Source organism: Procambarus clarkii, chromosome 20 (assembly GCF_040958095.1).
Source record: "Procambarus clarkii isolate CNS0578487 chromosome 20, FALCON_Pclarkii_2.0, whole genome shotgun sequence".
Taxonomy (NCBI): domain Eukaryota; kingdom Metazoa; phylum Arthropoda; class Malacostraca; order Decapoda; family Cambaridae; genus Procambarus; species Procambarus clarkii.
The window spans coordinates 8,673,247-8,798,416 of record NC_091169.1 but is presented as its reverse complement, the minus strand read 5'-3'; the positions used below and the strand labels follow the sequence as shown (position 1 = coordinate 8,798,416).

Here is a 125,170-nt window from a genome sequence, read left to right as displayed (position 1 = left end):
CAACTATAATGGAACACTAAAACTAATAATGTAAACACTACTTATCCTGAGTAACACTTCCCCATTGGTTGCACTTGGTAACACTGTTATGGGCTGACATATGATGGTTACACCGGGACTACAAAGTACACTGCAACAAGGAGATGCTAACGCAGGATGAAATACGCTGCCACCATCTGCCTTTGACCAGTGAGACTATATCAAGCAACGAGGCAAGAAACATTGCTTGACTTGGAGAGTACTTTCTATGACTGTCATTAATTATGGAAACGGTTGTCAGCCACTATATCCAAAAGGCTAAGAGGATTCAACAATTGACACAGACAGGAAATTTAACATGAGTTTTATTGAGACCAAAATTATGTCAATCACCACTTATAAATCCTACTCTAACACTGGCAAAAAGTTAAGAAATTTGGACATGGAACAAAACTCAGAGATCACACACATTACCTTAAGATATCTGTCTCTCCCTGGCTAAGGTGTTCTTCACAGCCCTCTCTGGACCCCGGTGTCCGGCACTCTCCCTATCTAAGTCCCTACAGGACCTCTATATACAACCCCCACAGGGGGGAGGGGGGAGATCTGCTGTCGCTACCCAGGTCAGAAATGCTAGGGGGGGGGGGGGGTCGGGCCACACGTGCACAAACACTTAAACAATATTTCAAAAAGCTTGTTTGACATTCACCATACACTCTTCAAGAGAGGAGTTATTAATTACGTGTGTGACTGACCTCTGACCTGGCCAAAAGGGGGAGATCCAAGGATGTTTACACATAAGAATTTGGAGTCTAATTCCCTTGCATGAAATATTACATACTTGAAACTATGCTGACTAAGACTAACCCAGGAATTTTTAATCAATATACAAGATAAACTGGAGGTCATCTGGGCTGACCTCTTGGAGAAGGCTTCCCTGGGTGTGAACTCTTAAGGGGGGGGGGAGGTCACGGGTGTTACAGCTCCCTTTCCCCGGAGTTAAGACAAAATCGGGTGTATGATAATTAAGCCCAATTTTGTCTTATCCTAACTTATCCAAAATATCACAACTAACCCTAAAAGAAAAAACAATGCCAGTGACATAATGATAAAAGTAAGCTAACTAAATTAACATGATGCAAAGTACAATACACAGTTACACTTCAGTAAGAACAATACATAAATGTGCAATGAAAGAAACAAAAGTACAAAAAAAAATACCTTGGCAAAAGTACAAGCAATGATACCGACACACATGATACGATTCCGATATAAAGTATCAATGAAAAAAAAAACAAATCCCGACTGCACCAAGGCAGTCCAGCAAGGCTTCCTCAGAAGGCTGGAAGACCAAAACAAAAAATCGCCTTAAAACAAGCATGACATAAAAAAATAACAAAATGTCCTAATGGAACAGGAAAATTACAAGTAACTAAAAATAATATGATGTCAAAATACAAGTAATGACACAAGGCTACATAATACAACCCTGAATTACAATACATGGCAATAAGGAATACTATGAAACAATGACAAATCCTGCCTGCACACTAGGCAGGCTAGCAAGTCTTCCTCAGAAGGTCTGAAGAACAAAACATACAAAATAAAATGATCACCAACATGAAAAAATATATATATGTAATATTCCTACTCTAACATTTAAATCTAAGTAATTAAAAATAACAGGAAACATTATACCTAAGTGGGACATACCCCAAACATCTGCTGGGTACTTCATGACCCACAGCCAACCGTATGACTTATACAAGTTATAAAACATGGTAAAAATACAACAATAGACATGAAAACTCATCAATAGAACCGTACGTTAACAGAATACTTGTGGGCCAATCCATATACCGCACAAGACAATAGTGCCAGGGTCAATTTCCATGCACCCTGCACACTCTGAAAGTAAGACTACCTCTTACCACAACAGAAACATTACTTAACATTACAACATTTTAATGAAATAAAAAGGCATGCAAATATAAAAAAAATTATGTACCCATACACTGGTACCACACAGAAAACCTGGACACTCATCACCAGGACAGACTTATCACATAGATACATACATGAAATAAAATAGTAATAAATTCCAAGATAAAGTTTGTGCTAGAGACCCAAGTCATCTAGCTACGAACACTGTCTAGGACCACTTTTTCTAGGCCTAGTGACTTTACATCCCCATAAATGTTACACTTTTAACCCAATTAGACAAAACTGTTTGACACCGTTAATAATAGAGTCATTTCTCTGAACCATCATTCGTAAATCTTGACACATCAATGTTCGTGTTGATATACGCGTTTTCTATCGTGCATCCGTTATACTCTCGCGTGGTGGCCTGATGTGGGAAACCCGATGTTGGTGGCGATGTTGGAGACGCGATGTTGGTGGCGATGTTGGAGACCTGATGTTGGTGACCTGATGTTGGTGACGATGTTGGAGACCCGATGTTGGAGACCTAACGTTGGTCCAGCGTCTGCCCGTCGATGATGCCTGCATATACCCTGAGATCTTCTTGTAATAGCTCTGGGGTACGTCTGGTGACAGAGCGAGTCTACTGGTGACAGACTCCTCGTCAAGCTGCCCAAGTGCTGGAAGGTGGTGGAGTGAAGAGCAGCGGCGAGTGACAGCGGCCGGGGACTTGGCCGGTCACAAGTGAACGGTGTCGGGAGAGATGTATGGAGGCACATCTCACCTCCAGTTGCTTGAAGCTGACGGTCGATGATGAGTGACAGCAGCTACATAGCAGGAGTCGTGACAGCAGGGCAGAGAGTGTGACGTCGACGATGTCTTGCCAATAGAAGTAGCAGGTGCAGGTGTTGGGGCGTGGGTGGCGTGGCGGCAGGCCAGGTGGATCCCGACTTCAGCTCCTGGGGCCCATCACTACACAGGCGTTGCTTGTGTCACATTCTACTGAGCCGGTACGCCCTATCGCGCATGCCCTAATGTGCCTGACCTTGGACCGATGGTGCGAAACGTGCACCCTATTGGCGAGTCAAGCACACTCAGTAGGGAGGTGCCGTTGGAATGTGACCGCCTCGTTGCGCATCTTGGTGGAGTCAGTGATGTGGCATCCCCAAGGACGAGGGGAAACTGGTAGGTGACTGCTGCTGGCATACCCGCTTGTTGACCTCGCGCCTCCACTTCCGGTGTGCCTGCACGGTGTGTCGCAGCAGGCAGGTGGGTGCCTCTGATGATGAACTGCAAGACTGGGGCCCACCATGGTACGTTGACATCTGGACAGCTGTGCTCTGCTGGCAGGAACTCTGGCTTGGACAACCTCGTGTGGTGGGAGGTGTCGGCTGGGTGAATGGTGTCATTATCACCGTCCCAGGTAACCGAGTGGTGGGGTTACCGGGAGTGTTGGGAGGGGGGGTGGGGTGTAACGTAACCCCCTCTCCACTGTACCAGAGGGGTGACCTCTCTGGCCTCAATGTTGGTTCACGAGTAGCTGGTACCGGGGACAGAGCGGTGTGGACAAGCAGACCTGGGGAAGACAGGATAACACTCCGACTGGCGGAAGCAAGGACTCTCCCCTGGGCTTTGGTGACAGGGTACAGCCCAAGGATAGGTAAGGCATGCTCTCTGAATACATTCCATGACAAAATCTCAAAACAATTGCCAGTTTAAAAACTCTGATAAAAAAAACCAACTACTAAGGGACGAGACAGTTTACTGAAACTCTCCCTGCCTCGCCCGTGACCTCGTTAACATAGGGTGACAAGGCCGACCCTGGGTACCAATGAGAGTTGACAGAAGGTCCTCCTCTCCATCCTGGACAAGCCCAGCTGGGTCAGTCAACTCAGAAGGGTCAGGAATGGGAATCGCTGAAGGCAGTTCCAGTTCCTCCTTGGCAACGTAACACTTTAATTTGTTGACATGAATAGTTGTGTCACTCTGGTCATCAAAGATTCCCCTGATCAGAAAATTAACTGGTCCAAGCTTCTTAATTACTCTATATGGCCCACGCCATCTAGGTGCTAGCTTCCTACTTTGATTGTCAGGCGCCTTTTCATTTAACCTCATAACCAAGCTTCCCTCTCTAAGTGTCAACGGTTGAACCTTCTTATCATAATAGTGCGCATACCGGCTCCTCGCTGTCTTAGAAGCCTCAGCAGCAATCCTCCACGCATTTCTCATTTTAGAGAGGATTTCTGAAGGATAATCCTCACCGTACACAACCTCGTGTCTGTTAAGCAGACCTGATGGGAAGTTACATGAGCGCCCCGTGAAAAGCAGCAGTGGTTGTGTGTTAATTGACTGATGAATGGCAGTGTTCAAGGCTAGTTGAACATAGGGGAGTTGTTCATCCCAGGTGGCAGCATCTTTCTCTGCAAGAATTGCTAGCATATCCTTAATTGTACGATTGGTTCTTTCAGTCATACCGTTTGCTTGCGGATGGTAAGCAGTCGTGAGGGTTGTTGTTGTTTCTAAAATTTTACAAACTTCTTTAAAAGTGTTACCAACGAACTCTTGACCTCTGTCAGATACTAATACTTTAGGCGGTCCAAATACAGTGACAAATTTACTTAAGAAAGCGTCTGCAACAGTCTGCGCGTCCTTACGAGGAAGAGCAACCAAGGTAGTGAACCGGGACAGATGGTCCACTAGCACCAACACGTAGCGATTACCAGAATGACTACTATGTAAATCAATCAAATCCGCTCCCACGCGATCTAAAGGCTCAAAAATGTCAGGGAACTCTTGTAGTGGCGCCTGTACCTTAGGGGTACCTTTTCTCCTTTGACAAGTCGGACACGATCTAACAAACTTAGTTATATAAGATAACATACTAGGAAAATAGAATAAAGTTTTAGCTCTCATATAGGTCTTAAAGACCCCAGGGTGACCAGCGATCTTAGATGCATGTGCAAGTTTCACGGCTGAGGATCTTAATACGTCGGGGATGACTAACTGATAAACCGCACGATCTTTCATGTCGTTAACATAATATAGGACACCCTTCTGCAGGTCAAAATGCTGCAGGGGAAAGTTACCTTTCTTCATAGGGTATTTACCACCCTCCAAATATTCAATTATTTCCTTCCATCGCTGTTCACCCATTTGAAATTCTCTCATTTTATCACTTGCAATAGTTTCAATGTTGACATTTACGTTAACTGACGCGACGTTCCTACTCAACGTGTCTGGCACGACGTGAGATGGTCCAGGCTTATAAAGGATCTGAAACGAGTGAGCTGACAACTCATGAGACCAACGGGACATCCGGGGACACTTTGTTTTCTTTTTAAATATATATGTGAGAGCTCTGTGATCTGTGAAAATAGCAAAATGACGTTGGAATAGGTAAGGCTCAAAATAACGAACACTTTCAACCACAGCAAGCACTTCCTTGTCTGTTGCTGAGTATCTAACCCCCGGTCCCTTCACTTTTCTACTGAAATACGCCACAGGGTGAGGATGGTTCTCTGAATCACGCTGCATTAAGCACCCTCCTATGGCAATACCACTAGCGTCCGTATGCACCTCCCACTCCTTATCAAAGTCAGGCACAGCTAATACTGGGGCGGTAATTAATTGACTTTTGAGTTTAGTATAAGCCTCATCGTGTTCTGAGGTCCACATAAATTTAGCATTCTTCTTTACAAGGTCAGTTAAAGGCGCTGTTATACTAGCAAATCCCTTAATATGGCGGCGGAAGTATCCGGCTGCTCCCAGAAACCGGCGCACATCCCTTGCTGACCTAGGCCTGGGCATCTCAGCAATGGCGCGGCATGAGTCTGGGTCAGGGCGGATGCCATCTGTGCTCACCTGGAACCCCAGAAATTTGAATTTCTGAGATGCCAGGGTGCACTTGTTGATATTTAATTTGAACCCTGCCTTGTCTAACAATGAAGGTGTCTCAGTCAAGTCCCTCAGGTGCTCATCAAATGACCTGGAATATATAACCACGTCATCCAGGTATGCTAATGAATGCCTACCTAGCACAGGGCTGAGGATGTAGTTAATAGCCCTCTGAAATGAAGAAGGGGCTGTCTTGAGCCCAAAAGGCGTGCGCTTAAACTGAAACTGGTGAACCCCATCAGAGAATGCTGGTTGTTGCCTGCCTGGCTGCGTGCTGACGTGGCCGTTTTGCCATGGGGGGCCTGGCTATTCCTCCTGTGTTGAGGGTAAATTCCGTGGGACTGGAATTCACGTGTAAGGCTGGTTATCCGGCCGTTGAGTTAGTTATGTGTGACATGCTTCGTGTCCCGGTGGCAGCTGTGTATGGCGTTGAGCTTGTTACGGCCCACCGGGTGATTGTCAAGTTCGTGGGGGAGGAGGAGTATCGGGACTTCCTCCGGCGGAACGAGGGGCGTTCATTGCAGTTGCCGGATGGCGCCGGCTCCGTTACGATCTCGGACCGAAGTGGTGCCCTGACATATGTCAGTGTGCACGGTGCGCCCCTGGAGTTCCCTGAAAACCTTCTCCGGCTCTTCTTCGGGAGGTATGGTGCTGTCATCAGTGTGCGGGTGAACAAGCTGTCCTCGGGGAAGTATGCTGGGAAGCAGACAAATGTCCGTACATTAGGTATGCGCCTGCGGTCGGATATCCCATCTTCTGTCCGGCTGCTGGGCTACTACGTTCGGGTGTACTATGCCCGGCAGCCCCGTACTTGTTTCCGGTGTGGCCAGTTGGGGCATCAGGCTGCCGGGTGCTCTGAGACACCTGCTGCGCCCGTTAACTTATTCCGGGAGGAGGATTTCCCGCCGCTCCCTCAGGGCGTGGATTCCGGAGATGAAGTGGAGCAGGTCCCAGTCGCTGCTGATGCGGCCCCTCCTGCGTCACCCGACATGCCCCCGGTGCTTGTTGCCCCTCAGCCGAGTGCGTCTGCGTCTTCCACGACTCCTGCTGCTGCGCCTGGTCCTGCGCCCTCGCCAGGTGTTCCGGCTGTGTTGGGTGTTGGGGGTGCTGCGGAGCATCCTGTTGTGTGCGGCCCGGTTCCCCATGTGGTTAAGGCTGCTGAAGTACTGCGACGGGCGTTGGTTCGCCCGGTTCGTGAGGGCCGTGGTTCTGGGTCCGCCTCCGGCTGTGAGGATGTGCGGCCAGTGCCCAAGCGTTCTAGGCGCTCTTCTACTGCTTGGGTTGATATGGAGGACTACGACGCGGGTGGAGCTTCGGGAGATGGTGTGGCGGTTCCAGGTGCCTCGTGCTCTACGACGCTGGTGGTGGCTGATGTCCATGTATCGGCTGTTGACGATGATTGTGCGTCTAATTTACCTCCTGTTCTTTCTCCTGCAGAAGGTTCTCCGCAGTGGGAGGTGGTTGCTCCTACGGGCGTGGATGGTGTGGATCCTGGTGCGAGCCGAGGCATCAAGCTGGTGCTGAAAAAGGATGCCAAGCGTGGGGGGTCCCGGCAGGTGCAACGTTCAGTGGTTGCCGAGGAGCCCTGTGAGGCAGCTGAGGAGGCTCCCAGTGTGCTGCCCATTGCCCGGCCTCTTGGGAAGGAGCTTCTCCCTCTCATCTTGGCCTCCGGAGTGGCGATGGATGCTGACCATCCGTTGCATTTTGAAATTGTTGACCGTGTGCGTCCTGCTCCGTGGTGCCCTTCTACCATCTGGATTCGTCGGGCTAGGTGTTTTATTGTGGGTGTGCCAGAGTTAATGCCCGATCCTCGTACGCTCAATAGTAACCATGTTTCGGAGGACATTATGTTACTTTGGGAAGCGTACTGTATTCGCTTCCCGGCGGAAGAGTGGCCGGACAAGTATGAGATCTTTTCGTAGTCTGTGTGCTTGCTGTGTGTTTTATTTTTCTTTTGTTTTCTTGTGTTTTTGATGTTGGCCCTTCAGGCCGGTGTTTAGTGACTTGTGTTTTTGCCTGCTTTTTTATTGTAATTGGCCTCGCCTTTTGTTACGGGGCGTTAATGTATTGATTTTCTGTTGCTTTACCTGTTGCCTCTTGTTGTATGTTTTGTTTTTTGGAGGTGTTATTTTGTACTGTGATTGCTGGATTGCCATTGTATTCTGTTTTATGTTTTGATGTATGCTGTATTTTTCATGTTTTTCTTGTGTATGTGTTTTGTTGTGCTATGCTGTTTTGTTGTGCTCGGCTGTCGGCCCTTCTGGCCGGTGGTCTATTGTTTTCCTTTATGTATTCTGTATTTTTATTGTATTTAATTTGCATGTTCTGCATGTAAAAATAAAAAAAAAATATAAAAAAAAAATGTAAATCAATCAAATCCGCTCCCACGCGATCTAAAGGCTCAAAAATGTCAGGGAACTCTTGTAGTGGCGCCTGTACCTTAGGGGTACCTTTTCTCCTTTGACAAGTCGGACACGATCTAACAAACTTAGTTATATAAGATAACATACTAGGAAAATAGAATAAAGTTTTAGCTCTCATATAGGTCTTAAAGACCCCAGGGTGACCAGCGATCTTAGATGCATGTGCAAGTTTCACGGTTGAGGATCTTAACACGTCGGGGATGACTAACTGATAAACCGCACGATCTTTCATGTCGTTAACATAATATAGGACACCCTTCTGCAGGTCAAAATGCTGCAGGGGAAAGTTACCTTTCTTCATAGGGTATTTACCACCCTCCAAATATTCAATTATTTCCTTCCATCGCTGTTCACCCATTTGAAATTCTCTCATTTTATCACTTGCAATAGTTTCAATGTTGACATTTACGTTAACTGACGCGACGTTCCTACTCAACGTGTCTGGCACGACGTGAGATGGTCCAGGCTTATAAAGGATCTGAAACGAGTGAGCTGACAACTCATGAGACCAACGGGACATCCGGGGACACTTTGTTTTCTTTTTAAATATATATGTGAGAGCTCTGTGATCTGTGAAAATAGCAAAATGACGTTGGAATAGGTAAGGCTCAAAATAACGAACACTTTCAACCACAGCAAGCGCTTCCTTGTCTGTTGCTGAGTATCTAACCCCCGGTCCCTTCACTTTTCTACTGAAATACGCCACAGGGTGAGGATGGTTCTCTGAATCACGCTGCATTAAGCACCCTCCTATGGCAATACCACTAGCGTCCGTATGCACCTCCCACTCCTTATCAAAGTCAGGCACAGCTAATACTGGGGCGGTAATTAATTGACTTTTGAGTTTAGTATAAGCCTCATCGTGTTCTGAGGTCCACATAAATTTAGCATTCTTCTTTACAAGGTCAGTTAAAGGCGCTGTTATACTAGCAAATCCCTTAATATGGCGGCGGAAGTATCCGGCTGCTCCCAGAAACCGGCGCACATCCCTTGCTGACCTAGGCCTGGGCATCTCAGCAATGGCGCGGCATGAGTCTGGGTCAGGGCGGATGCCATCTGTGCTCACCTGGAACCCCAGAAATTTGAATTTCTGAGATGCCAGGGTGCACTTGTTGATATTTAATTTGAACCCTGCCTTGTCTAACAATGAAGGTGTCTCAGTCAAGTCCCTCAGGTGCTCATCAAATGACCTGGAATATATAACCACGTCATCCAGGTATGCTAATGAATGCCTACCTAGCACAGGGCTGAGGATGTAGTTAATAGCCCTCTGAAATGAAGAAGGGGCTGTCTTGAGCCCAAAAGGCGTGCGCTTAAACTGAAACTGGTGAACCCCATCAGAGAATGCTGGTTGTTGCCTGCCTGGCTGCGTGCTGACGTGGCCGTTTTGCCATGGGGGGCCTGGCTATTCCTCCTGTGTTGAGGGTAAATTCCGTGGGACTGGAATTCACGTGTAAGGCTGGTTATCCGGCCGTTGAGTTAGTTATGTGTGACATGCTTCGTGTCCCGGTGGCAGCTGTGTATGGCGTTGAGCTTGTTACGGCCCACCGGGTGATTGTCAAGTTCGTGGGGGAGGAGGAGTATCGGGACTTCCTCCGGCGGAACGAGGGGCGTTCATTGCAGTTGCCGGATGGCGCCGGCTCCGTTACGATCTCGGACCGAAGTGGTGCCCTGACATATGTCAGTGTGCACGGTGCGCCCCTGGAGTTCCCTGAAAACCTTCTCCGGCTCTTCTTCGGGAGGTATGGTGCTGTCATCAGTGTGCGGGTGAACAAGCTGTCCTCGGGGAAGTATGCTGGGAAGCAGACAAATGTCCGTACATTAGGTATGCGCCTGCGGTCGGATATCCCATCTTCTGTCCGGCTGCTGGGCTACTACGTTCGGGTGTACTATGCCCGGCAGCCCCGTACTTGTTTCCGGTGTGGCCAGTTGGGGCATCAGGCTGCCGGGTGCTCTGAGACACCTGCTGCGCCCGTTAACTTATTCCGGGAGGAGGATTTCCCGCCGCTCCCTCAGGGCGTGGATTCCGGAGATGAAGTGGAGCAGGTCCCAGTCGCTGCTGATGCGGCCCCTCCTGCGTCACCCGACATGCCCCCGGTGCTTGTTGCCCCTCAGCCGAGTGCGTCTGCGTCTTCCACGACTCCTGCTGCTGCGCCTGGTCCTGCGCCCTCGCCAGGTGTTCCGGCTGTGTTGGGTGTTGGGGGTGCTGCGGAGCATCCTGTTGTGTGCGGCCCGGTTCCCCATGTGGTTAAGGCTGCTGAAGTACTGCGACGGGCGTTGGTTCGCCCGGTTCGTGAGGGCCGTGGTTCTGGGTCCGCCTCCGGCTGTGAGGATGTGCGGCCAGTGCCCAAGCGTTCTAGGCGCTCTTCTACTGCTTGGGTTGATATGGAGGACTACGACGCGGGTGGAGCTTCGGGAGATGGTGTGGCGGTTCCAGGTGCCTCGTGCTCTACGACGCTGGTGGTGGCTGATGTCCATGTATCGGCTGTTGACGATGATTGTGCGTCTAATTTACCTCCTGTTCTTTCTCCTGCAGAAGGTTCTCCGCAGTGGGAGGTGGTTGCTCCTACGGGCGTGGATGGTGTGGATCCTGGTGCGAGCCGAGGCATCAAGCTGGTGCTGAAAAAGGATGCCAAGCGTGGGGGGTCCCGGCAGGTGCAACGTTCAGTGGTTGCCGAGGAGCCCTGTGAGGCAGCTGAGGAGGCTCCCAGTGTGCTGCCCATTGCCCGGCCTCTTGGGAAGGAGCTTCTCCCTCTCATCTTGGCCTCCGGAGTGGCGATGGATGCTGACCATCCGTTGCATTTTGAAATTGTTGACCGTGTGCGTCCTGCTCCGTGGTGCCCTTCTACCATCTGGATTCGTCGGGCTAGGTGTTTTATTGTGGGTGTGCCAGAGTTAATGCCCGATCCTCGTACGCTCAATAGTAACCATGTTTCGGAGGACATTATGTTACTTTGGGAAGCGTACTGTATTCGCTTCCCGGCGGAAGAGTGGCCGGACAAGTATGAGATCTTTTCGTAGTCTGTGTGCTTGCTGTGTGTTTTATTTTTCTTTTGTTTTCTTGTGTTTTTGATGTTGGCCCTTCAGGCCGGTGTTTAGTGACTTGTGTTTTTGCCTGCTTTTTTATTGTAATTGGCCTCGCCTTTTGTTACGGGGCGTTAATGTATTGATTTTCTGTTGCTTTACCTGTTGCCTCTTGTTGTATGTTTTGTTTTTTGGAGGTGTTATTTTGTACTGTGATTGCTGGATTGCCATTGTATTCTGTTTTATGTTTTGATGTATGCTGTATTTTTCATGTTTTTCTTGTGTATGTGTTTTGTTGTGCTATGCTGTTTTGTTGTGCTCGGCTGTCGGCCCTTCTGGCCGGTGGTCTATTGTTTTCCTTTATGTATTCTGTATTTTTATTGTATTTAATTTGCATGTTCTGCATGTAAAAATAAAAAAAAAATATAAAAAAAAAATGTAAATCAATCAAATCCGCTCCCACGCGATCTAAAGGCTCAAAAATGTCAGGGAACTCTTGTAGTGGCGCCTGTACCTTAGGGGTACCTTTTCTCCTTTGACAAGTCGGACACGATCTAACAAACTTAGTTATATAAGATAACATACTAGGAAAATAGAATAAAGTTTTAGCTCTCATATAGGTCTTAAAGACCCCAGGGTGACCAGCGATCTTAGATGCATGTGCAAGTTTCACGGTTGAGGATCTTAACACGTCGGGGATGACTAACTGATAAACCGCACGATCTTTCATGTCGTTAACATAATATAGGACACCCTTCTGCAGGTCAAAATGCTGCAGGGGAAAGTTACCTTTCTTCATAGGGTATTTACCACCCTCCAAATATTCAATTATTTCCTTCCATCGCTGTTCACCCATTTGAAATTCTCTCATTTTATCACTTGCAATAGTTTCAATGTTGACATTTACGTTAACTGACGCGACGTTCCTACTCAACGTGTCTGGCACGACGTGAGATGGTCCAGGCTTATAAAGGATCTGAAACGAGTGAGCTGACAACTCATGAGACCAACGGGACATCCGGGGACACTTTGTTTTCTTTTTAAATATATATGTGAGAGCTCTGTGATCTGTGAAAATAGCAAAATGACGTTGGAATAGGTAAGGCTCAAAATAACGAACACTTTCAACCACAGCAAGCGCTTCCTTGTCTGTTGCTGAGTATCTAACCCCCGGTCCCTTCACTTTTCTACTGAAATACGCCACAGGGTGAGGATGGTTCTCTGAATCACGCTGCATTAAGCACCCTCCTATGGCAATACCACTAGCGTCCGTATGCACCTCCCACTCCTTATCAAAGTCAGGCACAGCTAATACTGGGGCGGTAATTAATTGACTTTTGAGTTTAGTATAAGCCTCATCGTGTTCTGAGGTCCACATAAATTTAGCATTCTTCTTTACAAGGTCAGTTAAAGGCGCTGTTATACTAGCAAATCCCTTAATATGGCGGCGGAAGTATCCGGCTGCTCCCAGAAACCGGCGCACATCCCTTGCTGACCTAGGCCTGGGCATCTCAGCAATGGCGCGGCATGAGTCTGGGTCAGGGCGGATGCCATCTGTGCTCACCTGGAACCCCAGAAATTTGAATTTCTGAGATGCCAGGGTGCACTTGTTGATATTTAATTTGAACCCTGCCTTGTCTAACAATGAAGGTGTCTCAGTCAAGTCCCTCAGGTGCTCATCAAATGACCTGGAATATATAACCACGTCATCCAGGTATGCTAGTGAATGCCTACCTAGCACAATGCTGAGGATGTAGTTAATAGCCCTCTGAAATGAAGAAGGGGCTGTCTTGAGCCCAAAAGGCATGCGCTTAAACTGAAACTGGTGAACCCCATCAGAGAATGCTGTTTTCTCACGGTCCTTAACTGCCACCGGAATGGCCCAATATGCTGACTTAGCATCCAGAGTGGAGAAATACTTGGCTGCTGCGAACTGATCTATAATTTCCTGAATCCGAGGTAAGGGGTACACGTCCCCCTTTGTTATTTCATTAACTTTCCGATAGTCGACACAAAACCGGTAACTACCATCCGGTTTGCGCACCAGCACCACCGGAGACAGCCATGGTGAAGTGCTTGGTTCTATAACTCCCTGTCTTAACATCTTCTGACACTCCTCTCTGATAGTTTTCTTAGCCTGTTCCGGGAGCCTCCGTTGTCTCGTGTACACGGGCTCGTGATCACCTGTTGGAATGGTGTGCTCAATTCTGTCTAACAACCCAATTTGATCGTCATCCGTTGCAAATAATTTGGGGAACATACGCAAAACTTCCCGCACCCGTTTCCTCTCTAACTGTGGAATGTGCTGTAAGTCTAGTGCTGATATTAATTTATTCAAATTGTTGGTATCGCCAGGTGGCGTGAGCACCGTTGTGCCGTGCTCCGCAGTCTTACTAGTGTCTCTAACATTAAGAGCGCCACATTGCTTAGTGTCTGTAATAGTTTCCGATGGATCTGATTGAAAGATCGATGTCTCCTCTAAGATAATACCCTGAGACACTCGATCACCCACTCTGAAGCGGTAGGTCTTGTGTGAGAGATTGACTACAGGTATGAGAGCACCTTTATCCAGGACAACAATTAAGTGGTGGGGAATTAATAGTTTATCAAACCTGCCGGCCACCAGAAGGTAGTACCAGGCTGGATATGACGACCCACGGCCACCCTAAGGAACCTAAATGATCGTGGTGGGCAAGTCTGCTTGTCAAAAGCATGTAAAATACACGACTTCTTATTATGGTCTGGAGGAGACTGAAACAAAAATTTCGCGTAATTGGCATGATGTTTCTGCTTCCGCTGGATGGAAGCTACAACCGGGGGATGGTCAGTCAATGTCACCGGATAGGATACAGTTCCTAATTTCAACCGGCAATGTCTCGCCCCTTTCTCAGCTGACAGAGAATATGAAAACCTGTGTAAGAAATCCATGCCAATCAAGATATCACCCGGATAAGCAAGATTCTGAACCACTGTACAAGTGTGAGGGTACGACCCATCATGACCTATTTCAAAATTAATTGTGGCCTGACCCAAGATGTCAATTTGTCCCCCATTAACTGCTGTGAGCTGCTTACTACTACATTTAAGCCGTGCATGTTTGAATTTGCTGAAGGCTGAACTCTTAATGAGTGTTGCTTGGCTACCTGTGTCCAAGAAAGCAATTAAAATCTCACCCTCAACCTGGACTTCAAAAGTAGGGCGACCATCCTTAAAGTAATCTGGTGACGGCACTTCCTTAAGCCGAACACTCGTACACGCTTTCCTAAAATGACCTTTTCCATGACAGGTCCAACATTTCTCCTTACTAATACTATTTATTTATTTATTTATGCATATACAAGAATGTACATAAGGAATGTGAGGATACAAATATGGTAATTACAGTCTTGTAAAGCCACTAGCACGCGCAGCGTTTCGGGCAGGTCCTTAATCTAAGAAAATTTTAAGGAGGTAAATACTTGCAAAATTTATAGACAAAAAAATGATAACAGATTACATGGAATGAAAAAAAAAGAAGATGAGAGAAAATTGTAGGTACAGTATATTAAAGCACATAGGTAGCTAAGATTGATTGCAATGACAGCTTAAAATGGTAGTTGACAACAAATTGGTAGGCTCAATACAGCAGAAACAATATAGGATTGATTGCAATGACAGCTTGAATGGTAGTTGACAAAAATTGTTAGTCACAATACAGCATATGGCTAGCACATAAAAGAAGACAGCAATGAACACAATGATAAGGTTGTTTGATATTACATAAAAATTAGGAGATTGGGTAACACTAGGTACAGAGCAAATTTAAAGCTCAGTGTAGGAAACTAAATAGATGAAGTTAGGTACTTTTTGGTTTTGCTTTTAATAAGGCAAAAGTTTTACAGTTTTTCAATTCACTAGGGAGTGAGTTCCATAGACTAGGTCCCTTAATTTGCATAGAGTGTTTACACAGATTAAGTTTGACCCTGGGGATATCAAAGAGATATTTATTTCTGGTGTGGTGATAATGGGTCCTATTACATCTGTCCAGGGAGAGTTTCAGAGCATGGTTTGCATTTAAGAACAGGGTTTTGTAAATGTAGTTGACACAAGAGAATGTGTGGAGGGAGTTAATATTTAGCAAGTTTAGGGATTTAAACAAGGGAGCTGAGTGTTGTCTGAAAGCAGAGTTAGTTATTATTCTGATAGCAGATTTTTGCTGTGTGATGATGGGCTTAAGGTGGTTTGCAGTGGTAGACCCCCATGCACAGATACCATAATTAAGATAGGGGTAGATTAGTGCATAATATAGTGAGAGGAGAGCAGAGTTAGGAACATAATATCTGATTTTGGAGAGTATACCAACTGTCTTAGAGACTTTCTTAGTTATGTGTTGAATGTGGGTGCTGAAGTTGAGTCTCTTCTCTAGGAATAGGCCAAGAAACTTGCCATCATTTTTATTACTGATGTTAATGTTGTCTATCTGTAGCTGAATTGCATTTGATGATTTGCTTCCAAATAAGATGTAGTAAGTCTTTTCGATGTTTAATGTTAGTTTGTTCGTTGACATCCATAAGTGGACTTTTTTTAATTCATTATTCACAACATTATTTAGTGTATGTGGGTTGAGGTTTGAGTAGATAAGGGTAGTATCGTCAGCAAACAATATAGGTTTGAGAATATTAGAGACATTAGGCAGATCGTTTATATATATAAGAAATAGAAGAGGTCCTAAGATGCTGCCCTGCGGCACTCCAACGGTAATTGGTAGAGTGGAAGAAGTTGTATCATTGATGGTTACATATTGGTGTCTGTCACTAAGATAGGATCGGATGTAGTCAAGGGCAAGGCCTCGGATTCCATAATGCTGGAGTTTAAGTAAGAGGTAGTTGTGATTAACAGTATCAAAGGCTTTTCTTAGGTCAATGAAGAGTCCAATCGGAAACTCATTTTTGTCAAGGGCTGAGTAGATAATGTCAAGGAGACTAATGATTGCATCATTGGTGCTCTTTTGGGACCGGAAGCCAAACTGGCAGGGGCTGAGTATGTCGAATTTTACGAGGTAGGAATAGAGCTGTTTGTAAATAATTTTTTCAAATATTTTTGATAGAATGGGTAGATTTGATATTGGTCTATAATTGTTTATGTCCGCCGGATTGCCTCCTTTATGGACTGGCGTTACTCTTGCTTTTTTGAGGATATCAGGGAAGGTGTGATACTCTATAGATTTGTTGAACATTAGTGCTATGGGTGGGGCAAGGGCATGGGAGGCTCTCTTGTACACAATGGACGGAATTTCACTGGTGTTCCCTGCCTTGGTTTTTAGAGAATGTATGATGGACACAACATCTGCCGGGCTGATTGGTGAAAGGAGAAGAGAGTTTGGATAGCTGCCTGAGAGATATGTGTTAATATGTGTCTGAGTCTGTGGGATTTTACTGGCAAGATTAGCACCAACCGATGAAAAGAAACTATTAAATTCATTTGCCATTTCTAAGTCAGTTGACGGTATACCCCCATCCTTGTAGAGTTTTATTTGGTTATGTGAGTGTTGTTTAGTTCCTAGGATACTAGAGATAGTTTTCCAAGTGCTTTTCATGTTGCCTTTTGCTTCATTGAATCTATTCACATAATATGCAAGTTTTGCCTTTCTTATGATACTGGTAAGCATTGATGAGTACCTTTTAGCTACTTCCTTTGAAACTAGGCCAATCCTAACTTTCTTTTCATATTCATGTTTCTTGTTGATTGAGTTGAGAATGCCACTTGTGAGCCATGGATTGTTTAATCTTTTGTCAGTTACTTGCTTGGTAAGAAGGGGACAATGAATGTTGTAGAGGCTTAGAGTTTTGGAGATGAAGAGGTTAGCTAATGAATTTATATCATGGGTATTATTGAATTCAGAATCCCAGTTAATATTGTAAAGTGCCTCTAAGATTGTCTAAAGCTGATTCACTGTGTAGCCTAAATGAAAGTTTCTTGCTTTTTGGTGGTGTTATGTCCATGTTCGCTATGAGAAAGGTAGGATTGTGGTCAGTTGTTCTGTCGTAGATTATACCAGATACAAGGGGAGCTGTTATGTTTGTCCATATGTGGTCCAAGGTAGTGGCTGATGTTTGAGTGACTCGGGTAGGTTTGGTGATTGTGGGGATTAGCATACAGGAGTTCATGCTGTTAAGGAAATAGTCAACTTGAGAGCAATTTTGTTGACCCAGGTCAATATTAAAATCTCCTCCCAGAATGATGTGGTTTTTGTTGAGATTGTTGTTTATAATAAGATTCCTTAGGTTGTCTGAGAAAGTAGCTATGTTAGTATTGGAAAATCTATAGATGGCTCCAATAGTCAAAGAGGATTTAAGGGATTTAATTGTAAACTGAGCAAAAGTATATTCACAGTAGTCATCTCTGTCACTAATAACACTGTTGCAGATAAATGTATCTCGGTAATATATAGCTGTGCCACCACCTTTTTTATTAGGCCTACAGTTATGAATGGCTTTATAACCAGCTAAGTTGTAGAGTTGGGTATAGTCTTTATTTAGCCAAGTTTATGTTAAAATAATGAACGATAGGTTAGTACCTATTGCTGTGAGTAATGCATTTAAATCGTCAAAATGTTTACCAAGTGATCTAACATTTTGGTTATAAACTGATAGACAGGTGCTATTTTGAAGTTTGTTTTTAGCCTGGTGTGCTGTGAAATACTTGCAATAATGATGATCAATGTGCTGGTTGGTGTAGATATGAGACAGAAGATTTTGATCAGGATCAATATCAGTGTGCATAGAGATGCAGAGGGATCACGATGCAAGATACACGATAAAGCAAAACACAAGAATAAAAGCAAATACAATAAAATAGTAACAATTTAGAAGTAAAATAAAGATCCAATAGATAGCCAGGGAGGACACAGAAGTTACATAAAATAAAAAAAACAAAAAATCAGTAGAGACTGACAATATAAATGTAAAATAAAAAATAATAAGACAAATGATAATCATAAAAAAATGATCTTGAAGATAATTAGCTTAGTAATGGTTAATTAACAGGGTAATAAAAAGCCCTAGGTTTAGTGACAAGGGGATTAACTAAGAACAAATAATTAAGAGTATAAAACAGGCAAAGATGACAAACAAAAAAAAATAAAAAAATAAAAATAAAAATAAACACCTTTGGAAAGGAAAGGCAGAGCTTAAGTACACTTTGGTTGTATGTGAGACTACAAATTATGTTCTGGTTATTCAGCTGATATCCCACAGTCATCCAGGAAAGAAGTGAGGTGTGCTTCAGTGGTTATGACATAAGTTTTTCCAGAGTCAGTCTTCCTAGCTATTATTTTACCATCGCGCACAAAACAATGTTTAATAGCAGTGGATCTATTGCAAATTCCACGTAGTTTAAATAAGAGATTTTGTCTGAATCTGGTAAGACATTCGTTCACATAAACATTGGATTTCATAGCGACTGCAGTAGTGATAAGGTCTGACTTGCGGGAGCAGTAATACTACTTAATGTATAAGAAATCTTACCACAAGTACAAACTACTCCCGGGGAGGCAACACTGGGGGGATGGGCGGGAGAAGTAGGGTGGGGGTGGGGAATGTTGGAGGGGGAGGATATGACAGGAGGTATGAGGGAGGCGGGGAGGGCTGGTGGGGGGTTGAGGGACTGGGCGCAGGGCGGGGAGGATGGAAGTGGAGGGAGAGTGGAGGGCGCGTGGATGAGTGACACCGACTCAGGGTGTGGCGGGAGGTTGGAGGGTGGGAACTGAGGGGAAGGATTGTGAGGGTAGATGGGTGGAGCGGGACAATGCTGAGAGGGGAGGGGCTGAACAAGCAAGGTGTGGGTGGAGTGACCCTGAGTGGGGATAGTGGGGACGGTGGAAGAAAATGGAGCAGAGTGGGTGGAGGGAACAAGGGCGGGTAGGGTGGGTGGGGACTGGGTCGAGTAGGTGTAGGGAACGTGAGGCGGGAACTGAGAGGGAATAGAGGGGAATTGCAACCCTATTGAGAACCCCTTCCATTCCGATAACATCGGAGTGGACATATAAAATCAAACAAATTGCCAATAAAGATATAATTCCACAAAATAACACAATATCTGTAACTTTGTGACCAAGCGGCATATTAACTTGAAAATTTAACACAATGTTCTATGTAACGAATGAACATTAAAAAGTAAATCAGAACAAACGCACACTCGCTGTCAACACAATATACACCGCGCGGAGCGTCTGCAGAAAGAGGCGGGGATGTACGATAGTACCCTTCCTGAGTGGACGAGAGTTATGACCGCGCGCCCAAGATGAAACAGGTGTTGATAACTTAGTATAAACAATCTCTCTGATCGTCGCATGAGAAACACATGTACACATATGTGCACACAAGAGACGGTCAGGTGTACATCCAACCTTATCGACACTGAAATTCCTTTCACTTATAAAAAATCTGAGTAAAATAATAAAACAAAAAGTTATAGTATAATTATGAATTCCCTTAACTAATTGTAAGACTACTCTCGTGGTGATTAAATCTACGATTGTTCCTCGGTAAGCTATGCCTGTTAACTACGTCTGACCCGCCCTTGGGGAAAAACATCCAACACTAGCAGCCGTCCTTCCTAAGACACAATTCACGACTAGAATGTTTGAGGTCAGTCTCGCTGCCAACATGACCCCCTCTATGATGATAACTCAGCTACACTCTAGGTGACGGAGCATCGTCTGCGGCCTTATCGTTAGGATCTAGAACTCGAGGCAACTCCATGTACCTCAGAAATGTATCAGTAAGCGTCCTTCACTGACAATTTCCCAGACAACCTGCCGAACAGATTGCTGTACAACCTATAACTGGGTTGTACACCCCTGGAAGCTATGAAGAGAAACGAGAACTAATTTCTGTCCATAGATTTCAGAGCGAAGCGCATACCCAAAACTTTTCATCTAGTTTCCCGTATGTCGCACTAATCATAACACTTAAAATACGTGTGGCCCCGAGCAACGAAATCGCGAGCCCGCCTAAACTAACAAACAACTACGTGGCCACCCGAGCAGCCGGCGCGCAGGCCTCCGATAAAGTGTGAACACACCCACAATTTATTGGACCACCGCTAGCACCATTGTAACACCGCTCTTTTTGTACCACCTCTCTAAAGTGTACCCTACTATAATGCACCACCACTATAATGGAACACTAAACTAATAATGTAAACACTACTTATCCTGAGTAACACTTCCCCATTGGTTGCACTTGGTAACACTGTTATGGGCTGACATATGATGGTTACACCAGGACTACAAAGTACACTGCCAACAAGGAGATGCTAACGCAGGATGAAATACGCTGCCACCATCTGCCTTTGACCATTGAGACTATATCAAGCAACGAGGCAAGAAACATTGCTTGACTTGGAGAGTACTTTCTATGACTGTCATTAATTATGGAAACGGTTGTCAGCCACTATATCCAAAAGGCTAAGAGGATTCAACAATTGACACAGACAGGAAATTTAACATGAGTTTTATTGAGACCAAAATTATGTCAATCACCACTTATAAATCCTACTCTAACACTGGCAAAAAGTTAAGAAATTTGGACATGGAACAAAACTCAGAGATCACACACATTACCTTAAGATATCTGTCTCTCCCTGGCTGAGGTGTTCTTCACAGCCCTCTCTGGACCCCGGTGTCCGGCACTCTCCCTGTCTAAGTCCCTACAGGACCTCTATATACAACCCCCACAGGGGGGAGGGGGGAGATCTGCTGTCGCTACCCAGGTCAGAAATGCTAGGGGGGGGTCGGGCCACACGTGCACAAACACTTAAACAATATTTCAAAAAGCTTGTTTGACATTCACCATACACTCTTCAAGAGAGGAGTTATTAATTACGTGTGTGACTGACCTCTGACCTGGCCAAAAGGGGGAGATCCAAGGATGTTTACACATAAGAATCTGGAGTCTAATTCCCTTGCATGAAATATTACATACTTGAAACTATGCTGACTAAGACTAACCCAGGAATTTTTATTCAATATACAAGATAAACTGGAGGTCATCTGGGCTGACCTCTTGGAGAAGGCTTTCCTGGGTGTGAACTCTTAAGGGGGGGGGGAGGTCACGGTTGTTACAGCACAACCCTCAGCAGGTACCAGGAAACAACGATGAGTCTACCCTGGCTACGGGCCAGCCAAATCACAATTCCACTAGGTGCCTCGTCGTGAAGGCCCACAACCACAGTACAGCCTGTTGCTGGCAGGTACCAATCAGCCTCACGCTGTTAGGCCACTTCACGAGTAAATACTAGGGTTGCGAGCCCTAGGCAGGAGCTTCGTGTAACTCGCTGGTTACTCTCCTCTTTCGGCACCACAGTCGGCTGTCTCTTCCACCAGCCAGCCCCGGGTACGGCGAATCCCATCACTGCCTCTCAGGCAGACAGTTGAACACTCTACAGTTCTCGCCTGGCGGCAGCTCACTGCTTCTGTGAAGCAGGCTGGTGGCTGCCTTGGGTAGACTGACTCTGCGTACATCACAGCAGCCCTACGTTGACTCTATGAAGACAGACACGTCATCAGTACACTGGGATACTACATGGGGACCACTAGGAAACATCACTTACTGGCTGACATAGACGTACACCCTGTCGCTCAATAGATGGCGCTGCTTTTCTAAGCGTCACCTCACCAGAGATCAGCACCAGCTACCTCACGAGCCGACTAGGACAGGAATCCAGCGCCTATTGCCGGCATATTCCTGTCATCACTAGATGGCATTGTCCATGTTGTGGGGGTTTTCGGGAGCGGACTCACAGATGGCGTGGACATCACTGCTCCGTGTTCCGACGATGGACTTGGGTTCGTAACAATTACTAAAGTAATTGTTTACTATTTAGTTCTAATTTATTTAATTTTCTTCTTTCTTTAGTTATTGGTACAATATATTATTTAGTTATATCTAATTTAATTTATTTAAATTCTTCTTTATTTAGCTTCTTGTTATAGGCGAAGCTAAATACCCCCCCCCCCCCCTTTTTCGTCTGCTCTCCCTCCTTCCCTCTTCGGGGTCGTTGCCGTTTTCTTTGTCTTCCTTATTTTATCTTTCTCTTTCTCCCGTTTTGTTCTGTGCTGTTTCAAGGCGACAGTCTTATTTCCTGTTAATTATTAATGTAATTATGGAGTATACTTATTTATTATGTTTCTTTACACTTCAAAGTTATTATTATGGTTTATTTATTTTGGTTCCTCCTTTTATTTGTATTCAAGTTTCAATTTATTATTTTAACATATTTCTGTTTATTATTTAATTATTTACTATTTATTTATTTTCTTCTTTATTTATTTGTATTTCCCCCTTTTTTTCGTCTGCTCCCCCCCCCCCTTCCGGGTAGTTGTCGTTTTCTTTGTCTTCCTCATGTCTTCCTCCTGCCCGAAACGCTGCGCGTACTAGTGGCTTTACAAGAGTGCAATTACTGTACTATGCTATGTATTCTCACAAACCCAATGTACCTTCTTGTATATAAATAAATAAATAAATAAATAAATAAATAAATAAATAAATAATAATAATAATAATAATAATAATAATAATAATAATAATAATAATAATAATAATAATAATAATAATAATAAAAAAATGATAATAATAATAAGAAGAAGAATTTTTTTAGGAAAAGTACATACATAGATGCAGAGTTACAGTACAAACATTCTGTTTGATTTATAGATAGAGGTAGTACACATAGCGTTTCGGGCAAGGTGATTCAATTTCTTTCTATATTATGCACCCCACACCCATCCCGTGGGCGGTGGTGTAAAGGATTACAGAGGCAAATGATCATAGAAAGAAAAGGGCCTCAAAATAACAATTCACTTAGGGTATATTACACTAACAGTAGAAGTCTAAGAAATAAAATTAACGAATTAAATGCTCCTGTCTGCACAGAAAAAAATAGATATTATTGCACTTACCGAAACGTGGATGAATGTAGAAAATAGAGAACTATTAGCTGAATATCAAATAAATGGATTTAAACTATTTCACACAGATAGATATATTAGACGAGGAGGGGGAGTAGCCATATATGTTAGGGACAATTTGAAATGTAGTCTCAAAGAGGGAATCAAAACTGAGCCACACACTGAAACTATTTGTATAGAATTAAACGAAAAAGCAAATAATATTATAATAGGAGTTATATATAGGCCACCAAATTTAGACAGAATGGAAGCAAAGCATCTATGGGATGAAATATCTAGAGCATCTAGATCTAACAGCATTTATGTCATGGGTGACTTTAACTTTAGTGGAATAAACTGGTTGAACAAAACAGGGAATAGTGAAGCAGAAGATTTTCTAGAATTAATTGACGATTGCTTTCTTACGCAACACATTAAGGAACCAACGCGGGAAAATAATATTTTAGATTTAGTGTTAACTAACAGGGAAACACAAATTAATGACATCGAAATAGGGAGTGAGCTAGGGAACAGTGATCACAAAGAAATCATATTTAGCATAGAATGGAATAGACCTGTAGGAGAAAATTCTATTAAAGTGCCAGATTTTCGAAAAGCTGATTTTAATAGCCTAAGAAATTTTTTGGATCAAATAAATTGGAAAGTCTTGGGTATGGGGTGTAGGCCGGTCTTGGAGCGAGACATGAACCCAGCGACAAGTGACGTAAAAGGGGATTTCGATATGGATTTAATATATAACTGATTTAAGAATATTCTAAACAAAGCACAGGAACGTAGTATACCATACAAATTGAATAGATCGAATAGTAATGACCCAAAGTGGATAACAAATAATTTAAAGAACCTTATAAGTAAAAAGAGAGCTTGGTACAAAAGGATTAAGAATGGGGAAGTCAGTTTAGAACAGGAATTCATACAACTGGTTAGAAATGTTAAAAAAGAGATTAGGAAAGCAAAAAGAAACTATGAAGTTCGCATAGCAGAGCAAGCAAAGTCAAATCCTAAAGGTTTTTTTCAGTTATATCGAACTAAGACTATAATAATAATAATAATAATAATAATAATCTTTATTTAGGTAAGGTACATACATAAAGAGATTTACAAAGTTTGTTGGCTTTATAGATAGAGCTAGTACATACAATGCCTAAAGCCACTATTACGCAAAGCGTTTCGGGCAGGAAAAACATTAATGACTACAGCTTAAAACTAATGGGTAAAAAGAAAAGATGTGATGAGTACATATAAAAAATAGAGGTAAAAGAGGGGGGAACATTGTTGAAAAAGCAGCACAAATACAATTACAAATTATTACAGAAAATTACATTCAAACAGCGTTGATTTGAAAAACAAAAAAACAAAAAATATACATGGGTTGACAACAGGGGGGTAAGGTGGGTTACATGGAATTTATTAGGTATAGCTTCGTTTTTAACTTAAACTGGTTGAGAGAGGTACAGTCTTTAACATGGTTGGGAAGGTCATTCCACATTCTGGGCCCCTTGATTTGTAGAGCATTTCTGGTTTGATTTAGTCGTACTCTAGGAATATCAAAACTGTATTTATTTCTGGTGTGGTGCTCATGGGTTCTGTTACAACCTTCTATGAAGCTTTTGAGATCAGGATTGGCATTATAGTTTAGCGTTTTATATATGTATAATACACATGAGAGAATGTGCAGTGACTTAATGTCTAACATATTCAGAGATTTGAGTAGGGGTACCGAGTGATGTCTGGGGCCAGAATTGGATATTGTCCTAATAGCAGCTTTGTGTTGAGTAATTAGAGGACGTAAGTGATTTTGGGTAGTAGAGCCCCAAGCACAAATACCATAGTTGAGATATGGATAGATAAGGGAGTAATAGAGAGTCACCAGGGCAGGGCGTGGTACATAATATCTGATCTTAGAAAGAATGCCCACAGTTTTTGAAACTTTTTTTGATATGTTTAGAATGTGTCCCTGGAAATTCAGCTTGTGGTCAATGAGAATGCCAAGGAATTTGCCATCTAATTTGTTACAAATTTGGGTATTGTTTATTTTGAGATTTATTTGATTAGAGGATTTATTGCCAAACAGAATATAGAAAGTTTTGTCAATGTTAAGGGTGAGTTTGTTGGCAGTTAGCCACAGATGGACTTTATTAAGCTCAGTATTTACTGTGGCATTTAGAGCAAGGGGATCAGGACTGGAGTAAATGAAGGTTGTGTCATCAGCAAATAGAATTGGTTTGAGGTGTTGGGAGGCATTTGGAAGGTCATTAATGTAGATGAGAAAGAGGAGAGGGCCAAGTATGCTGCCCTGGGGAACACCAATGTTGATGGGTAGTGTGGGAGAAATTGTATTATTCACAGAAACACATTGGAGCCTGTCAGTAAGGTAGGATTTGAGGTATTGTAGGGAGTGTCCTCTGACACCATAATGATGTAATTTAAGAAGAAGGTTTTGGTGGTTGACAGTATCAAAAGCTTTACGCAGGTCCACAAATAACCCAACAGGGAACTCATTTTGATCAAGAGCTGTATGAATCGAGTTAAGCATACTAATAAGTGCATCGTTAGTGCTTTTTTTGGGCCTGAAGCCATATTGGCAAGGGCTAAGTATATTGAGTTTGGCTAGATATGAGTAAAGCTGCTTATAGATTAGTTTTTCAAAAATTTTTGACAAGTTTGGCAGGATTGATATAGGTCTGTAGTTGTTAACATTTGTGAGATCACCACATTTGTGGACAGGCGTTACTCTCGCTTTTTTTAGAATATCTGGAAAGGTTTGGAGTTCAAGTGACTTGTTGAAGAGCAAAACAATAGCAGGGGCTAAAGATCTGGAGGCTTTTTTGTAGATTAAAGTTGGTATCTCCTCAAGGGCATCAGACTTGGTTTTAAGGGAAAGGATTATCTCATTGACGTCAGTGGAATTAATAGGCTTTAGGTACAGAGACTGTGGATAGTTACCTGTAAGATAGTCCTTAATGTCAGTACTGGAAGATGGAATATCATTAGCAAGGGATGAACCAATGGAAGAGAAGAACCTATTGAACTCAATAGCAGAATCCGAGGCTGAAAGCTGACCATCGTTATTAGACAGGAGTGTTGGTTTGTTAATTATAGACTTCTTTGATCCCAATATTTGTGAAATTGTTCTCCAAGTTTGTTTAATGTTGCTCTTTATTTGGGTAAATTTATCTTCGTAGTATTTAGTTTTGGCTCGTCTAATTATCTTAGATAGCAATAATGAGTAATTCTTTGAGAATTCTTTGGAGACAATTCCTAACCTATACTTCTTCTCAAGGTCATGTTTTTTATTAATAGATTTAAGTATTCCCTTTGTAAGCCAGGGATTGTTAAGCCTTTTGATTGTGATTTGTTTTGTAAGCATAGGACAGTGGGTATTATAAAGGCTAAGAGTTTTTTGAAGAAAAGATTGAACTGCTAGGTTGATGTCCTCTATGTTACCTAACTCGGACTCCCAGTTGACATTATCAGTAGCAGTTATAAAATTGTCTATAGCAGTTTCATTGTGTAGTCTAAAACGTATCTCTCTTGACTCAAGAGGTGGTTTGCTAATGTTAGTTAAGAGAAATGTGGGGTAATGGTCTGTAGTGCTATCGGTGATTATACCTGAAGTAAGCGGAGAGGTTATGTTTGTCCAGATGTGATCTAGAGTCGTGGCAGTGCTATCAGTGATTCTAGTAGGTCTAGTGATTAAGGGTATGAGGAAGCAGGAGTTCATACAGTTGAGGAAGCTAACAGCAGTAGGGTGTTCTGGCTCGCAGAGGTCAATATTAAAGTCCCCTGCAATAATTAGGTGGTTTTTGTTCAGTCTGTTATCAAGTATTAGATTTCTAAGGTTTGAGTTGAATTCGGACACATCAGTGTTAGGAATTCTATAAACTGCACCCACAGACAGGACAGACTCGGCACCCTTGACTCTGAAGCTGGCGAAGATATACTCCCCATAGCAGTCTCTAGTTCTAATTTCTTTTAAGCATGTTAGTTCTTGGTGGTAGTAAAGAGCAGTGCCACCACCTCTCTGAAGTTGACGACAGTTGTGAATTGCTGAGTAGTTAGGCATGTTAAAGAGTTGAGTGGTATCCTCTTTCAACCATGTTTCAGTAAGTATAATAAAAGAGAATTTGTTGTCAATAGCTTCAATCAAGGCACTAACATCATCGAAGTGTTTACCTAGGGATCTAACATTCAAATTGATTACAGAGATATTGTGATTATGAGTTACTACATTGTTTACATCATGTGCTGCAAAATATCTGCAATTTAGATCATTAAAGTGATTATTGTCATAGATAGTGGATAAGAGATTAAGTTCTGGGTCTATACTTGACTGCATTAAAAAAAGCTGAATGCAGGAAAAACAAGGAAAGAAAGGCAGATTACAAGGTAGAAATAAGCTATAAAATAGGGGAAAAAAAAAAATGTACACAATACTGTGCAAAACAAACACAAAAGGGGCTTACAGGGGTACAATGGAGTAAGGGGGTATGGCTAGGCTAGGCAACCTAGGTAATAAATGAGATTAAAGAAAAAACATATAAACATGGACTATACAAAACACAAGATATAGATATACAAAACAAAAATATATACAAGACTAAGCAATACAAAAACAAATTGATCAAAAATGAAAAATGAGGTAGATTGCTTACAAGTGCTCTCAGGTACACTGTAAGTAACAATAGATAGATAATATATATCAATATAGATAAGAATGTCACGATACAATAAGATGAGCAGTTACAGGAACAGATGAAAGCAAATCTGCTGTAAAATAGAAAGTAATTATAGCAAAACACAACAATATAATAATATAACAATACAATAAGAGCTTACAAAGTATTGAGTCTGCTAAATTAGAGAATAATTATGGCAAAACACAACAATAAATGCAAGTAAACAAAAGAATTGAAACAATTAGAGGTAGAATTAAGGTCACTAGATAGCCATGGAGGATACACAAGTTTGGTGGAGAGAACAAAAAATCAGTAGAGACTGACAAGATGAATGTATAAAAAAATTTGACAAATGATAATTGTAAAGTAAAATAATCTTAAAGATAAAAAATTTTATTAAGCTTAGTTTTAACTTATAATTAGTATGAATTTAATTAAAAGAACAAAAATGAGATCAATAATTGATTTCAATAAATGATATAGATCAATACAAATAAATTTAAAATATAATTGGAATAGGGTAAGATTAGATTTAAGAGTAAAATTTTACAATGAAACTGAGGTAGATGCTTGCATAAGTGCATGGAGACTTGATGGATTATTTAGGAAATTATATGAATGAGAGAACATTAGGTAAAAGGTAAGGCAGAGACAGCACCCTAGACAAAGTTAGATTAAGTTAGGTTAGGCTCAGGCACTAGGGAAAGGATAGGTCCATTAAAATCTGAGACAGGTCAAATAACGGATAATAACAAGGAGATGAGTAGTATTTTTAACAAATATTTTATATCTGTATTTACTAAAGAAGAACTTAACAATATGCCTTCAGCCGAACAAGTCTATGTGGGTGGGGATGAGGACAGGTTGACTAGTTTAGCAGTTACCAGGGAGGATGTAATTAAACAATTAGTAAAACTAAAACCATATTTAATAAGTCAATAGAGTCAGGCAGAGTGCCAGAGTCATGGAAGGTAGCTAATGTGGTACCAATTTTTAAGAAAGGAGATAGATCACTTGCGTCAAACTATCGGCCAATTAGCCTAACGTCTATTGTGGGAAAGTTACTTGAATCAATAATTGCAAATACAATTCGTCTCCATTTTGAAAAACATAAATTAATAAATGAGTCGCAACATGGTTTTACAAATGGCCGTTCATGTTTAACAAATTTGCTAACTTTTTATTCCAGCATAGTTGAGGTAGTTGATAGTGGTAAGGATTGTGATGTTGTGTACCTTGACTTTAGCAAATCTTTTGATACAGTGCCACATGAAAGACTAATTAAAAAAAATAGAAGCTCATGGTATTGGGGGCTCTATATTAAGTTGGATTAGGGCATGGCTATTCCAAAGGAAACAGAGAGTTAGAATAAATGGGGTTAAGTCAGAGTGGGATAATGTTGTTAGTGGAGTACCTCAGGGCTCTGTCCTGGGACCTCTGTTGTTTATAATATATATAAATGATTTAGATTCAGATTTGAGTAGCAACATCTGCAAATTTGCAGATGATACAAAAATCGGTAGGGAAATCAACACGAAAGAAGACTCGCTATCACTTCAAGTTGATCTAAATAGGGTTTTAGAATGGTCAAAAGATTGGCAGATGCAGTTTAATGCTGATAAATGTAGAGTTTTGAGGCTGGGTAATGATGATAGAGTTACAAGATACGAGCTAGATGGTGTTGAGATTGCGAAGTCGGATTGCGAAAGGGATCTGGGAGTTATGATTAGTAAGAATTTAAAACAAAAGGATCAATGCATGAATGTTAGTAATAAGGCGAATAGGACACTGGGATTTATTAATCGAAGCGTTAGTAACAAGACACCTGGTGTGGTTCTTCAGCTATATCTTGCTCCGGTTAGGCCCCATTTAGATTATGCAGTTCAGTTTTGGTCGCCGTACTATAGAATGGATATAAATTCACTTGAACGTGTCCAGCGTAGGATGACAAAGTTAATTCCCCAAATTAGAAATCTTTCATAAGAAGAAAGATTAACAAAGCTTAAATTGCATTCACTGGAAAGGCGAAGAGTTAGGGGTGACATGATAGAGGTTTACAAGTGGATGAATGGACATAACAAAGGAGATATTAATAGGGTATTAAAAGTAGCAACACAAGACAGAACACGGAACAATGGGTATAAATTGGATAAGTTTAGATTTAGGAAAGACTTGGGTAAATACTGGTTCGGTAACAGGGTTGTTGATTTGTGGAACCAATTACCGCGTAACGTGGTGGAGGTGGGGTCCCTCGATTATTTCAAGCGCGGGTTGGACAAGTATATGAGTGGGATTGGGTGGTTATAGATAGGAGCTGCCTCGTATGGGCCAATAGGCCTTCTGCAGTTACCTTTGTTCTTATGTTCTTAACTGGGCAGCAGCTTTACAGTCATGAGAACCATCTGAACAACCTACAACAACAACACACTGTTACCCAAGACGAGACAGACCAACATAAACTACTTGAGTCTGTAATTATCTCTTCACGTGATTTTCCCCAAGAAACTGATGGTGAAGACTGTGCTGCCATCGTGATCAAAGTATTGCAGGATAAGTTAAGTTATTCGATCCAAAAAAATGACATCAAAGCAGCTTATAGAGTGGGTACCAAATCATCTGGTACTAATAATAGGCGAATTCGTTTAAAATTAGATAGCTGCTCCCGCAAGACTGATCTTATCTCATCTGCAGTTGCTAGTAAATCCACTGTTTATGTGAATGAATGTCTGACCAGGTGCAGGCAAAATCTCTTTTTTAAACTGCGTGGCTTCTGCAAAAATTCCCCTACAATTAAACACTGTTTTGTGCGAGATGGTAAAATTATAGCTAGGAGGACTGACACTGGAAAAATCTATTCAATAACCACAGAAGCTCACCTTAATTCTTTCCTCAATGACTGTGGGATATCTGCTGTATAGCCTGAATTCAAATTATAATCTCATTTAACTACCTTTGTGTACTCTAGCTCTGCCTTTCCCTTCAAAAGGTTTTAACTTTAGTTAAAAAAAAAAAAAATAATATTGTCATCTTTATTATTGTCTTATTTTTCTTTTTACTCCCATGTTCCATAGTACACTGGCTTTGCCTGTGTCCTCTAGTATTAACTTCATTATCCAGTGTTCCTGAGTGTATCTCTATTTAAACTACCTCAGTTTGTTTTAGTGTAACTTTAGTATTCAACTATAGTGTACTTATAATTGTATAGTAAGCAAGCTTTTCATCTTATAGATTTCATAATTGTTTTTTTTACTTTTTTGGTCATCTATTGTTATTAATTGTTCTAGTTAATTTTTTACATTCCTAGTTCCCATTAAGTTTTTTTTTCTTTTTACTTAAAATTACCATTAAGTTTATTTTACTTTAGAATTTTTAATCTACTTTTTTCTTTGTTTTCTATTTTGTAATTTGCCATTCTTGCCTTGTTTTCCTGCAAACAGCCTTTTTATGCAGACAAGTATAGACCCAGAACTAAACCTCTTATCCACTATCTATGACAATCATCACTTCAATGATCAAAATTGCAGATATTTTACAGCACATGATGTAAACAATGTATTAACAGATAATCACAATATCTCTGTAATCAACTTGAACGTTAGATCCCTAGGTAAACACTTCGATGATGTTAGTGCCTTGATTGAAACTATTGACAACAAATTCTCTTTTATTATACTTACTGAAACGTGGTTGAAAGAGGATAATACTCAACTCTTTAACATGCCTAACTACTCGGCAATTCACAACTGTCGTCAAATGCAGAGAGATGGTGGTACTGCTCTTTACTACCACCAAGAACTAACATGCTTAAAAATAATTAGAACAAGAGACTGCTGTGGGGAGTATATCTTCGGCAGTTTCAGAGTCAAGGGTGCCGAGTCTGTCCTGTCTGTGGGTGCAGTCTATAGAATTCCTAACACTGATGTGTCTGAATTCAACTCAAACCTTAGAAATCTAATACTAGATAACAGATTGAACAAAAACCATCTAATTATCGCAGGGGACTTTAATATTGACCTCTGCGAGCCTGAACACCCTACTGCTGTTAGCTTCCTCAACTGTATGAATTCCTGCTTCCTCATACCCTTAATCACTAGACCAACTAGAATCACTGATAATACTGCTACGACTCTAGATCACATCTGGACCAACATAACCTCTCCGCTTACTTCAGGTATAATCACCAATAGCACTACAGACCATTACCCCACATTTCTCTTAACTAACATTAGCAAACCACCTCTAGAGACAAGGGAGTTAAGCTTTAGGCTGCACAATGAAACTGCTATAAACAATTTTATAACTGCTGCTGATAATGTCAACTGGGAGTCCGAGTTAGGTAACATAGGGGACATCAACCTAGCAGTGCAATCTTTTCTACAAACAACTCTTAGCCTTTATAACACCCACTGTCCTATGCTTACAAAACAAGTCACAAGCAAAAGACTTAACAATCCTTGGCTTACAAAGGGAATACTTAAATCCATTAACAAAAAACTCGACCTTGAGAAGAAGTATAGGCTAGGAACAGTCTCCAAAGAATTTTCAAGGAATTACTCGTTATTGCTATCTAAAATAATTAGACGAGCCAAAACTAAATACTATGAAGATAAATTTACCCAAATAAAGAGCAACATTAAAAAAACTTGGAGCACAATTTCACAAATATTGGGATCAAAGAAAATTTTAAATAACAAACCAACACTCCTTTCCAATAACGTTGGTCAGCTTTCAGCCTCTGATTCTGCTATTGAGTTCAATAGGTTCTTCTCTTCCATTGGGTCATCCCTTGCAAATGATATTCCATCTTCCTGTACTGATGTTAAGGACTATCTTACACCTTCCCAACCATGTTAAAGACAGTACCTCTCTCAACCAGTTTAAGTTAAAAACGAAGCTATACCTAATAAATTCCCTGTAACCTACCTTACCTCTCTATTGTCAACCCATGTATGTTTTTTTTTTTTTTTTTTTTTCAAATCAACGCTGTTTTAATGAAATTTTCTGTAATAATTTGTAATTGTATTTGTGCTGTTTTTTCAACAATGTTTCCCCCTCTTTTACCTCTATTTTTATTTGTACTCAACGCATTTTTTTCTTTTTACCCATTAGTTTTAAGCTTTAGTCAGTAGTGGTTTTTCCTGCCCGAAACGCTTTGCGTAATAGTGGCTTTAGGCATTGTATGTACTAGCTCTTATCTATAAAGCCAACAAACTTTGTAAAATCTCTTTATGTATGTACCTTTGCCTAAATAAAAATTATTATTATTATTATTATCATTATTATTATTATAGGTAACTATCCACAGTCTCTGTACCTAAAGCCTACTAGTTCCACTGATGTCAATGAAATAATCGTTTCCCTTAAAACCAAGTCTAGTGCCCTCGAGGAGATACCAACTTTAATTTACAAAAAAGCCTCCAGATCTCTAGCCCCTGCTATTGCATTGCTCTTCAACAAGTCACTTGAACTCCAAACCTTTCCTGACATTCTAAAAAAAAGCAAGAGTAACCCCTGTCCACAAATGTGGTGATCTCACAGATGTTAACAACTACAGACCTATATCAATCCTGCCTAACTTGTCAAAAATATTCGAAAAACTAATCTACAAGCAGCTTTACTCTTTTCTAGCCAAACACAATATACTTAGCTCTTGTCAATATGGCTTCAGACCCAAAAAAAGCACTAACGATGCACTTATTAGTATGATTAACTTAATTCACGCAGCTCTTGATAAAAAGGAGTTTCCTGTTGGGTTATTTGTGGACCTGCGTAAGGCTTTTGACACTGTCAACCATCAAAACCTTCTTCTTAAATTTCATCATTATGGAGTCAGAGGACACTCCCTACAATACCTCAAATCTTATCTTACTGACAGGCTCCAGTATGTTTCTGTGAATAATACAATTTCTCCCACCCTACCCATCAACATTGGTGTTCCTCAGGGCAGCATACTTGGCCCTCTCCTCTTTCTCATCTACATTAATGACCTTCCAAATGCCTCCCAACACCTCAAACCAATTCTATTTGCTGACGACACAACCTTCATTTACTCCAGTCCTGACCCCCTTGCTCTAAATGCCACAGTAAATACTGAGCTAGAGAAAGTCCATCTTTGGCTAACTGCCAACAAACTCACCCTTAACATTGACAAAACGTTTTATATTCTGTTTGGCAATAAATCCTCTAATCAGATAAATCTCAAAATAAACAATACCCAAATTTGTAACAAATTAGATGGCAAATTCCTTGGCGTTCTCATTGACCACAAGCTGAATTTCCAGGGTCACATTCTAAATATATCAAAAAAAGTTTAAAAAACTGTTGGCATTCTTTCTAAGATCAGATCTTAGATCAGATCTGCCCGAAACGCTTTGCGTAATAGTGGCTTTAGGCATTGTATGTACTAGCTCTATCTATAATGCCAACAAACTTTGTAAAATCTCTTTATGTATGTACCTTTACCTAAATAAAAATTATTATTATATTATTATAGATATTATGTACCCCGCCCTGCCCTGGTTACTCTCTATTACTCCCTCATCTATCCATACCTCAACTATGGTATTTGTGCTTGGGGTTCTACTACCCAAAATCATTTACGTCCTCTTATTACCCAACACAAAGCTGCTATTAGGACAATATCCAACTCTGGCCCCAGACATCACTCGGTACCCTTACTCAAATCTCTGAATATGTTAGATATTAAGTCACTGCACATTCTCTCTTGTGTATTATACATATATAAAACGCTGAACTGTAATGCCAATCCTGACCTCAAAAGCTTCATTGAAGGTTGTAATAGAACCCATGAGCACCACACCAGAAATAAATACAGTTTTGATATTCCTAGAGTACGACTTAATCAAACTAGAAATGCTCTACAAATCAAGGGACCCAGAATGTGGAATGACCTTCCTAACCATGTTAAAGACTGTACCTCTCTCAACCAGTTTAAGATAAAAACTAAACACTACCTAATAAATTCCCTGTAACCTACCTCACTCCTCTATTGTCAACCCATGTCTGTTATTTTTTTTTTAATCAACACTGTTTGTCAACCTATTGTATTTGTGCTGCTTTTTCAGTCATGTTCCCCCTTTTTTTTTATCTTTATTTGTATTTGTTCTCAACACTTTTTATTCTTTATGCTCAATTAGTATTAAGTTCTAGATATTAATGTTTTTCTTGCCCGAAACGCATTGCGTAATAGTGGCTTTAGGCATTGTATGTACTAGCTCTATCTATATATCAATCCATTAATGTAACATCACTTGTATGTATGTACCTTACCTGAATAAACATATTTCTTTTATTTATTTATTTTATGAGCTTGCACTACCTACAGTAAGGTAATTTGCAGGGTGAGGTGGGGAAAAAACACTTAGACTAAAACTTAATAGTAATTGAGCTTAAAGTATAAATTGCGTTGAAAGAAAAAACAAATAAAAGATAAAAAAAAGGGGTGAAATGGTAGAAAATAGCCAATATACAAGTTGGTCAGCCACAGCCTAAAGCCACTAGTACGCATAGCGTTTCCGGCAAGGTGAGGTGGGGGAAAAACACTTAGACTAAAACTTAATAGTAATTGAGCTTAACGTATAAATTGCGTTGAAGGAAAAAATAAAAGATAAAAAAAGGGAAAATGATAGAAAATAGCCAATATACAAGTTAGTCAACAAACAGCATTGTTTAAAAAAATAGAAAGACATGGGTTGACATTTAAAGTAAGGTAGGTTACATGGAGTTAATTAGGTAGTACTTAGTTTTCATCTTAAACTGGTTGAGAGAGGTACAACCTTTGACATAATGGGGAAGGTTATTCCACAGTCTGGGTCCCTTGATTTGTAGATTATTTCTAGTTTGATTTAGTCGTACTCTTGGAATATCAAATAGGTATTTGTTTCTGGTGTGGTGCCCATGGGTTCTCTTACAACATTCTAGGAAGCGTTTAAGGTCAGGATTGACATTACAATTCAGAGTTTTTTATTACATAGAGTACACAAGAGAGGATGTGCAGTGACTTAATATCTAACATATTCAGAGATTTGAGTAAGAGTACCGAGTGCTGTCTGGGGCCAGAGTTAGATATTGTTCTAATAGCAGCTTTGTGTTGGGTAATTAGAGGATGTAAATGATTTTGGGTAGTAGAACCCCAAGCACAAATACCATAGTTGAGATAAGGATAGATGAGAAAGTAATAGAGCGTCACCAGGGCAGGGCGAGGTACATAATATCTGATCTTAGAAAGAATGCCAACAGTTTTAGAAACTTTTTTTGCTATATTTAGAATGTATCCCTGGAAATTCAGCTTGTTATCGATGAGGACACCAAGGAATTTACCATCAACTTTACTACTGATTTGTATATTGTTTATTCTTAGATTAATTTGATTTGAGGATTTATTACCAAACAAAATATAGAAAGTTTTGTCAATGTTAAGGGTGAGTTTGTTAGCAGTTAGCCAAAGATGGACTTTATTTAGTTCAGTATTCACAGTGACATTTAGAGCAAGAGGGTCAGGACTGGAGAAAATGAAAGTTGTGTCATCAGCAAATAAGATTGGTTTGAGGTGTTGAAAGGGATTTGGAAGTGTTGGGATTGAGTACTACAGATGTTGGAGGTAGCATGTTTGGAGCAGATGCTCTTTTGTTTATGATCTTGTTAATAATATTTCATGTACCTGATAATGTTTTGTTGTTGTTACTGGCGGAGAATAAAAACCATGTGGACGAAGATTGTTTGTCTGACCAAAACCATAACAGTGGCGACGAGAATTAAACATCGCTGGCAGAGAGCCTGGGTACGAGACGTGGTGTGAGGATCAAGACAGTGCTGGGTACGTCGTGTGGACGAGTGGACGCTTCGCATATAACAGTGGAGTGTGCTACACCGTGGCCATGGCTACCATGTCAATCGAGCCGTTAAACACGGCCAAGATCTCGTTGGATCTGTGGCTCAGCCTGCTGGAAGCAAACTTTCAGTACCGGGAGATTAAGGAGGACGCCAACAAGAAAGCGGTACTCTTAGTTTCACTGGGTTCTGAAGCATATAGTGTTCTCGGAAATTTGTGTGCACCTGAGCTACCGCACACGAAGACCTATGTAGACTTGATTGCTTTGCTTAAACGTCAGTATGTGGTGAAACCATCATATCACAGGAGTTTGATGGATTTCCAGAAGAGGACGAAAAAACAACAGGAATCCGTACAGGATTTATTTGCGGAATTGAAGGCTTTGGCTAACCACTGCAACTCCGGAGCACAGTTGGACGGCAGGGTTAGGGACCAGTTGTTCATGGCAGTGGAAAAGGAGAATTATTTCCCTAACCTGGTGGCAGAAAATTTGGATCTACAATCGATGACTTCATGGACAGTGCTCGAGAAGATATTGAACCTGGAAAGGACTTTTGGAAGTAAGACTTCTACTCAGGAAATTATGGTCGTACAGAGCCAGACCAGATGTACACACTGTGGATACAAGCACATAAGTAGCAAGTGCAAGTTTCGTGCATATATATGCAACTTTTGTAACAAGGAGGGACACTTGCAGAGAGTGTGTAGGGAATATCTGAACAGGAACAACAAGGCCTGGGAGAGGAGACGACCAGGGAATGCAGGAAGAAGAGGTAGTGGTACTGTGGTCAAGGCAGTAGAGGAAGGTAACCAGTCTGAAGAAGCTGCAGGTGAGGAAAACCGACTATATTCGGTGAAAGAAAAGGTATGTTCATTGGAGTCGCAAGTGGTGAATTTTGTAATTAATGGGAAGTTAGTTCCCTTGGAACTGGACACTGGTGCTGCAGTGTCAACGTTGTCTAGAGATTGGGCAGATACCTTGCAATTGAATGTAAAACCAGGTAAAAAATCTTTAAGTGCTTATGATAATGTACCGATTAAGGTCTATGGCAAGGTATCGGCAAAAGTAGGTTATAATGGAAAAGAAATTAACCAGGATTTTTATGTAGTGGATTCACATAATCCTAGCCTATGTGGTAAAGATCTCATGGAAAAAGTGGAAATTTTCTTGGCGGGCCTAGATGAATTGTCGATAGTTAAAACAATTAAAAGTGCCGAACAAATGTTAGACAAATATTCAGTGGAGGCAGATAAGCCAATTAATAGCATGGTGGCAAAAATTCACCTGAAAAGTGGGGCTTCACCTAAATTTTTCAAGGCAAGAACAGTGCCGTTTCATTACAAGCAATTGGTAGAATCAGCCCTGGAAAAGCATGTGGCAGAAGGCATCTTAGAGCCAATTACACATAGTGAGTGGGCAGCCCCAATTGTACCAGTGTTGAAGGCAGATCGGAAATCCTTGAGAATCTGTGCAGACTTCAAAGAACTGAACAACCGCATACACTGTGAGAAGTACCCTTTACCTAAGATAGATGAGTTGTTGTCAGTGGTCTGCAAGGGAGCAATTTTTTCTAAGATTGACCTGAAAGATGCTTACTTGCAAATTCCTGTAGAGGAGGAGAGCCAGAAATTGTTAGTGATTAATACCCACAAGGGGTTATTTAAGTATAAAAGACTTCCTTTTGGACTCTCCTTGTCTCCAGCAATTTTTCAGAGATTCATGTCCCAGTTGTTAGTTAACATTGAATAACATTGAAGGTGTGGCTAGTTTTTTAGATGACATTATTGTATGTGGGGAGAATGAGGAAGTGCATGATGCTAGATTAGAACAAGTTTTGAATCTTTTGCAAAAGCACAATATGAAGATTAATAAGGAAAAACATATTGACCTGGGTCTTCAAAACAACCCTCAAGTTGACTATTTCCGTAACAGCATGCACTCCTGTATGCTAATCCCCACAATCACCAAGGACACCCGTGTCACTCAAACATCTGCCACTACCCTGGATCACCTATGGACTAATATAACAGCTCCCCTTACATCTGGGGTAATTTATGACAGAACAACTGACCACTATCCTACTTTCCTCATAGCAAACATTGACACATGTCACGTGGGGGTGGGCGGTCCGGGGCTCTGCTAACACTCGGCTGCTTGGGGCTCAAAAGGCCCAAATACTCAGCCCCTCCGACTCCCTGGATTCACCGGAGTCTCCTTGGTCACACAAGATAGGACCAACAATGCCCACCTCCGCAGGTCTTTGCTTCCACCACAAAGGGGTGCCACTGATTCACCCTGGAAGCCCTTCAGTCAACCACGGGGAAACTGCTGTTAACAGTTCCGGCCTAGACCCGTGGGGGAGTGAAGGAAGACTCAGGCTTACCTATAACCATAACCTCCCTGAGTCTTGCCTGCCAGACAAAAAAAAGGTTGCAGGAACTCCTTTCCCGCCTGTCTTCTCTATCTTCCTCTTAGCAAGGTCGCCAGCTGGGTTATTATATCTGCACCCCAGCAATGCAGTTCAGTGGGTGTATCATATATCGTTTGTAGCCAGAAATGTATGCTCATAGAGAAATATCACAAATGGAGGCACACTCAAACACAGTAATAAAATGTGTGGATTTACTGACGCAAATTACATGCACACACACACACAATCACAAGTAATACATGAATATGGAATATGGATAATGAGTCTGGTGGTCGTCAGCCTCTTCTTCCACGACCTCCAACACTCCTTCAAATGGGCAGGAAGACAGGAGTCTCACACTCTCACAGGAGGGCCTCTTCACCACGTCGGCACCTCTTCTTCACTGTCCTGCCATCCATACACACTGTCCTCTCTGACAGTCCTGGACACAAGCTGCATTGCAGCCTATTCTACCATTAAAGCAATAAAGTCTTGCTGCCACATACACAAGTAAATATTGTGGCCTAACTAGCCTACTCATACAAGGGGTAATGGGAGGGAAAATGATCTACCTTACACTCCTGGCTCACGACGCCTGTCCCTCGATGGTGTGAGGTTCCCACGCTTCCTTGGGTCGATCCTCGACGATCCAGGGCGTTCCACAGGTCCTCAGGTGTCGTGAAGCCTTCGCGTCGTCGCCGTTCCAATCCCTGAGATTCAGCTGCCCCAATCCTGGTTCATCGATGGGCGCTGAGCTAATCACTATTTTTCCCCACACTCGCCTCTCCCACAGGGCGTCGCTCCTTGTCCTAGGCACTGTGTCGTCCTTCCAAGATTCTCAGTGGATGTGACCCCAGTCACAGCTGGCTTGCTCGCCCACCTTCCAGACCTCAACGTCCAGCCAGCGGCGCCGCCCAGCGTCGTCGCCGACTATTTTCCAAGTTTGGGCACTTCTCTGCTCACTGAACTTGGTTCCTCTTTGGCTTCCCAGAAGCGCAGGGTCTCCAATAACTATGTTGGCGGCGATGGTCAGCTCAATCCACTGGACAAGGCTTGCAGAGCCTCCAATCCCTGAGAGCAGACCGAGGCGCGTCCTGTCGCTTCCACGGTCAGTACAACTCTGACGTTGGCGCCGCCCGGGGCACTCGGTGACGTCATGGCGGGCCCTGATTTGTCGCCCGCGACCTACGTCGGCCAATCCGCGATTGGCATAGTGTCCCTTCCACAAGGTCCTATCTGCCGTAGGGGATACTGTTTCATTTTATATCAGGGCGCCAACTTTCCTTTATTTACAACTTATAATATAACCTCATTCCATTAAATGGCAGCCGGTCTGGTCGCCACATATATCATTAGACTCCCTGAACCTCAGAGAATCAGTAGGGAGAGCTGATATGACTCTTTAAGCCGGCAAACGAAAGAAATAGGAGAGGGCACCGTAACACACAGCACCACCAGAAACCAAAAAACTTTCATTCAGGCTACATAGTGAATCAGCTTTAGGCAATCTCTCTAATGCACTTCACAATATTAACTGGGAATCTGAATTTAATAATTCACAGGATATAAACTCATCAACTAACCTCTTTCTCTCCAAAACTCTAATCCTCTACAACACTCACTGTCCCCTCCTTATCAAATAAGTAACTGATAAAAGAAAAAATAACCCGTGGCTCACAAGTGGCATAATTAAATCAATCAACAAAAAACATGAATACGAAAAGAAATTTAGGGGTGGCCTAGTTTCAATGGAAGTAGTTAAAAGGTACTCATCAGTGCTTACCAGTATCATAAGAAAAGCAAAACTTTCGTATTATGAGACTAGATTCAAAGAAGCAAAAGGCAACATGAAAAGCACATGGAATACCATCTCTAACATCCTGGGAACTAAACAACACTCCCACAACCAGATAACACTCTCTATGGATGGCCTTACACTGTCATCTGACTTAGAAATGGCGAATGAATTTAATAGCTTCTTTTCATCGGTTGGTGCTAACCTTGCAAGTAAAATCCCACAGACTCAGACACATATCAACACATATCTCTCAGGCAGCTATCCAAACTCTCTTCTCCTCTCACCAGTCAGCCCGTCAGATGTTGTGTCCATCATACACTCACTAAAAACCAAAGCTGGGAACATCAGTGAAATCCCATCCATTGTATACAAGAGCGCCTCCCATTTCCTTGCACCACCTATAGCTCTGCTGTTCAACAAATCCCTTGAGTGTCATACCTTCCCTGATATTCTTAAAAACGCAAGAGTAACGCCAGTTCATAAAGGAGGTAATCCGTCAGACATAAACAACTACAGACCAATATCGAACCTACCCATACTATCAAAAATATTTGAAAAAATTATCTACAAACAGCTCTACTCCTATCTCGTAACATTCGACATTCTTAGCCCCTGTCAGTTTGGATTCCGCTCTCAAAAGAGTACCAACGATGCAATTATTAGTCTCCTTCATATAATTTACTCAGCCCTTGACAAAAGTGAGTTTCCAATTGGACTCTTCATTGACCTGAGAAAGGCCTTTGATACTGTTAATCACGATTACCTCTCATGTAAACTCCATCATTATGGAATCCGAGGCCATGCACTGGACTATATCCAATCCTATCTTAGTGATAGACACCAATGTGTAGCCATCAGTAATATAATCTCTCCCATTCTACCAATAACCGTTGGAGTGCCACAGGGCAGCATCTTGGGACCCCTACTATTTCTTATATACATTAATGATCTGCCTAATGTCTCTAACATTCTGAAACCTATTTTGTTTGCTGATGATACTACCCTCATTTACTCCAACCCCAACCCACATACACTAAATGATGTTGTTAATAATGAACTAAAAAAAGTCCACTTATGGATGTCAACCAACAAACTAACACTTAACATAAAAAAGACCTACTACATCCTATTTGGAAGCAAATCTACAAATGCAATTCAGCTTCAGATAGACAATGTAAACATTAGCAATAAAAATGATGGAAAGTTTCTTGGCATATTCCTAGACAAGAGACTCAACTTTAGTACCCACAAACAACACATAACTAAGAAAGTCTCTAAAACAGTTGGTATACTCTCCAAAATCAGATATTATGTTCCTAACTCTGCTCTCATCTCTCTATATTATGCACTAATCTATCCCTATCTCAACTATGGTATCTGTGCATGGGGTTCAACCACTGCAAACCACCTCAAGTCCATCATCACCCAGCAAAAATCTGCTATCAGAATAATATCAAATTCTGCTTTCAGACAACACACAGCCCCCTTGTTTAACTCCCTAAACATAATCTCACTCCACAAATTCTCTTGTGTCAACTACATTTACAAAACCCTGTTCTTAAATGCAAATCCTTGTCTGAAACTCTTCCTGGTCAGATGTAATAGGACCCATTATCACCACACCAGAAATAAATATCTCTTCGATATCCCCAGAGTTAAACTTAATCTGTGTCAACACTATGCAAATAAAGGGACCCAGTTTATGGAACTCACTCCCTACTGAATTGAAAAGCTGTTCAACTTTTACATCATTCAAAATCAATACTAAAAAGTACCTAATTTCATCTTCATAGTTTTTCACTTTTTGCCTTAAAATTGCACTGTATCTATTGCTACCCAATCTCCCAACCTTTATGTTCCCAATTTGAACATCTTTACCATTGTGATCATTGCTGTTTTCTTATATGTGCTGCCAATCTGTTGTATGGTGTTTATAAATCTTGTTTATCTGTATCTTTTGCTACCCAGTCTCCCAATCTTTATGTACCCAATCTGAACATCTTTACCATTGTGATCATTGCTGTCTTATATGTGCTGTCAATCTGCTGTATGGTGTCTATTAATCTTGTTTAAATTACTAATCAAGCTGTCAATCAGAGCTTTAATATAACAATGTGCTTTAATATACTTACTTATCTCTCTCAACTCATTTTTCTCTTGTATTGTATCTTTCATTTATCAATTCTGATTGAAATTACCTACTTAAAATTATCTGCTAGATTAAGGACCTGCCCGAAACGCTGCGCGTACTAGTGGCTTTACAAGAATGTAAATACTGTACTACCCAATGTATTCTCACAAACCCAATGTACCTTCTTGTATATATATAAATAAAAATAAAATAAAATAAAATAAAATAAAAACAACGTTGAAGACCAAGGGCATTGAATATCTGGGGTACCATATTTCAGGTAAGGGCTTTACTCCTTCTCACAAAAATGTAGCTGCTATAATAGATGCCCCAGCCCCAACATCAGTTGGGGAAGTACAGTCTTTTGTTGGGATGGTTACATATTTTTGTAAGTTTGTGAAGAACTTTTCAACAAAATTAGCACCCTTGTATGAATTGTTGAAAAAAGGGGCTAGATTTAAGTGGGCAGCAAGATAGGAAAATGCATTCAGGAATATTAAGCAGGAATTGATCAATTCTCCAGTGCTCACTAATTTTACAGGTAGACTCCCGTTAAAACTGGAGGTAGATGCTTCCCCAGTAGGAGTGGGGTGTGTATTATTACAGGAAGTAGATGGTCAGGATAAAGTAGTATATTTTGCTAGCAAGAAATTATCTCCTGCGGAACAGAATTATTCTCAGTTAGATAAAGAAGCCTTAGCTTTGGTATATGCTGTAAGAAAACTGAGGTATTTTCTGCTGGGGAGGAAATTTCTTGCTAGAACAGATCATAAACCCCTGCTAGGATTGTTTGGCAGAGGTAAGCAGATTCCAGTTAATGCCAATGCTAGAATTCAAAGATGGGCATTACTACTCTCTCAGTTTGAGTATGATTTAGAGTTTAAGCCAGGCAAGGATAATGTAGTAGCTGATGCATTAAGTAGATTGCCTGTGACAGAATAATTAAATTCCAGTATTCCAGTGGAGTATGTTAACCTGGTGGAATCTATGTCTTTTGAGGATATTTCATTCCAGACTATTAGGAAGGCAACTGGTAGAGATCCTAAATTAAGTCTGTTGTTGAAAAATGGCAAATATGGTTGGAATGATAATTTGTTATTGTCACAGTATGTTGCAGTGAAGGCTGACCTTAGTATTCACCAGGATGTACTCTTGTATAGGAATAGAGTGGTGGTGCCTGGGGAACTGAGATGTAAGATTTTGGAACAGCTACATGTAGGCCATAATGGCATAAATGCTATGAAAGCAGAAGCTAGAAGTTGGGTTTGGTGGCCAAAAATAGACCAGGATATTGCTGAGGTAACAAAAAATTGTCATATTTGCTTGAAGAATTATCAGAAACCCCAGGCCCCAGTACTTTCTTGGCCATGCACTGGAAAACCCTGGTCTAGACTTCATGTAGATTATGCGGGACCTATGGATAATAAATATTACCTAGTGGTGGTGGATTCATACACCAAATTTCTGGATGTGCATGTGTGTAATTCCACCACATCATCTGTAACTTGTGAATTACTAAGGAAAACATTTTGTAATTTTGGATTGCCAGACATAATTGTCTCAGACAATGCTCCTTATTTTGTTTCTGTGGAAATGGAGGATTTTTTTTAGGAAAAATGGTATTAAACATGTAACACCTGCCCCCTATAATCCTTCTTCAAATGGTCTAGCAGAGAGAGCAGTGAGATCCTTGAAAGAAGGGTTAAAGCGGTTTACGGAAGGTACTATTAATACAAGACTTTGTAGATTTTTATATAATCAGAGGAAAACTGTTCATTCTACTACTGGTAAATCTCCTTCTGAATTACTGTTTAATAGACACTTTAAAGTGCACATGGAAGCAGTAAAGACAGATCCCAATAAAGAGAAATCGGTAACTAGCTTGGCCAGTCAGTTGGCTCAGGGAGAGGAATTGTTGTTTATTGAGGGGGATGCAGTATATGCAAGGAATTTTGGAAGTGGAAAGCCCTGGGTGGAAGGGAAAATTAGGGAGGTCCTGGGCCGCAGGAACTTCACTGTGCAAGTGCAGAGTTTTGGGAACATTAATTGGAAAAGGCATGCCGATCAGCTCATGCCAAGGTTCACAGGGAATTTTGAAGACCCTTCAGGTGGGGGTGGGGCAACTAGTGATATCCACCCTAATAATGAAGGGATAGCAGCACCTGCAGGAGACCGGGAGGCAGAGCAAGGGGCAGTAGAGGGTAATGGGGATACAGTTAACCCTATGGACTCTACAAGGAGTAATTCAGAAGAATGTTTCCCAGAAGTAACAGGTCAGGACTTCCAGTTGAGAAAATCAGGAAGAGTCATACGACCGCCTGATAGACTTAACCTGTAGGGATAGAGTTTATTTAAAAGAGGAGGAATGTTGGGATTGAGTACTACAGATGTTGGAGGTAGCATGTTTGGAGCAGATGCTCTTTTGTTTATGATCTTGTTAATAATACCCCCTCCCTGCTCAGCTCGTTGTCGCCGTGTGGGGGCTTAGTGGGCGGCTGCCGGAGTGTGATGCTCCTTGGGACAGTCCTCTGTCCTTTTCTAGCCTTGTGCTCCTGCTGCCGTCCTCTCCAATTCTGCTGGGCACCTTTTCCTTTTCCTTCTGTTTCGTTTTTCTCCCCCCTTTTCTCCTATCTGCTTGCCGTTTCCTGCCGACCTTTTGCTCGTTCTGGTTCTTCCCTTGGACTTCTTCTATTTTGATGCCCGGGTGCTTAATAGCAAACCTCTTGCACCCGTAGAACTGTAGTACCCGACGTCGAGAGCGAGGGGAACCTTTTATTGTCAATCCCCCTTTCGTCACTGAACCCGATCTCGATGGACTGTCGGTTTCTTAAGGTGGCGTTTGTGGGGCGTATACTCACGACGCACCCCTAGGAGGCCCCGGCAAGATCGGAGATAGCTTCTTGTTGGGTGTTCTGCCTCTAATTGTGGCTCCATGGTGGGTGTGGGGGCACATTCGTGAATGAATTCTTCTTTTCGTAATGATGATGACCCCTGTTTCGGCTGCTTCTGGTTTACCTTTTCAGGCTCGTGGGGTGGGCGACCAAGCCCCCGAGTCGGTCCGTGTTGGAAGACCGGGCTCTGTAGCCTCCGCTGCATTGGGCCCCGACCTTGCTCCTCCTTTGGCCTCTCTGACTCCTTCCCCTGGCTCCCCTCCCTCCTCTGTGGTTGGGTCGAGCCCCAAGCCCCCAGTGGTAACTACCTCGTCCCCTGGCGCGGCTCCTTCTCTAGTTGTAACTACTGCGCCTTTTAACCCCTCTCTCTCGGGGGTTCTCACCGCCGTCCTCGTCACGGCCGCCCTCGCTCGATTCCTTCCAGTTCTGCTACCTATCAAGCCTTGTTTGGTCCCGCTTCGTGGGCCAAATATTTTGATCTCCTCCCTCTTGATTCTGCGCCTCCTGACGATTTCTCCCTCCATCGACATCTCGTTGATTCCGTGGATGCCTCCATTACTTTTAACCCCACTCGTCTTGGTACACGTGTCGTTGCTGCTCCTTCTCAGGATGCTGCTTCCCGCTTGGCTGCCTTATCCTGCCTTGGCGAGACCCCTGTTCGGGTCTCGAAGAACGCTGGGTTGAATGCCAGTGTTGGCACTATTTTGCTCCAGCCCCATGTTGCGACCGGTGTTCGGGACCTGCGCGACTGTCTCGACGATATTCGACATATCCTTGCTGCCCAGGGCCATTCTATTCTCCAGGTGGACACGTTTACTCGTCCCCCTCGTGGTAGTCGCCGTCAACCCCTCCGGGTTGTGAAGATTACCTTTGATGGTAGGACCCTTCCACCCTCTGTCATTCTTGCTGGTGCCAGGTGCTCTGTCCAGGAGTACATTCCTTCTCCTCGGCTCTGCAACAAGTGCTGGAGGTTTGGGCATGGTGCCCTCCGCTGCTCCGGGACTGTCTCTCTCTCTGTCCTTTGTGTGGTGGCGAAGGTCACTCTAAGTCGGAGTGCACTTCTCCCCAGGCTCGTTGCCTCAACTGCGGTGAGGCCCATCCTACCTTCTCCCGTGCGTGTGTCCATTACAAGCTTGAGGCAGCCTTCCTCAACTTGAAGCACCGGGAGCGTTTATCTTTTCCTGAGGCGAGACGCCAGGTTCGCCGACTCCCGCCTTATGCTAATGTCTCTTATGCTCGCGTGTTGCGCTCTTCCTCTCCTCGTCCTTCCCGCCTTCCTCAGACTCACAACCGTTACCGGGCCTTGGACCCTGATGCGCCCACTGCCCCCTCCTCTGTTCCTTTGGGTTCTCTCCCGAAGGCTCCTCCTCCTGGTCCTCTGTCTGGGGTTCCCCTTCCTTCTACCCGGTCTGTCGTGTCTCCTGTGTCTTCTTCCTCGTCTCCCTCCGTTCCTCCTTCCCATCCTTCCCCTCCGTCTCTTGACTCTCCCCGCCGCCTGTCGGTGCGGGCTGATGTCCATCACTCTCCAAACGGCCGTCATGTGTGCTCTCGTTCAGCTTCTCCTGTTGAGACGCTAGAATCCGTTGCCCAGTACGTGGTTGCTGGGACACCTGTCTCTTTACGTCAGAAGCGTAAACCTGGCTCCTCTCCTTCCTCCTCCCCGGCGGGTAAGAAGGTTTCGCTTTCTTCCTCGGCCCCTACTTCTGCCTCTCTCGCTCCTTCCCCTCCCATTTCGGTGGTTGCGCCCCCTGTTCCTGCTATTGAGGTTTCTTTAGCCCCCGCTTCCCTCTCAGTTGCTGCCCTTGCTGAGGTACGCTCCCCTCTTTCTACCCCTCCTCTTCCTGCTGCTGTCCTTGCCTGCTCCTCTCCGTTGTCTCCTCCTCTTCCTCCTCCTCCTCCTCCTCCTCCGGACCCCGCCCGCCCACCTCTGATCTGTTCTCCCGTTTCCTTCCCTCCGTCTTTGCTCAGTTTACCCATGCCCCCTAACCCTGACTTTGCTGACCCTGATCCCGACCCTGATATTCTTTAACGTGCTCTGTTGCTCTTTCGCCTTGGTTTCTTCCTTGTTCTCTGTTTTTGTCCTTTCTCTTCTCGTCGTTGTCCATTCTTCAATGGAACGTTCGAGGTTATTACGCCAATTTCCTCGAACTCCAACTTCTGATTTCGCGGTTTTCGCCCCTTTGTGTCTGTCTCCAGGAGCCGATGCTTGGTGCTCGTCCTGGTCGTTTTCGTGGCTATTCCTTTCTCTCCCCCCCCCCCCCCCAGCTGTTGCTGGGGCTTCTAATTCTTCTGCTCTTTTAATTCGTGCTGATGTTCCCTTTGTTCCTTTACTTTTTCCTTCACCTCTCCATTGTTCTGCTGCTCGTGTCTTTGTGGGGAAATGGTACACTGTTTGTTCCATTTATCTCCCCCCCGAGTGTCCCACTTTCTCTTCCTGATTTGAAACACCTCCTAGACTCCTTGCCGGAGCCTGTGCTCCTGCTGGGTGACTTCAATTGTCGTCATTCTCTTTGGGGTGACATTCTGACGAATACCCGGGGTCGCCTTCTTGAGCCGTTTCTCCTCTCTTCTTCCCTGTCTCTTCTGAATTCTGGTGAGCCCACTCATTTGGACTCTCGGACTCGCACCCTTTCTTGTCTTGATCTTTCTCTCTGCTCTTCTTCTCTTTACTTAGATTTCACGTGGCAGGTTCTTGATGACCTCCATGGAAGTGATCATTTCCCCATCCTTGTTTCCTTTTTCTCTTTTCGCCCTTCCCTCTCTTTCCCTAGGTGGCAGTTTGCTAAGGCGGACTGGACCCTATTTTCCCTCAGTGCTACTCTCTCTGACCTCTCCCTTCTGCCTCTCTCTCGCGCTCTCCTCCTTTTTCATGACACTGTCTTCAACGCTGCCCTCCGCTCTATCCCTCGCTCTTCCTCCCGGGCTCCACGGAAGTGCGTTCCCTGGTGGAATGCGGACTGTGCTCGGGCTGTCCGCTGTAAGCGTGCAGCCTGGAAGAGGCACCGCCGTAGGCAGACGACCGATTCTTTTCTTTTCCTTCGGAAAGCGAGTGCGGTGGCCCGTAGGGCCATCCGAACGGCTAAACGTGAATGTTGGGCATCTTATGTCTCGACAATTACGTCCGAAACTCCTCTGGCCCAGATCTGGAAGCGTATCCGCAAGATAGCGGGTAAGTTCGTTCCCGATGTTTCACCGGTCCTTCACCTCCATGATACTCTTGTGGCGGACCCGTTGCAGGTCGCTTCCGTACTGGGTTCTCTCTTTTCTTCTGTTAGCTCTGGTCTTCATCTTCCCCAATCTTTTCTTCTTCGTAAACCTGTCCTTGAGTCTCGTCCTTTAGATTTCTGCACTCGTCTTCAACTTCCCTATAATGATCCCTTCTCTCTCTCTGAACTTCGTTCTGCCCTGGCCCTCTGCGGTTCTACGGCTGCGGGCTCCGACGGTCTTCATTATGAGATGCTTCGCCATCTCCCTCCGTGCACGTCTCAGTATTTACTGAGTCTGTATAATCGGATCTGGGAGTCGTCGTCAGTCCCTGAGGACTGGCTCGATGCCGTTGTTCTCCCTGTTCGCAAACCGGGGTCTCTGGGTACTTCCCCTAAGGACTTTCGCCCTATTGCTCTCACAAGTTGTGTCTGCAAACTCTTTGAACGTATGGTTAACGTTCGTCTGATGTGGTTCCTGGAACACCATCACCTCCTCTCCCCTTCTCAATTTGGTTTCCGCAAGTGCCGCAGCACGACAGATGTCCTGGTGAACTTGGAGGTCTATATTCGTACTGCTTTTGCTGCGAAGACCTCCGTTGTTACCGTCCTTTTTGACCTGGAAAAGGCTTACGACACCACTTGGAGATATCATATTTTATCTCAACTTCATTCTTTTGGCCTTCGTGGTCATCTCCCTCTCTTTCTCCGCAGCTTCCTCTCCCGTCGTTCCTTTCGGGTGCGCCTTGGTACCGCGCTCTCTGCCTCTTTTCAGCAATACGAAGGTGTGCCCCAGGGTAGTGTTCTGAGCACTACTCTTTTTCTGGTTGCCCTCAATGGTCTTCTTTCTTCTCTTCCTTCTGGTGTCTTCTCTGCTCTCTATGTCGATGATCTTACCCTTTGCTGTCAGGGTGATGTTTCGCCTCTCCTTCAGCACCGGCTTCAACTTGCAATTGATGCCGTGTCGTCTTGGGCCACCGATCATGGCTTCAAGTTCTCTACTTCTAAGACTTGTGCCATGACTTTTACGCGGAAACGGGTTGTTCTTCGTCCCTCTTTGTCACTTTATGGTCATCCCCTTGAATACAAAGATTCCGCAAAGCTTTTGGGGTTATTCCTTGACACTCGTTTGTCTTGGTCTCCCCATATCTCTTACCTTTGTGTTGAGTGCTCTAAGGCCCTTACCCTCCTTCGGGTCTTGTCCCATACTTCTTGGGGAGCAGATAGGCGCACTCTCCTTGCTTTACATTCCTCTCTCGTCCTGTCTAAGCTCGATTATGGTTGCCCTGCTTACTCGTCTGCTTCTCCTTCTACTCTTCGCCATCTTGATGCTTTGCACCATACTGGGTTGCGCCTCAGTTCTGGTGCCTTTCGTTCGACTCCCGTCCTTAGCTTGTATGTTGACACTGGCTTCCTGTCTCTCCAGGACCGCCGTGATCGCTACTGTCTTCGCTATCTTGCGCGGTCCTTACAGCATCCTTCCTCTCGCCTCTGTCGTGCTTTAACTTTTACCCCTCCTGCGGTTCCTGTTCCTCTTCACCAGCTCCCTCTTTCTGTCCGGTTGTCTCGCCTCCAGGATTCTCTTTCCGTTCGTATTTCTAATGTTTCTCCTCGTGTTGTTCCTTCTTTGCCCCCGTGGAGAGTCCCTCTTCCGCGGTTTTGTACTTCCTTGACCCGTATCACTAAAGCTTTTACCCCTCCTACGGTTCTAAAACGCCTTTTCCTTGAGCATTTTTCTTCTCACTCCCGCTCCGTTTCTGTCTTCACCGATGGGTCTAAGTCGGCGGACGGTGTTGGCTACTCTGTTGTTTTTCCTGATCGCACTTATGTGTCGCTTACCTTCGGAGACTAGCATCTTTACAGCGGAACTTTATGCTATTCTCTATGCTCTTCGTCTCCTGCTTTCTCGTTGTCAGTCCTCCTTTGTAGTTGTTGTTGACTCTCGTAGTGCCCTCATGGCTCTCGGGTCCTTTAATCCGGTTCATCCAGTAGTTGTCGAGATCCAGCATTGGCTGTTTCTTGTTCAATGTAAATTTAAGTCGGTTGAGTTTTGTTGGGTTCCCAGCCATATTGGTGTGTCTTTAAATGAGCGTGCAGATGCTGCCGCCAAGGAAGCTGTCCGCTCTTGTCCCATCTCTCGTAAAGGCGTTCCGTATTCCGACTTTTACCCGGTTATCCATTCCTCAGTCCTTACCCGTTGGCAGGCTTCTTGGTTGTCTCTTACTGGTAACAAACTACGTACTCTTAAATGTTGTGTTTCCTCGTGGCCGTCCTCCTTCCACCGTAACCGGCTGTGGGAAACTGCTCTGGCGAGATTGCGTATTGGCCATACTCGCTTAACCCATGGTCACTTGATGGAGCGCCGCCCTGCTCCTTATTGTCCTAGTTGCATTGTCCCTCTTACGGTCGTGCATGTCCTTCTTGAATGTCCTGACTTCTAGGACGAGCGTGTGTCTTGCTTTCCGACCGCCCCTCGCGGTCACCTGTCCCTCAATAGAATTCTTGGTGACTCGGATACTTCTGATATCGTTCGCCTTATGCGTTTTTGTTCTCGTATTGGCATCCTTGGTGATATTTAGCGCCCTCTGATTATTTTGCGCATTTGATGGTGCTACATAGCCTTCCCGGTTTGGTGCCTTCTTTTGATAATTACTTACTAGTTAATAATATTTCATGTACCTGATAATGTTTTGTTGTTGTTACTGGCGGAGAATAAAAACCATGTGGACGAAGATTGTTTGTCTGACCAAAACTATAACAGGAAGGTCATTAGTGTAGATGAGAAAGAGAAGAGGGCTAAGTGTGCTGCCCTGTGGAACACCATGTTTATAAGTAGTGTTGGAGAAATGGAATTATTCACAGAAACATACTGGAGCCTGTCAGTAAGGTAGGACTGAAGGTATTGCAGGGAGTGACCATTATGACTCCATAATGATGTAATTTAAGAAGGTTTTGGTGGTTGACAGTGTCAAAAGCCTTACGCAGGTCCACAAATAACCCAACAGGGAACTCATTTTTATCAAGAGCTGCAAGTATCAAGTTAATCATACTAATAAGTGCATCGTTAGGGCTTTTTTGGGCTTGAAGCCATATTGACAGGAGCTTAGTATATTGTGTTTGACTAGATAAGAGTAAAGCTGCCTGTAGATTAGTTTTTCAAATATTTTTGACAAGTTTGGCAGAATTGATATAGGTCTGAAATTGTTGACATCAATGAGATCACCACATTTATGGACTGGGGTTACTCTCGCTTTTTTTTAGAATATCTGGAAAAGTTTTGAGTTCAAGTGACTTGTTATCACTTGAACTATTATTTTCGTTATTGTCACTTGAACTATTATATTATTTCGTTATTATTTTCTTTCTTCTTTCACTGATGTAGAGTGGCCACTTCCTGGTTCTGGGATAATGTCACCTACTGTGAGGGGACCACTCACAGCTGGACACCACAGTTTACTGGAAGTGGGGGAAAAGGAAGTGGATCAAAATGAGACAGATCTCAACGTCAGCCTCCCTACCACCTCGCCCTTGGGTCGCTCCACTGTTCAAGCAGTGGTTGCCCTTCGTGACCGGTTGCAGGAACACCAGCAGCAGTCACAGCAGGAGACGGAGCGACTGTAAGAGCAGCTCCAACATGAGAAAAAATCCACCAGCGATATTGCGATGATGGTCACGTGTATGAGGGGACTTATAAGCAATGACTGCCAAACTCCCCCTTCCACCCCTGAACCCTCCAAACATGTGTTCGCTTGCCCATCAGGGGAAACTTCTAGTGATCTTGAAACCTTGTGTAGTGGAGCCCTTCCATGCAGGTTAAATGCCAACGCTGTGTTAATAATTATGGTATGTTCAAAACGACTCTATAGATGAAAATGACGGACAAATTGTATTAGACAATTGGAGGCAAATGTGTGACATTGGTAATAAACTAAGAAATGTTTCTGGACTTATATCGTATTGAAATAGATAATATATATTAAGTGGAATAATATTATCAATATATAATGCTGACTTTAATTGCACAAATAACTAAGTTATGCATCCTTAGGTGGAACATTGCATCCCTCAAAAAAAAGGTTCTCAGATTTACATCCCAAAGTAACAACTGAACACATCGATAGTGTATGTCTCCAGGAGTGCAGAGTTCCCGCAAGATCCTCTCCCCCGAAATTGTCCTCATTTGTTTCTTACAGCTTCTGATCCAGAAACTCTTACATTCTATACATCAAACAATCCCTACCCCATCAATTTCTTCCAGAAAAACAAACTGCCGGTCAACAATATCATGGAGTGAGGATCTATGTGGGCAACTCTGTCCTCAATGTATTTAATCTATATGCTCCAGCAGGAAAATTAAATTATATTGATCTTCCGGCCTGCGCTCAAGCAGAGCCAACCATCATTCTTGGTGACTACAATGCTAGACACAAGGACATTGGTGGCTCTCGCTTCAGTAACGGTAATAGGAATCAACTGCTGTCGCTACTAAATAGTCACCAAGATGTGCAGATTGTGGGTGACCTTGAACCCACGCATATTTGTGGAGGCCTTCTAGACCTCTGTGTTGGTTTCAACGTCTCTCACGTCTGGTGCACATCATCTATTGTAACAGATTTGTTGTCAGATCATCACCCTAGATTGACTACTCTATGTATCGGAAATACCATCCTGCCCGGTGGGACTTTTGAACGTAAACGGTTTAATAAAAAAATAAAATAAAATAAAATGTTTAATTAGGTAAGGTACATACATACAATAAATTTTTACAAAGATTGGTTGATTTATAGGTAGAGCTAGTACATACAATGCCTAAAGCCACTATTACGCAAAGCGTTTCGGGCATGATAAACTTAAATGACAAGCTTAATACTAATTGAGCATAATGAGTAGAATGAAAACAAGAAATGAAAAATAGATGAAAAAGCAGCACAAATACAATTATGTCGACAAACAGCGCTCCTTAAAAAAAAAAACAGACATTGGTTGACAACAGGGGGGTAAGGTGGGTTACAGGGAATTTATTAGGTATAGCTTCGTTTTTAACTTAAACTGGTTGAGAGAGGTACAGTCTTTAACATGGTTGGGAAGGTCATTCCACATTCTGGGCCCCTTGATTTGTAGAGCATTTCTAGTTTGATTAAGTCGTACTCTAGGAATATCAAAACTGTATTTATTTCTGGTGTGGTGCTCATGGGTTCTGTTACAACCTTCTATGAAGCTTTTGAGATCAGGATTGGCATTATAGTTTAGCGTTTTATATATGTATAATACACATGAGAGAATGTGCAGTGACTTAATGTCTAACATATTAAGAGATTTGAGTAGGGGTACCGAGTGATGTCTGGGGCCAGAGTTGGATATTGTCCTAATAGCAGCTTTGTGTTGAGTAATTAGAGGACGTAAGTGATTTTGGGTAGTAGAGCCCCAAGCACAAATACCATAGTTGAGATATGGATAGATAAGGGAGTAATAGAGAGTCACCAGGGCAGGGCGTGGTACATAATATCTGATCTTGGAAAGAATGCCCACAGTTTTTGAAACTTTTTTTGATATATTTAGAATGTGTCCCTGGAAATTCAGCTTGTGGTCAATGAGAATGCCAAGGAATTTGCCATCTAATTTGTTACAAATTTGGGTATTGTTTATTTTGAGATTTATTTGATTAGAGGATTTATTGCCAAACAGAATAAAGAAAGTTTTGTCAATGTTAAGGGTGAGTTTGTTGGCAGTTAGCCAAAGATGGACTTTATTTAGCTCAGTATTTACTGTGGCATTTAGAGCAAGGGGGTCAGGACTGGAGTAAATGAAGGTTGTGTCGTCAGCAAATAGAATTGGTTTGAGGTGTTGGGAGGCATTTGGAAGGTCATTAATGTAGATGAGAAAGAGGAGAGGGCCAAGTATGCTGCCCTGGGGAACACCAATGTTGATGGGTAGGGTGGGAGAAATTGTATTATTCACAGAAACATATTGGAGCCTGTCAGTAAGGTAGGATTTGAGGTATTGTAGGGAGTGTCCTCTGACTCCATAATGATGTAATTTAAGAAGAAGGTTTTGGTGGTTGACAGTATCAAAAGCTTTACGCAGGTCCACAAACAACCCAACAGGGAACTCATTTTTATCAAGAGCTTTATGAATCGAGTTAAGCATTCTAATAAGTGCATCGTTAGTGCTTTTTTTGGGTCTGAAGCCATATTGGCAAGGGCTAAGTATATTGATTTTGGCTAGATATGAGTAAAGCTGCTTATAGATTAGTTTTTCAAAATTTTTTTACAAGTTTGGCAGGATTGATATAGGTCTGTAGTTGTTAACATCTGTGAGATCACCACATTTGTGGACAGGCGTTACTCTCGCTTTTTTTAGAATATCTGGAAAGGTTTGGAGTTCAAGTGACTTGTTGAAGAGCAAAGCAATAGCTGGGGCTAAAGATCTGGAGGCTTTTTTGTAAATTAAAGTTGGTATCTCCTCAAGGGCACCAGACTTGGTTTTAAAGGAAAGGATTATCTCATTGACGTTAGTGGAATTAACAGGCTTTAGGTACAGAGACTGTGGATAGTTACCTGTAAGATAGTCCTTAATGTCAGTACTGGAAGATGGAATATCATTTGCAAGGGATGAACCAATGGAAGAGAAGAAGAGAAGATGTTCCTCCTGCTCGACGTGAAGACTTTGTTGCTCATGTGTCAGAGTGGTACAGCACTTATTTATTTATTTATTTATTTATTTATTTATTTATTTATTTATTTATTTATTTATTTATTTATTTATTTATTTATTTATTTATTTATATATATACAAGAAGGTACATTGGGTTTGTGAGAATACATTGATCCCTCCACAGTCCAGGCATTTAACGACGGTCTAGTACAGAGCATTCAGATGTTTACTGACCCTTTAGGTCGGCTCCCTGCACCATCCAATAGTCGGAACGATATGAAAGATAATAAACACCATACCTATTACAATGACCCCAAACTGCGTACTTTGAAACGCACTGCCAGACGAGTTGGGCATGCATATAGGGAAACACGTACGCCAGCAATGCTCAAGCTCTTTCAGAAAGCCCTAGCCAAGGCGAGGGAGCGCATGACAGAGCTCAAGCAAGATAACTGGGAAACTTTTGTTAACAGTCTCAACTCTCACCACCCCCCCCCCCCTCAGTCTGGCATGGAAGGATATTAAATGAATTAAAGGCGATAAGATCGGCCAAGTAGCACACCCTCACCCTCTACACAGAGCAAACGAGTTAGTCGATGCTTGGGCAACTACCTCTAGCTTCAATAATCTTCCCCCCAGACATACAGTTAAGATTAAATGCTGGTTACGGAGATCGAGAAAGGCTCGTTGACTTCATGCTCCACAAGAAAGATGAATGCAACGTGCCATTTACTGAGTTTGAATTACTTGCGGCCCTAAACAAAGGTAAAGCCACATCCCCCGATGAAGATAGTATACACTTACGACATATTGCGTCTACTTCCTTTAGTACCAGGGAATCCCCTGCTTGAGATGTATAATATGAGCTATGTTACTGGGGAACTTCCTAACTCTTGGACCAACAGTATAATCATTCCAATTCCCAAGCCAAATCAAGAGAATGCTTTCCGCCCAATTTCCCTTACTAGCTGCATTTGCAAAACATTTGAGAGAATGGTCTTAAACCATCTCCTCCATAGAATAAGAACCATGCTATCCCCCCAGATATATGGCTTCATGCATAGAAGGAGTGTGCATCATTGCATCACCACCTTTCTTACCCTGCACACTGAAAAGTCATATACCACCTTCCTAGATCTCAAGTCTGCCTTTGATATTGCAAATAGACATGTTATCTTGAGTGAGCTTGCAAGAATGAATATTGGTGGTCGGCTTCTTTCTTGGATCAGGGGTTACTTATCCAACAGGAAATCATCTGTATTTTTCCAGGGGCATAGGAGTGTAACAAGAGACTTTAAACTAGGTACCCCGCAGGGAGGTGTCCTCAGTCCTACATTATTTAATATCTTAATAAACACGCTGTTAAACTCTGTACCGAGCAAACCCAACGTCCACATCATTAGCTATGCTGATGATATAATGATACACACCACTGGGTATGCTAACACGCAGAACACTCTTAACTCTGTATTAGACTCATGTCAGGACCTAGGTTTAATTATCTCAGCAGAGAAAACAAAGATACTAAATCGGCGCCCACCCAGGCAGGGAGGAGCTGTTCGCAAAATGCAACTGTCTGATGGCTCCCAGCTTGACTATGTAAACAGATTCAAATACCTTGGCCTTGAGGTGTCACTGTATGGGTTTGTTGTATTCAGACTCTGTCGTCGGTATAAAGAGAGGTTCCGAGCTCTCAAGGCTGTTGCAGGTTATCACTCAGGCTATGGTGCCAATGTCAGAATTGTCAAAATGATGTACCTTGCATACATCAGATCTTTAGTGGATTATGCTGCACCTCTGCTTGTTTTGATGCCTGAAAGAAAGCTTGGAGGGCTTGAAAAATTGCAGAACGAAGCCTTGAGGATAATCCTTGGGTGCCCTCGTACCACAAAGATGCTTAATATGAGGAAGGAACTTAATATTCCGAGCGTTGTTGATCGTGTTACTGAAATTAACTGTCAAATTGGTATAAAAATACTTAGACTAACTCATCTTAACCCTTGCACAGAAGCCCTCCAGAATTTCTTTATTGAAGATCAGCATTGTTCCAAATGGATAACTAAAACTGGAACTCATCTCAGAATGTATAGGGTTCATAATTTGTACCAAGAGAAACAACAACGGCACTTTCCTGCACCGTGGGAGATTACACCCTTTCCAGTTTTAATCCTCCCCTTTCCACTTAAGAAGCAAATTAGAGATCAGCCCAAGCTTCGTCTTGAGGCAAAGCTCAACGCCTTAAGCCATATTGATGCTCTGTCCACAGAGCACTCTCTCTCTCAAATCATATACACTGATGGTTCCCTACACCGCACCACGGGTGCAGCTGGAAGTGCAGTTGTCCTGACAATGGGCGATGGCTTATGGCTCCCCGTACGTACGGGGAGTACGTATAAACAACTGGGCCTCTACCCTTCAGACCGAACTATTTGCCTTGCTCCTTGCACTGAAATGTGTACAAGTCTCCAAACTTGATACATTAACTGTCAGTGACTCCTTATCATCCTTAAATGCTCTCAACTCTTTCAGACATAACTGTAACATGTTCGTGTCCGAAGCTAGACACAAATACAACAAAATTATTAAGGATTGTTACGACCCTGGGTTCCTTACCTGGTTGATACCTGGTTGATGGGGTTCTGGGAGTTCTTCTACTCCCCAAGCCCGGCCCGAGGCCAGGCTTGACTTGTGAGAGTTTGGTCCACTAGGCTGTTGCTTGGAGCGGCCCGCAGGCCCACATACCCACCACAGCCCGGTTGGTCCGGCACACCTTGGAGGAATAAATCTAGTTTCCTCTTGAAAATGTCCACGGTTGTTCCGGCAATATTTCTTATGCTTGCTGGGAGGACGTTGAACAACCGCGGACCTCTGACGTTTATACAGTGTTCTCTGATTGTGCCTATGGCACCTCTGCTCTTCACTGGTTCTATTCTACATTTTCTTCCATATCGTTCACTCCAGTACGTTGTTATTTTACTGTGTAGATTTGGTACTTGGCCCTCCAGTATCTTCCAGGTGTATATTATTTGATATCTCTCTCGTCTTCTTTCTAATGAGTACATTTGGAGGGCTTTGAGACGATCCCAATAATTTAGGTGCTTTATTGCGTCTATGCGTGCCGTATATGTTCTCTGTATTCCCTCTATTTCAGCAATCTCTCCTGCTCTGAAGGGGGAAGTGAGTACTGAGCAGTACTCAAGACGGGACAACACAAGTGACTTAAAGAGTACAACCATTGTGATGGGATCCCTGGATTTGAAAGTTCTCGTAATCCATCCTCTCATTTTTCTGGCTGTCGCAATATTTGCTTGGTTATGCTCCTTAAACGTTAGGTCGTCAGACATTATTATTCCCAAATCCTTTACATGCTGTTTTCCTACTATGGGTACATTTGATTGTGTTTTGTACTCTGTATTATGTTTAAGGTCCTCAATTTTACCGTACCTTAGTACCTGGAATTTATCACTGTTAAACATCATGTTATTTTCTGATGCCCAGTCGAAAACTTTATTAATATCAGCTTGAAGTTTTTCAATGTCTTCAGCCGAGGTAATTTTCATACTGATTTTTGTGTCATCTGCAAAGGATGATACGAAGCTGTGACTTGTATTTTTATCTATATCTGATATGAGAATAAGGAAAAGCAGCGGTGCAAGGACTGTACCCTGAGGTACAGAGCTTTTAACTGCACTTGGACTAGATTTTATATGGTTGACTGTTACTCGCTGAGTCCTGTTTGACAGAAAACTGAGTATCCAGCGTCCTACTTTACCGGTTATTCCCATTGACTTCATTTTGTGTGCTATCACGCCATGGTCACATTTATCGAAAGCCTTTGCGAAGTCCGTGTATATCACATCAGCATTCTGTTTTTCTTCTAATGCCTCAGTGACTTTGTCGTAGTGCTCAAGTAGCTGTGAGAGGCACGATCTTCCCGCTCGAAATCCATGTTGGCCTGGGTTGTGAAGGTCATTGGTCTCCATGAAATTGGTGACCTGACTCCTAATCACTCTCTCAAATACTTTTATGATGTGCGATGTTAGTGCAACTGGTCTATAATTTTTTGCCAATGCTTTGCTCCCTCCCTTGTGTAGAGGGGCTATGTCTGCTACTTTAAGTGCATCTGGTATCTCCCCCGTGTCCAAGCTCTTCCTCCACACTATACTGAGTGCCTGTGCTATCGGCACTTTGCATTTCTTTATAAATATTGAATTCCATGAGTCTGGACCTGGGGCCGAGTGCATGGGCATGTTTTCAATTTCTCTTTCAAAATTTAGTGCGCTAGTGTTTATATCAGATATATTTACAGGGGTTTGAATATCCCGCATAACGAAATTGTCTGGATCTTCCACCTTCATGTTGTTTATTGGAGTGCTAAACATGTCCTCATACTGCTTTTTTAGGATTTCACTAATTTCTTTGTCATCCTCCGTGTATGAACCTTCACTTGTACGAATAGGTCCAATACTGGCAGTGGTTTTTGCTTTTGATTTCGCATATGAGAAAAAATATTTTGGATTTTTCTTTATTTCCTGAATTGCTTTCTGTTCTAACTGCCTTTCTTCAGTTTCATATGAGTGTTTCAATTTCCGCTCGATTTCTTCAATCTCCCTATTTAAATTATTCCTTCTTTGACGGGAAATTCGTGTCTGCATAAGCAGTTCCGTTATTTTTTTCCTGCGTTTATAGTGTCGTCTGCGTTCTCTTTCTACGTTAGCTCTCTTTCTGGCTTTCCTCAAAGGAACTTGTTTCAGACAGACTTGATACGCTTCTGAAGTCAGTTTTTCTATTCCTTCTGTAGGACTTGTATTACTTAGAACAGTTCCCCATGGAATGTTTGTAAGTTCTCTGTTTATTATCTCCCAGTCTATCCTTTTATTATTAAAATTGAATTTACTGAATAGCCCCTCTCGCTTTATCAACGTTTTAGGTCTATTCTGAGTATTGATGGTCGTTTGCACTTCAATGAGCTTGTGATCTGAGTATGTGGTATCTGATATCGTAATGTCTCTGATAATGTCTTCATTGTTCGTAAAGACCAGATCTAGAATATTTTCATTTCTCGTTGGCTCCGATATCTGCTGATTGAGTGAAAATTTGTCACAGAATCTATGTAGTTCTCTAATCTGTGGTTGGTTAGGTCCTGATAGATTTCCTGGTATAATATTATTGTTTGCTATTTTCCACCTGAGACTAGGCAAGGTGAAGTCACCTAGGAAGATAACATCAGGTATCGGGTTCTCCAATTTATCAAGGCTATTCTCTATTTTGCTTATCTGTTCTGTGAATTCCTCAGCCGTTGCATCTGGCGGTTTGTATATTAGAATAATCACTAAATTTATTTTCTCTATTTTTAATCCCAGTACCTCTACCACCTCATTTGTAACGTTTAGGAGCTCCGAGCATACAAGGTCTTCCCTAATATACAGACCCACTACTCCATGTGACCTAATTTTACTCTTGTGACCTTAGATGGAAAGCAGAGGTCAATTTGCGTTCTAAATAATTACTTTACATTAATTGATAGGATTGGATAATGTGAGAAGGATAGTCAATTACAATAACAGTAATCCGTCAGATATAAACTACTACAGACCAATATCGAACCTACCCATACTATCAAAAATATTTCAAAAAATTATCTACAAACAGCTCTACTCCTATCTCGTAAAATTCGACATTCTTAGCCCCTGTCAGTTTGGCTTCCGCTCTCAAAAGAGTACCAACGATGCAATTATTAGTCTCCTTCATATAATTTACTCAGCCCTTGACAAAAATGAGTTTCCGACTGGACTCTTCATTGACCTGAGAAAGGCCTTTGATACTGTTAATCACGATTACCTCTTAAGTAAACTCCATCATTATGGAATCCGAGGCCATGCACTGAACTATATCCAATCCTATCTTAGTGATAGACACCAATGTGTAGCCATCAATAATATAATCTCTCCCATTCTACCAATAACCGTTGGAGTGCCACAGGGCAGCATCTTGGGACCCTTACTATTTCTTATATACATTAATGATCTGCCTAATGTCTCTAACATTTTGAAACCTATTTTGTTTGCTGATGATACTACCCTCATTTACTCCAACCCCAACCCACATACACTAAATGATGTTGTTAATAATGAACTAAAAAAAGTCCACTTATGGATGTCAACCAACAAACTAACACTTAACATAGAAAAGACCTACTACATCCTATTTGGAAGCAAATCTACAAATGCAATTCAGCTTCAGATAGACAATGTAAACATTAGCAATAAAAATGATGGAAAGTTTCTTGGCATATTCCTAGACAAGAGACTCAACTTCAGTACCCACATACAACACGTAACTAAGAAAGTCTCTAAAACAGTTGGTATACACTCCAAAATCAGATATTATGTTCCTAACTCTGCTCTCATCTCTCTATATTATGCACTAATCTATCCCTATCTCAACTATGGTATCTGTGCATGGGGTTTAACCACTGCAAACCACCTCAAGTCCATCATCACCCAGCAAAAATCTGCTATCAGAATAATATCAAATTCTGCTTTCAGACAACACACAGCCCCCTTGTTTAACTCCCTAAACATGCTAAACATAATCTCACTCCACAAATTCTCTTGTGTCAACTACATTTACAAAACCCTGTTCTTAAATGCAAATCCTTGTCTGAAATTCTTCCTGGACAGATGTAATAGGACCCATTATCACCACACCAGAAATAAATATCTCTTTGATATCCCCAGAGTTAAACTTAATCTGTGTAAACACTCTATGCAAATAAAGGGACCCAGTTTATGGAACTCACTCCCTACTGAATTGAAAAGCTGTCCAACTTTTACATCATTCAAAATGAATACTAAAAAGTACATAATTTCATCTTCATAGTTTTTCACTTTTTGCCTTAAAATTGCACTGTATCTATTGCTACCCAATCTCCCAACCTTTATGTTCCCAATTTGAACATTTTTACCATTGTGATCATTGCTGTTTTCTTATATGTGCTGCCAATCTGTTGTATGGTGTTTATAAATCTTGTTTATCTGTATCTTTTGCTACCCAGTCTCCCAATCTTTATGTACCCATTCTGAACATCTTTACCATTGTGATCATTGCTGTCTTATATGTGCTGTCAATCTGCTGTATGGTGTCTATTAATCTTGTTTAAATTACTAATCAAGCTGTCAATGTAATCAATATAGCTTTATTCTCTGACAATGTAAGGAATCTTATCATAAATAACAATCTCAACAAAAATCACATCATTCTGGGAGGTGATTTCAATATTGACCTGGGTCTTCAAAACAACCCTCAAGTTGACTATTTCCGTAACAGCATGCACTCCTGTATGCTAATCAACACAATCACCAAGCCCACCCGAGTCACTCAAACATCTGCCACTACCCTGGATCACCTATGGACTAATATAACAGCTCCCCTTACATCTCGGGTAATTATTGACAGAACAACTGACCACTATCCTACTTTCCTCATAGCAAACATTGACACATCACCACCAGAAACCAAAAAACTTTCATTCAGGCTACATAGTGAATCAGCTTTAGGCAATCTCTATAATGCACTCCACAATATTAACTGGGAATCTGAATTTAATAATTCACAGGATATAAACTCATCAACTAACCTCTTTCTCTCCAAAACTCTAAGCCTCTACAACACTCACTGTCCCCTCCTTACCAAACAAGTAACTGATAAAAGAAAAAATAACCCGTGGCTCACAAGTGGCATAATTAAATCGATCAACAAAAAACATGAATACGAAAAGAAATTTAGGAGTGGCCTAGTTTCAATGGAAGTAGTTAAAAGGTACTCATCAGTGCTTACCAGTATCATAAGAAAAGCAAAACTTTCATATTATGAGACTAGATTCAAAGAAGCAAAAGGCAACATGAAAAGCACATGGAATACCATCTCTAACATCCTGGGAACTAAACAACACTCCCACAACCAGATAACACTCTCTATGGATGGCCTTACACTCTCATCTGACTTGGAAATGGCGAATGAATTTAATAGCTTCTTTTCATCGATTGGTGCAAACCTTGCAAGTAAAATCCCACAGACTCAGACACATATCAACACATATCTCTCAGGCAGCTATCCAAACTCTCTTCTCCTCTCACCAGTCAGCCCGTCAGATGTTGTGTCCATCATACACTCATTAAAAACCAAAGCTGGGAACATCAGTGAAATCCCATCCATTGTATACAAGAGCGCCTCCCATGCCCTTGCGCCACCTATAGCTCTGCTGTTCAACAAATCCCTTGAGTGTCATACCTTCCCTGATATCCTTAAAAAAGCAAGAGTAACGCCAGTTCATAAAGGAGGTAATCCGTCAGACATAAACAAATATAGACCAATATCGAACCTACCCATACTATCAAAAATATTTCAAAAAATTATCTACAAACAGCTCTACTCCTATCTCGTAAAATTCGACATTCTTAGCCCCTGTCAGTTTGGATTCTGCTCTCAAAAGAGTACCAACGATGCAATTATTAGTCTCCTTGATATAATTTACTCAGCCCTTGAAAAAATGAGTTTCCAATTGGACTCTTCATTGACCTGAAAAAGGCCTTTGATACTGTTAATCACGATTACCTCTTAAGTAAACTCCATCATTATGGAATCCGAGGCCATGCACTGGACTATATCCAATCCTATCTTAGTGATAGACACCAATGTGTAGCCATCAATAATATAATCTCTCCCATTCTACCAATAACTGTTAGAGTGCCACAGGGCAGCATCTTCGGACCTCTTCTTTTTCTTATATAAATTAATGATCTGCCTAATGTCTCTAACATTCTGAAACCTATTTTGTTTGCTGATGATACAACCCTCATCTACTCCAACCCCAACCCACATACACTAAATGGTGTTGTTAATAATGAACTAAAAAAAAGTCTACTTATGGATGTCAACCAACAAACTAACACTTAACATAAAAAAGACCTACTACATCCTATTCGGAAGCAAATCTACAAATGCAATTCAGCTTCAGATTGACAATGTAAACATTAGCAATAAAAATGATGGAAAGTTTCTTGGCATATTCCTAGACAAGAGACTCAACTTCAGTACCCATATACAACACATAACTAAGAAAGTCTCTAAAACAGTTGGTATACTCTCTAAAATCAGATATTATGTTCCTAACTCTGCTCTCATCTCTCTATATTATGCACTAATCTATCCCTATCTCAACTATGGTATCTGTGCATGGGGTTCAACCACTGCAAACCACCTCAAGTCCATCATCACCCAGCAAAAATCTGCTATCAGAATAATATCAAATTCTGCTTTCAGACAACACACAGCCCCCTTGTTTAACTCCCTAAACATGCTAAACATAATCTCACTCCACAAATTCTCTTGTGTCAACTACATTTACAAAACCCTGTTCTTAAATGCAAATCCTTGTCTGAAACTCTTCCTGGACAGATGTAATAGGACCCATTATCACCACACCAGAAATAAATATCTCTTTGATATCCCCAGAGTTAAACTTAATCTGTGTAAACACTCTATGCAAATAAAGGGACCCAGTTTATGGAACTCACTCCCTACTGAATTGAAAAGCTGTCCAACTTTCACATCATTCAAAATCAATACTAAAAAATACCTAATTTCATCTTCATAGTTTTTCACTTTTTGCCTTAAAATTGCATTGTATTAATTGCTACCCAATCTCCCAACCTTTATGTTCCCAATTTGAACATCTTTACCATTGTGATCATTGCTGTTTTCTTATATGTGCTGCCAATCTGTTGTATGGTGTTTATAAATCTTGTTTATCTGTATCTTTTGCTACCCAGTCTCCCAATCTTTATGTACCCAATCTGAACATCTTTACCATTGTGATCATTGCTGTCTTATATGTGCTGTCAATCTGCTGTATGGTGTCCATTAACCTTGTTTAAATTACTACTCAAGCTGTCAATGTAATCAATCAGAGCTTTAATATAACAATGTGCTTTAATATACTTACTTATCTCTCTCATCTCATTTTTCTCTTGTAATGTATCTTTCATTTATCAATTCTGATTGAAATTACCTACTTAAAATTATCTGCTAGATTAAGGACCTGCCCGAAACGCTGCGCGTACTAGTGGCTTTACAAGAATGTAAATACTGTACTATCTAATGTATTCTCACAAACCCAATGTATCTTCCTGTATATATATATATAAATAAATAAATAAATAAATAAATAAATAAATAAATAAATAAAAATTACATGCAGGACACCATAAAGCTTTGTTCTGCAGTATTCCCGTCATCCTTGCTAAACGTAAGAGGAATCTTGTTTCTCACAGATCATTCAGACTCTGAGCTTGTTGACTATTAAAAAATAATATTGAACTAAGTATCAGCTACCCTTAAAATTGTTAAAGTAAGTAGTAATGAAGATCGGGGAAGATTTGTATTGGTGTGGCTGTCCGATCACCTAGGCATCACACTCGAGCAGCATTTTATAAGGGAGCGCAGAGGCTGCTTCCTTCTTCTCTGGCTGGCTGTGTGGTGTGGACATAACTCTCTTGTGTGTTTCTATTCTACTGCTCCTCCTCCTCCTCTTCCTTTATCTTATCCTGCGTCTAGTTTATAAAGCTAAGTACCGTGTTGCATGTACGTTTTCTGGCATAAGCGTGTTGTAATGTGTATAGTCTACGCTAATGTTTATATTGCTAAGTAACTCTAGGGAAGCTCTTGAGGAGGCCTGGTCGACGACCGGGCCGCGGCGTCGCTGAGCCCCGGAACCACCTCAAGGTAACCTTAAGGTAGGGGATCTCAGTGGAACCACGTGTGCTCAAGTGGTACCAGGCTACCTAGAGTCCGTGCTAGTGTCCCTTGCCAAGTAGTCTTTACCCTAGTTGTCCTTGTAAACCTTGAATCCTGCTTATGTGGACCAAGGTATTTAACGTAAGATAGAGTGGTAAAGAGAATAAGTGTTTTAGAGTGTTAATGTATATGGGGGTTGTTGAAGGGTTTAATAAATAAGTACTATTGAAGGAGTATCCATTCTTCCTGTGAAGTGGAGCAGTGATCTACTGCTAGACTGACGTATTTACTTTAAAGCCAGTAATTTAGTACTGTTTTATGTTCTTATTGAGGGCCAGGCATTTCTGATCTCCACTGATTTTAGGAACTCCTAGGTTTTTTCCCTTAGGCCCTCTCAGTACCACCTTCCCATAACAAGTAACATTTTCATAACAAGGATGGTAACAGAGTCCATTTTATGTGGTTCCTGGGCATTGGCTCGTCCAGTCGTCACTGCATGCGTCGTTCCCTCAAGCACTCCTTCACCGAGACCACACTCAAGGATTAGGATGCATCTTCTCCCTCCTGAGTTCCTAGTGGACGTGATCCAATCACCACAGCTCTGAATGCTTTGGAGTTCCACTGACGGCGAGTCACTCACTCTTCTAGCCGTCGTAACTCTCTCGACTTTTCCAAGACTATTTGCACACGATCCTTGGCGCCCTTACACCGCTTGATTAGCTTCTTCGCACTTCCCTGAAGTACTGCAGTCCTTGTTAGTCACTATACATTCCTCAGGCTGTGTATATCCACTTAAGGAGGCTTTAGACCTCCTCATCGGACTTCAGTCGCTGAGTGTAGCAGTACACAGTTACAGTCACTCCCTCAGTTACTCTTTTAGTACAGTGTAACCATGTCTCCCCAGGATATGACTTTCCTAACCATCCTTCTTGAATTATTAACGTCAGAAGGACACAGTGATATAGTAGCAAGAGCAAGGAAAATTGCTGAAGACGACCCAACCCTAAACGAAGCACCGTGGCAACTTGTAGGCAACGGAAAGGCAAACAAACGAAAAAGAACCGAAGAAACATCCAAAGAAACCAAACTAGAAGCCAACCAGAACTCAAGAGGAGCACCCAAACCAATGCCAAGGACCATATTCAAAACCAAAAAACCAGTGGATGGTCCCACTTATGCTTACATTGCCGCACTGGAAAAGAATAATCCAGCATCAGATCTTAGAGCAAAGCCCGACATTAGAGGTAGATATAACATATCCACAGCTAATCCGGATATAATCACAAACCTTAGGAACACAGAACACCTAGTTGAACTGAAACCAGAAGAAAAAATCACCAAAATGATAGTTCAAAATTTCCCGGTCGAAGTTCATGCAAACAGACTCCTAGAATGCCCAAATGTCACAACGGCGGAAAGATGCAAGCACAACAATATCGAAACAAGACAGGTTCTTGTAACAATAAAAGGACCTCGCATCAACACTCTGAGTGTTGATGCGATATCATCTTCCCTGACGTCCTGTTTTGATGTCACCGTGCATACCGGAAATGCCACTCTCGCAATTTCCGTCGCGTCGCCGCTGCTATGTCGATAGGACTTTGAAAAATTTATCTACAAACAGCTCTACTCCTATCTCGTAAAATTCGACATTCTTAGCCACTATCAGTTTGGCTTTCGCTCCCAAAAGAGTACCAACGATGCAATTATTAGTCTCCTTCATATAATTTACTCAGCCCTTGACAAAAATGAGTTTCCGACTGGACTCTTCATTGACCTGAGAAAGGCCTTTGATACTGTTAATCACAATTACCGCTTATGTAAACTCCATCATTATGGAATCCGAGGCCATGCACTGGACTATATCCAATCCTATCTTAGTGATAGACACCAATGTGTAGCCATCAATAATATAACCTCTCCCACTCTACCAATAACCGTTGGAGTGCCACAGGGCAGCATCTTGGGACCTCTCCTATTTCTTATATACATCAATGATCTGCCTAATGTCTCTAACATTCTGAAACCTATTTTGTTTGCTGATGGTACTACCCTCATCTACTCTAACCCCAACCCACATACACTAAATAATGTTGTTAATAATGAACTAAAATAAAGTCCACTTATGGATGTCAACCAACAAACTAACACTTAACATAGAAAAGATCTACTACATCTTATTTGGAAGCAAATCTACAAATGCAATTCAGCTTCAGATAGACAATGTAAACATTAGCAATAAAAATGATGGAAAGTTTCTCGGCCTATTCCTAGACAAGAGACTCAACTTCAGTCCCTAAACATACTAAACGTAATCTCACTCCACAAATTCTCTTGTGTCAACTACATTTACAAAACCCTGTTCTTAAATGCAAATCCTGCTCTGAAACTCTCCCTGGACAGATGTAATAGGACCCATTATCACCACACCAGAAATAAATATCACTTTCATATCCCCAGAGTCAAACTTAATCTGTGTACTCACTCTATGCAAATAAAGGGATCCAGTCTATGGAACTCACTCCCTATTGAATTGAAAAGCTGTCCAACTTTTGCGTCATTCAAAAAAATACTAAAAAGTACCTAATTTCATCTTCATAGTTTTTTACCTTTTGCTTTAAAATTGCAATGTATCTATTGCTACCCAATCTCCCAATCTTTATGTACCTAATCCGAACATCTTTACCATTGTGATCATTGCTGTCTTCTTATGTGTCAATCTGTTGCTGTCAATCTGCTGTATTAAGCTTTATATGTGCTGTCAATCTGCTTATTAAGCTTTAGTCATTTAAGTTTTTCATGCCCGAAACGCTTTGCGTAATAGTGGCTTTAGGCATTGTATGTACTAGCCCTATCTCTAAATCCATCACTCTTTGTAAAATCTCTTGTATGTATGTACCTTACCTAAATAAACATTTGATTTGATTTGATTTGATTTGTATGGTGTCTATTAATCTTGTTTAAATTACCAATCAAGCTGTCAATGTAATCAATCAGAGCTTTAATATACCAATGTGCTTTAATATACTTACTAATCTCTCTCACCTCATTTTTTTTCTTGCAATGTATTTGTTATCATTTTATTAATTCTGCTAGAATTTACCTACTTAAAATTATTTGTTAGGTTAAGGACCTGCCCGAAACACTGCACGTACTAGTGGCTTTACAAGATTGTAAATACTATGCTATGTATTCTCACAAACCCAATGTACCTTCTTGTATATAAATAAATAAATAAATTAATAAGGGCTCTATACACTCTGAGAGGGGGAGCCGGTCGGCCGAGCGGACAGCACGCTGGACTTGTGATCCCAGGCGCCGGCGAGAAACAATGGGCAGAGTTTCTTTCACCCTATGCCCCTGTTACCTAGCAGTAAAATAGGTACCTGGGTGCTAGTCAGCTGTCACGGGCTGCTTCCTGGGGGTGGAGGCCTGGTCGAGGACTGGGCCGCGGGGACACTAAAAAGACCCGAAATTATCTCAAGATAACCTCTGTGCCCTTAATCAATTTCAGGAGAACACATCTTCCACAGGAGTCGTTCCCTAGGATCACCTGAGCTTCCATCCTGGGCAGTGAAGCACAGACTCCTACCACGAGATTCTGACAACCATAGTCAGAATTAAAGAGTTACTTGATGAAGGGGCATCCTCACCTGTCCCCCCAACGTTCTTGTCAGGGCTACCCCTGTACTGGAACTCCTGTAGTCCTCGGGGAAGAGGGATTCACTAACAAGGGTGAAGTCGGATCCCGTGTCCCTCAGCAACCTAGCTGGCACAGGATCAGCGTCTCTTACCTTCACTGTCCCCTCACACACATGAATCCTCTTCTCCCTCATCACCAGCATATCACCTGAGTTATCGTTGGCTTCTTCGCTTCCTATTTTCGCGAAAGCCGCGTTCCCGCCGTGCCTGGGGCGACCGCACTCCCTTGCAAAGTGTCCTCGTCCCCCACAGTTGAAACACCGACTGCCTCTCCCAGGCGATCCTCTTCCAGTCACCCTGGTAGCACCAATAGTAGACGTTCCCTGGGTCCTCCTTGGACTCCCCGTCGTCGGTTTCCGGGCAGCAGCACTTGCTTCCGAGCTAGGTCCACTGCTCACAGCTTGGGGCTTCCTCCCCGCGTCCCTTGAGCTCTTGAACCTGGTCACTTCACTGGGTACACTACTCTTGGGAGAGTCCCCGCCCGTCCTCGCTCCTCCTGAGCTTCTAAAGTTTCCTCCCAATCTGGGGTAAGGCGAGTGTCTGGGTGGCCCCCTCCCTCCCGAGATGTAGTGCCTCATCCAACATGTCGGCTCTGTCTGCAGCAGCCTTAATGTCCTTAATACCTGCTTCTCTCACCCTTACTCGCAGCTCGGGATGGAGCAGCGACATAAATTTCTCCATCACTATCAGTCGTTTGATCTCATCCTGCTTCCTCCGCCTTCAACCATCGTAGGAATTCCCGTTCCATATCCCTGGCGGTCTCGCCGTAAGACTTTCCCGACGCTCTTGTACAGTCTCTGAACCGCTTCCGGTACATTTCCGGAGTCAGCCGGAACGAGTGGAGCACCGCACTCTTAATCGCGTCATAACTAGCATACCCTTCTAGGTCCAGCATGTTGTAGGCTTCCCGGGCCTTACCTGTCAACCTGCCCTGGACCAGAGCAGCCCAATCATCTTCCGGCCACTCCTTCAGAGTTGCTGTTTATAAATCTTGTTTATCTGTATCTTTTGCTACCCAGTCTCCCAATCTTTATGTACCCAATCTGAACATCCTTACCATTGTGATCATTGCTGTCTTATATGTGCTGTCAATCTGCTGTATGGTGTCTATTAATCTTGTTTAAATTACTAATCAAGCTGTCAATGTAATCAATCAGAGCTTTAATATAACAATGTGCTTTAATATACTTACTAAGCTCTCTCCTCTCATTTTTCTCTTGCAATGTATCTTTATCATTTATCAATTCTGATAGAAATTACCTACTTAAAATTATCTGCTAGATTAAGGACCTGCCCGAAACGCTGCGCGTACAAGAATGTAAATGTGAATGTAAATGGCTTTACAAGAATGTAAATACTGTACTATCCAATGTATTCTCACAAACCCAATGTACCTTCTTGTTTATACATAAATAAATAAATAAATAAATAAATAAATAAATAAATAAATAAATAAATAAATAAATAAAGTGTTCGAAGAACGCCTCAGCTTCTTGTGGTTCGAACGTAGGTAAGTCACGTTCCCTTACCTTGAGGTCATCCCGCCGTGCAGGTAGTGAGGGCAGCCCACGCTCAACGCAACGCAATCCGTCTTCTTTCTTTGCCTTTATCTCCTCCAGTCGCAGTTGTCTCTCTCCTTCTTCTCGCTGCAGCCGAGCTTCACATTCCTCTCGCTGTAGCTGAGCTGCACGTTCCTCTCGCAGCATTTGCGCTTCTCTCTCCTCTCGTCGCAGCTGGGCTTCTAGTTGCATCTTCATTGTTTCCAGTTGCAGGCTCCTCTTACTACAGCTGGACCCTCCACTGCTCCCATGTTCACTGTGAGTCCTCCCCACACCGGTAGGCGCTTGGGATGGCTCTAGTTGGGACGGCTCTTCCCCTGTCGTCTCTTCTTGAGCTATGAGTTGTGTCTTTATTTCTAGCCTACGCTCCGCTACCTTGGTCGTCCTCAATCGGATCCCCAAGTGGCCTGCCACTTGTTGGAGCTGGGCCTTGGTACACTCTTCCATAATTCTCTCATCCCTCGTCGCAATAAATTTATCCACTCTATCCTCCTCCATCTCAATAATTGAGCTATAGCACTACTATCTCACTGGTTTCACTATTCCAGTCTCTGCACTACTGGGCACACTGTCACTGTTCATTGAGTTCACTGGCAATCCTGGTCACGACACTGGTAACACTGTATTTGTACTCTGGCAACACTGTCTTGAAATTGTGCAACACTGTAGCTTGATTAACGTACGCTGGCACCACCGTATCCTGATCAACGCATCCTGGCAACACTGTAGCCTGATCAATTCATCCTGGCAACATTGCAGCCTGATCAACGAATCCTGGCGAGGTCGCCAATTCTGTCACGCGCCGCTCACCTTGGCCTTGTTTTACATGAGGTTGCAGTTAAACAGCGGGGGATCGTGCTACTGATCCTATAACCTCATGCCATGGGACTTCACTCCCTCCACTTGGGTATAAATAAATAAATAAAATAAATGTTTATTCAAGTAAGGTACATACATACAAGAGATTTTTACAAAAATTGCTAGGTTTATAGATAGAGCTGGTACATACAATGCCTAACGCCACTATTACGCAAAGCGTTTCGGGCAGGAAAAATATTAACGACTAAAACTTAATACTAATTGAGTTTAAAGTATAAAATGTGTTGAGAACAAATAAAAAAGAAAATAAGAAAGGGGGGGAGGAACATGGCTGAAAAAGCAGCACAAATATAATTAGGTCGACAAACAGCGGCGTTTAAAACAAAAAAAAAGACGGGTTGACAATAGAGGGGTAAGGTAGGTTACAGGGAATTTATTAGGTAGTGCTTTGTTTTTATCTTAAATTGGTTGAGAGAGGTACAGTCTTTAACATGATTGGGAAGGTCATTCCACATTCTGTGTCCCTTGATTTGGAGAGCATTTCTAGTTTGATTAAGTCGTACTCTTGGAATATCAAAACTGTATTTGTTTCTGGTGTGGTGCTCATGGGTTCTGTTACAACCTTCAATGAAGCTTTTGAGGTCAGGATTGTCATTACAGTTCAGCGTTATATATATATGTATAATACACATGAGAGAATGTGCAGTGACTTAATGTCTAACATATTCAGAGATTTGAGTAGGGGTACCGAGTGATGTCTGGGGCTAGAGTTGGAAATTGTCCTAATAGCAGCTTTGTGTTGAGTAATTAGAGGACGTAAATGATTTTGGGTAGTAGAACCCCAAGCACAAATACCATAGTTGCGATATGAATAGATGAGGGAGCAGTAGAGCGTCACCAGGGCAGGGCGGGGTACATAATACCTGATCTTAGAAAGAATGCCAACAGTTTTTGAAACTTTTATTTATACATTTAGAATGTGCCCCTGGAAATTCAGCTTGTGGTAAATGAAAACGCCAAGGAATTGGCCATCTATTTTGCTACAAATTTGGGTATTGTTTATTCTGAGATTTATTTGATTAGAGGATTTATTGCCAAACAGAATATAGAAAGTTTTGTCAATGTTAAGGGTGAGTTTGTTGGCGGTTAGCCAAAGATGGACTTCATTTAGCTCAGTATTTACTGTGGCATTTGGAGCAAGGGGTCAGAACTGGAGTAAATGAAGGTTGTGTCGTCAGCAAATAGAATTGGTTTGAGGTGTTGGGAGGCATTTGGAAGGTCATTAATGTAGATGAGAAAGGGGAGAGGGCCAAGTATGCTGCCCTGAGGAACACCAATGTTGATGGGTAGGGTGAGAGAAATTGAATTAGTCACAGAAACATACTGGAGCCTGTCAGTAAGGTAAGACTTGAGGTATTGTAGGGAGTGTCTTCTGACTCCATAATGATGTAATTTAAGAAGAAGGTTTTGGTGGTTGACAGTGTCAAAAGCCTTTCGCAGGTCCACAAATAACCCAACAGGAAACTCATTTTTATCAAGAGCTTCATGAATCAAGTTAATCATACTAATAAGTGCATCGTTAGTGCTTTTTTTGAATCTAAAGCCATATTGACAAGAGCTAAGTATATTGTGTTTGGCTAGATAAGAGTAAAGCTGCTTGTAGATTAGTTTTTCAAATATTTTTGACAAGTTTGGCAGGATTGATATAGGTCTGTAGTTGTTAACATCAGTGAGATCACCACATTTGTGGACAAGGGTTACTCTCGCTTTTTTTTTTTTTGAATATCTGGAAAGGTTTGGAGTTCAAGTGACTTGTTGAAGAGCAATGCAATAGCAGCGGCTAAAGATCTGGAGGCTTTTTTGTAGATTAAAGTTGGTATCTCCTCAAGGGCACTAGACTTGGTTTTAAGGGAAAGGATTATCTCATTAACGTCAGTGCAATTTGTAGGCTTTAGGTACAGAGATTGTGGATCTGTAAGACAGTCCTTAACATCAGTACTGGAAGATGGAATGTCATTTGCAAGGGATGACCCAATGGAAGAGAAGAACCTATTGAACTCAATAGCAGAATCAGAGGCTGAAATGCTGACCATAGTTATCTATCCAAAGCTATCTATCCAAATATCTCCCTCATATATCCATATCTCAACTATGGTATTTGTGCTTGGGGTTCTACTACCCAAAATCATTTACGTCCTCTAATTACTCAACACAAAGCTGCTATTAGGACATTTATCCAACTCTAGCCCCAGACATCACTCGGTATCCCTACTCATATCTCTGAATATGTTAGACATTAAGTCACTGCACATTCTCTCATGTGTATTATACATATATAAAACGCTGAACTGTAATGCCAATCCTGACCTCAAAAGCTTCATTGAAGGTTGTAACAGAACCCATGAGCACCACACCAGAAACAAATACAGTTTTGATATTCCAAGAGTACGACTTAATCAAACTAAAAATGCTCTACAAATCAAGAGACCCAGAATGTGGAATGACCTTCCCAATCATGTTAAAGACTGTACCTCTCTCAACCAATTTAAGATAAAAACGAAGCACTACCTAATAAATTCCCTGTAAACTACCTTACCCCTGTATTGTCAACCCATACCCAGAGTTAAACTTAATCTGTGTAAACACTCTATGCAAATAAAGGGGCCCAGTTTATGGAACTCGCTCCCTACTGAATTGAAAAGCTGTCCAACTTTTACATCATTCAAAATCAATACTAAAAAGTACCTAATTTCATCTTCATAGTTTTTCACTTTTTTGCCCTAAAATTGCACTGTATCAATTGCTACCCAATCTCCCAACCTTTATGTTCCCAATTTGAACATCTTTACCATTGTGATCATTGCTGTTTTCTTATATGTGCTGCCAATCTGCTGTATGGTGTTTATAAATCTTGTTTATCTGTATCTTTTGCTACCCAGTCTCCCAATCTTTATGTACCCAATCTGAACATCTTTACCATTGTGATCATTGCTGTCTTATATGTGCTGTCAATCTGCTGTATGGTGTCTATTAATCTTGTTTAAATTACTAATTAAGCTGTCAATGTAATCAATCAGAGCTTTAATATAGCAATGTGCTTTAATATACTTACTTAGCTCTCTCATCTCATTTTTCTCTTGCAATGTATCTTTATCATTTATCAATTCTGATAGAAATTTCCTACTTAAAATTATCTGCTAGATTAAGGACCTGCCCGAAACGCTGCGCGTACTAGTGGCTTTACAAGAATGTAAATACTGTACTACCCAATGTATTCTCACAAACCCAATGTACCTTCTTGTATATATATATAAATAAATAGATGTCTGTTTTTTTTAAACACCGCTGTTTGTTGACCTAATTATATTTGTGCTACTTTTACAGCCATGCTCCCCCCTTTCTTATTTTTAATTTTATTTGTTCTAGACACATTTTATACTTTAAACTCAATTAGTATTAAGTTTTAGTCTTTAATGTTTTTCCTGCCCGAAACGCTTTGCGTAATAGTGGCTTTAGGCATTGTATGTACCAGCTCTATCTATAAACCTAGCAATTTTTGTAAAAATCTCTTGTATGTATGTACCTTACCTAAATAAACATTTATTTATTTATTATTTATTTATTTATTGGACAGAAGTGTTGGTTTGTTATTTAAAATCTTCTTTGATCCCAATATTTGTGAAATTGTGCTCCAAGTTTTTTTAATGTTGCTCTTTATTTGGGTAAATTTATCTTCGCAGTATTTAGTTTTGGCTCGTTTAATTAATTTAGATAGCACTAACGAACAATTCTTTGAGAATTCTTTGGAGATGGTTCCTAACCTATACTTCTTCTCAAGGTCATGTTTTTTTATTAATGGATTGAAGTATTCCCTTTGTAAGCCAAGGATTGTTAAGCCTTTTGGTTGTGACTTGTTTCATAAGCATATGACAGTGGGTGTTATAATGGCTGAGAGTTTTTTGAAGAAAAGATTGCACTGCTAGGTTGATGTCCCCTATGTTACCTAACTCGGACTCCCAGTTGACATTAGCAGCAGCAGTTATAAAATTGTCAATAGCAGTTTCATTGTGCAGCCTAAAGCTGAACTCCCTTATCTCTAGAGGTGGTTTGTTAATGTTAGTTAAGAGAAATGTGTGGTAATGGTCTGTAGTGCTATCGGTGATTATACCTGAAGTAAGCGGAGAGGTTATGTTGGTACAGATGTGATCTAGAGTCGTGGCAGTACTATCAGTGATTCTAGTAGGTCTAGTGATTAAGGGTATGAGGACGCAGGAATTCATACAGTTGAGGAAGCTAACAGCAGTAGGGTGTTCAGGCTCGCAGAGGTCAATCTTAAAGTCCTCTGCGATAATTAGATGATTTTTGTTCAGTCTGTTATCTAGTATTAGATTTCTAAGGTTTGAGTTGAATTCGGACACATCTGTGTTAGGAATTCTATAGACTTCACCCTCAGACAGGACAGACTCAGCACCCTTGACTCTGAAACCGGCAAAGATATACTCCCCACAGTAGTCTCTAGTTCTAATTACTTTTAAGCATGTTAGTTCTTGGTGGTAGTAAAGAGCAGTGTCATGTTCATAGAAAACGGTACCTTCCGTTTGTTGGTGTTGTGGCTCAGAGGCGAGCAGGAGGTAAACAAGAGCATACAGGACGCCCGCCAAGCTTGGTAGCAACTAGTCATGTAATCGTTTATAAGTATCAAAGTCAATAACCAAGTAATGGCTTTATATCAACCCTACAACCAAGACTTCCTCAGCAACACACAAACACCACACTGGCGACGAGGATGAACTGTGAACACAGGTATTTGTTCAGCTTAAAACACAAGGAAGGAGTATGCTGTCTCGCCCGGAGGAGGAAGAGAAGCTGTCTGTGAGCACCATACCCAATGCTGTGTGCTAACCGATGCTGTGTGCCAACCAATGCTATGTACTGACAAGATGTGTACTGATTATTCTGGAAATCAGCCGACGCTGTGTACGAAACGACGCTTTGATGCTGTATACAAAACCCGATGTTATGTATACAAAACACGCTCTGTGCTACAATTCTTCACGCTGTGAACTGACTGCTGTGACTTTTTTTTTTTTTTTTTTGAGATATATACAAGAGTTGTTACATTCTTGTACAGCCACTAGTACGCCTAGCGTTTCGGACAGGTCCCTGGAATACGATCCCCTGCCGCGAAGAATCGTTTTTTCATCCAAGTACACATTTTACTGTTGCGTTAAACAGAGGCTACAGTTAAGGAATTGCGCCCAGTAAATCCTCCCCGGCCAGGATACGAACCCATGACATAGTGCTCGCGGAATGCCAGGCGAGTATCTTACCACTACACCACGGAGACAACTGCTGTACCAACTGCTGCCAACTGCTGTACCAACTGCTAACTACTGCTGTGCCAACTGCTGACAACTGCTGTGCTGCTGTGAGTGGGAACAACACATGTACACAAGGGCTAGGTAAGAAGTCAGTTGCTGCTGTATTGTGTACTGCTGTGAAATTTTGCATTAAAATTCTTGTGTGCTTTGAAAAATTAAAGTAATTACAGTGAATTCTTAACTAACATATACAGTGCAGTAAGTGTTTAGTATTCTGAGGAACATTTAAGTGATAAGTTTACATTTATTCAGTAAAAATGGCAAATATACCTCAGTTTCCTGATTTAATCCTGACTGTGACCAGACAAACCTGTCACAGAGGTGGACCAAAAGCTTAAAAGGTTTAAAAATTTGTTGATAGTTTCTGACATCAAAAGTGCTGAAAGAAAGCGTGCCTTTCTATTTTATTATGCAGGTGATAGAGTTTGTGGCATCTGTGACACACTGAAATTAAGACACTGGTGGTGCCAAAGATTATGACATTGCCAAAGCCAAATTAACTGAACATTTCAAACCAAGACAAAATACTGCAATGAAAATTATGCATTTCAGGAGAGCAAAACAACTCTCTAATGAAACCGTTGATCAATACCACACACGTCTGCAGGGTTTAGCAGCCCATTGTGAGTTTGCTGATGTTGACAAAGAAATCAAACAGCAAATAATTGAAACATGCACATCTACACGTCTCCGTCGAAGAGCTCTAGAACTTGTTGATGATGAAAGTTCTCTTACCAAGATACAAGATATTGCTCGTCGAATGGAAGATGCTGCACATGATGCTCGTGTCATGGAGTGCAGTGCCAACAACGGTTCTGCCACTGTTACTAACAGTGATGAGGTATGTATGGTTCAGGGAGGACATCGTAATCAAAGAAGATATCATGCCAAACCTAACAGAAAATTGAGCCGAGAACCACATCACACCTGGAGTCATGGAACAAGACTCAAGCAGTCACAACGACTCACATCAGATGGTGTCAACAATAAATGTTACAATTGTGGAGGAGACTACCCACACCAAGATAATGTTTGTCCTGCTCAAGGTAAGAAGTGCTGTGAGTGTGGAAAACTAGGTCATTTTGGTGCTATGTGTCGTTCCGCACTAAAGAATCCACAGTCAGTGAATAAAAGCACTAAACGAGGATCAGGTCATAGGTGTCGAGGTGGTAAACGCAATATTACACCTCATATCATGCAGGATGTTAATAATGTACAAGACAACATTTCATTACAACCAGTCTCAGATGACAGTGAATGTGATTATATTTATGGAGTACAATCAATCACAGAATGGAATGATCTTCCAAACAACCCAGAGACTATAGTATACATTGCTGGTATTTGTCTCAAAGTTCTCATTGACACTGGATCAAACATTGACACTATTGCCGAGTGCCACTATGAACAATTTAAAAAAACAGTTCCCAAAGCTTGAGAACTACAACGGCAAAGCCACTGCCTATGCCTCAAAGGTAGCCTTGCCAGTGATTGGAACTTTCACTGCAGAGATTAAGTCAAAGAGTGCAATGCTCACTACTACATTCCATGCTGTTAGGAATGCAAAGGAGTCTCTACTCAGTTACAAGACTTCAACCAAATTGGGGCTACTTCAGCTTTCTAATGCTGTAGCAGTGGAATCTGCAAACAATGTTGATGCTATTGTTGCTGAATTTTCTGATCGATTTAAATCCATAGGTTGTTATACTGATAGCAAAGTACATCTGCATATCAACCCAGATGTAATTCCAGTTGCCCAACCGCATCGCCGACAACCATTCCATACTCGCAAGAAAGTCGATGCCGAACTGGATAGGCTGATGGAACTAGATATCATTGAACCAGTAACATTTACATTTATGTAAATCAGGCCCAACACCATGGGTAAGCCCAATTGTCACTCCACCAAAGCCGAAGAATCCAGATGAGATACGCATTTGTGTGGACATGCGTGTTCCCAACAAGGCAATAATGCGTGAACGCCATCCTACACCCACTGTAGATGATATGATTTACCGCCTGAATGGTGCAACTGTATTTAGCAAGTTAGATTTAAACAAGGGCTATCATCAGCTTGAACTTGATGAGGAGAGTCGCTTCATCACAACGTTTACGACACATCGAGGTCTGTATAGGTACAAGCGCCTGAGTTTTGGTATTAACAGTGCTGCCGAGGTATTCCAGCACATCATCAGCCAGGTATTGCAAGATATACCTAATGCTGACAACATGTCTGATGACATCATTGTTTATGGCCGTACCCAAGCTGAACATGACAAAGCTCTTCGTGCAACATTGCAACGCTTACAAGAAAAGAATTTGACGCTAAGCCGAGCAAAGTGTGAGTTCAATCAACATAAAATTGAATTCTTTGGACATGTACTTAGTGACAAAGGTCTGTCTCCAGATCCTAAGAAAGTTGCAGATATCAAGAATGCTGCACCTCCTTCAACGTCCACTGAAGTACATAGTTTTCTGGGAATGGCAAACTACTGTTCTCGCTTCATTCCAGATTTTGCTACCATTACGAAGCCTCTACGTGAGCTCCTGAAGAAAAATGCATCATGGTACTGGAGCGATATCGAGCAAAATACATTTGATGCTGTGAAAGATGCACTAGTAGAGAATGCGACTGCTGCGTACTTTGATCCATCAATGGACACTGAGTTAACGGTGGATGCTAGTCCTGTTGGTTTAGGTGCTGTTTTAGCCCAACACAAACCTGGTCAACCAGATTCCAGAGTAGTAATTGCCTACGCCACCCGTTCTCTCACTGATGTTGAGCAACGATAGTCAGACAGAGAAGGAAGCTCTTGCTCTTGTATGGGGCTGTGAACACTACAATGTGTATCTGCTTGGTGCACCCTTCACCACGATAGTCACTGACCACAAACCGTTGGAGACCATCTTCAATAATCCAAAGTCCAAACCACCAGCTCGCATTGAGAGATGGGCTCTTCATCTGCAACCATAAAACTTTACGGTGAAATACAAGCCGGGTGCAGGCAATCCTGCTTATTACATCAGTTGACATCTTGCCAACAGTTTCACCATCACCAAGCATCAACAAGTTGCCGAGGAATATGTACACTCTGTAACCTGTGATGCAGTCCCTAAGGCTCTCATTCTTGATGAAATCCGTACTGCAACCCTAGAGGACCCAACTCTGAAAGCAACAGTGGATGCATTGACTACCTTACCTTATCCTTGAGGTTACCTTGAGGTGCTTCCGGGGCTTAGCGTCCCCGCGGCCCGGTCGTCGACCAGGCCTCCTGGTTGCCAGACTGATCAACCAGGCTGTTGGACGTGGCTGCTCGCAGCCTGACGTATGAGTCACAGCCTGGTTGATCAGGTATCCTTTGGAGGTGCTTGTCCAGTTCTCTCTCTTGAACACTGTGAGGGGTCGGCCAGTTATGCCTGACTAAGAAAAAGTTTCCGCGCATCCCACCCTCAGGAGTTGACCAAGATGCATTCAAAGCACTTGAGCGCATCCAGACAGAATTAAGTGTTACGCAACAACGCGACAACGTGCTGCGAGGTACTCGTATCGTCATTCCAGCTGTTCTCTAGCAACGTGCTCTGAAGCTTGCACATCAAGGACACCATGGGTCTTGTTAGGACCTAACAGCTGCTACGAGAAAAGGTGTGGTTTCCTGGCATTGATCGTCAAGCAAAGGACATGCATGATGCCTGTGTCCCTTGCCAAGCTGCAGTGGATACTTCAAGACAACACCTCTACAACCTTCACCACTACCTGCTGCACCATGGACGGAAGTATCGATGGACTTCTGTGGACCGCTACCAACTGGAGAGTACTTGATGGTAGTTATTGATGATCACTCACGTTATCCAGAAGTAGAAACCATCACTTCCACATCTTCAAAGGCTGTCATCCCGAAACTCGACAAGATCTTTTCAAACTTTGGCATTCCTGAAGTTGTCAAGACGGACAATGGACCGCCATTCAATGGACAAGACTTCGTCAACTTTGCTGAGCATATCGGATTCAAACACCGCCGTGTGATGCCACTACATCCTCAAGCAAATGGAGAAGTTGAGAGATTCATGCAACCTCTCATGAAAGCGGTACGCTGTGCTCATGCCGAAGGACGATCCTGGAAACAAGCTATGTATGCTTTTCTCAGGAACTACCGTGCTACACCACATGGAACACTGGGCAAGTTGCTTGGCGAACTTTTATTTGGACGTCCTATGAGAATCACGCTACCTGTCATGCCAGCCGAGATAACGGATAAACGTCTCGCTGAGAAGGATGCACTACCCAAAGACAAAATGAAAATTGCCCATGATCAACGTGCAAAAGAACAATTCATAAAGGTTGAAGATACTGTTCTCGTTAAAAAGAAAAAAAGAGGGAAAGCTAGATATGCCGTATGAAACAAAACCATATAAAGTGATTAGTGTAAAAGGAACTATGGTAACAGCGAGTAATAGAGATCATAGTATAACACGTAATATGGCTTATTTCAAAGTGATTCCAACTAGTGTAGAAAATGATGAAGTGCAAATTCGTACAAAGGAAAAAGAAAAAATGACTTATAACCCAACAAACAATTCATCAAGGGATATTCTTATATTTGGGGACTCTCGTCCTAAACGTCATGTTACACGCCCTACACGATTTGGTGATTAATTGTGTTCTTTTGTAATGCAAAGTATCTACTTATTATGCTAAACTAAATTTAATATTGTGTGATTAATGCAGATCTCTCATTCAATATTTTGTAACTTTGTAGTACAGTTTCATTCATGTTTGTTTAACATTGCATATGTATTTTTAACATTGAAATCCTTTGTGGTAAAGATTAAGTTGTTTAAATTCTTTGTGTGCTTAATTAATGTTAAATGTGTGCAATATCTCTTGACATGTTAATAACTTACTTTGTGTCAATAACTTTGCTTTGTGCTACAAGCATGGTAGACATCCAGTATTCATTCTTTTTAAAGAAAAGGAGGGATGTCATGTTCACAGAAAACGGTACCATCCATATTTAATAAATCAATAGAGTCAGGCAGAGTGCCAGAGTTTTGGAAAGTTGCTAATGTGATACCAGTTTTTAAGAAAGGAGATAGATCACTTGCGTCTAACTATCGACCAATTAGCCTAACGTCTATTGTGGGAAAGTTACTCGAATCTATAATAGCAAATAAAATTCGTCTTCATCTTGAAAAACATAAATTAATAATTGAGTCGCAACATGGTTTTATAAATGGCCGTTCATGTTTAACAAATTTGTTATCTTTTTATTCTAGCATTGTTGAGGCAGTTGATAGTGGTAAGGATTGCGATGTTGTATACCTTGACTTTAGCAAAGCTTTTGATACAGTGCCACATGAAAGACTGATTAAAAAGATAGAGTCTCATGGTGTTGGGGGTGCTGTGTTGGGCTGGATTAGGGCATGGCTATACCAAAGGAAACAGAGAGTTAGTATAAATGGAATCAAGTCAGAGTGGGAAAATGTTGTAAGTGGAGTGCCTCAAGGCTCTGTCCTGGGACCTCTGTTGTTTATAATATATATAAATGATTTAGATTCAGGTTTGAGTTGCAACATTTGCAAATTTGCCGATGATACGAAAATCGGTAGGGAAATTAATTCGGAGGAGGACTCACTATCACTTCAAGTTGATCTAGATAGGGTTTTGAAATGGTCAAAGGATTGGCAGATGCAGTTTAATGCTGATAAATGTAAAGTTCTGAGGTTAGGTAATGATGATAGAGTTACAAGATACGAGCTAGATGGTGTTGTGATTACGAAGTCGGATTGCGAAAGGGATCTGGGAGTTATGATTAGTAAGAATTTAAAACAAAAGGATCAATGCATAAATGTTCGTAATAAGGCAAATCGGACACTTGGATTTATTAATCGCAGCGTTAGTAACAAGACACCTGGTGTGGTTCTCAAGCTATATCTTGCTCTAGTTAGGCCCCATTTAGATTATGCAGTTCAGTTTTGGTCGCCATATTATAGAATGGATATAAATTCACTTGAACGTGTCCAGCGTAGGATGACTAAGTTAATTCCCCAAATTAGAAATCTTTCATATGAAGAAAGATTAACAAAGCTTAAGTTGCATTCACTGGAAAGGCGAAGAGTTAGGGGTGACATGATAGAGGTTTACAAGTGGATAAATGGACATAACCGGGGGGATATTAATAGGGTATTAAAAGTATCAACACAGGACAGAACACGAAACAATGGGTATAAATTGGATAAGTTTAGATTTAGGAAAGACTTGGGTAAATACTGGTTCAGTAACAGGGTTGTTGATTTGTGGAACCAATTGCCGCGTAACATTGTGGAGGTGGGGTCCCTCGATTGTTTCAAGCACGGGTTGGACAAGTATATGAGTGGGATTGGGTGGTTATAGAATAGGAGCTGCCTCGTATGGGCCAATAGGCCTTCTGCAGTTTCCTTTGTTCTTATGTTCTTATGTTCTTATCCGTTTTCTATGTGCGGCGGCTCAGACGCTAGGAGAAGGTAAACCAAGAGAGTACAGGACACCCGCCAAGCTTGGAAGCTGCTAGTCATGTATCATCTTAAGTATTAAAGTCAGTAACCAAGCAATGGCTTTATATCATCCCTACAACCAAGACTTCCTCAGTAACACACAACACCACAGGAGTGACCTCTGACTCCATAATGATGTAATTTAAGAAGAGGGTTTTGGTGGTTGACAGTGTCAAAAGCCTTACGCAGGTCCACAAATAACCCAACAGGGAACTCATTTTTATCAAGAGCGGCATGCATCAAGTTAATCATACTAATAAGTGCATCGTTAGTGGTTTTTTGGGGTCTGAAGCCATATTGACATGAGCTAAGTATATTGTGTTTGGCTAGATAAAAGTAAAGCTGCTTGTAGATTAGTTTTTCAAATATTTTTGACAAGTTTGGCAGGATTGATATAGGTCTGTAGTTGTTAACATCAGTGAGATCACCACATTTGTGGACAGGGGTTACTCTCGCTTTTTTTTTTTTTTTGAATATCTGGAAAGGTTTGGAGTTCAAGTGACTTGTTGAAGAGCAATGCAATAGCAGCGGCTAAAGATCTGGAGGCTTTTTTGTAGATTAAAGTTGGTATCTCCTCAAGGGCACTAGACTTGGTTTTAAGGGAAAGGATTATCTTATTAATATCAGTGGAATTTGCAGGCGTTAGGTACAGAGACTGTGGATAGTTACCTGTAAGATAGTCCTGAACATCAGTACTGTTAGATGGCATATCATTTGCAAGGGATGACCCAATGGAAGAGAAGAACCTATTGAACTCAATAGCAGTATCAGAGGCTGTAAGCTGACCATCATTATTGGACATGAGTATTGGTTTATTTAAAATTTTCTTTGATCCCAATATTTGTGAAATTGTGCTCCATGTTTTCTTAAAGTTGCCCTTTGTTTGGGTAAATTTATCTTCATAGTATTTAGTTTTGGCTCTATAATTATTTTAGATAGCAATGACGAGTAATTCTTTGAAAATTCTTTGGAGATGATTCCTAACCTATACTTCTTCTCAAGGTCATGTTTTTTATTAATGGATTTAAGTATTCCCTTTGTAAGCCAAGGACTATTTAGCCTTTTTGTTGTGACTTGTTTCGTTAGCATAGGACAGTGGGTGTTATAAAGGCTAAGAGTTTTTTTAAGAAAAGATTGCACTGCTAGGTCGATGTCCCCTATGTTACCTAACTCGGACTCCCAGTTGACATTAGCAGCAGTAGCTAAAAAATTGCCTATAGCAGTTTCATTGTGCAGCCTAAAGCTTATCTCCCTTGTCTTTAGAGGTGGTTTGTTAATGTTAGGAGAAATGTGGAGTAATGGTCTGTAGTGCTATCCATTATTATACCTGAAGCAGAGAGGTCACTTTTAATAAATCCTCTAATCAAATAAATATCAAAATAAACAATGCCCAAATTTGTAACAAATTAGATGGCAAATTCCTTGGCATTCTCATTGACCACAAGCTGAATTTCCAGGGCCACATTCTAAATATATAAAAAAAGTTTCAAAAACTGTTGGCATTCTTTCTAAGATCAGATATTATGTACCCCGCCCTGCCCTGGTGACTCTATTACTCCCTCGTCTATCCATATCTCAACTATGGTATTTGTGCTTGGGGTTCTACTACCCAAAATCATTTACGTCCTCTAATTACTCAACACAAAGCTGCTATTAGGACAATATCCAAATCTGGCCCCAGACATCACTCGGTACCCCTACTCAAATCTCTGAATATATTAGACATTAAGTCACTGCACATTCTCTCATGTGTATTATACATATATAAAACGCTAAACTGTAATGCCAATCCTGACCTCAAAAGCTTCATAGAAGGTTTTAACAGAACCCATGAGCACCACACCAGAAATAAATACAGTTTTGATATTCCTAGAGTACGACTTAATCAAACTAGAAATGCTCTACAAATCAAGGGACCCAAATTGTGGAATGACCTTCCCAACCATATTAAAGACTGTAGCTCTCTCAACCAGTTTAAGATAAAAACGAAGCTATACCTAATAAATTCCCTGTAACCTACCTTACCCCTCTAATGTCATCCTATGTCTGTTTTTTTAAAGAGCGCTGTTTGTCGACAGAATTGTATTTGTGCTGCTTTTTCAGCTATGTTTTCATTCCATGTTTTCATTTTATTTTTTATGCTCAATTAGTATTAAGCTTTAGTCATATAAGTTTTTTATGTCCGAAACGCTTTGCGTAATAGTGGCTTTAGGCATTGTATGTACTAGCCCTAACTATAAATCCATCACTCTTTGTAAAATCTTTTTTATGTATGTACCTTACCTAAATAAACATTTTTATTTTTTATTTTTTTTGTTCTCTGTGGGTAGTGTTCCTGCATACTATACACGCATGTTTACCCTTCACCTGTGATGCTGTGCCTGGCATATTCTCGAGCATGTGTACTCCCTTGTTCTCATTACCCCTCAGTCTGTCGGGGGCTGCATGTGACATTGTTGCTTGCACCCCGCGCAGTACAACGGAGCCCTCCTTGCCATACTTTACTAGCAGCTGTGACACAACACCAGCACTGAATGTACGTATTGACGATCTTCGGTCGGATTTTACCAGGTACATATTGAAGCAGTTGAGCACTGCAACATCCATGAGGTGGAAGAAGAACTTTTTCGTCCACTTAACAGTCTTGCGCACACACTCCACTCCACCAAGCATCATGTCACATGTATCGACGAGGCGCATGTTCACGTTATAGTTCATGACAGTCCGGTTTATACATGGGGAAGCACGTCTGAAAGTGGACTTTCCCACTGTCTAACATGGCACCGGTGTAAATCGTAGTCAGCATATTCACCTCGCGTCTGTCCTTCCACCGCACTGACAGCATATTGTCACACTTGCGCAGCTGGCACTCACCCACAGCTGTACTTATACCGAACACTGACATTTCCTTCCTGTGGGCCTTCACAGTGCCACATACGCCGGTGTTGTGGGCAAGGTGATTTTTGCGGTTGGAAGAAAACGCACTCAGATTGGGGACTTGTTTATTTTATAATAGTAAATAATAAATTAATAATAATAAATAATAAATTAATAATAATAAATTAATAATAATAAATAATAAACTAATAAGAAATAATTTATTATTGTATAATAATTAATATAATAATAATAATAGCAAATAGTATAATGATAAGCAATTAATTTTAATGAATCAAATAGCTAATTAGGGTGAATGATAAATAATTAGTAACTAATGCATAACAATAAAGTATTAAAGAATAATTATAATTAATAATCATTATAATGATAAAGTATTAAATCAATTACAATTAATAGTTACATCTATAGTTAGTAATTGAAAGTTGCATTATTTGAATTTACACTAATTACAATTCATGGTAATATTTCTTAGCTATCTGCAGGCTTACCACTTTGGGGGTTCCGGCGGAGCACCCCCAAAGGTACCGCTAATGCTTAGCAAGCTAGAACAAGTACCCCCTGAGCCTGCTGTGCGTCGTCCCTTAAAAAGAAAACAGGGGATGCAGAGGATCCCGAGAGGAGGGTGGGCGTTTTGTAGGTGAGGAGCTGCTTGCTTGTCAAGAACAGGGGCCCGCACAGTTTGCGGGCAGAGCTTATATAACCTTGGCTCGTTGTGCGCGCAGCTTGGGCGGTTAGACTCAGCTCTCAGACACACGTTTTCTTCCCTCAGAAAACCCACCGCTTTTTGGGGGGCGGGAAAAAGCAGTGTTCTTTTTCTGCGGTTGGAAGAAAACACACTCAGATTGGGGACTTGTTTATTTTATAATAGTAAATAATAAATTAATAATAAATAATAAATTAATAATAATAAATAATAAATTAATAATAAATAATAAATTAATAATAAATATTAATTTATTATTATATAATAATTAATATAATAATAATAACAAATAGTATAATGATAAGCAATTAATTTTAATGAATCAAATAGCTAATTAGGGTGAATGATAAATAATTAGTGACTAATGCACAACAATAAAGTATTAAAGAATAATTATAATGATAAAGTATTAAATCAATTATAATTAATAGTTACATCTATAGTTAGTAATTGAAAGTTGCATTATTTGAATTTACACTAATTACAATTCATGGTAATATTTCTTAGCTATCTGCAGGATTATCATTGTGGGGGTTCCGGCAGAGCACCCCGCCATGCCACGAGGGCCAGCGGAGCGGAGCCCCCAACCCCAAAGGGCGAACGGCGGCTGGCCACTGTAACTAGGAATGTGACAACTCGCACTGTGGCTGTAACCGTGCCCGTGACAGGTTTCCCTGACTGAAAGAGTTACCAAACCAAGTCTACTAGACAGATGCAACAAGTGAAACAGCTTCCTTGCCGAGGCCAACGGAGCGCCATCGCGACATGCCATGAGCATAGAGAGGCAAGAGTTAGTAGTTAGTTTAGTTCATTTATTATGCACCCCATACCCATCTTGTGGGCGGTAGTGGAAAGGGTTACAGAGGCACATAATGGGCTCAGGGACTGAACCCCACAATTCATTTAGCTAAGCAAGTTACAATCTTGATGAGCTAGTTACAAAATTCAATATAAGTCATCACATCAACAATGGGTTCGAGATCGACCTCAAGTACAGGTTCCAAATTAAGCAACTGACATATGTGGAGAGCTAGTGTCAAAATTTATGCCCGAAACGCTTTGCGTAATAGTGGCTTTAGGCATTGTATGTACTAGCTCTATCTATAAAGCCAACAAACTTTGTAAAATCTCTTTATGTATGTACCTTTGCCTAAATAAAAATTATTATTATTATTATTATTATATGTTTGTCCTGCACACCGCCCCCCATCCAGTGGGCAGCGGTGGATAGGTTACAATCACTTAGTTACTACCTACAGTTAGCAAACTGGGGATATTTGGCTAAAATTTCTGGTAGCAGATCATTTTGAATGAAATATTGACACATCGCTGGAACATTGGTTATAGAATTGTCTCTAAATTCACGTATCTTTTCGCAAGAGCCCACCAACTAGACCTTGCGAGGCGAGTGTTTCTTGCCAACCTTTAACTAGGAATATGGCCACTCGTTTCTGTGACAGCAACCGTGCCGCATCCCAGGAAAGGGCGTTAAAAACAGCCGGGCTCCTCCTGGCTGAAAAAGGTACCAAACCCATTCTACTAGGCAGTTAAACAGTTAAAATAACTGTTTACAGTTAAAGTTAAACTAGTCGTTCTACTAGGCAGTTAACATGCTGCAAGTTAAACAGCGTCCTTGGTGAGGCCAACGGAGCATCATCGCGATGATCCAGAGCGTAGAGGGCAAGGTGTACTCCCCATGCAATGTCCTTGTGAGGTGATCGTACAGCAGGGATTGTACACCCGATTAGGGGCTGGTTACCTGGTTGATGGGGTTCTGGGAGTTCTTCTACTCCCCAAAGGCCGGCCCAAGGCCAGACTTGACTTATGAGTTTGGTCCACCAGGCTGTTGCTTGGAGCAGCCTGCAGGCCCACATACCCATCACAGCCTGGTTGGTCCGGCACTCCTTGAAGGAAACAATCTAGTTTCCTCTTGAAGATATCCACGGTTGTTCCTGTAATATTTCTGATGCTCGCTGGTAGGACGCTGAACAACTGTGGACCTCTGATGTTCATACAGTGTTCTCTGATTGTGCCAATGGCACCTCTGCTCTTCACTGGTTCTATTCTGCATTTTCTTCCATGTCGTTCACTCCAGTACGTTGTTATTTTACTGTACAGATTTGGGACCTGTCCCTCCAATATTTTCCATGTGTATATTATTTGGTATCTCTCTCTTGTTTCCTTTCTAGTGAGTACATTTTGAGAGCTTTGAGACGATCTCAATAATTTAGGTGCTTTATCTCGTCTATGCGTGCCGTATATGTTCTCTGTATTCCCTCAATTTCAGCAATCTCTCCTGCTCTAGAGGGGAAAATGAGTACTGAGTAGTACTCAAGACGGGACAACATAAGTGATTTGAAGAGTACAACCATTGTGATGGGATCTCTGGACTTGAAGGTTCTCGTAATCCATCCTATCATTTTTCTGGCTGACACAATACTTGCATGGTTATGCTCCCTAAACGTTAGGTCGTCGGACATCATTATTCCCAAATCCGTGACATGCTGTTTTCTTTCTATGGGCAGATTCGATTGTGTTTTGTACCCTGTATTATGTTTAAGATCCTCATTTTTGGCGTATCTGAGTACCTGGAATTTATCACCGTTAAACATCATGCTATTTTCTGCTGCCCAATCGAAAACTTTGTTAATATCTGTTTGTAGTTTATCAATGTCTTCAGCAGAGGTAATTTTCATGCTGATTTTTGTATCATCTGCAAAGGATGACACAAAGCTGTGACTTGTGTTTTTGTCTATATCTGATATGAGAATAAGGAACAGCAGTGGTGCAAGGACTGTACCTTGAGGTACAGAGCTTTTAACTGTGCTCGGACTCGATTTTACTTGATTGACTGTTACTCTTTGTGTTCTGTTCGACAGGAAATTTAGTGTCCAGCATCCTACTTTACCAGTTATACCCATTGACCTCATTTTGTGTGCAATCACTCCATGGTCACAATTGTCGAATGCCTTTGCAAAATCTGTGTATACGACATCTGCATTATGTTTTTCCTCTAAAGCCTCAGTGATTTTGTCATAGTGGTCAAGTAGCTGTGAGAGGCATGATCTTCCTGCTCTAAATCCATGTTGGCCTGGAATGTGGAGGTCATTGGTTTCCATGAATCTAGTGACCTGACTACTGATCACTCTCTCAAAGACTTTTATTATGTGGGACGTTAGTGCAACTGGTCTATAATTCTTTGCCAATCTTCGCTACCACCTTTGTGTAGAGGGGCAATGTCTGCTGCTTTAAGCGCATCTGGTATCTCCCTTGTGTCCAAGCTCTTCCTGCACACTATACTGAGTGCCTGTGCTACTGGCACTTTGCATTTCTTTATAAATATTGAATTCCACGAGTCTGGACCCGGGGCTGAGTGCATGGGCATATTGTCAATTTCTCTTTCAAAATCTGACACGCTTGTGTTGATATCAGTTATATTTACAAGTGTTTGAGTATCATTCACAAAGAAATTGTCCGAATCTTCCACTTTCATGCTGAGTATTAAAGTGCTAAACATGTTCTCATACTGCTTTTTTAGGATTTAACTAATTTCTTTGTCATCCTCAGTGTTTGAACCTTCACTAATACGAATAGGTCCAATACTGGCAGTGGTTTTCTCTTTTGATTTAGCATATGTGAAGAAATATTTTGGGTTTCTTTTTATTTCTTGAATTGCTTTCTGTTCTAGTTGCCTTTCTTCAGTCTGATAGGAATGCTTCAGTCTCTGTTCGATTTCTTCAATCTCCCTGTTTAAATGATTTCTTCTCTGTATGGAGAGTCGTGTCTGCTTAAGCATTTCCGTTAATTTCTTCCTCCTTTTGTAATGTCGTCTGCGTTCTCTTTCTACATTGGACCTCTTTCTGGCTTTCCTCAAAGGAACATGTTTCAGACAGACTTCATATAGGACACTGTCCTATGCTTACAAAACAAGTCACAACCAAAAGGCTTAACAATCCCTGGCTTACAAAGGGAATACTTAAATCCATTAATAAAAAACATGACCTTGAGAAGAAGTATAGGTTAGGAATTGTCTCCAAAGAATTACTCATTATTGCTATCTAAGATAATTAGACGAGCCAAAACTAAATACTACGAAGATAAATTTACCCAAATAAAGAGCAACATTAAACAAACTTGGAGCACAATTTCACAAATATTGGGATCAAAGAAGTCTTTAAATAACAAACCAACACTCCTGTCAGCTTTCAGCCTCTGATTCTGCTATTGAGTTCAATAGATTCTTCTCTTCCATTGGTTCATCCCTTGTAAATGATATTCCATCTTCCAGTACTGACATTAAGGACTATCTTACAGGTAACTATCCACAGTCTCTGTACCTAAAGCCTATTAATTCCACTGACGTTAATGAGATAATCCTTTCCCTTAAAACCAAGTCTAGTGCCCTTGAGGAGACACCAACTTTAATTTACAAAAAAGCCTCCAGATCTTTAGCCCCTGCTATTGCTTTGCTCTTCAACAAGTCACTTGAACTCCAAACCTTTCCAGATATTCTAAAAAAAGCGAGAGTAATGCCTGTCCACAAATGTGGTGATCTCACAGATGTTAACAACTACAGACCTATATCAATCCTGCCAAACTTTTCAAAAATTTTTGAAAAACTAATCTATAAGCAGCTTTACTCATATCTAGCCACTCACAATATACTTAGCCCTTGCCAATATGGCTTCAGACCCAAAAAAAGCACTAACGATGCACTTATTAGTATGCTTAACTCGATTCATACAGCTCTTGATAAAAATGAGTTCCCTGTTGGATTATTTGTGGACCTGCATAAAGCTTTTGACACTGTCAACCACCAAAACCTTCTTCTTAAATTACATCATTATGGAGTCAGAGGATACTCCCTGCAATACCTCAAATCCTACCTTACTGACAGGCTCCAATATGTTTCTGTGAATAATACAATTTCTCCCACCCTACCCATCAACATTGGTGTTCCTCAGGGCAGCATACTTGGCCCTCTCCTCTTTCTCATCTACATTAATGACCTTCCAAATGCCTCCCAACACCTCAAACCAATTCTATTTGCTGACGACACAACCTTCATTTACTCCAGTCCTGACCCCCTTGCTCTAAATGCCACAGTAAATACTGAGCTAAATAAAGTCCATCTTTGGCTAACTGCCAACAAACTCACCCTTAACATTGACAAAACTTTCTATATTCTGTTTGGCAATAAATCCTCTAATCAAATAAATCACAAAATAAACAATACCCAAATTTGTAACAAATTAGATGGCAAATTCCTTGGCATTCTCATTGACCACAAGCTGAATTTCCAGGGACACATTCTAAATATATCAAAAAAAGTTTCAAAAACTGTGGGCATTCTTTCTAAGATCAGATATTATGTACCACGCCCTGCCCTGGTGACTCTCTATTACTCCCTCATCTATCCATATCTCAACTATGGTATTTGTGCTTGGGGTTCTACTACCCAAAATCACTTACGTCCTCTAATTACTCAACACAAAGCTGCTATTAGGACAATATCCAACTCTGGCCCCAGACATCACTCGGTACCCCTACTCAAATCACTGAATATGTTAGACATTAAGTCACTGCACATTCTCTCATGTGTATTATACATATATAAAACGCTAAACTATAATGCCAATCCTGATCTCAAAAGCTTCATAGAAGGTTGTAACAGAACCCATGAGCACTACACCAGAAATAAATACAGTTTTGATATTCCTAGAGTACGACTTAATCAAACTAGAAATGCTCTACAAATCAAGGGGCCCAGAATGTGGAATGACCTTCCCAACCATGTTAAAGACTGTACCTCTCTCAACCAGTTTAAGATAAAAACTAAACACTACCTAATAAATTCCCTGTAACCTACCTTACTCCTCTTTTGTCAACCCATGTCTGATATTTTTTTTAATAAACACTGTTTGTCAACCTATTGTATTTGTGCTGCTTTTCAGTCGTGTTCCCCCCCTTTTTTTTTTTTATCTTTATTTGTATTTGTTCCCAACACATTTTTTTCCTTATGCTCAATTAGTATTAAGTTCTAGATATTAATGTTTTTCCTGCCCGAAACGCATTGCGTAATAGTGGCTTTAGGCATTGTATGTACTAGCTCTATCTATATATTGATCCATTAATGTAACATCACTTGTATGTATGTACCTTACCTGAATAAACATATTTATTTTTTATTTAATAATAATAATAATAATAATAATCTTTATTTAGGTGAGGTACATACATAAAGAGATTTACAAAGTTTGTTGGCTTTATAGATAGAGCTAGTACATACAATGCCTAAAGCCACTATTACGCAAAGCGTTTCGGGCAGGAAAAACATTAATGACTACAGCTTAAAACTAATGGGTAAAAAGAAAAGATGTGATGAGTACATATAAAAAATAGAGGTAAAAGAGGGGGGAACATTGTTGAAAAAGCAGCACAAATACAATTACAAATTATTACAGAAAATTACATTCAAACAGCGTTGATTTGAAAAACAAAAAAACAAAAAATATACATGGGTTGACAACAGGGGGGTAAGGTGGGTTACATGGAATTTATTAGGTATAGCTTCGTTTTTAACTTAAACTGGTTGAGAGAGGTACAGTCTTTAACATGGTTGGGAAGGTCATTCCACATTCTGGGCCCCTTGATTTGTAGAGCATTTCTGGTTTGATTTAGTCGTACTCTAGGAATATCAAAACTGTATTTATTTTTGGTGTGGTGCTCATGGGTTCTGTTACAACCTTCTATGAAGCTTTTGAGATCAGGATTGGCATTATAGTTTAGCGTTTTATATATGTATAATACACATGAGAGAATGTGCAGTGACTTAATGTCTAACATATTCAGAGATTTGAGTAGGGGTACCGAGTGATGTCTGGGGCCAGAATTGGATATTGTCCTAATAGCAGCTTTGTGTTGAGTAATTAGAGGACGTAAGTGATTTTGGGTAGTAGAGCCCCAAGCACAAATACCATAGTTGAGATATGGATAGATAAGGGAGTAATAGAGTCACCAGGGCAGGGCGTGGTACATAATATCTGATCTTAGAAAGAATGCCCACAGTTTTTGAAACTTTTTTTGATATGTTTAGAATGTGTCCCTGGAAATTCAGCTTGTGGTCAATGAGAATGCCAAGGAATTTGCCATCTAATTTGTTACAAATTTGGGTATTGTTTATTTTGAGATTTATTTGATTAGAGGATTTATTGCCAAACAGAATATAGAAAGTTTTGTCAATGTTAAGGGTGAGTTTGTTGGCAGTTAGCCACAGATGGACTTTATTAAGCTCAGTATTTACTGTGGCATTTAGAGCAAGGGGATCAGGACTGGAGTAAATGAAGGTTGTGTCATCAGCAAATAGAATTGGTTTGAGGTGTTGGGAGGCATTTGGAAGGTCATTAATGTAGATGAGAAAGAGGAGAGGGCCAAGTATGCTGCCCTGGGGAACACCAATGTTGATGGGTAGTGTGGGAGAAATTGTATTATTCACAGAAACACATTGGAGCCTGTCAGTAAGGTAGGATTTGAGGTATTGTAGGGAGTGTCCTCTGACACCATAATGATGTAATTTAAGAAGAAGGTTTTGGTGGTTGACAGTATCGAAAGCTTTACGCAGGTCCACAAATAACCCAACAGGGAACTCATTTTGATCAAGAGCTGTATGAATCGAGTTAAGCATACTAATAAGTGCATCGTTAGTGCTTTTTTTGGGCCTGAAGCCATATTGGCAAGGGCTAAGTATATTGATTTATTTATATGCTTCAGAAGTCAGTTTTTCTATTCCTTGTGTAGGATTTTTATTTCTAAGAATATTTTCCCATTGAACGTTTGTAAGTTCCCTGTTTATTTTCTCCCAGTCTATCCTCTTATTATTAAAATTGAATTTATTGAATAGCCCTTCTCGCTTTTTGTTTCTCTTGGGCCTACTACCGTTATTAATGTTAGTTTGCACTTCAATGAGCTTGTGGTCCGAGTACCTGCTGTGCACGATGTCGTAAGACTGGTCATCGCTGGAGCCCACCCTCACGGGGAACAATCCTGTAAGGCTGGCCCCAGGGCGGGTGTGGGAAGTGGGAAGCCGCCTACACCGAGGCCGACTCCTCAGGGTCGACCCAGTGTCCGTCGTTGGCGCTGCAGCCCGCCCCACGGCGGTGAGGGTTGTGTCGACTTCATGGGGTGCAGTAGTCTGCCCTCGGGCTCCATCCCTTTTCCTCGTTCATCAATGGTGTACCTTGTGCGCCTTCCGTAGTCGGTTCTGGAAGTATTAAGGCAGTAAGGGTTGGCAGAAGCGGGCATGCAGTAGGAACGTGACGGGCAAGGAACCTACCCCTTAAGGGTACTGCTGGAATTAGTTTGTAAGAGGGGGGGGACATTTTCTGGAAGCAAACTGGGCAACTGTCATTAATTGATAAAGCCAGGATGATACCTCAAGGAAAACTCTGAAAAGGAACACTGACACAGAGGATAGGAGTGTCTAGAGCAAACTAAGGGGAAAGGAAGGGAATAAGATCTTCCAGGAAACTAGACTGTAGGGAAGTAAGGTAACTATCAAACCGAGCAGAACTTTAGCGGGAAAAACCCGGACATGTGAAAAAAGGGGGGGTGGGGAACGGGTAACTAGTTACCGTATCTGGGGCAAAGGCAGAAGTTAATCCTGGGGGGGTGGGGGGGGGGAATCTAGCAAGTAATAACTCATTTCATATATAATCCAATATAATAATATAAAACAATAGAACAGCCCAATATAATCAATATTAATATGACCAATATATATATATAATATCAAATCGATATATAAATAAAACAATACATCAAACATAAGAAACAGGTCTTTCAGGCATAACTACAACATGCTTGTATCCAGAGTGACACGAACACAACAAATTATAAGGATGGTAACTGAGTCCGTTACAGTGATCTCCATCGTATGTTGGCCTCCGAATGCATGCTAGAGCTGAATAGTTAGCCTAAGAAACTGCCTTAAGAGGCGCCGATGAGTTCAGTCTTGGAGTGTCAATGAGCATTCTGGGAGCAGCAGTACCCCAAGAACTTCAACAAGATCTGGAGATCTGAGGCAAAGTGAAATGGACACCAGTAAAACTAGGGATCTGTAAATGTAAAATAATTAATGTAATTAATATAATAGTATAGTAAAATAACAGAGATAATGTCGAAAGTGCCACGTAGAAGTGGTCGAAAATAGTAAACTAACTCCCAGACCCATAATAAATTAATACTGAACGAGAAGGGAATAATAAAATGAATAGCAATACTATAAGTTAGTATAGCAAATAATGAATATATATATATATATATATATATATATATATATATATATATATATATATATATATATATATATATATATATAAATTTGTGAGGGTACCACCTCTGGTGCCAATGTGGGGACCCATAGCCTCGGAGAAGAAAATAAAAAGTATTCAGAGGAGACCTTGTGGTCTCTCACTGAACACTAATATTATCTTCTCCTACCACCCCCATTCTTTTGTATGTACACATATATATTTGCTTTATTTGAACCTTGTTACAAAAAAGGAGTTATATATAGGTTACAAAGATGGTTATCATAGGTTGTCGAGTTCCTCCAGCTCCTCAGATGGCAGGCAGGAACCCTGGATGCAGTGCGCATTTCCCCTCTGTATCGCCACGCTGAGGCGCTGGAAAAGAAAGCTGGCAGCTCTAGGGTCCCTTGTTGTTTCGATGAGCCTAGAACCCAGTTCCTTCAAAAAACTGGCAGCACTTTTACCCCAGGCGCCGAGTGTCTCAGAAGCAATAGAGACAAAATTGTAGTGGTGATCCAGTTCTCTATACTTACAGGATTTGGCTGCTTCCCTGTGGGTGGCAGCGCCACCTGGTTGTGCAACACTGAGGTTAATGTAGGTGTTAGCCAGGGTTGATACGCACGTATAGTCCCATACCAACTGCTTGCCATTCTTCCAGGGGTTCACTGTGATACCATCCGGGCGACCAATAAGAGTATCAGAGTTACGGGGCGTTAGGTAACGGGGCTCTCTTTCAGCTGGGCATCCAGCTGTGGTGAAGCTCCTCTTGATGATGTCGTTAACTTCACTGTGCCTCGAGTGCCATCCCCCTGCGCTTTGGCAGAGTAGGCCATGGTGGCCGTACCTGTCAGCCACCACCTTTCTTTTCCTTCTGTCTTCTAGTTTTGGAATATTTAATGCCTCTAATGTCTCCTCATAAATCCTGCCCTTCAGTTTTGGTATGAATGTTTGTGTGCCTTCATCGTATATTTTGCAAAATATGGAATACATCTCATTTACTTTACTTTAAGAATATGGTTCGATCAATTAAAAACCCTCTTGTTCAAATTGCAAAGAGACTGAAAGAGATGCAGCATGCTCAATGGATTATATATTAGTGATTATTATTAGGATTATATATTAGTGAATCATATTAGTGATTCAATTATTATGGTCATAAAACAATAAACAAATAGTTTTGGTGTTATTACACTCTATTCACAGGTTATATATAAGTATCTGCATGTTTTGTTCACCATTACAAACCACTAAGTTGGTTTGATTTTTGTTGAGATTGTTATTTATGATAAGATTCCTTACGTTATCTGAGAATGAAGCTATGTTGGTATTGGGAAATCTATAGATGGCACTTATAGTCAAGGAGGATTTAAGGGATTTACTGGAGAACTTGGCAAAGGTATATTCACAATAGTCGTCTCTATTACTAATGACACTATTGCAGATGAAGGTATCTTTGTAAGATATTGCTATGCCACCTCCTTTTTTTATTAGGCCTGCAGTTGTGAATGGCTTTATTATCAGCCAAGTTGTAGCATACAACATAGCATATATATGTATATGGCATACATATATATATGTATATATATAGATATATATATATATATATATATATATATATATATATATATATATATATATATATATATATATATATATTTTTTTTTTTTTTTTTTTTTTTTTTATAATAGGGAAGGGAGTACCACCTCTGGCTGGAAGAAGGGGGACCCATAGCCTCGGAGGAAACCACACATAACGCATTGGAGGGAATGTGGGTCCCCTCCAATACAGTTTCTGTGTGCTTTTCTCCTACCTTATATATATATATATATATATATATATATATATATATATATATATATATATATATATATATATATATATATATATATATATATATATATATATATATATATATATATATATATATATATGTATATATATATATATATATATATATATATATATATATATATATATATATATATATATATATATATATATATATATAATGTATGCCATATATACATATATATGCTATGTTGTATGCTACAACTTGGCTGATAATAAAGCCATTCACAACTGCAGGCCTAATAAAAAAAGGAGGTGGCATAGCAATATCTTACAAAGATACCTTCATCTGCAATAGTGTCATTAGTAATAGAGACGACTATTGTGAATATACCTTTGCCAAGTTCTCCAGTAAATCCCTTAAATCCTCCTTGACTATAAGTGCCATCTATAGATTTCCCAATACCAACATAGCTTCATTCTCAGATAACGTAAGGAATCTTATCATAAATAACAATCTCAACAAAAATCAAACCAACTTAGTTATGTCGTACCTAGTAGCCAGAACTCACTTCTCAGCCTACTATGCAAGGCCCGATTTGCCTAATAAGCCTAGTTTTCATGAATTAATGTTTTTTCGACTACCTAACCTACCTAACCTAACCTAACCTAACGTTTTCTACTACCTAACCTAACCTAACCTATAAAGATAGGTTAGGTTAGGTTAGGTAGGGTTGGTTAGGTTCGGTCATATATCTACGTTAATTTTAACTACAATAAAAAAAAATTGACCTCATACATAATGAAATGGGTAGCTTTATCATTTCATAAGAAAAAAAATAGAGAAAATATATTAATTCAGAAAAACTTGGCTTATTAGGCAAATCGGGCCTTGCATAGTAGGCTGAGAAGTGAGTTCTGGCTATTAGGTACGACATATATATATATATATATATATATATATATATATATATATATATATATATATATATATATATATATATATATAATATATATATAATATTCAAAATTCGTCAGTGTACTACATTTTTGTTGTTGCTTTTAGGTGATGCTTTTAACCAGTGTACGTGGGTCTGATTGTGCAACCACGGTTCGAAGAATAATGAAGATATGAACAAACGGCCTGTGGTCACTATACAGTCTGGAAGGGCAAAAGAAGAAATTGGCATTTCTACAAAAACAAGAACTATATAATGTTATTTTAAGTAAGTAATCAAAAAATTAAATAATTTTTTTAAAGTTTAAAATTCACTTAAAAATTTAAATTTTAAGTTAAAAAATTTTAACCAAAAAACTTAATATTTTTCATATTTGGAACCATTCCATAATATTTTCACAAGCATAAATGATTATATTTCTATCACTTGCTCTTAAGATTGTTTCATTTAATAGAGGTTGGGCATAATTGTTCTCTGCTGCTAATAGAACTGACTGACTTAGCTATAAGAAAATGTAAACTTAATTGGTTTATCCATTACAGTATTATGCAGTTTATTTCATGATCCTGTGCTTAATACTTGCATAAATAGTAGATTACAAAGTGCATTTTTATATCATTAGTATTGAATAATAATAATGCAAATAATTGACTTCTAAATGATGTACAATTAATTGGTAGGTGATATTATATTATTAATATTTTTTCATTCTTGCAAAGCCTTAACAAAGCCATTAACATGTTAATATAAACTTGATCACCTTCCACTTATTTTCTCATGTGCTACCTACATGTACAAAACCTTATTCCTAAATGCATATTTTGTTCTGAAACTTGTCCTTTATATGTTGTGTATCACCATCTCTGGAGAGTTTTATCTGATTGATGTATAAATTACTTTTAATTTTACAGAATATTATTGTTATACTGAATTTATTATTATATAAATAACTTAATTTTACAGAATCATCTATCAACGCACATCCACAAGTTGAGGAGGAGGATGTGACCTTCCAGATTTCTGAAGTACTGAAACATGCACCAAACAGGCCTGGTGGATCTAGGTACAATTGGTAAAATAATTTAATTTTTTTTTTTTTTTTTTACTAATTGTCCGATATATATATATATATATATATATATATATATATATATATATATATATATATATATCAACCCGTTCTCACACAAGACAGTACATATATGACTAGTGCTTAAAGTCAATATGTGGAATGTGATTTAGTACATATGTGATATATTCCCAGTTAACTTTTTTACCAAGGCTCAAACTCTTCCTCACGTACCAATTTACGTCTCACAGTACTCGTCCATCAACGTAGATAGCTGAATAGTCGTGATTGGTTCAATTATAACGAAAATTGTAGTTTTCAGGTCCCACATGGGTTGTGAAATTCACCTACTATTGTCCATGCTCTTATAATATTACAGATCAGCTACATCCTATTGAAGGCTCGTAGTTTTGTTTTGAGAAATATTAGTTGTTCTTAGTAAATTATAATAAGCACAATAAATTATTACATAGAATAAGTGCTTCACCAATCAATATTATATACTATAGTTTGTGCTTTAGAAATCTTTAAAGAATGTTTTGTAGGAACGCTAACAGAAAACGATGTTATGTTGGAATGTATATAGGGTAAACTACTGCAAACAGGATGGTATGGTGTGGATTATTGGAAACTATAGGATTAGGGTCCACTACCACCTGTTAGGTGGGTAAGGGGTCCAATAACACCCGCAGGATGAGTATGGGGGTCACATCCACCCACAGGAATGGTATGGGGATCACTTCCACCCACAGGAAGGGTATGGGATCCAATACCATCCACTGGATGTGTATTGCGTCCACTACCACCGACAGGATGGGTATGGGCTCACAACCACCCACAGGATAGGTATGGGGTCCAATACCACCCACAGGATGAGTATGGGGTCCACTATAACCCACAGGATGGGTATGGGGCTCCAACCACCCACAGAATAAGTATGGGGTACAATAACACCCACTGGATATGTATGGCATCCATTGCCCCCACAGGATGACTATAGGGTACAGTATCGCCCACAGGATTAGTATATAGGGTTCACTGCCGCCCACAGAGTCGGTATGGGGTCCACCGCCACCCACAGGGTCGGTATGGGGTCCACTACCGCCCACAGGGTCGCTATGAAGTCAACTACCGTCCACAGGGTCGGTAGGGGTCCACTACCGCCCACAGGGTCGGCAGGGGGTCCACTGCCACCCACTGGGTCGGTAGGGGGTCCACTGCCGCCCACAGGATCGATAGGGGGTCCACTGCCGCCCACAGGGTCGATATGGGGGGGGTCCACTACCGCCCACAGGATCGATAGGGGGTCCACTGCCGCCCAGAGGATCGGTAGGGGGTCCACTGCCGCCCACACGTTCGGTAGGGGTCCACTGCCGCCCACAGGGTCGGTAGGGGGTCCACTGCCGCCCACAGGATCGATAGGGGGTCCACTGCCGCCCACAGGGTCGATAGGGGGTCCCTTACCGCCCACAGGGTCTCTATGAAGTCAACTACCGCCCATAGTGTCCACTATCGCCCATAGTGTTATTATGGGGTCCACTACCCCTCATAGGGTCGGTATGGGGGTCCATTACTACCCACAGGGTGTGTCTGGGGTCTATTTTGGCAATACTGCTTTTCCAATCTCATTTGTTGTTCAATGTAAAATATTTGTTGCTCGACTTGCAACAATTTATATATATATATATATAGTATAGTGCCTTTGCAATAATGTACCAATGTATGTATTTTCATAACTCGTTTTAAATTGTTGAAAAATAAATAACTACATTGTGAATGCAAGTCAATGTTTACATGCTAAATCAGAGTTGCCAGATTCCGCTTAAAATGGCAAATTGTGCTTATTTTCAAAGCTTGAGAATTTAGCTTTAAAGTAGTTAAAAAACTACGAATTTCGCAATTTGCTATGTACTTTAGTGTACTATTTTAAAATAAGATTGGTTTTTAAGCTGCAAGTCATATGAATCTCAAAAAAGTATATTATTAACAATCTTATCTCCATAGTTCACTAGTTTCTGTAAATCAGATCTGGTAACTGTAGGCCAAGTACTGGAAGACTCAAGACACAATGTGTTGAAGCTATTCTCTTTGAAGAAGTCATCTCGACAGGATCTTCCAGCTCCAGCTATAAAACTTCACCAAACATGGATCTACCTAGTACATCAAATGGTAAGGAATTACTAAACTGTACAAAGTTTTATGCTAGAACATTTGTTACAGAATTGTCCCTGTCAGGGACAATTCAGTCCCTATTCTATATGTACTCCATCACATAGTGACGGAGTATGTGGGAATAATTTTGTTGACACTGTCCATTTTGTCAATTCTACAACAGCAGATAATATGAATTCCCAGAGATATTTGTAACTTGAGATACTTGGTTTGGTTTGGTTAAGTTAGGTTAGGTTAGCCTAACCCAGTAAATCCTCCCCGGCTAGAATATAAACCCCGGACAAAGTGCTCGTGAAATGCCAGGCATTTGCAAATATGAGGATGTGGTTGATTAGATTATATTCTTTTCTATATCATAGATGTTCAATATATGAAAAATATTTTAGACTTAAAAATGGACCCCTGAGGTACTCAACTTAACACATTTCTTCATATTCATTCCCATTTAGTATGACCTTTTGCTCTCTTTGTTTTAACTATTGTTTTGTGCACTTTACAATTTTTTTCATGAACCTGTAATTTCCTTGCTAGTCTTCCATGTGGTACCTTATTTAAGTCTTTAGCATAATCCATGTATACTACATCCACCGGAAACCCTTTATCTGAGTACCATGTTACCATGTCCCAAAAGTGAGGAGGTTTATAAGGTAGCATCTGTTTTTAAGAAGACCATGGTGTGTCGATTGAATAAGATTTTTCACTGAAAGATGGTAAATGATTCCCTCCCTTAGGATTTTCGCCATGAGCTTGCAGATGTGTTATACCTAGCTGATCGGACATTAGTTTTGTGCTTAACTCTTTCTGCTTTTTTTTTAAATACTGTAAGGGTGAAATTTTCATATTTCAAATCTCGGGGTACTATCCCTTGGTTCAGATATTTTGTGGAAAGTATTTTCAGCAGTATTCATAGTTCTTCTGTCAGTTTATTTTCCTTTATAATTAAGGTTTGTTTTCTTTTGTACCATAGAAAGTACCACAGAAAGGTGTTATAATGTTGTGTTAGCTTTTCTGTACAATTTCTGGGGGGAGCCCCGTCGGCTCCCCGGAGCTATCCCAGGCTGATATGCTAATGTCAGACTTTGGCATCAGTCATGTGTATGGAGTTCTTAGGCCTACCGGGGACCACGGCCAGAACCGGGCCCCCTCAGAGAGGCAAGGGGAGCAATGGCCTATAGAAGCCCCCGTGTTAGTGGAAGCATTCTATGTCTGCCATCGACCGGAACAGGCACCCAGAAAGGTAAGCGCCCCAAAACAAACCCCTATTCTGGTTAAAATTGCTACCTAAAACCGAACTAGTGGATAGAACTCCCCAACCGAAAACAAGCAAACTAGTGTGACGTCACACACTGCCGCGCCGCTGTCTGCGCAGCTCCCCCCTCCCCGGGAGGGGGAAGGGGGAGCCCCAGACCCCCCGCGCCGGCTACCCACACCTCAGTTCTTGAGGCTGATGCTATAGGCGATGGTCGTGTGCTCTGGCTCCGGTGTCGCTACTGCACTGTGCTTTGCGTGTGGTGTTAGTTTTGTGGGTGCGAGAGCCAGGAGTTATCTTCAGTACTCGGGCTGCATGCGCCTCGGGCTGCCTTCCCTAGGTGCCCTGTAAGTACTGCCCTTGGGGCCACCTTCCACAGGCTCCTCGGGGTCTGCCTCTGCTGGTCCGTTTTACCTTTCGGTTTTTCGGCCGCCTGTTAGGCTCTTGGGTGTTCTGTTCTCCCTTGTTACCGGCAGGTAAGAGGCAGTTTGCACTGGTAGGGGCGCAGGGTGCTGCTCAGCTTGTATTTCCCGACATCGCGGCCGGCTCTGTTCCTTGGGGTTCGCTGTCTTCTTGCGGGGTTTTGTTTTTCTTTTTGTTTTTGCCTGGTGGGGGGTTCTGTCATTTTATTCAGTTTGTTTTTGCCCTTCCACTGTTCTCATCGGTGGCGCCCCCTGCTAGGTCCCCGTGAGTGTACACGTCCCTGGGGTTCAGCTTTAGAAGTTTGCTTGGTAGTTTTGGGCGCCGGTTTGCAGCACCCTGCCTGGGACTACCTGAGCGCGAGTCCTCTTAAAGTAAACGCTCAGGACCCTGGGAATCCCCTAGGGGGCGCGTGGGTCCGATGGATGTGACCCCGGAGTCCCCACTCGCTGTGTGCGAGTTTGAGGGTTGCTCGGTCCCCTTGTCTCAGGGTGACCCTCATTGTTTTTGCCTCTGCCACGCTGCCTGTTGGGTCGGTGATACTTTCGACCCTGAGTCCTGTGAGTGTTGCTGCTTGCTTGTGACTCAATTTACCCAATCCTCTGATTCTATTCGGGTACAGGCGGCACGTGTGTTGCAGTCTAGGTTTCGTCTGTTGCAACGCGCTCAGTTGGTTGCTTCCCCGGATGCCCCGGGGCTGCCCCGCTTTGCTTTTCGAGACCCGGACTTGGGGGTGGGGGTCGCTTCGATCCTGGTTCAGTCCGCACCTCCTCGTCCTTCCCCTTCTGTTCGTTCTGGTCCCCCGCCCCTGCTTCCGGCCCCGAAGCGTCTGAGGGTTTCGGGGTCGGAGCAGGGGTTACTTGATCTCGAGACTCGGGCAGCTTCGGGGGTTGCCCCTTCCGGGGGGGCGGCAGAGGCATTCGAGTCTTGTCTCCCGGCCGAAGCTTCAGGGTCTGACCAGTGGGCCCCCCTTCCTCCAGCTTTTCCGGCTGCTCCGTCCTTGTCTTGTGGGGTCGGGGCTTGGGGAGAGGACTCGGCCTCGGGTCCTGTGGTGACGGACCTCGAGGCTGGGGAGGGGCTGACTTGGGGGCCTTGGGCCCCGCTGGACCCTGCCTGGGTTTTTCTTCCCACTGAGCGGGGCTTATTGTTACAAGGAGTGGGGTTTTCTTTCCCCCCCTCTGCGTACGAGTTGGATTTGGTGTCGGCCCCTCCCCGGGTACGGTTCCGTGTTCCCCCAGGTACGTCGGTTCCGTCCTTCCGGAGATTTTCGGCTTATCGCATCCAACCTGGTGTGGTGCGAGCGGCCTTTGCAGCTTACCTCCTGCGTGACCCGGATTATGCCTCGGAAATGGATCCGTCCACGTCAAGGTTGGGACTTCGTTCCCTTTCTGGCTCCGTTACGAGGTTCCGGAGTCGTCCTGGCTAGCAGACTGCCCCTTGTTTGGTCTGGATTCCTGGCATTCCTTCTGTCGTTCCCGCACGCTGGAGTGGCGGGAAGCTTCCACGGTGCTTCAGGTTTTCCTGGGGGGTGAACTTGAGTACCTGAATGAGTGCTTGTTTGCCCCTGCCCTTCCCCGCGATGTGGGCGTTATTCAGCTCCATGTGCAGGTTCCCTCCCTTTCGGCGGCGCTCGTGGCGGAGGACTTGCGCGCTCGGGGCCTTTTGTGTTTGGCCTTGCGGTTCTTTTCCCTCCTGGAGCTGTCTTCGGATTGGCTCGTGGAGGATGTGGGGACGCTTGGGTCCGTCCCGGGGTCCGGCACCTTGTCCTCGGCTGCGCGTGCGTCGGCTGCCTTGTTGAAGCTGTTCACGCCGATTTTGCGGGATGCGGTTTCCCTGTTCTATGCTTCCCGTCTCGCGTGTCGGCAGGTTGTGCTGGGTTCCTCCATGGGATCTGCTTGGGCTCTGGCTCTTAGGCGTTCTTTACCTTTTTGTCCTCCCTTGTTTGGGGAGTCGGCCGTGGCGCAGTTTATTCAGGCTGCGTCGGCGGCTTGTTGTCCGATGTCGGACTTGTTGGTTTTCCGGGGGTCCCGGGGTGGGTCTTCCCGGAAAGGTCGTGCCAGGGCTCGGGGTTCCTCTCGTCGTGGTAGGCCTCTGGTGTCAGGTTTGGGGTTGGCTCCTCCTGCGGACCCTCCCTCGTCTGGTCGGCGCGGTGTTCGCGCTGTGCAGGGTTCTGGGTCTCGTAGGGGTCGCCGGCCCTTTCGCGGTTTGCCCCTTTGACGGGGCGATGGGGGGGCGGCTTGCGCTGTTCGCCCGCGCCTGGTCCCACGATTCGTGGGCCTTTCGGGTCGTGTCTCGCGGCCTGCGGTGGCGTTGGGTGGCCCCTCCCCTCTTTAGGGGGTCGGGGCTGGCAGGGCAGGCTTCTTCCCCTGCGCTCTGTCGAGTCGTCTTGGAGTGGGTACGCTTGGGCGTCGTCGAAACGACGTCGTCCCTCAGATGGGTTTCCCGTCTGTTTCCGGTTCCGAAACGGGACTGCGCGGACCTGCGGTTCATTCTGGATTTGTCCCGTCTGAACCCCTGGGTTCATTGCCCCTCCTTTCGGATGACTACGCTGTCTCAGGTTCGGCTCCTCTTGGAGCCGGGAGCTTGGATGGTGTCCCTGGACCTCCGGGACGCTTATTGGCATGTCCCGATTCATCCGCGGTTCAGGGACTGGCTCGGTTTTGTAGTGGGGCGTCTGAGTTACCGCTTTCGTTGTCTCCCGTTCGGGTTGAACCTGGCACCTCGCGTGTTCACACGCCTTACACGGGTTGTGGTGGCTCGTTTGCGTCTCCTAGGTGTTCGAGTGTTGGCCTACCTCGACGACTGGCTGGTTTGGGCTCCCAGCCAGTCAGCTTGCTTGCTAGCCAGGGATTTGGTTCTTTCCCAGCTCGCCGGGTTCGGGTTCTTGGTGAACTGGAGGAAGTCCCATCTGGTTCCCTCTCAGGTTCGGACATGGCTGGGTCTCGTGTGGGACTCTCGAACCGCCTCCTTGTCTCTCCCTCCGGAGTCTCTCCTGCGGCTGCGGTCCCGCCTTCGTCTGTTTCTGGAGGGCCCTCGGGTCACCCGGCGGTTGCTCGAGGGGCTGTGCGGGAGCCTGAACTTCGCGATGGTGGTCTACCCGCCGGGTCGGGTTTGGCTTCGACGGCTGTTCTGGTTCCTTCGGGGTTCCCCCTTCCGCCTCTCTCGCGATCGCAGAGTTCGACCCCCGGGGGACTTGCGTCGGTTGCTGCGTCACCGGTTTCCTCTTCGGGTTTTTCGGGGTTCAGTGCCTTGGCGCCTACCCGAGCCCTCGCTCGATGTGTACACGGATGCGTCGTCTCGGCTGGGGTTTTGTGACCAGTGCTCACCAGGCCGGCCAGGGGCGTTGGGATCCGTCCTTCCGTCGAGCTCACAGTACGGTGCGGGAGTTCGCGGCAGTGTGGTTTGCTCTGGGGAGGATTCGGGTGGCCCGCGGATCGACGATTCGGCTCCATTCGGACTGCTCTCCGGTGGTTCATTGCCTGAACCGCGGGGGTTCGATGCGGTCCTTGTCTCTTTGGGGTTGGTCGCTTCGGGTGACTCGTCTGCTGAGTTCTCGGGGTTTGGCTCTCCTGGCGGTTCACGTACGGGGCGTGTCCAACGTCTTGGCCGACGCCCTGTCTCGCTTCGTTCCTCTCTCCACGGAGTGGACGGTCGACGACGAGTCCTTCCTTTGGCTTTGCCAGACGTTCGGGCGCCCCGAGGTGGACCTCTTCGCGTCGGCGTGGTCGCGGCGTCTTCCCGTTTATGCGGCGCCCTTCCCCGATTGCGAGGCCGTCGGGGTCGATGCCTTTCGGCTCGACTGGACGAGGTGGGGGTTCCTGTATCTCTTTCCCCCGGTTCGGCTGTTGCTCCAGGTCCTGACTCGCTTAGAGACTTACCGGGGGAGAGTTGTCCTTCTGGCCCCTTGGTGGCCGGCCCAGCCTTGGTTTCAGGCGCTGGTTGCTCGGTGTCCGAACCCGAGGGTTTTTCCCGCGGCTCCGCCTCTTTCAGCAGATCGGGCCGGTACGTCACGTAGCTGGTTCGATCTTCTCCTCGAGTCTTCGCGTATGGTTTTTTTGACTCGAGTCTATCATCATCTCTATGGTGATCAGGTGGCCTCCTTGTTGGTGTCCCACCTGAGGGCTTCTTCTCGGCGGCAGTATGCAGTTTTCCTGGCGGTCCTTCTGTTTCTTTTTGCGTCTTCGTCGTGTTAGCTCCTTGTCTGTTCGGGTGGTCTTGTCCTTCCTCTCGTGGATGTTTCAGGACCGTCATCTTATGCCTAACACTGTCGCTTCGTATCGTGCGGCGCTGGCGGAGCCGCTTCAGCTTGCTTTCGGTATCGATGTTACGTCTGCGCCGTTTCGCAAGCTGTCTCGTGCATTGTTTCACCTCCGGCCTGCTCATGCGTCGCCTGAGCCGTCCTGGTCTTTGGACAGAGTGCTCGCTTTCCTTTCATCTCCTCGTTTCGTTGTGGCCCCTTCGGTCCAGGATTGTTTTTCCAAAGGCACTTTTCTTGTTGGCTTTGGCCTCTGGGGGTCGGGTAGGGGAGCTTCATGCTCTCCTCCGGCGCAGGGGTTTCTGCTCTTTTGGTCGTGGTGATAGTTTTGTTCGTTTGCAGCCGTCTCCTTCTTTTCTGGCGAAGAATGAGGCTGCTGCGTTCCGGAGGGGTCCATGGGTGGTTGATGCTTGGTTGGTCTGGCCGGGGGTGCATCATGTTTTGTGATCGGCGGTTGCAGCCAGTTGTCTCGGCTTCGAGTTGAGGGGTGAGCGACGACCGCCTCCCGGGTAAGTCCCTCTTTTTCTGTCTGTGGGTAGTTAGCTCCGGGGAGCCGACGGGGCTCCCCCCAGAAAACCAGCGTTGAATGTAATGAAACGCCATTTTCTGGGTGAGTCCCGGAGGCTCCCCGGCATCCCTCCCTCCCTCCGGTCGGCGGTTTTTCGCGTTTTTGACATCCAGCCTCAAGAACTGAGGTGTGGGTAGCCGGCGCGGGGGGTCTGGGGCTCCCCCTTCCCCCTCCCGGGGAGGGGGGAGCTGCGCAGACAGCGGCGCGGCAGTGTGTGACGTCACACTAGTTTGCTTGTTTTCGGTTGGGGAGTTCTATCCACTAGTTCGGTTTTAGGTAGCAATTTTAACCAGAATAGGGGTTTGTTTTGGGGCGCTTACCTTTCTGGGTGCCTGTTCCGGTCGATGGCAGACATAGAATGCTTCCACTAACACGGGGGCTTCTATAGGCCATTGCTCCCCTTGCCTCTCTGAGGGGGCCCGGTTCTGGCCGTGGTCCCCGGTAGGCCTAAGAACTCCATACACATGACTGATGCCAAAGTCTGACATTAGCATATCAGCCTGGGATAGCTCCGGGGAGCCTCCGGGACTCACCCAGAAAATGGCGTTTCATTACATTCAACGCTGGTTTTTTCTTTTTTGTTTGTATAAAAGGCTATGCAATGAATTCAAATATTTACGCTACCAATCAATTTTTCAGATAGATCATCGGATTTTGACAGTATGCTGTACATACCAGATGTTCCAAAAATAACTACAGACAACAATAATGGTACTGTGTTTACTATTTTTATACTTTATATATAGGAAGACAAGTTCAATCAATGAGCATTTTAATATATCATCAAAATTTTCATACATTTCTTTCACTTTGTTACACTTGTAAAAACTTATTCTTAGCTATATTTATATAAATGTTAATACCACTGTTAAATGAACATATTGATTTGTGTCCTTATTAGTTATAGCTTATTTATGTTGACCCAGCACCTTACTAAAGGGATTACCTTAACTTGTGTCACTATCTCTCTAGGGGGCTCCAGGTAGGCAGTATAGGTAATGCCACTAACATGCATATCATTATGGGAAAGTCCATAATTTAACACATAATTATAAGTAGGTAATTTGTAGCAAATTTTAAGATTATTAATAGGTACATTGTAGCATAATTTTGCATAAGCATAATTTTCTTGTTTTGTTCTTGTACTTTTCCTTCGAACACTATTATTTTCTCTTCAGAATTTCACCGGAGAATAGCAGTGATGACTAGAGAACATCTTGAACGTGAGTACCAGAAAGCACGTGCTGCAATGATACAAAGAAATGAGTACTTGAAGAGACTCTTAAACGTGGAGGAACCAAACTCAATAAAGGTGACAAACAAGAAACAGAAAAAAGATAACATACAGGATGTATCACACATTAATTCAAAACAAAGACCAGCTGCACCCCAATCTGATGGTAATCTTCTATTATTTTTTTAACAATATTTCTACAGCTGTTATTTGTGTACTTTCCAATAATATTTGTTGCCTATTTTTAAGTGTATGCTAGACAATTATGGAGATTAAATTACTATAACACTGAACAACTTGGTAGCATAAAGTTAGTTATAGTAATATCTTGAGATTTGTCTGAAAATATTAATACTTGTATACAATTTGCAATTATGTACCATGCTTAAATCTTCAAATGTGCCACCCAGACATTCTGCCTGCTATACTTTCACCACCACACATTCAAAATGCGGGCTATTCTACTAGTGGCAGAACGTACACTCAAAGTTATTTGGCAGCTGGTGAAGAAACTTTGGAATCATTTGATGTTGGTATGTCCCAACATCATTTGTTGGTATTTAAATGAGGGTTTATTTAATGGACACACGTCATAAATATTATGTACCAAAATTGTGCTTAATGCCTATGAAATTTTGTTTAACATATTATACTAATCATTCCTTTCACTTACAAATTTTTCTTACTAATTTTTAATCCCATATTTCAAAGTACTTGCTGCAGAACTTGAACAAATTAAAGATTCTCAGCCAAGTGTTTCTGACTGGCAAAAAAGAAGAAAAAATGCAGAGATTAATTGGGGAGAAAGCAGGGCAATGCTGTTCGATTGGACATTGTCTGAGTTGGGTGTTCCAGATAAAGGTAAATTAAATATTGCTGTGTTCATTAAGGTTATACTGTATAATAAGCATCATATGCAAATTAATGACACTCTATTAATACATTTAGACTTCAGATTGTTTAAAATGTTAGGTATACAGTATTTAAAATTAGTATAAATAATTACCCCTTTTTTCATCAGGTAAAGTTTGTGTACAATGTACAAATTGTGAGGCAAGCATCAAATGTGAAGACTGTTTTGCATTTTTGTGTCACATTTGTGACCAAATGCAACATTTTCTCATGCCTTTCCACCACAGATTATATTGGAAAAATGGCTTTTATGAGCCATTAGACCCGACACAAACTGTGTGCCCTGAAGGAAATATCTTTCACTGGAGTAAGTATACGATACCTGTATAAAATCCGTACTTTGTTCCGAGATTACTTCTACTTCCCAATCCCAGTCTAGAGCTACGATTATCTTGGTATAACAAAATAAAATGAATAAATGTTTCATTTCAGTCATTACAACATTTGGAGAAGTCTTAAAGTTTAAACCTGACACTTGGTTTTATAGATTGATTTAATCGTCTGATTATTCTTTTCTGTGAATTTCTCGGTCATTATCTGGAGAATAATGTCAATATTTTGTACAATCAAGAAACAATGAAATATTCAGTCTGAAATTCTTTTCCATAAAACTCATTTTGTCAAACTGTCTTCCTTTTCTTTGTTACCAGAACCTGTTGTACCAGCCCAACCACCAAATTCTTGCCCCAACTGCACAGATTGCAAGTTTAAAATTTCAAGCTCCAGCAATCTCTGCATCTTCATCACTATAATGGGTAAATAAACTTTAAAATTTACCCTTTTATTTCCATTACCGGATATTCCTGAATCACAATACATTTTGAAATTTTTGTTGCTATAAATGTTAATTTTTACATCACTATTTTAGCAAGTCGCCACACCACTCAATGCACTGTATTTTAAACTACAGGAAGGTATGACCTCTATACTCCAATCTATACATGCCACTGTGGATATGAGCATCAACAACTAGGCAAGACCATGCACAAGTCTGGTTTCTATTCATCATTAGGAAAGAGCAGCACATTCTACAGCACCAGTCTGCTTGAATCATGGCACCATATCAAAAGAAATTGTCCCGGAACATCATTTCGGGCATTAGTCACTGCACTGGAATCCTTTGGTGCTTCTCGTGGGCGTGTATGTTTTGATACCGTTATTCTTAATATTTTCAGTTTTATATTTCAATACAAAAATTATCAAAATTTTGTAGTAATGTATATTCATTTATTAATAATTAGTTTTTAATTTTGTTCAAACACAAAATGGAATGTTTTTTTTGTTTATTTATCTTATGTCATAATATGCATTTTAAATGTCACCATCTAAAAAATTCTATTCCTAGATTGGACCCATTAATTATATAACTTCGAAGAGAGTGTTCTTCGAATGGCGATTCCAGCAATATGAGCTGAGAAAAATTAGAGGAGAAGCTGACAATGAGTGTCCTGCTTGTGATAAAACCCCTTTAGCAGTACATATTGATGGCAACAAGAAGCTGTATCGTTACAACAAAGTTGGGAGGTAATAAAATGTGCTTTACAGATACTTAATGTATAGTATTCTTTTGTTCTCTACACACACTATATTATAATGAATTATATTGTCTTCAAATTAATGTTCTTATAAATAAAGTATGCACATATAAATATACATTGTCATATGACATATTTTTTAACTGAGTATGTCTTTATAGTTTGCCTTTCAATTGCATCCATATCATCATTTTATTTATCTAACACCATGTAAATTTTTGTTTTATGTAAAATTTAGCAGTGCATCAGAATTCTTCATATAAAACATTTTTTGATACCCCATTACCCATTGTTTAATATTATAGTGGTTACAGACAATAAATAATTATTTCTGAATTATCATTGCAGAGGTATCAGAAACCCCTATTATTCTGATAGTATCTTCAGCAAAGATGAAGATGTTCAAGCTCATGTTGGCACTATTCAGAGCTTGAAAACTAAGGTGAGTTTTATTATATATTGAGAAACCTTCAATTTTACCTAATAACTGTTTGGCGACTATAACATATGGTGGCCATTTTTGTATTTTTTCATTATAGTTTATATATATTGAATAAGGAAATATAACCCATAGAAATTCTTATGTGCAACAACAATGCCTATCGCGCAAAATAATCTCTACCTTCTACCCGTCCTACATAATTATAATCATGCTCACCAACTGGGTATTTAGTTACTATAAATATTTTTGTTTAATAGAGTAAGCACACGTGTGGAGTGTCTACATGGAAAGCTGCTCAAAATAAGCCTCTTTCATTCCAAAGTTTGGATGAAACAGGAATCAGCATGGCCTCCTGTCGACATGGTATTATCCTCCACACCTTGAATATGTATCAAGGAGAGCTGTACAGTTATGCCCACTATTTGCAAATTATGTATTTCAAATACGTAAAGTTTATTTGTCAAGACATAATTTGCAAATATTGGCCATGGGCCTTAACTGTGGCTCAGAAACAATCACATTTTCACATTGGTCAAGCAAAGCCATTTTTAGGAGTCCTACATGCAAAAGGACATGCTTGGTATTGTCAGGTAAATAAAAATATAACATTACATTTATGTATACTAATTAAATTTAATGTAATGTATACATTACATTAAATATAATAAGTACAGTTTGTGTAAAAAAATTTAAGATTTCTGATTGTTTAAGATTAATGATATACGTATCATTTAATATAGTAGGAGGCTTTTAATTTTTGTACAATAATTTGAATTTTTTTTTACTGTATACTTTTATGTTAAAGGTATTGTATGGAGGGCGGTGGCAAGAAGGAAGTGGCATGACTTTAGGGGAAGAGGCAGAGCAAGTGTTTGCATACCTCTCACGATACAACTCTACAACTAAAAACATGCTGAAAGCTGGTATTTGTTTATATGGTTCATCTGATCAAGTTTTTTATTATTTTACCTGCCCTGTAATCAGTATAATGCGATTTGTATTCAGTATTCAATAAGTATCAACTCCCTCAAATAATCAATAAAAGAATGAAAACATATTGGTCAAACTTGAGTTGGTCGTGGTGAGTAAAGGTATGTTATGAAACTGTTATTAATCTATGCTCTTCAAGATGTTCATTGCTATAAATATTTTTCTCAGAAAGAACAGAAGAACTCACAGAGGGTGCAGTCTTTTGGAACCATCGAAAAATTGATGGACTGGCTCGTGCATTAGTTACTCGACTCAGAAAGGTACTAAAAATAATATATATTTATTTTATTTATTTGTATTTATTTTGAAACTTATTATAATGCATTTATATGTGAAAGGTATTATAATGCATTTATAGGTTAGTTATGTGTTCAGATCATGTACTACATATATTTTCCATTATAAATTAGCGACCATTTCCTTGAATTAACTGCTTGAACTTTTTCAATATATCAATAAGGTTAATTTGTATAAAGTATATAGTATTTAATTAACCTAAATGTATGATTCCGAGATATATCAAATGTGTTCACAGAGAAATCACAGTATCGTGATATATCACGGGAACTGTGATGAGGGTTTGAACCCCATGCACTGAGTGCTCTCAGATGCATGCTCTAGTTCACTACGCCACGACATGGTCAGATGAATTGCAACTTGGAGTACTACTGCACCCACAAGGATCCCAAGGCTTCCACTGAAGCCAAACCAGGTTTCACACAATTCCCCCATGAACTCGGTCTCTGTCATTCAGTAGTTCTGCCTTTGATGCCCCCATTTCAATGTCTTTCTCCATGTATTGATATATCACAATAATATGAATTCTATGTGTATTGAAAGGGCCATCAGAGGTAAAACTACTGGAGGACACAGACCAAGTACATGGGAAACTGCATGCACAACCGCCCATGGAATGGGTATGGGGGTGCATAATTAACAAAAATTGAATTGTGGGTTCATTAGTACCCTAGGTTGCAATTCTTTTGACCATGTTGTGGCGCATTCAACTACAGCAAGCATCTGGGAATGCCAAGCCCATAGGTTCGAACCACTCATCATGGTTAATGTGATTTGTTCATTAAATTTATTATATTTTCAAATAGGCCAGAGAGACGGAAATAACAGTTTCAAATGAGATCGACAAACTTGATGTTCAAAAGTCATTGATTCAAGAATGGCGATCTGACCTACAAATGATTTGTAAGGAGTTAGAGTTAAACACAATAAACTATGTATAGTATGTATAATGCAAGTACCTAAACTGTAATTACATTAAATTGAGTTGTAGTTTACTTGCAGTAAATATAATTTTCCTCTTTTATTAGTATCATTTCATAGGAAAAAAATTATAGAAAATATATTAATTCAGTAAAACTTGGCTTATTAGGCAAATCGGGCCTTGCATATTAGGCTGAGAAGTGAGTTCTGGCTACTAGGTACGACATATATATATATATATATATATATATATATATATATATATATATATATATATATATATATATATATATATATATATATATATATATATATATATATATATATATATATATATATATATATATGTCGTACCTAGTAGCCAGAACTCACTTTTTGGCCTACTATTCAAGGCCCGATTTGCCTAATAAGCCAAGTTTTCCTGAATTATTATATTTTTTCTAATTTGTTTCTTATGAAATGATAAAGCTACCCATTTCATTATGTATGAGGTCAATTTTTTTTTATTGTAGTTAAAATTAACGTAGATATATGACCGAACCTAACCAACCCTACCTAACCTAACCTAACCTATCTTCATAGGTTAGGTTGGGTTAGGTTGCCGAAAAAGGTAGGTTAGGTTAGGTTAGGTAGGTTAGGTAGTCTAAAAAACATTAATTCATGAAAACTTGGCTTATTAGGCAAATCGGGCCTTGCATAGTAGGCTGAGAAGTGCGTTCTGGCTATTAGGTACGACATATATATATATATATATATATATATATATATATATATATATATATATATATATATATATATATATAAAGTTTGTGTGTGTGTAATTTATATAAATAAATAATTAAATATTAATTTTGTTAATATCTTTTCAGGGAAAACTTGCAAGTACAATTCGTATACAAGAGGGGCAACAAGAGCCAGAGGATGTCTACTAAGAAAATATATAAGTCTTTATCCTCACACTCTTGATATATGGTCTTCTCTGGTCTCTTTATTTTCTCTCCTCACAAATGTCCCTTTTTTTTATTTCTTTTACGTTTCTCTCCTGTTTTTCTTGTCTTTTAATCTCTCCTTTCCTCCTCTCTTCTAACACCTCTCGTTTCCTGTCTCTTCTAGCTTCTCTCTTCCTTTACTTTTTATATTTGTGGTATTCATTTATGTCATTTTTATCTTGTATATTTTTCTTGTATCTTTTTCTTATCTTGTGTTTCTCTTCCCCTTCTCTTCAATGATTTCTCATTTCTCTCCTCTCTTTGTTGTTTCTGTTCTGTCTTCTCTCTCCTTGCCTTAATTTTGTTCTTTCTCCTCTTTTGTTGTGTGTGTCTTTCTGTCTCTTTCTCTCTCTCTCTCTCTCTCTTTCTCTGGCTCTCTTGCTCTCTCTCTCTCTCTCTCTCTCTCTCTTTCTCTTTCTTTCTCTCTTTCTCTGGCTCTCTCTCTCTCTCTCTCTCTCTCTCTCTGGCTCTCTCTCTCTCTCTCTGGCTCTCTCTCTCTCTCTCTGGCTCTCTCTTTCTCTCTGTCTCTCTCTCTGGCTCTCTCGCTCTCTCTGGCTCTCTCTCTCTCTCTGGCTCTCTCTTTCTCTCTGGCTCTCTCTCTGTCTCTCTCTCTCTCTCGCTCTCTCTGGCTCTCTCGCTCTCTCTGGCTCTCTCGCTCTCTCTGGCTCTCTCGCTCTCTCTGGCTCTCTCTCTCTCTCTCTGGCTCTCTCTCTGGCTCTGGCTCTCTCTCTCTCTCTGGCTCTGTGGCGCTCTCTCTCTCTCTGGATCTCGCTCTCTCTCTCTGGCTCTGGGTCTCTCTCTCTGGCTCTCATATTTCATTTGATTTAAAAATGTCTGAGATTTTTTACTTAATCTAAGTTATATTGCATGGTGCTAATATGAATATTATACATGACTGTTTTTTCTTTTCTTTCTCTTTCTCCCTTTCTTTCTTTCCTTCTCTCTCTTTTTCTTTCTCTTTCTACATGAATATTATACTTGACTGTGTTTACATTCACTTGTAGATTTTTATTTTTAGTTAATTAGTCCTAAACTTTTGATTAATAGATTTTTATTATTAGTCATAGAAAAACTATAGTGTTATATGTATACTCGAAAATTTTACTTGTTTTAGTTTTAAGTAACAATAACTGCTTGTAACGTCAGACTGATCTCAGCATGACATGAATCACAGGCTGCTTGATCACAAAATCTATTGTGTTCACATATTGCATATATAGATTTTTATAGATTTTTAAATTTTTACTTTTATATTCCGTTATAGATATAGTCTATATATTTCGAGCTATTACATATATTTTGTTGTATTACTCATTCTTAATTAAATAAATATAATATTTTAATTCTCTTTTTGTACCCTATTTATTTGTAATTTACACATACATATATAGGATGTCCATTTCTTTCTCAGATATGTTTTCTTTCTTTCTCTCCCTTTCTATTTCAGATATGAATTAAAAAATTATTATACCCTAATTTACCCTAAACGTTTTAATGTAGGTAATTAAAAGATTATAAAAAAGTTTTTAGAAATGTTAATTATTTACGTTCTAAGGTTGTATATAAAAGTTCTCAAAAAAACTTTTCTAAACGTAATTATAAACGTGCTGAAAACAATGAAATGTCGTTTTTAGGATGTTTTAAAAACATGAAAATGTTTGCTGGGTTGCCGCAAATACACCTATATCTGGTGCAGATTGGGGCAGCAAGGCGAAGGGCCACAGCAATTCGGAGGGCGTGTGGTGTGAGACGCGTGCCAGTTGCCGACATTGGGGTTGCTAACAGGAAATCCCCTGCATGTGGGGCTGCTACTGCTGTGAGGCGAGCAATGTCGTGTTGTGTTGTTGCAGCACCCAGGCACTCTGCAGCAACTTGGTCTACAATGGGGCCATCCCAGCTGGATTGCTTGTGGGCTTTTGGGGATAGTGGTTGAGGTGATGGGCCTGCACGAGAGGCCCACTCTGTGGCACAGCGTGTAAAATTGGGATCATGTACACCTGCCAGCTGATGTAAGTGGGCAGGTAGAATTTCCTTCACAAGGTCGTCGGATGCTGATAAGGAGGACAGGAAGGCTGGAACAGCGATTTGCGTTGCTGTTCGAACTCCGAGGCCCCCAAGTCTTACGGGAAGAGAGGCTTGTTTCCACTGTAGGTCATCAAGAGAGAGGTTAAGGGCTTTTTCTAGCATTGATTTCAGTAACCGGTCATAATCACTAAGTTTTTGGCTGCTGTAAGATGGTGAACACCTCAGAAAGTAGGTTAACCTGGGGAGGGACAGACATCTGGTGATGAGGTAGAGTGCATCATGAGCATCAATATCCTCAATCCTCCCATCCATCCTCTTAAGGTCGGCGATTTTCTTATCAAGGACCTTATCGATGGCTTTCAACCCCAGGGGAGCTCCTAGGAGTGTGCTGTCTTCAGGTTTAGTTTTATGGATATTTGGCAGAAGACCCTCTATTCTCTCTACGATGCCCTGGTTGGAACATATTATTTCACATTTAGAAGGGTTCAGGGTGAGGCCTAAAACTGCACCTTGCTCCTGGATTTTTCTGATGTCCTCCAGGAGGGAGTCTTGGGAACCAGCTAGGGTACCATCATCCAAGAACCAGATGTTAAGCTCGCTGGACAGGACCTCTGTGACTTGTTTGATGACTAAGCAGAAAAGGAGAGGAGCAAGGGGGTCACCCTGTTGGACGCCTTCTCGCGAGTCAATTTCATGTTCGCCAAAAAGTAGCTTAAGGTCCATACTGTAGCATGATTGTACAAAAGGGTAGAGGGAAGGGAAATGACTATGAACCGCACGGAGTACAGCATCCCTCCGCACCAAATTGAAAGCATTTTTTAAATCTAGCTTGATAAGGGCCTTTTCGTCTGTGATGTTGGCGATGAAGGCTCGAGCTGCATGGGCTGCCGCCTCACACCCTTGTGGAATGCCGAACCCGAGCTGTTTTGGCTTCAGCATGTTGGCCGCTGCATCACTAACTGTTCTTGCAGCTGCCTTTGAGACGAGACACCGAAGAGAATTGCCCACAGCTATTGGCATATATATATATATTGTGACAATCTCTTTCAAGAGAGATTGAGCCTGCTCTTTTCTACATAAAGTTACGTATATTATACAACAATAAGATGCTACCTTCAAGATACGTCTACCAGTAGCACAAAACGTTTTGACCAGGAGGCAAACGTACCCAAGACTCCCCCCTACTCCACACTCTCTCCATGCCGGCTCCGTCATCAACCAGCAAACTACCATTCCCAGCTTACCTGCTTCTGATTGGTGACTCGCCGACTGCACACCTGCACCTCAGCGCCCTTTACAAGTCGATGTCTGGGCTTGAACCAGCCATTGAAGTCAGAATATCCTTGTGCTCTCAAGCCGTGAACAACGAACTGATATACGCTGTCTATCAGGTGGATGTTTCTCAGCTAGCACTGTATTCTCAGCACCTGCTTCTTATTTTTCACTTTGTCTTTATATTATTGTAGAGTAACGTCATCCCTATTCTTCATTTATGTTATATGTTTTTGACTTGTTTGTTTGCACTGTACATAGCCAAGGGATTGTCTTTGTTTTTAATTTGTTTTCTATATTAATTAAAGTTTCATTGTTCATACTATGTGTTTTGCGTGTCTTCCCTTACTTTACCACAGATAAACAACATCCAAGCAGTCTATCTTTCTTTTTGTAAGTGTGACTAGGCATTGACACCAGCCATTGGAGGACTGCCGAACATCTACACTCCTACACTTTCCCGTCACAAATATATATATATATATATATATATATATATATATATATATATATATATATATATATACTGTAACCCCGCGATTATCCGGGATTCGAACATCCGAAAAACGCCCTTATACGGCCAAAATCGTGAATGGATAAAGTTATCACAATATCCGGCCAAAATAGCCACAGGGACCGGATTAAAGCAGGTTTTCTGCAGAAATTACACTATCCGGTCAGTCCCCCAGATAATCGTGCCTTTGTCCGTATATGAAAACATGAGGCAGGCCATACGGTATTAATCCCGTCTGCCCGAGACTCGAGGCGCATGGTGTAGGTGGGGGTGGGGTGGGTGGGTGGTGTTGGGAGGGTGGGAGGGGTGCGTCAGGAGGGACTACCTGGGTACAGGAATTACCATTAATTTTAGAACAATTAATCATAGCCAAAAACAAATAAAATAACTACTAGTAATTATGTAATAACAAATAAATAAGTTTCCTAAAAGCATTGTGCACAGGCTGAAGTTTCCTTAAAAAATATTGTGATTTTTTTTCCTCCTGGCGGCCTACATAACGCGCTATGGCTGCCCCAAGTGGACCTGTCCAACACTGGTCAACCCATGTGCGTCCGTCCCTCGTGTTATACACAGTGCTGCGCCATAAGTGAAATATTTTTTTAAATAACTTTTTTATTTTCATAGTAACTTTGAACATTTTTGGCCAAGACTATGTCTGGTAGCAGCATCAATCGTTCTGGAGGTGTTAAGAGGAAGAAAGTTGTCCTAACAATTAAAGACAAGTCACAGTTATACGCCTCAACCAGTGCAGCCTCACAGTGTTGCGCCATTAGTGAAATATTTTTTTAAATAACTTTCTTAATTTTCATAGTAATTTTGAACATTTTTGGCCAAGAATATGTCTGGTAGCAGCATCAATCGTTCTGGAAGTGTTAAGAGGAAGAAGATTGTCCTAGCAATTAAAGACAAGTTACGTGTTGTTCAAACAGCGAGGCGTCACAGGCAGCCAAGCGCCTTCAACAAGTGAGGCGCCACAGGCAAGCCAAGCTCCTTCAACAAGTGAGGCATTATAGGCAAGCCAAGCGCTTTCAACAAGTGAGGCGCCACAGGCAAGCCAAGCGCTTTCAACAAGTGAGGCGCAAGCAAGCGCCTTTAACAAGTGAGGCGTCACAGGCAAGCCAAGCGCCTTCAACAAGTGAGGGCATGCAAGCGCTGCAACAAGTAAGGTGCAAGCAAGCACCTTCAACAAGTGAGGCCTCACAGGCAACCCAAATGCCCTCAACCAGTGAGGCTTCAGCAGCTGGCAGTCAAAACTAACTTAGCTTAATGAACTGTACAGTAATTTTAAGTGTTAATTTTAGTGTTGTGTTAGTATAGGTTACGTAAATTGTTAAGAATTTTTAACTTCAAAATGTGTGGCATCAATCAAGAAGACGAACACCAACAAGGTAAGTTGAGGTTTCTAGTTGAATATTTAATAATTGTATGTGGCAAGGCAATTCAAATTATGTTGTTTGTAGTATAAAAATAGTTGGAAATGGTCACTTTTGGACTCGTAGGTGAAAAAGTACCATTATCCGAAAAATGTGATAATCCGGCTGGGGGTCCTTCCCATATAGTCCGGATGATCGAGTGGAGACAGTATATATATATATATATATACAGAGCACCACTTGGTTTCCGAACCCCTTGGGGACGAGACCCATCGGTTAACATGTAAGTTCGTATACGAGAAATAGAGGGGAAAAAATAAACTAGAAATGTAAAAAGAAATTTTTCAGAAAAAATTTACGAAAAAACTCTAGGGGAAAAAATCGACAGGTTCATAGCGTAAATGCGACCGTGTTTTGTTTGTACTCACCAATAAGTGAAGTCCTGATCCGCTTTATAAAAGTCCTTAATTGTTCCTAAATGATTATTAAGACGTCTGGCAAACATCCTCTGGATGTTTCCTGCCAGCCTGCCTGCCAGCCTGCAGGAACATTCTGCCAGCCTGCAGGAACATCCTGCCAGCTTGCCTGCCAGCCTGCAGGAACATCCTGCCAGCCTGCCTGCCAGCTTGCCTGCCAGCCTGCAGGAACATCCTGCCAGCCTGCCTGCCAGCCTGCAGGCACATCCTGCCAGCCCATAGGCACATCCTGCCAGCCTGCAGGCACATCCTGCCAGCCTGCAGGCACATCCTGCCAGCCTGCAGGCACATCCTGCCAGCCTGCAGGCACATCCTGCCAGCCTGCAGGCACATCCTGCCAGCCTGCAGGCACATCCTGCCAGCCTGCAGGCACATCCTGCCTAAAATATACGATGATGTACTGTACATTAAAGAAACAAATCTGGGTCACAGGTCTGTGGAGTGTGGTTAGGCTTACGGAGTCAGCTGGTCCCTCCCCCACCACCGACACACCTCCCCCTCTCCCCCCACCCCAAACCCATACACACACACACACACACACACTCAAAGGCCACGTGGTTCATGGTTCACTTCAACGCCCATATATCGCTTCCTGCCTGCCTGCCTCCTTCCCAGCCTGCAAGCCTGCCTGCCTGCCTGCCTCCTTCCCAGCCTGCAAGCCTGCCTGCCTGCCTGCCTCCTTCCCAGCCTGCAAGCCTGCCTGCCTCCTTCCCAGCCTGCAAGCCTGCCTGCCTGCAAGCCTACCTGCCTGCCTGCCTCCTTCCCAGCCTGCCTGCCTGCCTGCCTCCTTCCAAGCCTGCAAGCCTGCCTGCCTCCTTCCCAGCCTGCAAGCCTGCCTGCCTGCCTGCCTCCTTCCCAGCCTGCAAGCCTGCCTGCCTGCCTCCTTCCCAGCCTGCAAGCCTGCCTGCTTGCCTCCTTCCCAGCCTGCAAGCCTGCCTGCCTGCCTGCCTCCTTCCCAGCCTGCCTGCCTGCCTCCTTCCCAGCCTGCAAGCCTGCCTGCCTGCCTGCCTCCTTCCCAGCCTGCAAGCCTGCCTGCCTGCCTCCTTCCCAGCCTGCAAGCCTGCCTGCCTGCCTGCCTGCCTGCCTCCTTCCCAGCCTGCAAGCCTGCCTGCCTGCCTGCCTCCTTCCCAGCCTGCAAGCCTGCCTGCCTGCCTGCCTCCTTCCCAGCCTGCAAGCCTGCCTGCCTCCTTCCCAGCCTGCAAGCCTGCCTGCCTGCAAGCCTACCTGCCTGCCTGCCTCCTTCCCAGCCTGCCTGCCTGCCTGCCTCCTTCCAAGCCTGCAAGCCTGCCTGCCTCCTTCCCAGCCTGCAAGCCTGCCTGCCTGCCTGCCTCCTTCCCAGCCTGCAAGCCTGCCTGCCTGCCTCCTTCCCAGCCTGCAAGCCTGCCTGCTTGCCTCCTTCCCAGCCTGCAAGCCTGCCTGCCTGCCTGCCTCCTTCCCAGCCTGCCTGCCTGCCTCCTTCCCAGCCTGCAAGCCTGCCTGCCTGCCTGCCTCCTTCCCAGCCTGCAAGCCTGCCTGCCTGCCTCCTTCCCAGCCTGCAAGCCTGCCTGCCTGCCTCCTTCCCAGCCTGCAAGCCTGCCTGCCTGCCTGCCTGCCTCCTTCCCAGCCTGCAAGCCTGCCTGCCTGCCTGCTTCCCAGCCTGCAAGCCTGCCTGCCTGCCTCCTTCCCAGCCTGCAAGCCTGCCTGCCTCCTTCCCAGCCTGCAAGCCTGCCTGCCTGCCTGCCTCCTTCCCAGCCTGCAAGCCTGCCTGCCTCCTTCCCAGCCTGCAAGCCTGCCTGCCTGCCTGCCTCCTTCCCAGCCTGCAAGCCTGCCTGCCTGCCTGCCTGCCTCCTTCCCAGCCTGCAAGCCTGCCTGCCTGCCTCCTTCCCAGCCTGCCTCCCTCCCTGCCATCATGCTAACGGGTTGTGTGTGTTAGGCTTATCTTCGGGAATGAGCCGGTCTCACCTCCACCACCAACAAACCACCCGCCCCCCTTCATCCCATCTCTCAAGGTCACGCGGTTCAACCGCGTGACTACCACTCATTCCCTGCCTGCCAGCCTGCCTGCAAGCTAGCCTGCCTGCCTGTCTGCCTGCCTGTGCCTGCCTGCCTGCCTGCCTGTGCCTGCCTTTCCCTCCCTAATTCTCACTACTTCCATCCCTTCCTGCCTACCTCCTAGCATCTCTCCCTACCTCCCCCTCCCTCTTAGCATCTCTCCC

At 42.0% G+C, this 125,170-nt stretch overlaps 1 protein-coding gene across 1 annotated transcript; it reads right to left on the bottom strand.

Moving 5' to 3' along the window:
* Nucleotides 1–3,663: 3,663 nt before the first annotated feature.
* On the bottom strand, nt 3,664–72,367 carry LOC138366683 (uncharacterized). The gene is made up of 5 exons (XM_069327949.1): nt 71,840–72,367; nt 13,880–13,994; nt 11,951–13,787; nt 8,429–9,409; nt 3,664–5,887 (listed from the first exon to the last, which is right to left on the bottom strand). The coding sequence occupies exons 1-5, from the start codon at nt 72,365–72,367 to the stop codon at nt 3,664–3,666; spliced, it is 5,685 nt and encodes a 1,894-aa protein (XP_069184050.1).
* Between the last annotated feature and the right edge of the window lie 52,803 nt (nt 72,368–125,170).

Excerpts from the sequence above, each read along its gene's own strand:
- LOC138366683 (XM_069327949.1), bottom strand. The coding sequence starts at position 72,367 with ATGGAGGAGGATAGAGTGGATAAATTTATTGCGACGAGGGATGAGAGA. Across the intron at positions 9,410-11,950 it reads AAAGATCGTGCGGTTTATCA|GTCATTTGATGAGCACCTGA; the intron begins GTTAGTCATCCC and ends TATATATTCCAG. Across the intron at positions 5,888-8,428 it reads AAAGATCGTGCGGTTTATCA|GTCATTTGATGAGCACCTGA; the intron begins GTTAGTCATCCC and ends TATATATTCCAG.